General features: G+C 56.5%; 5 protein-coding genes and 1 long non-coding RNA gene across 19 annotated transcripts in view; 2 read left to right on the forward strand and 4 right to left on the reverse strand.

Annotated features, from left to right (window-relative positions):
• The window catches only part of CCDC27 (coiled-coil domain containing 27), a 16,139-nt gene extending 15,427 nt beyond the window's left edge, over positions 1-712 (reverse strand). Inside the window, exon 1 of the mRNA XM_046661788.1 lies at positions 96-712. Coding sequence (XP_046517744.1) covers positions 96-634 — 539 coding nt within the window. The 5' untranslated portion in view covers positions 635-712. The remainder of the gene's footprint in view (positions 1-95) is intronic.
• Positions 713-11,090: 10,378 nt separating this feature from the next.
• On the reverse strand, positions 11,091-11,708 carry LOC124239078 (uncharacterized). Its single transcript, XR_006888516.1, has 3 exons — positions 11,630-11,708; positions 11,358-11,474; positions 11,091-11,141 (listed from the first exon to the last, which is right to left on the reverse strand). It is a non-coding gene; the product is annotated as an uncharacterized LOC124239078 (long non-coding RNA).
• Positions 11,709-18,175: 6,467 nt separating this feature from the next.
• TP73 (tumor protein p73) lies at positions 18,176-85,606 on the reverse strand. The gene is made up of 14 exons (XM_046661359.1): positions 85,498-85,606; positions 64,397-64,487; positions 63,831-63,951; positions 41,046-41,288; positions 28,917-29,103; positions 28,444-28,559; positions 26,932-27,041; positions 26,466-26,608; positions 26,015-26,103; positions 24,981-25,105; positions 24,337-24,485; positions 23,918-24,056; positions 23,456-23,549; positions 18,176-22,217 (listed from the first exon to the last, which is right to left on the reverse strand). Exons 1-14 carry the CDS (start codon positions 85,520-85,522, stop codon positions 21,888-21,890), a joined length of 1,962 nt encoding a protein of 653 aa, XP_046517315.1. The 5' UTR covers positions 85,523-85,606; the 3' UTR covers positions 18,176-21,887.
• Positions 85,607-88,114: 2,508 nt separating this feature from the next.
• Positions 88,115-113,753, forward strand: WRAP73 (WD repeat containing, antisense to TP73). Its single transcript, XM_046662705.1, has 12 exons — positions 88,115-88,257; positions 91,200-91,352; positions 92,117-92,233; positions 105,354-105,426; positions 107,321-107,424; positions 108,231-108,317; positions 108,663-108,797; positions 108,880-108,957; positions 110,574-110,679; positions 112,183-112,308; positions 112,868-113,059; positions 113,395-113,753. Exons 1-12 carry the CDS (start codon positions 88,189-88,191, stop codon positions 113,547-113,549), a joined length of 1,395 nt encoding a protein of 464 aa, XP_046518661.1. The 5' UTR covers positions 88,115-88,188; the 3' UTR covers positions 113,550-113,753.
• A 537-nt stretch (positions 113,754-114,290) lies between these two features.
• TPRG1L (tumor protein p63 regulated 1 like) lies at positions 114,291-118,087 on the reverse strand. 2 transcript variants are annotated; one of them, XM_046662707.1, is made up of 5 exons: positions 117,931-118,087; positions 117,592-117,683; positions 117,317-117,493; positions 116,302-116,455; positions 114,291-115,665 (listed from the first exon to the last, which is right to left on the reverse strand). In XM_046662707.1, the coding sequence occupies exons 1-5, from the start codon at positions 118,000-118,002 to the stop codon at positions 115,471-115,473; spliced, it is 690 nt and encodes a 229-aa protein (XP_046518663.1). In that variant the 5' UTR covers positions 118,003-118,087; the 3' UTR covers positions 114,291-115,470. The 2 variants fall into 2 exon arrangements, with proteins under 2 accessions (XP_046518663.1, XP_046518662.1); XM_046662706.1 differs by having other exon boundaries at positions 117,796-118,086.
• A 13,072-nt stretch (positions 118,088-131,159) lies between these two features.
• MEGF6 (multiple EGF like domains 6) overlaps positions 131,160-138,324 on the forward strand; it is a 101,671-nt gene continuing 94,506 nt past the window's right edge. For 6 of the 13 annotated variants that reach the window (XM_046661908.1, XM_046661909.1, XM_046661913.1 and 3 more), the window contains exons 1-2: positions 131,163-131,499; positions 137,197-137,331. In XM_046661908.1, coding sequence (XP_046517864.1) covers positions 131,291-131,499; positions 137,197-137,331 — 344 coding nt within the window. In that variant the 5' untranslated portion in view covers positions 131,163-131,290. Of the gene's footprint in view, positions 131,500-137,196; positions 137,332-138,324 lie in introns of all 13 variants that reach the window. The other 7 variants (XM_046661920.1, XM_046661918.1, XM_046661917.1 and 4 more) reach the window with 3 other exon arrangements.

A 138,324-nucleotide genomic window follows, 5' to 3' on the forward strand; every position in this document is an offset into this window, starting at 1 on the left:
AAGGAAGGCTCAGGGCAACAGTGCGTCTCCTCTCCTGGGCTTCGGGTCTGCTCCATTCTTTGCACTCCTGGAATCTACCTATCTTAATCCATCACCAAAACATATTTGGAATGCTGTATGGGCTGACCAGCCCGTGAGGCCTTTCGTCAAGCAGGAGAAGCAGGTCATCTCCAAGTGAGCTGCACGTGGCCGGCCACCCTCCCTCGAGACCCCATACCATCTTCCTGTAGTAGCTGCTGATGGCCTGAGCCGACTTGCTGAGGGAGCGCTGTTTCTGGCGAAGTTTCCATTCTGGGGCCTGGTAGTCCCGGCTGGCCACACTCCGGAGGACCATCAGGCCCTTCTCCATCAAGTTGGGCGCCAGACTCCGCTTCTTGGGTGTGCTGGTTCCGATAGGCAACATCGGGAGGGTGGGACAAAAGGACCAAGGGTTGCCTCCTGAATGATAACTTAGACAGACTGCTCCTATGGGCATCTCGGTCTGGAGCAGGGTGTGAGGGGAGCACGGCCCCCAGCGTGGAGTTGCCCCTGACACAGGCCAGCAGGAGACCAGCTTCTGAAATTCCATGTCCTCTCGGATCCTGGGAGCAGTGTATGGCATCACAGATGTCTCCATAGAAACAGGGCACGTCATTCGTGTTAATTTTCTACTGGGAGGGGCCCTGGAAGCTGTTTCCGCTACATCTCAGGATGTTACAAGCCTGGGAGACGTGGCCGAGGCATTAGCAGCCTGTTCTCCTGGGGGTTTTTCCTCCAATCATCAGTGTTTCACCTTATTCAAAATCTGACATCAGTGCCTCCGATGCGAAAATTTAACATCCTCGGTTAAAATCCACAATTCAGAAGCATTTCTTAACACCTGAAAATTGTAATTCTTTTTTAAAAATAGAGTTGGTGGTGGAGAGGGGAGAGACGTCTTCTGGAGAAAAGCTTACTGTGATTTCAGTAAAACCTCACCGTCCCAGATTCTTGAACACACAGGCCTTGGGCTCGCAAAAAACATTAAGAAGTCGTGTTGGCATGGTCGCCACGTCCAGGCTACTGCCCGAAAAGGTTTTGTTACCAGTCCATGGTGGGTCCGCTTCCTGGTGAGTCGAAATAAAGTCTTTGCCAGATGTAGTTGTCACACAAAGTAAAAATTTTTATTTGCAAATAAAGGAGACCACAGGGAATGACTTCACAAAGCTGTGGCTGCTCCAGCAAAGGAAAATCGGGGACTTTATTTGGGACAGGGAATGAATATTCCAAAGAGAATACGTCACATGTGGAGGTGGGTATAAGCCTGTGCAGGTGTAGTCTGAAATCATGCTTTTGCATGCATCGCGCATTGTGCTAATAAGGCTTAAGATCGTCCTGGGGCGGTGATTTTAGTATTACCATGAGGCACAGGTTACATTTTTACGCTTCTCTGCACGTCTGCGCAGGTGTCACTCTTGCGGTTGGAGTCTGGACCGGTTCAGGGTGGCTGGTGTTGAGATCTTCTTCCTGCAACAGCTGAAACCAGCAACTTAAGGAAGTCAGAGAATGGAACACCTGCACGCTTCAGCAAGGCGAGAGCAATAAGTCAGAGCCCGCAGCTGGCAACTGATTCTTTTTGGCCGCTTCAGGTTTCTCAAAGTTCATTTTGACTTTGAGAACATTACGTTCAGTGAAAGAAGCCAGACACAAAAGGCCATATAGCGTGTGATTCCGTTTACATGAAATGTCCAGAATAGGCAAATCCGTAGAGACAGAGCACAAATTGGTGGTGCCGGGAGCAGGAGGGAGGGAGGAGTCGGGAGTGACTGCTTAATGGCTATGGGGTTTCCTTTCAGGGAGACGAAAAGGTTCTGGAACTAGATGGTGGTGATGGTTGCACAATTTTGTGAGGGTACTAAATGCCGTGGGACTAGACACTTTAAAATGATGGGGTTTATCTTAATTAAAAAAAAAAAAACAACTATAGTTTGAGCCCCCCTTCTTTCAGCTCATCCTTCAGGTGGATGGAAAATGCCAGACCCTGAAGGCAGCATGTATAGCTGGGTTTTTAAGTTGCCTCGATTTCTTCCAAGGGCATCAAGGTGCCCCCCCAGTGTTGGTCCCCTCTGGATCACCCCTGGGTCTCCCACAGCTCAGCAACGGCCTCCTCATCCTGCTTGCTGTTTTCTCCTCCAACCAGTAGCTGGTCTGGACCAGCTCCGAGGTTGGAAGGAATTTGGAGTATTGTTTTGAATTAAAGTCTTAAGCCTATTTCAGTGTCGCGTGCCGTTGCTTTTTCTCCAGTCCACTCGAGGGACATTTCAGTCACGAAGTTCTCAGTCCTTCTGCATTCATGGAAGGTCGAACCTGCCATCTTGGTTTCTACTCCCGACTGTGAGCTTGAGTCTAAAAGGAAAGTGTCCGTCTGGACTCAGAGGCTCTGAGAGCGGGCAGGGGCCTGTGTGCGGGGCTGGAGGGACCTGGGGGAACAAACGTGTGAACGAGAACGAGAGAGGGAACACGGCAAAGATTTTGGTGCCTACCCCATGTTAACAGAGATAAAGACAGTACAAGGGTAATCCTGAATCATAAAATAAATGTAAGGAAATCCAGTATTGATCATTCCCATGACGGCTATATTAACGCTTTCTCTGAATCTGCTAAATTCTTCCCTCTTTTATTTTTCATCTGCTTTGGTGTCTCTGTGGCACTAGTGCCCAACTCTGTCTGGGTTAGAGGCAGCCTGCAGATCCACCCAGCTCCGTTTGTCTATGTTGGGTATAGTTTTTACAAATAGCATCTAGTAAAGGTGACTGAAGGTGTTGTTCAGATCCTCTGTGTCTTTACTGATTTCCCCATCATTTGCTGAGAGAGGGGTATTGAAATCTTCCGGCTATGGTGTGAAATTGTCTTTAATTCTGTAAATTTTGCTTTATGTATTTTGGAGCTGTGTTATTAGGCAAATATACATTTAAGATTGCCGTGTCTCCCTCGTGAGTCAATTCCTTTCTCTTTGTGTAAAGTCTCTATTGTTTATGATATTTCTGGCCTTGAAGTCTATTTTATCTGACATCAATATAGTCGCTTCTACGTTCTTATGCTTACCGTCTCATGGCATACTTTTTCCATCCATTCGTCTTCGACCCCGTTTGTCTTTATGTTTAAAGCCCGTCTCTCACAGACGGTGTATGGTTGGATCCTGTCTGCTTCTTCACTCCGACCATCTCTGTTAATCGGAGTGCTCAGTCCATTAATATTGAATGTAATTATTGATGTGGTTAGATTAGGTCTACCGTTTTATTATTTGTTTTCTCTTTGCCCACATCTTTCTTGTTCTCTGCATCCCTCTCCTTATTTTGGGGGGGTTTGTTGTTTACTTTATAGACTTGCATCTGAATTCATCTATTGGACTTTTCGATATATCTCTTGGCATTATATCTTAGAGGTTGCTCTAGATGTCACAATATGCACCCTCAACTTTTCACAGTCTAGCAGAGTTAATGTTGCACCATTTTATGTAACATACAGAAATCTTGGGACCAACAGGGTCCTTAACCCCCCACCACATTTTATGCTGTAGTTGTCATAAATATTACATTACCTACATTGTAAGTCCTATGAGACAGTGTAATACATTTTGCTTTTGACAGTATTTCAAAGAAATTGAGAGGAGAGATAGTCTTTTGTATTTACACATATATTTCCCTTCAGCCTGAAAAACTCCACTGAGCATTTCTTGTGATGCAGGTCTGGTGGCAACACATTCTCTTAGTTTTTCTTCATCTAGACATTCTTGAAGGATACTTTTATGAATACAGAGTTCTGGGTTAGCAACTTTGTTTTTGTCTCAGCACTGTGAAGATGTCCCACCGGATTCTGGCCTCTCTGATTTCTGATGAGAAGTCTGTAGTCATTTTCATCCTCGTTCCTTGTACATAACGTTTAATTTTCCTCTTAGTGGATTTCAAGATTTTTGTCTTCATCTTTCAGCAGTTTGACTCTGATGTGCCTAGGGGTGATTTTCTTTGCATTTATCCTGTTTGGGCTTCATTAACTTCTTAAATCTACAATTGAATGACTTCCACCAAATTGAGAAGTTTTTAGCCATTATTTCTTCTAATAATTTTCCAGCACTGTTCTCTGTTCTCCTTTGGGAAGTCCAATTACCCATATATTAGGCCTTTTAATATTGCCCTACAAGTCCCTGAGGTTCTGTTCTTTTTTTTTTTTTTTTTTGAGGAATATTAGCCCTGAGCTAACTGCTGCCGATCCTCTTCTTTTTGCTGAGGAAGACCGGCCCTGAGCTAACAACCATGCCCATCTTCCTCTACTTTATATGTGGGAGGCCTGCCACAGCCTGGCGTGCCAAGCAGTGCCACATCTGCACCCGGATCCAAACTGGTGGACCCCGGGCCGCCGAAGTGGAATGTGCACACTTAACCACTGTGCCACTGGGCCGGCCCCCTGTTCATTTTTAAAAATCTTCTTTTCCTCTTCTTCAGATTGGATCATTTCTATAGATCTGTCTTCAAGTTCACTTCGTCTTTCCTCCATTACCTTGATCCTACCATTAAGCTCATTCCAGTGATTTTAAAATTTTTTCAGATATATTCTTCAGTTCTAAAATTTCCATTTGGTTCTTTTCTATATTTGCTATTTGTCAGCTGAGATTCCGTATCGCCTCACTCATCATGAGAGAATTTGCCTAACTAAGCGTAGTGACAATAGCTTCTTCAAGTCATTGTCTGACAATTCCAATGAGTCCGGGTCATCTCGAGGCTGGCTCTGTTGACTGTCGTTTCCCTTCAGAGCAGGTCATATTCTCCTGGTTGAGTCATTTTAGATTCTATCTGGGACATTGTGAATGTTATGCTGTGGAGACTCTGAATTCTGTTATATTCTCTGAAGAGTGTTGATGCTTTCATTTTAGTGGTCAACTCACGTGGTAAACTTAACTGCAGTTCTGTGTCTCAGTGTAGACTGCCTCTGTCTGCCCCAAGCATGTGGCCTGAGGGTCAGCAAGGCTTGGGCAGAGTTTACACACAGGATTTGGGGTTGCCCCTGTCTGGCTGTCCTTCCTGGCCTTCCTCCTTCACTGTCCAGCTGCCCTGGTTCCCCTGGACTCCTTCCCTGCTCACTCCAGCCAGACAGATGGCAGAGAGACCTTTCCCTCAGATGTTTAGCCACCTTCCCCACACTGCAACTATGCTTGTCCTCAGAGAAAAGCAGCAGAAAGGGGAACCTGCCCCTTGCTGGGTGCTCCCTGCAAGTTTTCACCCCCCTCCAAAGTAGTCCTGTTTTCATCCTCTTCAGAGAGCTCAGGAGTCGTTTTTCGCATTCTGTCCCAAGTTTATCACTGTCATCTGTTGGAGGGGTTGGGGGGTCCCTCTCGTGGGAGCTCCCTCCTCCACTCTGAAGCAGAACGGGAAATCTCTCCAGGGCGGTCTTGTAGACGGACCTCCAGAAACCTACTGAAGAATGGGTAGTGGTGCCCAGTAGCAGGGAGGAGCTAGTGGAGAGGCCCTCGCATGGAGTGCCCTCCTCAGGCCACCACGGGCTCTTCAGCAGGAGGCGTTAGAGACTGAATGTCTGTGCCTCCCTGAAATGCCTGTTGAAGCCCCAACCCCCAGTGTGATGGTATTGGGAGGGGCGTCTTTGGGAGGTGATAGTTCAGATGAGGTCATGAGGGTGGGGTCCTCGTGATGGGATTAGCACCCTTATAAGGAAAGGAAGAGAGAGAGCTCTCTCTCCAGCATATGCACAGGAAAGACCACAGGAGGACACAGCGAGAACGGAGCTGTCTACAAGGCAGGAAGCAGGTCCTCACCAGAACCCAACATGCCGGCACTCTGATCTCAGACTTCCAGTCTCCAGAACTGTGAGACATAAATGTCTGTTGTTTAAGCTGCCCCATCTATGGTGTTTTGTTACAGCAGCCGAACAGACTAAGACAAGAGGGATCCTGGAGCACAGGAAAGTCACCAGAATGGCTGGAGCTGCTGAAATGGGTGAAGCAGGGACTCCTGGCAGGTGGGAGAGCCTCTGGGAGTGATGGGGAACACCTCCATTTGAACCCAAGCGTAATGCAAATAAGAATATTAAATACAACTTCAGTGGCAGTGGAGACTCAGGTTTGAAGGAGGGAATTCTTGTTCATTCATCCAACATTTAGTGCGAATCACATGGGATCATACCCAGCAAACACTGCAGTGGGCCGTGAATAGGACCCGAGCCCCCAGCCCGCCTTTCTGAGCTCACAGCGCTGTGGGGACTCAGGCAGAAACGGCTCATCAGGGTGCAGTTGGGGAAGGACCAACAGAGCTCTCTCTGAATGGAAGAAGTGCTGTCCAAGGAAATGAGCTACACGGAAGCACCTGCTCTTTTCCTTGATTTTCTTCCTCCAGACTGAATACAAGATAACATTGTGGCCAGTTCTGAACGGAGACGGGTTTTAATGTAGCATCTGAGGAAACCAAGCACGTTGTCTTCATAGATTTGGAGCTGTCAGATCACCTGCGAGAGATTTCTTTTCTTGGGAAATAAAATCCCATGGGAAGAACTGTTTAAAATTTGAAAGCTACAAAACACTTTGCAGTGCAATTCTGAGAATAGCAAAATGAATGGGCAGCCACAGGGCGCCGTCTGCAGGAGGCGCTGTGTCCCTCCTTCACTGCAGGCAGGTGCTTGTCAGGCTTACAGACTCACTTTCATCGTCATGTGACACCATTAGCAGAACAGATCAAGGAATCCTCAGGCTCCCAATTACCTTGGAAGAAAAGCAGAGTCCATGCGGGATAGACGCTGTAAGCTGTCTGAGTCCTTAGCTAGGAACCCTCAGGGTCTTGGTGACTCAAAGACTGTTTGCTGTTAAAACTGATGAGGAAGCATTTCTGTTTCTTTCCTGCCTGGGATTCCTCACTTAAATTTTTTTCATGCTTTTGTTGATGCAAATAATCCATAATCAATCTATAAAAGAAAATTGGGGTAAGTTTATTCTGAGCCAAAATGGGAGGACCATATAGCCCAGGGCCTTCCTTCCCCAAGGAAGAAAGGGCACCAAAGAAGTGGGGTGTACGGAGTGGTTATATACCACCAAAGAGGATGTTTCACATATGATTGAAACGTCCCTTTTACAATAGTCGCAAGACTGCTGTTGGCACAGTGATTGATGGACACAGCAGGTAGGTCTGCTGTCTCAGTGGACACAGAAGGGTGGCAGGTCTGTTGTCTGGAGCTGGGTGGTCACAGGTGAGTGCAGCAATCAGTTCCTAGCCTAGGGAGAAATGCTTATGCTTAAAGAAATGCCAATGCAGGGAAGTTGCACCTTTATCTTAAGGCCATTTTTTCTTGCCTTTGGGACATAGCAAATGCTTAAAGCAGACATATGATGCATGCCCAATGGCCATGTCAGGCCCTCTTGGAAAAACAAAGTCAGGCTGAATTAGGTTTACACCAAATGACTTCCTTATATACTCCAATATTCTATTGCTTGCCATTTCTATTTGTCACTTTACATACAGTAACTCCTGTATTTCTCAATACAACCCAGTGAGGTAGGTATTAGGGTGACCCCACTTTACAGATGAGGACAATGAGGCAGAGAGGGGTTATATAACTTTCCCAATGTCACACAGCTAGGAAGGGGCACAGCAGGGACTCACACCCTGGCAACCTGATTTCGGGGTCCATGTTTTAAACATCCCTGTCTACATCGCCCTTCATTGAATTGGTTGACTTGCAAAAAGGGATGCACCACATTCTGTTGTGATTGGATCCAAGACAGAATGGCAAAGAAGTTAGAGCACAGCACTAGAGCCTGGCTGCTCAAGTTTAGATACCAGCTCCAACCTATTAGAAGCTGTGTGCCCTTGAGTAAGATAGTTCATCTCTCTGGGCCAATTTGCTCATCTCTCAAATGGGGATAAAAATAATACCTATCTCACAGAGTTGTTGTGAGGATTTAATTCATAAATGTAGAGAGTTTAGAGGGGCCGGCCCAGTGGTGCAGAGGTTAAGTTTGCACGTTCTGCTTCCCGCTGGGTGGCCGGGGATTCAAACCGGCAAACCCCGGGCCACACAGTTGCAGGAAGCGTAGTTTTTACCACTGGCAGCAGTCCATGTCTCTTGCACCTGTAAAGCATCTCACCAAAGGGCTGCCTGTGTCTCCCGGTGCCTCCAGGATGTAATCCATGCTGCACGGCCTATATTTTAAGTCAATTTATCCTAGACATGACCTTGAAATTTATTGAGAGTCCGTGGAGACACTTTCACATGATGAAGTAATAAGCCATTTCATTTTCACAGATTCATCCCAAAGATTGAGCAATACCATCTGGAAGACCAGAGAAGCATTAATACACTGTATTTTTCCTAACCTGTTCGAGCCTCAACAAGCTTCCTTTCGTCCTTCCTTTCCCCTGACGCGCATCTCCCTCGGGCCCGGCCCAGTGCTCCCAGCTCAGATACAATGGAAAATCAGACCTGCCGGGTCCTTTCTCTTGCAGAGCCTCCAATCCGGAGATCATCCAAAAAGACGAACAAAAGGATTCGACCTTTGATAACGTAGAGTTCCAAATGTAATCGTAACCGCTTTGCGGGGGATTAAAAAGGTGTAGAAGACATTTGCACACCCGTGTTCGTAACAGCATTATTCCTAATCGCCAAAAGATGGAGGTAACCCAAGTGTCCATCAACAGATGAAGGGGTAAGCAAAATGTGGTCCATCCATACAGTGGCATATTATTCAGCCTGAAAAAGGAAGGAAGTTCTGACATACGCTATAACATGGATGGAACCTTAAGGACGTTATGCTAAGTGAAATAAGCCAGCCACAAAAGGACAAATATTGGGTGATTCCACTTATACAAGGTCTGGAGAGCCATCAAACTCATAGAGTCAGAAAGTGGAATGTGGAGAAGAGCATTCCCGGCAGACAGAGCAAGTTCATCAGCTGGGGCAGAAGCGAGCTTGGTGTGTTCGAACAGCAGCAGAGGCCAGCTCCTTGGGGCCTTTGCTCCGCGTGATGGGGACTGACCATCAGGAAGATGTAAGAGCTCTTAGACGCAGCCAGAATCTCCAAGGGTGAATATTACTGTACTGGTTTCCTGTGGCTTCTATAACACACCACCACAGACAGAGAGTTATTCTCGCTCGGTTCTGGAGGCCAGAAGTCCAAGATCGAGGTGTCACTAGGGCTGGTTCCTTCTGGGGCTGTGAGGGACAATCCATTCCAGGCTTCTCCCTCAGCCTCTGCTGGTTTGCTGACCATCCTTGGTGTTCCTTGTCTTGTAGAAGCTTCATCCCCGTGTCTGCTTCATCTTCACATGGCATTCTCCCTGTGCACGTGCCTATGTCCAAATTTCCCTTTTTGTAAGGACATCAGTCATATGGGGTTAGGCACCCACCCTCCAGTATGACCTCATCTTAAGTCAACCAATTACATATGCAACGACTCTATCTTCTAATAAGGTCACATTCACAGGGACTGGGGGTGAGGACTTCAACATGTGAATCTTGGGGAGACACAATTCAACCCATAACAACTGCCCTCTGTCAGCAACGTTAAGTGCAGGGAGCACTCCAGACCTGATCCCCTGACCTCAGAGCACCTAAAATGCGCCTTCATCCAGCAGGTGCTTGAAGAGTGTCTGGTTGAATGAATGAAGCATCCTTTCTCGCTTACAAGACTTTCTGATGAAAAATGCAGCAAAAAGCTGAGAGTATTCCAGCTTAGTTTCAAACTTTAACTCAGTAAACATTTAAGGCCAGTAAAAATGCCAGGCTTGTTGTAGGCGCTGGGGACAGTGGGGTGCAAATGAGGCAAGTTCTCTGCTGCCATGGAGCTCACACTCTGGCCTCAAACACTGGTCTTCACCTGTATTTGCACTCAGCTGCACCCATGAATGCATCCTGCGTTCAAAATCTAGAAATGAGACCAGATCACCACGGGGCAGCTGCTTACCCAACATCTCTTTCTCTCTGTAAACAGAACCCTTGTCTATGCCTGGCAGGAATGAATCCAGCTAAGAAGACAGTTCCCAGCCATGCAAAAGGAGTTGCTTGGCTTTCACAGAGTTCTTTATGCAGAGAGAGGCTGCTTAGGTTCAAATTGTGGTCTTTTCACCTTCCACTTCCTCACCTTTAAAGCAATGTCCAAAGTGCGAGACCGGGAGGTGACCTTGCCAATGAAACCGTTTGGCCAAGAGAGACCCAGAAGAGAAAGAGAAGCCTGCCTCCCAGCTGATGATCCCCCAGCCCTCAGATGCCTACCTCAGAACACCTTTAATGACACAGAAACAAAACCCTAATTATCCATCCCTCTAGCGGGGTGGGAGTGGAGGTGGGAAAAAAGTCTTCTTTTCTTGTTGGCTGAAGGAAATGCATGACACAATCTCTTTCAAGAAAATTTTATAAAAAAATAAATTTGGGGCCAGCCCTGTGGCTGAGTGGTTAAGTTCACGTGCTCTGATTTGGTGGCCCGGGGTTCACCAGTTCAGATCCTGGGTGTGGACATGGCACTGCTCATCAAAGCCATGCTGTGGCAGCGTCCCATATAGAAGAACTAGAAGGACACACAACTAAGATATACAACTATGTACTGGGGCTTTGGGGAGGAAAAAAAAAAATGAGGAAGATTGGCAACAGATGTTTGCTCAGCGCCAAGAAAATATTCCTCACCAAGAAAATAAATAAATAAATAAATAAATAAATAATAAACCCACCATCCCAAAATGCTTTCATATTATTTTTGCAGCTAAATAGGAAATTACAAAACCAGCCTATTATGTATTTGAACTTTTGACACTTTAATAAGAAGCAGAGCTATTCTCCCATCCTCAAATTTTGGGAAATACTTCTCACCTTGTTGATTTCTCTTTTCGTAATGACTTTGTGATCTTCAATATGCAATTTCTAATTATTTTGGGACATAGACCTCATAAAATTTTATCAACTTGCTTGAGGTCCAACATGTTTGAAAATCACATATATTGTCCTTCCTTTGGTTTTTACACTGGTCTTTTAAATTCAATTTGAATAGGTCCTTATATATTAAAACACAAGTAGATTTCTGATTTGGTTAACAGAAACCCAAATCAATCAATAGAGAAGCCAGCATTAAATAGAAAACTTACCTTGGAGCAGTCATTCCATCACGTAAACAAATCAAGTTTTCTGGTCTTGTCCTAAGAAAAGGGTTAGATTTTCACCAAATTTGGAGAATATGTTGGGAGTTGGCTTAATTTCAGGCTGGGTGGCACCAGAAAATGTATTTGGAAATTTGGGGAGACCCTGGAAGTCAGGCCGTCGTGGGGGCGGGGCTAACAGCGGGAATCTCCTGCTGCAGCCACATTTCTCGGGAGCCAAGGTGCTCGGCTGGTGTGAAAGAAGGGCGCCCACACCTGGGTCTGTTTGCCGGCATCCAGGTCCAGGGGCCGTCTTGAGCTCGGTGCCCCACACTGTGTCCTTGCACTCATGGAAGAGCAACCTGGGAGTGTGGGGGCCCTCTTGAATAAAACCTGAGTGGAAATTCAAATGGGAAAAAAACCTATGACCTTTTTGGTTATTTTTTTAAAATTTTAATTGCAGTGTCAGTTTTCACAAAAATGAAAATTAGTAAGTAAAAAAAGCCCTCTCGCCCATCAGAGACATCCTGTTGGGGGAGAGGCTTCACCTGGAGATGAAAGCGCAGAGAAACCGCCATAAGGTGGGAGCGGCGGGCACCTGGGACAGATGCGTTTCCAGCGGGTCAGAGGTGGGTTTTACGCCCCGCCCCCACCGAGGCCCCGCCCCACCGAGGCCCCGCCCCACGCCCAGAGCCGCGCCCCACGCCTGGGTCCCGTCCCGGATTTCCGCCTCCGGGTTGCTGCGGGGTCGCTGGGGCGTTAATCCACAGCGCTGAGGCCGGCTGCAGCGTCCCAAGTGGCGTGCGCCCGGAGGCGCTGTGGGTGGGCCGGGGCCCGCGGGGGCCGGCGCTGCGGCTCCTCCCGGGCCGGGCGGGGCTGACGACGGCGGGGCGGGACCCCCTGGACGCCGTAACCCGCCCTCGGAGGCCCGGGCCCGTCAGCCCCGCGGAGGGCGCCCTCGTGGCGGGGAAGCGCCCGCGGTGGGGTCGCGCTGGTCCCCGGTCCTGAGGATCAGCGCTGCCCGCAGCTCCCGGGGTCCCCCAGCGGAGGGCCCCGCCGCCCCGCTCCCACCCTGGGGCCTGGTGACCCCAGGAAGGGCCGGAAGAGGAGGACGTCACACGACTGTGCGGCCGAGGTCGCGGGCCTGGTGGTGAAGCTGCGCCGGGCGAGCTCAGCGACTCTGGGAACGCCTCCGTGGAGGAGACCCTCTACTGCGAGGCCTGCGAGCTCCCCTGAGGGTCAGGAGGGCCCGCGTCCCGGAGCGCCTGTCCTCGGGCCGGCACTGCCAGGCTCCCCGGGCGGCTCGGCCTCCGGACCCCGGTTCTCATGTGAGTGTCACCCCGGCCTGGACGGGACCCGCCAACGCCAGCGCTTCGGGAGAGATCCGAGCGGGCCGAGGGCCTGTGGTCGCTTTAGGGCTCCCTGCCCTGCAGACGGTCGCTTATCGCGTGGACAGACCGCCCGATGGTGCCTTGGTTTTGCTAAGCTGCTAGTGGCTCGTTAACTGAGGGATGAATCCTGTGAGGTCTTGGAATCGTGTGCTCTGTCCCTGCGCGGTGTCTCTTGTGACCAGCCCTCTTAACGCTTCCTTGGGACGTCCAGAGGCATCCTAGAGTGAGCGCTTCCCCACTCTTAGCGTCGATGGGATGATTCGGGGACGGGGGACATCGAGTCTTGCCAGGCTTTGTCGAGTGAGGGATCTGTCATCCTCTGTCTAGTTGCGCAGCCTCGGAGCTTGCTGCAGCTGGCCTTCCCTCCCTCCGAAATGGCCCAGGTGTGCGTCCTCAGCCTTCGCTCTTCCTCTCAGGCAGCCCCGCCAGCGCCTGCACCAGGGTGCCCTCTCCTCCTGCTGGCCACACGTGTCTGCTGCCAGCCCCTCCCAGTGCTGTCAGCTCTACCACCAGTGACGTGTCTGCCCCAGAGGACCAAATGCCACTTGCCTCCACCAGCCACCCTTCAGGAGGCTGCCCCTGCAGCTGTTGGCTGTGAGAGCCGTGGTCCAGGGGTCAGGACACCTGGTCGGGAAGGCTCTCCCACCACGGTCACCTTGACGGCAGGCTGGTGACAGGCCCCTGGGATGCTGTGGAAGTGACTGTTTTCTCCATGGAGCTGCCTTTCTACTTTTGTCAAAACCCATCTCTCTTCCTCTCCTTTGAACACTCTGTCTGCTGTTTCGCCAGTACCACTCTGTCCTGATTACTACAGCTGTTAGTAAGTTGAAATGGGGTAGCCTGGGTCCTCCAGTTTGTTCACTTTCATTATTGTTTTGGTTATTCTAGATCCTTTGCCTTTCCATATAAATTTTGGACTCACCCTCTTGGTTTCTACAGCAAAAGTCCTGTTAGGATTTTGACTAAAATCACACTGCATCTGTAGATGGGTCCCGAGAGAAATGACATCTTCACAGTAGCGTCACACCCTACCTCTGCGTTTATTGAGGTCTTGGATTTCTTACATCACGTTTTGTACTTTGTACTTTTGTAAATTTCAGGTCTTGCCATGTTTTGTTAGTTTTTTTGTTTATTGTAAATGGTGCTTTTTAAAATTTCTATTTTCAGTTGTTCATTGCAAGCACATAGAAATACGATTGGTTTTCGTATACTGATCTTGTCTTTGTGACCTCGCTAAACTCACTTGTTAGTTCCATTGGCTTTGCCATCAGTTCTTGTGATTTTCTGTGTTGACAGCCACGTTGTTTGTGAATAGAGACAGTTTCTTCCGTTTTCCTCCTTGCCTAGGTGTTCTGGCGGGGACCTGTCAGGGTGTGGCGTAGGCGTGATGTGAGCCTTGCCTCGTGCCCAGTCTTTGGACAGAGGTGTTCTGTCTTTCCCTGTGAGTATGGTGCCAGCTCTGAGTTCTAACAGCTGGAGAAATTTCCCTCCTGTTCCTCCTCTGCTGAGTTTTTATCACGAATGGACGTGGAACTTTGTCAGATGCGTTTTCTGCGTCTGTTGAGATGATAAATGATCAGTCTTCTCCTGTCGAGCCAGCCTTGTGTTCCTGGGAAAAGCCCCCCGATCCTGCTGCCTTATCCCTTTGTAGACGTGGTTGGATCTGTTTGCTAAATGTTTAAGTACTTTTGTGTCTGCGTTCAGGAGAGATACTCATCTGAGGTTTCTTTTCTCCTAATGTCTTTATCTGGTTTTGGTTTCAGGGTAGCACTTGCCTCATAGACTGAGTTGGGAGTGCTCCCCCTTTCCAGTTTTCTGGACGTGCTTGTGTAGAATACGTTCTGATTCTTAAAAATGTAAAAAGCATTCTTAGCTCCTCAGGATGTGTACACACAGCCTCAGCTCTAGTTTGCCAACTCTTGTCTCTTAAGGTAGAAGCTAGGTCATTGTAACTTGCTTTTGTTGTAAGCCAAGAATTTCAGTGTTCACTTAGCTTAGGCTCCTGAGTTGCAGGCTTTTTGTTCGAGACTGTACGGGGCTGACAGTTGCTTGGGGGAAGAGGTTTTGGGAGTGCTTCAGGGGTTCTTCCGTGAGGCTGCGGCAGGTCTGTGTTGCGTGAGTGTGGAAACTGCTTGATAGTGCTTCTCCTGGAAGTGCCCGCTCACCTAGGGGCTGATGTCCTGGCCGTTGGGAGACAGGAAGTCTTACATACAAAGTGGGGCCTGTGTTTCTCAAGCTGGTGGCAGCAGCCTCCAGGACTTTGGGGTGTTCTTGAGACCTGGAAGTCCTCCACAAACATTTCGTGATTCGGCATTTACATTTTGGTGATTTAAGAAAATTGGACCATATTTGGTCATTGATAAGGGCCACATTGACTGGAGCCACTCTGCAGGTGTCCCCCTATGGCTCGACCACCTGTGAGCTGTGTGACCCTGGGCACCTTTCTCTCCCTCTGCCATGTTACAGAAAGGGAAGCTGGTACCTGTGTTTACAGTGCCCAGGTCATAGTAAGTGCTCAGTCTCGATGTTAGTTCTTGGCACTGCTCCTGTCAGCTGGGGGGCCACTTTGTAGTCAGTAATGCCATGTAATTTCAGTGACCGGACTGTCATGTCCATCGACACGTTGGCATCAAGCCATAGACTTTAATCGTCTTGGACTGTGTTGTAAGTGATGCCCTCAGAGCTGGGCAGCATCTGCAGCAGTTCGAATAGAGCAGAGTGGTGAGGATTGGGAGCCTGCGAGCAGGGAGCGCGTCACGTTGAAAACCTGGGTGGAGGCGGCAGTGGGGGTCCCTCTGCGGGCACTGGGTAGTTGCAGCAAAGCTTTTGCACGTCAAATAAATGTTTATTTGGATTTAGTTGGTTTTGTGACTTTATATGTAGCTTATAAATTAGTTTTGGTTTAATAGTTATATAAGAGGAATTAATACCTGGTTTTATGTCAAGTGTGTTATATTTAGAATAATTTGTCAACACTGGGGATCAGAGAGAATTTTTCCTTTAATAGGCATCTATATCGTATTCAAGTTTGAGAAACACTGGTAGAAATTACATTCTGTATTTATAAATTTGGAGGTGGATCTATTTTTTCCCTGCCTCGTGCCATCCTGTTAAAGCAGTGTGCCCAACTCCCTTTGTCACCAGGGATGGGCTCTGGGTGACAGCTGCCAGGCCTAGGAGTGGTCTGTGGTCATAGAGAAGAACAAGATTGGGATTTTCTGTCTGTGACCTGCTCTCCATGCCGTGACCTCTCAGTGTCCTCACAGTTTCCGGGGAAGGGCGTGCTCTGCGAGCGGCTGCCCAGTTGGAACACAGACTGCTGAGTCCTGCTCTGGTGAAGCCGACAGGTGCGGAAAGCCTTTGGTCTGGATTTTACGAGTAAAAGCAGCCTCTTGGCAATTTTCAAAGAATTTTTAAATAAAATCATGTGAACTACTCAGAGTACCTTTTTTAAGCAGCTAACCTGCAATCTCTAAATGAGATTCTCATTTCCAGAGGTGAGAGAGGGATATTATCAGCTTTTTTCATTTGATTATTTGTTCTAAAGAGATGGGTAGCAGTTGGGTGTCGTGCGGGAAGAATGCAGACTTTGGAATGAATCCAGCCGGGTTCTCGGTGATGGCTCTGCCGATTGCCAATGTGTGACTTTGGGAATGTGGATAGCCTCTTGGGGCCTGTTTTGGCTTCTGTAAAATGCAGATGGTCTGGATCACATTATTGCTATGACCGGAGTTTATTGAATGGCTCCTGGTTGCCAGGAACCGTGCTGGGTGTTGAATGTTACTGGGGAATAAAACAGAATGGCTTTTGCCCTCGTGGGCTCAGGGTCTGGAGCAAGGAACAGCTGCTAAACAAGTAAACAGCCATGTGTGTGATTACAAAACTGCACAATGTTTGAAGTGTCAGCATATAAAAAAGGTAGGACTGAGATTCAAGTAAAGCGTCCAGTATGCTGCCCGCTGCCCCGCTTATGCCCAGTGAACGGTCACCATTGTGGGCCTCGGAATTTACATGTGTTGAAAGGGTTGGGCCTTTTGGGGCAGTTATAGCAGTGTTTCAAAGTGAAACAGTTTTCTTGAAGAGTCTGAGTTTGTGCACAGTAATATTATGCAGCACCGTTCCTGAGAAACAGGATAAGTACTGCATATGATATTAAACACCGTTGTTCTTTTCTTGCCTCAATACAGACTTTCTCTCTGGATGTCGGTAGGGAAATGCTCCAATACTTTGTGTCCCGCAGGGGCATGGGAAACGTCTCAGCAACAGCCTGCTCTTCTCTTCTGAGCAGTTACATTCCAAGAAACATAGTGCCTTGCAAAGTGGCAGATCTGCTTTGAACCAGGCCCTGAGCTAACATCTATTGCCAATCTTCCTCTTTTTACTTGAGGAAGAATGGCTGTGAGCTAACATCTGTGCCCATCTTCCTCTGTTTTGTATGTGGGATGCCGCTACAGAATGGCTTGATGAGCAGTGTATAGGTCTGTGCCAGGGATCCAAACCCACAAACCCTGGGCTGCCAAAGTGGAACATGTGAACTTAACCACTATGCTACTGGGCTGGCCCTCATGTTATCTTTCTAAAATTACACGTCAAATTTATTGGACATGTTTTTAGGTATTTGAAAATAATTGTATTGTACTCTACTTTAAAAACAAAAACTTTTTTAACAAAGATATTAAAATTGCGCTCGTGCTGAGACCACTAGATTATTGTGTTCGTTCCTCCGAGGGCGTTCAAAGTCCCTGTTTCTGTGGTGTGTGCGGCAGTCTCTCTAGTTAAACATCCCGAGTCTTTGTGTCCCGTCCTGTTTCTGAGGGTCGGTGTGTTTGTGATTCAGATTCCTGTCCCTGTGATAGGGTGGGGGCACCTCTCGCTCAGCCCTCCCCAGTGGGCCCTGGGGAAAGGGATGAGCGGGTTTGGTGTGAAGGAGTGTGGGTGAGTAGCCCGGCCAGGGAGGCAGCCCCTCCCCCCCACCCGTGCTGGCTCGCCGCCCAGCCGAGCTCTCCCCGCTCAGCCGAGCTCTCCCCGCTCAGTGAGTGCTGGGGGGCGTGGGCTCCCTGCTCCGTTCTGCTTCGTTTCAGCCCAGTGGTTCAGGCCTTGCTCAAGGTTGCATGGATTTCGAGAGCCCAGTTGTGCTGTGGCAGGTCCCCAATGCCTTACTCACAGTTCTGAAATCCAGGAATCTGAGAAGTGGGGGAGCCGAAAGGAAGCGCAGGTGGCCTAGAGCCTGAGTGGAGCCAACTTGAGCTCCCAGCCATCTTTTGTTTTGCTAAGTTTTGCAGAGAAATGTGAACACACCGGACTCCAGACAGCAAGGAGGGTGTTCATGACCTACACAGACGCCCTGTATGACCTTTCTGAAGTTGAGACCCCCAGGCCTCAGGGGGTTGGATCCTCATCATGGTCATGGCCTGCACTTCAGGAGGCCTGAGGTGGCCAGGCTGAGGCCGAGGTCAGTCCTGGGAGGTTAGCAGGCTCTGCCTGGACAGAACCGCCCGTCTGTCTGCCCGCAGGTTGTTCCTGTGACTTGAGTCAGGGCTGAGCACGTGGCTCCGAGGCGCAGGGGAGAGGGCGCCCCGCGGGCTCCTCACGCCCGCCGAACACTCGAGAGGAGCGCAGGCCAGGCCGTGGGTTCCCTCGCCTATAAGGAGCCGCCTCTCCGTCTGTGCTGTTGTCGAATCTGACGTATTTATGAGACAGTCATTGGAACATGTGCTTTATTATGTTACAAAGACAAAAATTCCCACCAAAACACAGCTAAAAAAATAACACATTTTCCCAAGATTACATTACCAAAAACAGTTAGTATCATTGGAATATATCCATTAATACTGCTTGAAGAAGCATTATATTACATTAAAAACATGGGTGGTAGGTATTTTTTTCCAACCTTAAAGCATTAAAGTGCTTTAACTGACCATGACAGAAGTGGATGTTTGTGGGTAAAACGCTGATCTGTTCACAGGGACAAGTTACACTGTGTCCCAGATCCATGCATGTCGGGGGCCTGGGCCTCCGACTGTGCAATCAAACCTGCGAGGAACGACCACTTCGTGGCCGCCCAGCCCTGGTGGCGAACGTCTGGGTACAGCCACAGCCCGCTGTGGCCATGGGAGACAGAGGAGTGACTGGCTAGCTGTTGTTTTCCTGCTGAAACCACCTCTGCAGGTGTTGGTGTGCTGGCTCTCCTGCCTGGCTGTCACTCAGCACAGCGAGCAGCTGCCCTCCCGCCCCGTCCCCCTGGGAAAACCTTACGCCTTGAAAGCTTTTGTTGCTTTGTATTTTCTCCCCGCCGAGACTCCTTTATTCTCAGAGCTGTTCTCTCCTCCATCAGCAAAGGAAGAACAGGCTCGTGGTCCGTGAGCTCCTCACACAGGCGGGTTGGGGGTCTGAGGAGCCCCTGTGCACCTGGGGCCCCCGCTGGGAGGACGGTCACCGTTCACAGCCCCAAGGCCTTCCTTCCTTCCTGCTTCCTTCCTTCCTTCCTCGTCATTTGGCTGGGGGCTCTGCCCACCCTTGCCTGCAGTGTCACACTCCCACTAACCCTTTCCAGGAGCATACGGTGGGGGCCCTTGTGGCGTCCCCTGCCAGACTTGGGCCGATGGGAAACATGCCTAAGAAACAAAGCCATGCAAGACCTGGGAACTCAGCTGCATCTCAGCTGGGTTTGTGGACCCCAGGGAGTCGGGGATGGGCCCTTGCACTCCTGAGGTGGTACAAGGGGGACAACTGGGGGGACTCCAGCAGGTGGCCCGAGAGCAAGTGCGAGACTCCAGCCCGGCTCCGCTATGAGCTGGCTGTGACACTTGAGTCACAAGACTTAGCGCTCCTGTGCCTCAGCTCCCTTGTCTGTGAAATGGCAAGAACAGTGTCCTTACCCCGGGCTTGGGAGAGAGAGATGAGGAAATGCACAGATGGGGCGGTCTGCCCAGCCCGCAGTAGCCCTGAGTCTGTGGCCACTGTGACTGTGGCCGCCTGGGCGTGCTGTGTATTCTGGGGGAACTGCAGATCCCCCAGGAGCTGAGCTTCTCCGGGCTAATTGGCAAAGCCTGATGCCTGTCAGAGTGAGCTGGTTCTGTGACCACATGACTCTCAGCCCTGGCTGCAGGCGGAGCATCCTGGGTGCTCTCACAACCCTGAAAGGTGGGCCCCAGGGAGCGCACAGTGGAGGGGGCCAGCTGGGGGCATTATCCTAGACACAGGCACCTGCGTCAACACAAATTGCTGCTTTTAAATCAACAGAGACTGGCGATGTTTATGCTTTTTCCTGAGATGAAGTCCTAGTCGGCGCGACCCCAATGGTGGGTTTGGGGCAGAGCTGACTCTGTGGCTTTGTTCACTGGAGTTGGATGGGGTCTGAGCCACTCGAGGGCTCCCTTCCCCTGCTGGCTAGTCTCTGAACCATTTTAATACAATTAACACTCCTTCCTCCTCCCAATGTCCAGCTTTCTCCAGAGACTGGAAATCTAACAAAGAAACTGGCATTTTAACACCCATTCTTTGTTCAATGAGCAGAGGGATGGAGCTTGACTTCTGAATGGACCCTCCACAGGATCTGTTGCTTTTTCTCTGAACAGGCAACCTGAAGACAGCCCTTCCTCGCTTCCCCGAAGAGCAGGGCATCTTCTGGGTGGTTTATGGCAACAAGAAGAGACCCAGAGGGTGATTAACGGCTGTGTCTACACCTCCCCTGGCCTGGGGCTTACCTGCTTCTCTGGGGACATCAGTGACAGGAGAGCCCAGCCTAGAAATAACGTAACTCCACGCGTGCCCCAGGCAAACGGATGGGGACCCACTTGTGTTTGGCAGGCACCTGGCGGCCTGTGCCCAAGGCGGTGTCTCCGCTTGTGTTAGCCAGGATTCCCTTCATCCCAGCTGCCTGGAATGGGGTTGGCTTCATGCCCTACGCCCACATTTCTCTGTAGTCTTGTTCCCGCTCTGCAGCCGAGCTCTGGGACTCAATTCTCTGGCTGCAAAGGCTCTGAAGGTTCCATGCAGACCTAAATGGCCCCATCACTACAAAAGCTGGGCGTGCGAAAGCTGTCTCCCCAAAGCCCACTGCCTCACGAAGCACTGCACCCCCCCACCTGCCGCAGTGCTGTGCCCGTGAACACACGAGGGCCTCTGCCAGCACAGAGCCCAGCCCCTGAGCCCAAGGGGTGGGCCTTCCTGCCACCTGCTCCCTCCACCTGGGAGGGGCTCTCCCTGTGGCCCCGAGAAAGCAGTCCACTGCCCTACCCCCACTGCAAAAGTAGCCAGGGGACATGGGAGCTGCTCCAGCCGGAGAGCCTCCCAGCCAAGAGCGGTGGTGCGGACGCATGTGCCCTGCACTTCCTTGGCGGCCTCTTGCTCTGGGCTTCATTCCCATCCAGCCACCCAGGAACAAGCGATGGTCCCTCACTCGGTTTGGACCCCCACCTGGTTTACTCCTCAGCTTTCTTAGCCTGGCTTGTTGCCATCCACCTGGGAGGCCAAGAAGGCCACCAGGTTGGACTCTGGAAGACCACCAGGTTGAGGATGAGTTAAAAAAAAGCTGACCCACCATGTAGAAAAGGGTATGATTTTATCAAATATTGACAATTTCCAGTAGTTTGAGGAGCATGCTGTCCATGTTGACGCTGAGAGGGTCACTGAAGAGCAGCGACTGTGGCCAGCAGTGTTGGCATGGGTTTTGGCTGTATCGACTGTCCAGAAGCTTCCTCGCCTCCTGGGAAGGGCCGTGCCCCTGGTAACCTCCTCTCCAGTCTTCTCCAATTCTAGTGAAACTCTGCTGTTCACTTTGGGCAGGAAGTGGAAGGTAGCTGCAGTGGGGTTTGAACTAGTGGTCAAGTGTGTGAGGAATAGACTGACCCTCAAGTCCAGCAGAGGGACCCATCCTTGGGCAGAGACACAGTCTGGAGCAGTGACCCGAAAAGAACTGTGTTTTGGATACAATCACGAGCCACTCATTGCTACTCAGACCCAAAAGACAATGAAAAATACTTTTTGGCAGTCCATCAGCAAAGGCGACCCTTTATTTCGAGGGATCTCGCTTGGGAGCAGCAGAGTCCCTAAAGATTAGGCCAAGGAGTGAGGCCCATCCCAGAGGATGCTGGCCCTCAGAGCACGCCCTCAGTGCAGCTCCAGGCACCCTCATGGGCCATTCCCACTGGCTGGCTGGCTGCGCTGGCCAGAGGCATCTCCTGGGGCTGGTGAAGGCAGGCTGCAGGGCTGGACCTTGCCTTTTCCTGGGTACAACCCAGAGGTCCTGCCTCCCAGGGCAGTCTGACAAAAAGGATGAGATAAAGCAAGGCTTCTTGGGATTCCAGGCCACAGGTGCTCACGCTCTGCTCTGTGCACCAGGTCAGGTGGACTCCTCCAGAAGCCAGCAGGCAGGGCCCCCCGGCCTGCGCCGTCCCCACCCCCCTCAGTTGATCTAGCTCTCCGTGAACTCCTCTTTGATGGACTGTTTTCGGGACTTGCAGTCTGGGAGGTCGAAACCGAAGTCTGCCCACTCGTCAGGCCCAGAGCCCCCGCCCGGACCACCGCGGTTGGGGATGGTGATGGTGTGGCGCACGCGGAAGTGCACAGCCTCCATGACCCGCTGCCTCTGCAGCTCCCCGGAGCTGCCGATGGAGATGGTGGAGGCGTTGCTGCTGGAGCGGATCAGCTGCTGCGCCCCGTAGTCGTGGCCCTGCTTCAGGTCCTGCAGACCCCTCCAGATGGTCATCCGGTACTGGTCCGGGATCTTCAGGGCCCCGAGGTCCTGCAAGAGCAGTGGGCGCCCAGCCGCCCCATTAGAGTGCTGAGCTTCCGGCCCTGCTTCTCCCCCTCCCACCAGGGATGTCAGTCTGCGGGCTCACCCGGCTCCTGCAGAGCTGATTGTGAGGGTGGCCGAGGAGCCCCTGACCCGGAGGGCCATGCAGCTCTGAAGGGCCTAGAAGGATGGGCAGCACTGGACCCACCTTATGTGCAGTGATCTTGCCACATCCCATTCTTGGGGCCCCAGCCAGAGGTGGCCAGAGAGCTAAGAAGTGCCGTGTGTGTATGTGTAGGGGTGAAGCTGGGTCCCTGATCACAGTCAGACTGACAGATGGAGGGCCGCCTGCCTCCCAGCCTCGGTGGGCCACCCCCTGGTCTGCCCCTTGGGACCAGAGCAGACCATCGTGGCTCCTGTTGCTCTCCCCACTCCACACACACACCAAGCCCACACGTCGTGCTGGTGAGGCAGGGGTTAGCACTGAGCTAGCCAAGCAGGGGTCACCAGGGATGGGGACAGTAGCAGACACACAGACACGGCTACCTTCTGAGCCACTGGCCCCATGTCCTCTGACAAACCAGCATCTCTTGCCTGTGGCCCTGTTTAGGGGGGACACACTGCCCACGTTCCTGTTTAACCTGAAGATGAGCTGTGGCTCTCTGGTCATGATGCCCAGCATGCTGCTAGCCCCACACCCTCAACCCAGGAGGTTCAGTAGTGTGTGTACAGCGAGTGAGGTGTGTCTCATCTTCTTTGGGCCTCAGTTTTTCCCTGTGCAAATGGCGCTGAACTAGACCAGCTCTGAGACCCTCCTGGTCTTTGCCTCCCACAATTCTTTGCGCTTTGGAAGCACCGCCCCCCCCCCCCCCCCCCAAAATCAAAGGCAGCCTGGTCACTGGGTGCCAGAGATTCTGGGTGCCAGAGAGGGCATGAGAGAAGACTCAAGTCCAAAGGAGCGGTCCGGCTGTGGGGGGCCTGGGTGGGAGGCCCATCCAGCCCACTGCCTGTGCAACTGAACTTGCTGACAGCTTGTGAGCTGACTTCAGCGCAGGAGTTAGATGTGAGGATACAGTTGGTCTCGCTCGTGGGAAGGAGGGTTTTCCAAATTTCCCAGCTCCCCCTCACACAGGCAAGAACCAGAGACAGCAGCTGCCCCAGAAAGAAGGGAGAGCTCTTTGCCCTCCGGACCGGGCCCTGCGCACGCTGGGTCTGTGGGGCAGGCAGAGGGCTGGCCGGGCAGTTACCTCTATCGTTAGGTTCTGCAGGTGGTAAATGTTCTGTAACCCTTGGGAGGTGAAATACTCGATGCAGTTTGGACACCCCAATCCTGTTAAAAAACTGCAGAGAGAATTTGGGAAATAAAGCAGCATTAGCTTCTAAGTACCGGCTGTGCGGCTATCTGGGTGGGGACTGCCTCCTGAAGGACGCTTCCTGGCCACCCCACCGGCCACCTCTGCCTGCTGCTGGCTACAGCACTGGGGACATGCTGACCCCGGGTACAGCCTCCAGGGAGCCCCAGGCTTTCTGTGTTTTGCCTCGAGCATCTGTAGGATACTCACTCCTGACATTTCCCTGGCCTCTGTCTGTTCTTGCGATGGCAGAGAGGTTAAAACACCAGGACAGGCGGCAGCATGCAGAGACCACCCACCCGGCGGGGGTTACCAGGTTAGTGGGTTAGTGGCAGGGCCCAGCAGCAGCCCACGTACCTGACCAGGCTGGGGTCGGCATGGTAGGGGGGTGGTGGGGTGCAGTGGGACCCCGAGACCATGGACTGGGAGCTGTGGCTGCCGTTCATCTCACCGTTGGCCGGCAGGGCGTGGCCATGGTTGTTGAGGATCCCGGGGCCTGGGCGAGAGGCAGGTCGGAGTGTCAGAGAGCCGGGCCAGGCATCCTGGGCTCTGCCAGCCACCGGAAGCTCTCAAGGCGTGGCCCTCCCTGAGATCAGGAATGGACCGAGGGGACTGGCTGTGGCCTTGCCTAGTGCTGGTGGGCCGAAGCTGCTGGAGGGAGGCAGCTGTCGGGAGCCCCACGCGTGGGTCCTGAGCTGAGCAGAAGTGTCTCAAGCCAGGCCCACCCTTTGGGCCTCCTCAGCCCACCCCAGGCCGTCACTGCCCAAGCAACTCACCCATGGGCCCCAGGTTGGGCCCGGCCGCCGAGCTGTGCGGGGGAGGCTGGCCCACCAGCTGGTTGACCGAGGGCAGCTTGCTGATGCCACCATGTGCTTTGTTCATGGGTGAGAGGACGGGCCCATAGGACGGAGACTGCAGGGGGCTCCTGCTCAGAAAACGACAACTCATGTAGGTTAGCGCACAGGCAGCTTCTTTCCCTCCAGTCACCTCCACGTACTACCCGAGCTGCAGGGGGATGGGGAACTTGACCCTGCTGAGGTGTCAGAGAGCACCTCCATCCTCAGGACCCCGGCGGTGGGTGGGAGGGAGGTGGGGCGGCTCATGCCTCCAGAATCGGCATCAGTGGGCTTGCGTCACTCTGAGCACCCCGTTCTCACCCTCCACTCAGCAGAGATCTGGGAGGACCCCTTGGTGGGAGAGAAAAGTGTAGTGATGGCTGTGGCTGCTGTGGTTCAAGGAAGGCCTGGAGGAGGGGACACCAAACAGGGTCCTTGCTGCCTGTCCTGGGCGGCTGTACTTTTGGGAGGGATTTCTGGTGCTGCTGGCATTTTTCCTGCTGGGTGCAACTGGTCCCACCCTTCCCCCCTAGGCAGTTGGGGGGGAGGGGTGAAACCCCAGGGCGGGAGGGGGCGGCACTCACGGCCTCTGCAGGAGCTGCTGCTGCTGCTGCCGGTAGGAGTCGACCAGCTGCTGCGGCACCAGCTCCATCAGCTCCAGACTCTCCTTGACCTTCATCAGGATCTCAAAGTTCTCCCGGCCCCGCACCTGAGCACGAGAGGCGGACCCTCTGCCCAGGTGCCTGTGGGGCTCCTCTGGGCCCCAGACCCGGAGTGGGAGCCTCTGGGGGACCCTGGGCTTGTAGCGAAGCATCTCTCCTTTCACGGGGTCCCATGGCACCCCGCAGGCTGGGGTCTGTGCTCCTTCCTTCCTGTTCCCCAGGAGCAGGTGGCCAGGTCTCCTCTGTCCACTGCTGCCTGCCCCTGAGCCTTCCCCCCGCCTTCCCCCCTCTGCTCCCCAGTGCCCAGCACACTCGGGGTGCTGGGGGGCACTCAACAAATAGGAGGCTTTTAGAACGAGGGACTCATTCCTAAAAAAACCTCAAAAAACGACAAGCTCACACAACGCAAGACCAGTCCAAGCAAAGCACGTGGGTGATTGCATCACCAGCTGGAGTGGTCACTCTCGGGTCCATCGTGTAAACTCGGGTTACAGTGAGGTGGCCTGCCAGACTTTGGGCCGTGGGATTCCTCCTGCACTGCCCAGTGGGAGTCTTGTCATCCCACACATCGTGTTTACAGCAAGACTTCTGAAGTTGGGAGTAGTGTCACCCAGAGTCCGCGACTTGGCGGATCCAGGTTTCCCTGCAGCCTGGCCCTGTCTGGTCTGGCTCTTTGTAACCTAATTCTCCTTTTGCGGCCCTGCTGCCTGCCGAGCTCGGGGCCCCAGCTCTCAGGGTGGCTGTGGTCTCTCCTGCCTCCCCAGTGGCCCCGCGTCCCCTCCCCTGCTGCCTGCGAGCTCGGGGCCCAGCTCAGGGTGGCTGTGGTCTCTCCTGCCTCCCCAGTGGCCCCGCGTCTCCTCCCCAGCCGCCTGCGAGCTCGGGGCCCAGCTCAGGGCGGCTGTGGTCTCTCCTGCCTCCCCAGCCGCCCCAGCCTGTGCTCCACAGAGAACACTCACGTGCATGTAGTACGTGTCCTCGTCCCCGTGCCGCCTCTTCTTCACGTTGGTGCCCAGGGCAGGGATGGCAGGGGGGCTCTGCTTGAAGGCTGGAGGTGAGGCGGGGAGGGCTTTGTGAGCAGGCGGGGAGGGGGTGGGCCATGGCAGGCACAGCCACTGCGACACTGCCACACCAGGAGCTGGCCCTCACGTGCGTGCACCTCGTGGACAGCTCAGAGACCATAACCCACTTAGAGGGGCACCCAGGGAAGCCGCCCATGCTGGATGGAGCTGGACCCAGGGTGGACACATGGATGGGGCTGGCTCTGTCCCCCTGGACACAGGCTCGTGCTGTGCCCTGCCAGCTTCCACCTGGGCCCTGAGGCAGGTCCATCCAGCCCCATCCTGCGGGGTGTACTGGCTCTAACTTTCTGGGGTTGCCCTCTGCACCCTGGCCTGGAGCCCCGCTTACCACGCTTGCCGGCGGCCCCATTCTTGACGGCACTCTCGTTCAGGGCCTGCTGTTCGCGGTAGTGGTCCTCATCGGCTTTGCGGTCTCGGCCAGGACAGGCACAGATACGGCCCTCGAAGGACCGGCGGCCCAGCACCTGTCCACTGTTGCGGGGCACAGCCAGAACAGTGAGCTTTGGAGCCCAACCCAGCCTGCCCACCATTCCCACCCACCTTGGACCCCAGAGACTGGCCTTGATGGGCCAAGGGATCAGGGCTGAGCACCCAGCTGCTCTGGGACACCAGGTCCCCTGTCTCCCTTCCAAGGCCCAGCTCCTGCCCAGGCAGCCCCTACAGCCAGGGGAGGCCTCCCTCCCAGCAGCACGGCCTGCAGGGCCTCCCCAAACTCGCCTCCAGGGCCGGCACCACTCTGTGCCCTTTGCCCTCCTGTCTCCACACCAAGCCCCCCAGCCCACGTGCAGACTCACTCCCGGGTCTCCAGGGTGATGATGATGAGGATGGGCCGCCGGTTCATGCCCCCCACACAGCTGCTGTTGCACATGAAGTTGTACAGGATGGTGGTGAATTCCGTCCCCACCTACACACGGGAAGCAGGGAGAGGGCCGTGGGGTCAGCATGCGGGCTCCAACTCACTAATGTGGAGGCTCCTGGGCCTCAAAGCATCCCTCCCTCATATTTGGTGCTGGCTCTCAGTAGGCTTGTGGGAACTGGGCCCTGCTCTGTGGTCCTGTACCATCTCTCCACCCATCATTTATCCACCCATCCATCCACATCCACCTACCATCCACCCATCTATCCATTTATGCAACACACTGAACGCCATGCACCACACTTGCTCTCAGTACCGAGAGCTCAGACCTGGCCTCTGCTCTCAGAGGGCGCAGAGTGCTATGGTCTGGTTGCCCCAACCAATCCCCCTGACACAGGTTGGAGGTCAGGCCCTGGAGGCTGGGTGTGAGCAGGCATGTGCACAGGCCTCTGTGGGTACAGGTGTGTGTTTAACACGCTGTGGGCCCTGCTGGGCAGAAGGATGCACAGCACTGCTCTGGCAGAGGGCGGGGCCAGAGCTGTGCCAGTGGACGCCCAGCCCCAGCACACATGCCCATCTCCCAGGGGGGTTGCTGAGTCATGAACCCAGGACTCCTGACCAGCTGGGACCACAAAAGGGGCAGTTGTCATAGCCTCCCTGGGTCAGGATCTAAAAGCCAGTCACTGGCTTGGGGAAACCTGGCCTTTCACAAAACTGCCACCAGGGGGCGGGAGAGTCCTGCTTTCCTGGGCCGCTTTGGCAGGCGAGGGTCTGGCACAGGGGGAAGGAGGAGAGGCTGGTCACATTCCTCCCTGGGCCCTGGGCCCGCTGACATGAGGGCTGCTCTTAGAGGACCTTGCAAGGGTGCTTGGGAGCCCAGGGAGCCCAGAGCTGGGACCTGCTCTCCACCACTCCTGGCCCCCATCCCACCATCATCCCGCAGCCCCTCCACTTCTTTCCACCCCAGCTTTTCATTCCAGCTGGGCCCCCATGTCAGCCCAGAACCTTCTGCTGCCCTTAGGTCCAAGTCGGACCCTCAGGCTGTCTCTGCCTCTGTCCGTCTCTTGCGGCTCCCCCCACCACCAGGGCCTGCGCCCCCATGTCCCTGACCACAGTTCTCTCTGCTTCCCTTCCTCACTCTCCCACTCCACCTGGCTAACTCCAGTCCTCCAGGCCTCGGCCCCTCCATCCCCCCCGAGCCCCAGGGCGGACCAGCCAGTAGGGAATGGACAGGTGAAAAGAGGACAGAAGTGCAGGGCTGAGGCTCAGAGGTCATCAGGCCCACCCCCCATGGTAGCTGGGCATGCTGAAGCCCAGAGAGGACCGAGGGCGTGGTCAGAAACCAGCAGGGACCTCCCCTGCACGGACTGCACTTGGAGACACTTGGAACAAATGGGTGGCCGATGGAAGTGACATGAGGGGTCTCTGCTTGCGGGGGGTGCTGGCCTACCTGTGGGGGCTCGTAGGGTACCATGACGCTCTGCCTGCCGGTAACAGGGTCGTCCACGTACTGTGAGAGGTTGTTGCCCTCCACGCGGATGAGGTGGCTGGCTGGGGCAGACTGTCCTGTTGGGAGGGGATGCCACCTCAGAGAGGTGCCCAGCCTGGGTCCAGCCACCCCTGGGCCATGTGCATTGCAGCATTTGGGACCAGAAGGTCTGGTCCTGGGGACCTCCCAGGTGGGGCTTAGGCCACTGGCAGCCCTTGTGCCCTCGGGTCGCCTGCCCAGCAGCAGTTCTCCTGTGGGCACCAGCATCCCAGGCCCAGGCAGAGCTGGGAGGAAATGGGGCTGGGGGAAAGCTGAGCCCACCATCAGCCCCTCCCACCAGCCCCTGCTGTCTCCCAGTAGGAGGCCCTGGGCCAACCCTCCCCTTCCTGGCTGGGGCGCCCTGACAGCTGGGCAGGGGGGCTGGGGGCCCTCACCTTCATTGAGGTCCCGCCCCAGCTCGTGGTTGGGGCAGCGCTTCACGACCTCCGTCACGTGCTCCGCCTTCTTGTAGACGGGCATGGCGCGGATGGCGGTGCCCGGGGGCGGCGGGGTGGACACCTTGATCTGGATGGGGCACGTCTTGGCGATTTGGCAGTAGAGTTTCTTCAACAGCGGGGAGTACTGTTGGGGGAGCCAGCTTGAGGCTGGGAGTTTCAACTCCACACCCTCCCCGGCTGTGCACCCCTCCAGGAGTGCCTGGTTGTCTGCTGGCAGTCAGGAGTCCTTTCCCCAAGCTCTCTGATGACGGCCTCCACGTGCATGCCCCTCCCCTCCGCCAAGTGCCCTCAAAGCGCCTCCCCCAACTGCCAGGCACCACTCAGAGTGTTTGGCTTCTTCGGGCACAGTGAGGGTTGCCCTGAGCCCACTGCAGCCAGGCCCAGACTCTCTGTCGATCTCACTGGCTGGAGAGGTGGGTGCCATTGTGTCCACCTTATGGAGGAGGACAGTAAAGGCCAGGAAAGCTGCTGGAGCCTGGAGACTGAGATGGGGGTTGGGGGCTGGGAGCCAGGTCCGCCCAGTCAAGCCGGCTCTCCCTGCTGTGGATGCTGAGCCCCCAGCCCGCAGTGGTTTGAAGTGGGGTCGGGGCGGGGTGGGGGTCGAGTCTCTGTAAAAGCCCAGAGTTAGGCTTTTCTGGCATTTGTGCAGAGGAAACGTGTCATTTTCAGACACGCCGGGTACCCCATGCACTCGAGCTTCGGGAGAGAACTCCCTGGAACATGGAGTCTGAGGGGCTGAGCTCTCTGGCTTGGTTTTGACCACTGGGTGGGGAGCCCTCTGACCACGCAGTCCCAGTACCCCCGGCCCAGGACCCTGCCCAAGGCATGACTGGATGGTGCCCTTCCTGAGCCCAGCAGGGACCTCTGGAGCCAGTGCCCAGGGGCCCAGGTAGCCCACCTGAGACCCAGGCTGGCTCTCCCGAGTCCAAAGTTGACCCTGCTGGTGACCACAAGGGTGCCCACTCATTTCCAAGCTGCCTGATTTCCCAATGATTGGCTCCTGGGGACCCATCCGGGGCGCCTCATGCCCCTTTCCCATGGACAGTGGGGACTTGGAGTTTCCCCCAGCCACAAGGCCCCAGAGAGTGCCCATTGCACCCCATGGTACAGTTGGGGAAACTGAGACTAGAAACAGGGAGCTGCTGGCAGAACCAGGAAGGAGCAGGTCTCAGCCCACCTTCGCCAAGGAAGGGGGCCCTGACACCCTGACCCCACAAACATAAGGCCCCCACCAGCCACCAGTGCTGCTTCTCCAGCCATCAGGGGACACCGTGGACCCTCAGGCTCTCATAGTCTCAGCAAGTCCAAGTCCATGAATAGCGAACAGCGAGTCCCAGGCGGGCTGGAATGGGTGGGTGAGGAGTGCAGGGGCCTGTGGCCAGCGCATTCCTGGGCAGCCCCAACACAACATCCCAAGGCGGGGAGGCTCCCTTGGCTCACCAGTGAGCGCCTACAGTGATGGAGTGGGGTTCCAGGCACAGCGGAGCGAAGGTGCCCGCAGTTCCCCCTCCGTCTGGATAGCCCCTTCAGGTCTAAACAGTGGGGGCACCACTTCCAAGCCCCCCACCCCAGCCCCACTGACTGCCTCCTTGGCACTGTCCTGGGCAGCAGCGGGGACTCCGCACCCATTCTGCAGACCGGCAGTCACGGGTCCACTGTGTCCCCTGATGGCTGGAGAAGCAGCATTGATGGCTGGTGGGCGCCTTGCCTCTGTGGAGTCAGGGTGTCAGGGCCCCCTTCCTTGGCAAAGGTGGGCAGAGCCTGGGCGGGACAGTGCGCAAGTCCCCCTCTAGAAGCCCAGGTGGGGTGGGGGCCCTAGCGGGTGCTCCTGGGATCTGGATTCCCCAGGCCCGAGGTCCTGGGGAAAACGCAGGGACAAGCGTGCAAGTCTGGGTAGGGGATTGGGGGCGGGGTGTGGGGATGCCCCGCCCCAGGGAGGAGCCGCCAGGAGCTGTCCCTGGTACTGTGCAGGCGGCAGCAGCCACCCCTCCGAGCTGGGCTGGGGCTGGGAACACAGAACAGCCTGGAGTGGGCAGGTCCTCACCGAGGCCAGTGGAGCCCGGGCCTCAGGATGGAGATAGGAGGACACCCCTCCCTCCCTCTGCGTCCCAGGCAAGGCTGCTGCCGTCTTTGGACCTGGCCCTACTCCCCACAGGGGTGTCCCCAGCCCAGTGCTGCCCTAGCTGGCTGCTCATATGGCCTTCAGGCACACAAGCCTGCCAGCCCCTACACCGGCAAGGGGTTGGTCCCACGGATGCCCAGCCTGGCCCCTGTCGGGCAGCCTCAGGGAAGGATGCCTGAGGTTACCCCACACCCGGTACCATCTGGCAGTGACACAGTGGCTGCTGGGCTGCAGGGCAGGAGGGGAGCCTGGGGTGGCCAAACCAGGGGTAGGGGGTGGGGGTGGGACCTTCAGGAGATGAAGAAGCCCTGGAATACTGAAGAGCCAGGTCTGAATCCAGGAGGGTGTGGGCCCTCCCCCGCCCCAGCTCCTTCCCCTCCTCCCAGAGCTCCTGGGCCTTGGGGTTTGGTGCTGAGGAAAACCGGAGAGAGAGGAGGAGGACTCCTGGGTCCTTCTGTCCCATATAAAAGGCTGCATGGAGATGCTCCCTCCCTCCCTCCCGCGTCTCCTTCCCTAGAACCGCTAGATGGATGTGTTTCAACAGATTCTGAGCTGATAAAATCTTATTTATCTTCGGCTGTTGACACAGAGCTGTCTAGACTTGCCTGCTCGGGGATGCGTGTATTCCTTCGTGTCTGCGGGAAATGGTGTGCCTACACGCCAGTGTATGCCCATCCCTGCCCTCCCCTCCCCTTCTCTCCTCGGACTCCCCCACCCCCAGCCACGACGGACCCGGCCTGGCTCGGAGCCCCGGCCTGGCAGGGCTGGTGCGGGGGCGGTGGGTGAGAGGGCAGCGGGTGGCGGGCGCGGCGCGGTGGCTGTTAATTTCCTCGCCCTGCTCCCGGCAGCTGGGTGCCCAGCACAGACAGGTTTGGGCAGGAGGAGAGTGGAGAGCTGATAATAACTTGTCTGTCATTTTCCAGGGACGTGTAGCATCTTGCAAACCGCAAATACCGTTAACCAGCTTGGGTGAATCTGTTACAACAGATTCTGGAAGACGGGGCCAGCAGTGGGGGCTTTTATTTTTAAAATTTTTTTTTTTTAATATAGCCCACTTTTATCTGCTTTCCTTGTGAGCCTGTGTGTGTGCGTGTGTGGCACACGTGTTCAGAGCCACATTTCTCTCTTCTCTTGGGTTATAAGCCCCTTGAGGACCTCCTCAAGGCCACAGACCCTCTCTCACCCTTGAAAAGCTCCAGGGCTGATACACAGAGCACGTGGGTTCACAGAGCGATGCCCTGAAACTCACAGGGAGCCCAGGTCAACAGCCCCCATTTACAGTCCCCCTAGTAAGGGACCCCTATGCTTCTTCCAGGTAAAGAGTGGCCTCCAGGGTGACACAAGCCACAGGGGCACTCAGCTACAGCCCCCTCATGGGACCTCTCGACCTTTTTTCATGTCCTCACTCAGTGGAGAGCTGCTGGGAGAATGGAGTGGGCTCTAGGAGGTGTCAGGAGGTCTGGACAGGGTAACAGTGAAGCCACCAGCCTAGAGTGGGGGTGAGGGCACCTGTGACAATCACCCAGCCTGCTTCAGAGCCCCCATGGTCAGAAGGCAGTGAGGATCTACACACAAGGAAATTCACGCCCAACACTTCACCTTGGCCGGCGGCCTGGGTGGCTGGAGGCTCCAGGGAGCTCCTGGACACCTATAGGGCCGCAGCCAGTGCCTGGCCTAGCGGATGTGCTGGATCATGGAGGCTGCTGTGATTCCTTGAGAGCTCCTGGCTAGAGGAGGGGACAGATGCATCTGCTGACACCACCCTGCAGGCTGGACAGCGGGGGTTCCCTTTGCCAGGAGCCCAGAGGAGGAATGAGAGGTGGAAACACGCTCTGCAGGTGCCCAGTGACCCTGACCACTGTCTGGGGAGCCCGCAGAGGCTGCGGGGAGTAAGATGCCCAGTGGGGAGAGGAGAGCCTGGAGCTGGCAAGGACACTGCTCGTGAGCTAGGCAGCCTGCCCCTCAACACCCTCCAGCCAGGTGCCAACCGGTCAGCAGGAGGCACTGGGACCCTCAGGGCCTGGAAGCACAAGGCCTTGGGCCTGTGCAGCCCCCTGTCCCACACACATTTGCAGGCTGGCAGGGGATGCCTCCAGTAGCTTCCATCCTGGGCTAAAGTTGGGGTGAGGGTGGGCAGCATGTACACTGAGCTGACCCAGGAAAGAGCCCACCAGGCGCCCAGTCTGCTGTGCAGTGTGGAGGTCCTGCACACCAATGGCTCAGGAGCTGAGGCCCACACCAGAAGCCTGGACAGTGGGAGATGGGGCGGGCCCAGTGAAGAGGGGAGGGGCCCAAGGGGGTCCAGGGAAGCCAGGAGGCGACGTTGGGCACCTGGCGGGTCCTATTGTTATCACCCTCACTCTGGCCCACTCGCCCCAGCAGGGTGGGGATCCCTGGGCCTCCATCCTGTCCTTATTCTGTAACCCAGGCACATCTGGCCTCCTCTGGACACTGAGGAGAGGACCTTGGGGATGGAGGGGTGAGCAGGGCATGTTCTGAGTCATTGGGGGCAGGGCTGGACTTGCAGGGAGCCCCAGAACTCCCACCAGCAGCTGCCCCTCCCGCTCCACGGGCACAAACGGTGGCCACGTCTAAAGCAGCACACTCAGCCTCAGCCAGGCCCACACATGGGTTCCTCTGCCCAGGAACTTGGTGTCTGACTTTGCCAGCCAGAGAGCCGTGCCTACCTGTCCTGGAGAAGGCCGGCATCTCTGGTGTAGCAGGTCTTCCCCCGGCTGGCCTTTCTCTGGCAAGGACCCAGCAAGCGGGGCTGCAGGCCAGACCACAGAACGCCCAGCTCGGGATGGAGTGAGGGTGCAGGCGACCAGCCCAGCGCTGCCCACTGCAGGGGGAAGGAGCCTCCCACTACCCACATGCCCACCTCACTTGTCCCTGAGCTGGCCTGACCTTGTTGGCCTTGACCCACGGTGATTGCAAGGGTGAGCCCACCTGGGTGGGGCGCTGGGGTCAGCTGGCACCTCCGCCCACAGGACAGTCCCGGAAGCCTCTGACTGTGGGCACACCATTCTGGACACTGTGCTGGTCCGGTTTGGGCAGGCACAGGTGGGTCAGCTCCTTCCCCCAGCGCCCTGCGGCTTCCTGATGGCCTGGATGGAGGCGGGGTGGGAGCTGCACCAGCTGCAGGCGGGGGTGGGGGGGGGGGGGGCGGGGGGGGGCTGGGGGGGAGTGGGAGGGAGCAGGCTGTGGCCACAGCTGTGGCAGATGCTCAGGCTGGTATCTCTGGAGGGCCATCACCTTGGCTCCAGCGTGGAGCCCTCTCGCCTCTGACCTTCCTGCCATGGATGCTGCAGCTAAATCCCCAGGTCAGGACTGTGTTCAGGACACGCCTGCTGGCCCAGAAGCAGGAGTGCTGTCTCTTCAGTCTCTTCATGCCAAACAAACCCCCCTCCCGGCAAGCAGGAGAGGAGCCCTCGGCTTCCACATCATGCTTGGGGACCGCCCGCCCTGTGCACTTGGAGGTGGTCATTTTCAGCTTTTAATTCCAGTTGGATGGAATTGAAGTTTCAGTGACCCTCTAAATACCCAGCCAAGTGGCTGGGGCAGGGAGGGCACTGGCTTCTAAATGTCTGACCCTGCAGAGTTCCAGGTTCCTGAGGCCAGGTGGGCACCTGGCACTGCCAGGGCATCCTCCCCAAGGTCCTGGAGGCACTGCTGGGCGCCCCCCTGCACACTGAGACGCTGTGGAGGGGGAGATGGGGTGCCACGCCCCGGGGTGCACGGCTGCGGTGGAGGAGGCAGGTGTGCAATCCTAGGGGGACCCCAGGCTTTAGGCCGCTGCGTGCTTCCCCCCGAACCTCCTTCCACCTCACAGAAGCCCAGAGAGCACTCATGTTTCCACGGGCGCTTTCCTGCCCTCATGAGCTGCCCCCTCAGAGCCCCTGCGGCCATTGGAGCCCAGGAGCCCTCCCCCCACCACCACCAAGCCCCAGCTTGTGTGCACAGCCCGACCTGCCACCTCCTCAGGGCAGGCACTTTTCATTCCAGCTCTGACACCCTAGGATTTCTCCTCCTCCCCTCATCCTGAGACTGCTTGGGCAAATGGACAGAATGCCTGGATGTGGTGAGGGGCTTCTCCACCTAGGAGGAGGCTGGACCAGCAGGGCTCTGTGCCAGGGCCCCCAGAGTCGCGGCCAGTGGAATTCTGGGGGCTGAGGTCCATGGACTTGAGCTTGGCATCTCAGAAAAATCCCAAAGTGGATTTTCCCCACAACCAACCAGCTCAGTCCCCACTCACTGCTCAGCCGTGACCCTCCCCCAGAGTCCCAAAGCCCAGGGTCCAGGACAGCATCGAGCCTTCAGCACTGGCTCCAGGAGAAGCCAGGGAAGGATGTCCCCTCCAGTCCCCACTTTCCCACCTATAAAGGGGGCGAATGGAAGTGGGGGTGTGGGGGCAGCAGGCCTGGGAGAGTGTGGAACGGGGCAAGGAGGAGCGGTCCCAGGCCCAGCTGGCCTCCTCCCGGGCCCCTCTAGCACGTCGCCACCTTCACCTCTGAGGCTGGTCAGCCTGGGAGCATTCTGATTATAAATTCTTGAGGAATTTTGTTTGTCACAAAAAACAGGCAGCCAAGGTGGACGCAGCTGTCACTCACTCATTGACAAACAGTCATTGAAGCTCGCTGGGACCCAGGTGCTCCCTCCCCCAGGGGCAGGCCCTGGACCTCTGTGGGGTCAGTCCCCCTTACCACTGGCTCACTGGGGTCCTGGGGGTGCACAGGCTGCTCCCCCGACAAGCTGCGTGATGAAAGCTGGGGGTCAGGCTGCCGGGGTAGAGGTCCCCACTCTGCCCTTTGCTGACGAGTGACTCTGAGCAGGGACCTAACCTCTACGAGCCTCGGTTTCCTCATCTGTAAAGCAGGGAGAACATGAGCGCCTATGACACGGCTGCTGGGAGGGAGACGCTTGGTCAGGCACCCAGCGTGCTCTGGGGGGCCTGCCAGGAGGAGCTCTGGATGTTACGGTCAATACTGCTAACCAGACGCTCAGAGTCCACGCACATCTCCGTTCTGTAAACAAGTCCCAGAAAATAGACGATTCTTCCTAAAACACCAATTGTGTCATGCGCCATGCACAGCCCCAAACCTGTGGAACTGACTCCTGTCCCCAAGGGGCTCTCCTTTGTGTCCCCCACAAGAAGCCAGGGGGTGTGGGGCGGGGGCCGCCTTGGGGGCATCCCTAAGCCCCTGGGATCATCCAGGCTGGACGAGCCAGGACCTGGCGACTAAGGGTCCCTAAGGCCAAGTTTTGTGACCTCCAGGCCCTGGGGCTTCCCAGCTGCTGGAGAAGATGGGGGGAGAAGAGGTGACCCCACCTGAGGCCGTGAACCTGGGGCACCGACCCCAGCCAGGCCCAGACCGCGGGAAGCTCACCTCCGCCCCACAGAGCTTCCCACAATGCAAGCAATTGCCGCAATTTCTCCCTGAGTGCTCTCGTTTCCCCTTAATAATCCCTGTTTCATCCCCACAATAAACAGTGTTAGAACTCTTCCCTTGGCTTTAAATACGTGTAATTGCTCTGGGGCCAGTAACAGGTATTAATTCCACTTATGCATTCCATAAACTTTTAGGATAACGCAATTGATACCAAGATCGTGTTGGGGCACCTCCACTATTATTTTCCTGCTTGCAAACCTCCGAGGGGCTGGAAAGTTTTCTCCCGAACCCATTAGTGTTGACTCAGCCGCATTCTACCCAGGAATCCCGTGTAGCACCTTCCACATGTTCCTCCTGGGGGCAGGAGGGGCGGCGCTCACACCATGTGGGCCAGCTTGCCCCTAGGAGGGACGGAGGAACACATACACACCCGCCTGGGTCTGGGGGCAGCTGGAGGTCCAGGCTGGCAGGTGGTCCAGAGGCCCCCAGTGATGGGCTGTGCCACTGCACCGTGCACACCCTCACCGTCACGCCCCATGGCTGCCCGCGTGGGCAGTAAGACTCAGCCCCCCAGCCCCCAGGTGCCCACAGGTGCCAGGCTGGGCTAGGGCTCCAACCATACCAAGCCTTCCTTCCTGACCTCAGAGTCCCCTCTCAAAACCTCCTGAACATCAAGGACAGCCCCTTCCCTGGTGAGGCCAAGCCTGAGAGTAGGATGAGGCTGAGCTGGGCTGGACAGTGTCCAGAGGCCCCCCCCTCCACCACCAGGCTACTGCCCCTCTCTGCTCCTCAGGACTCCTGTCACCAGCTGTGTCCATCACTACCAACCCATGGGAGGCCCCGGGATGAGAGTGGCCATCAGGGCCCAAAGGCCAGGCCGTGCCAAGGGCCCTGCCATGCTCCGACACCCACGGTGTCCCGGGGAGGGTGTGGAACAGGAACAAAGGCACCAGGTGCTGCCGTCCTTGCCCCAGTTCCGCTCACCCACCAGTCCAGAGAGCATCAGTGCCCAAGGGTGCCAGCCCTCATTTGAAATCGTGATCTTTCACTGGATCTATCTCTCCCCAAAGCCCAGCTGGGCCCTGAAGTGGACAGCCTCAGCCAGGATGCTGGCAAGCAGCAAATGTTGGGGGGCACTCCAGCCCCTCTGGCCGCACAGTGACCCTGCCAGGCAAACTCCCATCTTGCCCTGGTCCCTGGTTTACAGGCTCTCTCAAGGAAGAGCACCAATCCCTCCTCTGGCTGCTCAGTGACCTGGGACCCACCTCCTCCTGGCCTTCTGTGGGAGGGGAGGGGTCCTTAGACCCTGGGTAGCGACCTGGAGGAGGCTGCATGTGTGTGCAACTATGTGTGTACGTGTGCATGCATGTGTGTATGCATGTGCACTGTGCACATGTGTGTATGTGTGCTGTGCATGCACATCTGTGCATGTCTGCTTTTGTGTCCACCTGAGTGTGTGGTTTTGCAGGTGTGTGAGTGTGCATGCATGCATGTGTGCGTGCACACACAGGTCTGTGAGCTGAGGGTTCCAGACCCTCAGTGCCCAAGGAGAACAGGCGGGTGATGTGAGGTCCAAGGGAAGCTGGTCACGGCAGCTGAACCACCCAGGGCTGGGGCGACCCGCAGGGGCCTGGGCCAGACAGAAGCCAAAGACCCCATTAACAGCTGTGGACACTTGGGGGCTGGTGAGGGTGTTTCCTGAGCACGGAAAGGAGTGAAGGCAGCAGTCAATTTGGAATTGTACTTGAGAAAAATATGAATTATCTATCAGTTACCAGCCGGCTGGCGTGGCGGGGCTGCGCACAGCATGGCGCAGGGGCCTGGACAGCAAGTCTGGGCAGCACCCACGCGGTCAGACCCCCCGAGCTGTGAGCAGGCGGGCTGCCCGGCAGTCCCCTTCCTGCACCGCGAGCCACTGCCTGCCCACCTCCTCCCTGGACAAGGAAAGGAACCTGCAGGGGGTCTGCTCCCAGAGAGCTGAGGTGCCAAAAATCTCATTATCAATGTTTGTCCCACCTCCACCCCCTGCACCGATAAGGGCTGGGGAGGGGGAACCATGGATGATGACAACAGCCCCTCCTCCTCGATGCAGCCCCACGAGAGCATCCAGAGCATCAGAGGGCCTGGGGGGGGGGGGGGGGGGGGGGGGGGGGGGGGCGGGGAGGGAGGCGCTGCTGCTCAGGCATGGGGGAGCGGGAGGGGAGCTCTGAGGCAGAGCTGCTGGGCACAGGTGAGCCTTCTCCTGCTCCCCGGAGAGGCTGGCCAGGGTAGACCACTCCAGCCCTGAAGTATGAGCCCAAGCCATGAGCCCTTTCATCCCTGAGGCCACACACCTGGCAGGTGGTGGTGGAGGGAACCGGGAAAGTGGCAGAGGGCCCCCAGGTGGAGGAGGCAGCCGGCAGCGGGGCAGCTCCCAGCCTTCCCTGAGGACCAGCTCAGAGTATCCAAGGAGCTCCAAGCTCCCCAGACACTGCAGAGACTGCACCAGCATCCTCAAACAGTGGAGAGGAAGGAAGCCAGGACCCCCACAGTGCCCGCCAGGATTCCTAGGGGACCAGACGCTCAGGCCCTGATGACAGAACGTCAGTGCAGGGGGACTGGGACCCACCCTCTTAGAGGGGAAAGAAAGTGCTTAGGAAACAAGTCTGAACATGGAATAGGATCAGTAGTGAGCCTCTTGTCACCAGAGGTGCGCAAGTGTGGGGATGCTACAGAGGCCTCCTGACCTGGCTTCTGGTCACCCAGCTGGATCTCAAAGCTAGGGTGGGGAGCCCAGGACCCCACAGGAAATAAAGAACCAAGAGAACCCTCTGGCAGGTGCAGCTGCTGCTGAACGACTCATCCAGAAGGACCAGGCTCCATGACACTCCATTGCCACCTCTGCCCACCAAGGCAATAATAAAGACAACACGCCAGCTCCTACTGTGCTAAGCCCCGTGCTCCATAGGCATCATCTCATTTAAACCTATCATCACCACCACCAAGAAGGAACATGGGAGTAAAAATTCACAAAAGAAGAAAACCAGGCACTGACAGGGCGGGGGCTCTGGCCCAGATGCCCCTCTCGGCCAGTGGAAGCCCTGGAGTCAGGCTGAGCCTTAATCAGCAACGGGCCAGCAGCTTGAGGGGCCTACAGCAAGCGAGAACCAGAGACAGCCGCAGGGGGCCGTGGACAGGAACCCTGACCCCAGTTGGCCCCTGCAGAGCCTGACCGGCTACCTGAGGCTCCACCCCACCTCCAGCACAGGGCAGTGGGGACCGTGGGACCGGGGTCTTAAAGCGACAGAGCCTTGGGGTCACCTGCTCAGTGCTCCTGTGGGGCGGGGATGTGGCCACCCTGCTTCTCTGCTCCAGGGTCTCATTTCTAGGGAGCAGGGGTGAGCACAGAGCTGCTGCTCCCTGGAGGAAGTGCTGCTGCCCCATGGCCAGGACCTGCCAGGTGTCCATGGGGCGAGCGCAGGGCAAGGCCCACTCCCCCCTCCTGCTGGGGGCAGGAGACCCAGAGGGTCCATGGGGCTGCCTTTCCTGCTCAGTGCCCTACCCTACACTCGGAGGTGAGCCTGCGGTCTCTCTGGGGGTCTCGGCCTCCCTGCAGCCTTTACCGTGCCCCAGCAGACACGTCTGGCAGCCCCTTGCTCTCCCAGCTGCAGTAAGGACAGAGCATCCCAGTGGTTAGGAACACAGCTGCAGGAACCCAGCCACCGGCTTCCCACACCAGAACCCCTGCTCACTATCCACAAACTCTGAGCAAGCTACTTTCCCTCTCCATGCCTCAGTTTCCTTGGCTGTAAAATGGGGCAATAACAGATTCCACCCTGTGGGTTGCAGGGCGGGCTCAAGAGGTAACACAAACCCAAAGCACTCATGAGGATGTCTAGCTTTCAGGAGCAGCCGTGGGTCCACGGGATGTTATCAAAGTTGGCAAAATGCCGATGGGGGCCAGAATGCTCCCAAGGGCACAGTGGCAGTGGCACGACCCGAGCCCACAGCACCAAGGTTCTACCCCAGCTTCCCTGTCTCACACCTGTGCTTAGAAATGACAGACCAGAGACCCTGCTGGCAAAGCCCAGACCCTCGGACCACCAGACGCTCCTTGTTGACTCCGCGATGCCTGGAGGAAGCATCCTCAGGGACCCCGGGCCAGCCTCAGATGGCTCCAGGCAGCCCGCGCCTCTTGCCCGCCCAGGACAGGGTTTCACCCGGAGCCCCCAGCTCCCAGCTGCACGCACCGACTGCCGTCAGCCAGACAAACTTGGGGAGGACGGTCTGCCTCTGCCCCACGGACCTCGCTGGGGGGCCACGCCCATCCCCTCTGGGGCCTGAGGGAGGCTGGCCGGCTCTGGCCATGGTCTGAGGAGTGGGTACGCCCAGACTGCCCAGCCCCAAGACCCGCCTCCTGCCCGACACACTCCTCCCGGCCGGCCTCCCAGGCCAGGCGGGAACACTGTGCGGACAGCTGGGCACGCTCCACCCACCTTCGGTGCCCGGGACCCGGCCACACTCGCCACACCCTGTGCCCCACAGATGCCCGCTGGGAGCAGGGGTGCAACTCACCGTCCAGGTGGCCGACTTGGCCGTGCTCGACTGCTGGAAGGTGACATCAAAGTGGTGGGGGCCCGGGTAGTCGGTGTTGGAGGGGATGACCGGCGCCGGCGACATGGTGTCGAAGGTGGAGCTGGGCTGCGCGTAGGGTGAGTGGGTGGGCACGCTGGCGGCGTGCTCCGGGGTGTAGGGGCTGGCCGAGGCCGCGCGGCTGCTCATCTGGTCCATGGTGCTGCTCAGCAAATTGAACTGGGACTGGCGCGGGAAGGGGGAGGAGGGAGGGGGAGACACACAGTCAGGCTGGAGAGTGGAAGCGCCGGGCGGGAGGTGTCCTGTTACAGGAGCCTTAAAGGGCCAGCGGCTCAGTCATCCCAAATATTCCCTCGGTGCCCCCCCACCCGACAGGTCACTACTTGTGTTGGGATAAACTGACATTCACCTCGCCCTCCCCTCTCCATCAAGCTCCCTGGTGCCAGGGTTTCTGGGGCTCCACCAAGCACACCTGGAGGGAGCTGCCTGTGGGGGCGGGCAGCTCCCAGCCCCTGGACGCTCTCCTGGGCTCCGACTGCATTCTGCAGGGGCAGCATCGGAGCCTGGACATCCTTGCCTCCAGTCTCCCCATTACCACTCAAAGTGGGGAGACCCCAGCCCCAGGGAGCCGGGCAGTGGGTTCACCCTGGGCTCTGGTGCAGAGGATGCCCAGGAGGCCGTGGGGGACCAGATCTGGCCCGTAGGTCTGGCCCTCTAGGTGGTGGGGTGGGGGTGGGTGCCGAAGGTCAGTGGCTTTCAAAGGGCCCCTTCAATAGGGCTGCCGCCATCTGCATCAGAATGCTGCCCGCCTCCTCCTCCACCCCACACATTTCCCTCCTGCTGGAAGAGTTCTGTGTGGTCCACACTCTCTGCCCCTACCCCAGGCACGGGCCCTGGCAACCCGGCCCCTCCCCCAGGGCCACACACCGAAGGAATAGAAACTCTGAGCTGTCCAGTGTGGGTGTGTCCCCTGGGTCACCCTCTGTGGGGCCCTGGGACCCCGAGATGGATCAGCCCCCTCCAGGAGTTAAGGGAGGCCCCAGCGAGGGAGGGAAGGGTGCTGGCCTCATACCTCTGACCCAGGGCAGATCAGATCCCACCTGCAGGGCCCGCCAGGGAGACCCCTCCCCAGTCTGGAGGCTTCAGGTGGGAGGCAGGTTCGGGTTCAGAGGGTAACAGAATAGCTGACATGGGCCAGAAAGGCCTCTAACCGCAAATGCTTAAACGGCTCTTTCTCGGTGCCAGGACGGCTCCGAGGTTTAATTTAATCTGCTCCACAGGGGGGCTGGCCCCTGTGGCGTAGTGGTTAAGTTCGTACTGTGCTTCAGCGGCCGGGGTTGACAGGCTCCGACCCCAGACATGGACCTAGCACCGCTCGTCAAGCCATGCTGCGGCAGCGACCCACATAAAATAGAGGAAGATGGCCACAGATGTTAGCTCTGGGCCAGTCTTCCACATACACACCCAAAAAAATCTGCTCCACAGGCCCGAGGTGCTATTATCCTCGGTCTACAGGTGAGGAAACTGAGGCACAGGGTGAGGAGTGATTTTGTCCAGGGTATTATGGTGGGTCTGGCAGACGACACAGGAGACCAACCATCCAAGGGGCAGAGGCCCTGGGAACCCCAGGTGGGATGGTGAACTGGGGGCTTCTATCTGGTGGGCAGAAGGCCCAGGTCCCCACACAGGGCAGAGGCGGGCGGCCGCGAGACCAGGGTCCCTTGCCCTGCACACTCTTCAGCGGGGCACCGCCCTCCCCGCCACCAGCCTGCCTCCTCCAGGTTGGAAAAGCAAAACAGCACATTCCCGGGTCTCTCCCAGGACCACGGGTGACCCCGGCTCAGCCTCTTTCGCACCCCAGTCTTGGTCTCTATCCGAGGGGTTGGGCCCCCTCCAGCTCAGCACACTGAGGGCACACATTCCTGGTGTGTCCGTGACAAGGGTCCTCAGAGCGCCCCAGCCCCCTCCCGGCCTGAGGAGGGGGATTCTCAGTAGGGACAATCCTCTGCTGAAGGCTGCCCAGCCTGGGAGAAGCTCAGCACAGGGGACGGGGCGAGAGGGAGGGAGGCGACAGGTGACAGGCGGCGGGTCCTCACCGACGCCACAGCCCTGCGCTCCTGGAGCTTTCTTCCCTGCTCCAGCCCCAGACGTTAACTGCCACTCGCACAGATGTCAGTGGTCAGAGCCGTCCCTCCCGTGTCAGACGGGAGGGCAGGAACACACTGCAGTCCTTACAGCGGGAGCTCATTACTCCGCCACAAGAAATGAAATCCTGATACGCGCTACAACCTGGAGGAAACGCGAGGACGTGCTGAGTGAGAGAAGCTGATGCGAGAGCTTCCTCATCATGCGGCTCCATTTCTACAAGAGTCCCGAGAATTAGAGACACAGGGACAGACGGACACGGGTGGCTCTGGGGCCAGGGGGCTGGAGTCCGAGAGCTGAGGGATGCAGGGTTTCCTTTAAGGCAACAGAACTGTTCTAAACTTGACGGTGATGACGGGTGCATCTATCTGCGAATTTAGTGTAAAAACCGCTGAACCATACACCTAAAATAGGTGAGTTGTGTGGTATGTAAATGAGAAGTCTGTAAAGCTACATGTTTAAAATAAAACAAGAAAGGGACACCCTCATCTCTCCTGGCCCCAGGCTGTTGTGAAGGGAGGTGGGAAGTGAAGGGAGGTGGGAAGGCACAGCCGCAGCCCCGAGAAGATAAGGAGACAGAACAAGCCATCCCTGGGCCGGGTGGGGGGCGGGGCTGGGGGGGGACCCCCAAGCGCTTTCTCACGCCCCCTGGACCATCAGCGCTGCTCCCGAGGGTGCATGCTGTGTGAGCCCGCAGTTTCAGTCTCCCAGGCTGGACTGCGGGCCCTACAAGGACAGGCGTCCTATGGGTTAGGGATGTGCCCCTACGCGTGGAACCGTTCGATACGGCAGCCAGTGGCCACAGATGTGGAACGTGGCGAGTGCAAGCTGAGCCATGCTGTGGGCGGCAAGGCTCCCCGATTCCAAAGACTCAGGGCCAAGAGAAGATCCTAAAATAGAATCTCATTCGCAATTTCATCGTGATTATGTACTGAAACGAGCACAGTTTGGGATAAATAAAATAAATTACTACATTACTCCCACGGGCTTCTTTTCATCTTTTTAAATGTGGCTACTAGAAAACGCAAAATTGCATATGTGGCTCAAATTCCATTCTCCTGGACACCGCCGGACTGGACCCTCAATCAGTGTCCACCGGGCCAAGAAGGACTCGCAGCTGCGATTACCGTCTTATTATAATTAGCGCTCCCTTTGCAGGGTGTCATGGGATTCTCATTACGGAGTGGTCACCCAAGAGGTTTGCTGCACAAGGAGACCAGCAGACGAACAAATGAATGAATGAATGAATGAATGAATGATGAAGGCAGGTGTGCCCGGCAGCAGGACAGCTCCCCCAGTATAACGGATGCCCAGGAATGTGGTCCAGACGTGAGCCTGCCCCTCCCGCCGGCAGAGGCTGAGAGCCTGGTGCGCCCTGGGGTGGGGAGGGGGACCCAGCCTGCCCACTGCCCAGAGTCCCTCTCCAGGTTGGGCCCTGAGCCGCCTGCCCGAGGGCTGCAGGGAGCTTGCCTCCATCCTGGCCTCAAAATCGAGGACAGCCCAGGCGGGGTTCCAGGTATGCCCTCCCCGCTCCATCCCCGACAGGAGGACGGCCCAGGCCAGTGGGGCAGACAGCTCCTGCCTCCCTGTTCAGGAGGCGCAGGAGGCAGCCCCGCGACAACACTGTTCAGATTTTAACTTGTCCACATTCTTTACCATCGGAGGCAGGTGCCAGGGAATTAGTCACTGAACCAAAAGGAGCAGGGCCGATAGGATCTCTGGGCCCAGCAGCCATAGCAGGAGGGAACCGGGGCCTCCAGCGGGCAGGGCCTGTGTGGGCCAGGGTCCTAACGACATGCGAAGAAGCCGCTCTACGACCTGCAGCCTCTCAACACAGAGTGTCCGCCCCTGCCCTCGGAGGGAGCCAGTGAGGGGGGAGGGTCCACGCTCTCCTCTGCGGACCCTCCTCCTGCTGGCCCTCTGAGATGTCAGGCTCGGTGGCGTTTTCCACTTCAGTGCCTCTGAAGCTCCCTCTTCCCCAGGGAGCCGGACCATAGCGGCTCATGCCCAGGGGACGCTGTCTGAGTGGACGCCGTTGGGGCTGCCCCTTCTCTGGTCTCGCTTCCCCAGGAGACGGCAGAGTTTCCCTCCCGTCTGCTTCCCACACTGTGGCTCTGAGTGCAGCAGGGGACCCCGCCGATGAGGAAGTGTGGGGTCACTGTGTGGCTCCCCAGGGGCCCTCCTTCCTGACCCTGGGAAAGTCCTTTGCATTTCTTTCCTCAAACGGCTGGGGAGCTTTGCCAGCTGCCTCACCTGCGACCAAGGCAGGCTGGAACCCGGGCAGAGGCCAGGCTCATGTCAGAGGCCCAACACGGCTGCACGGAAGCCTTAGGGGGGATTCCTCCAGAACCAGAGGCCCCGGAAGCCAAGGCGAGACCCACTTGGCAGCAGGGAGGAACCTGGGCAAAACCAGGACATTTTTGGTTTGTTTTGCTTTCAATAAGAACTCCCAAGAGAGTGGGCTAATTAGGACACGCCCGGCCTGAGGCAGCCCACATGTGTCTACATGCACGTGCAGGGCTCCTGGGCCCGACCCAAGGAGGGCCCAGCGAGCCAGCGAGAGTGAGGGAGCCAGCGGGTGGCCTCGCCTCCAGCGTCCAGGTATCCGATGGGCCTGTTTCTGAGGCCCCACCCAAGGCCTGCTGGGCGGGGGCTGGAGCTCTGGAAGGGGGTTGGGGCCAGCCTGGGAGAGCGCACCCCTCTCAGATCCTCAGTGTGTCCAGCAGAGCAGGACGGTGCCCTGGGAACCTCTCCCACGAGGACCAGGCAGGCCCCTCCACGACCATCCCTGTGCATTTGCTCCGCAAACATGCATTCTGAGGCTCTCTGCCCATGTGGATGCTGGGCAGGGGCGGAGGGTGTCAGACCTGCCCTCAGGGCGTGGGCAGTCTGTGCACCGTGCTCCCTGGTCCACATCTCAGTTGCCACAGGGTAGCCAGGCTTGCTTCTAGGTCAGCGCTTCTTGGACCAGAATCCCACGGTGGCCTATTTCTGCTCTGTCAGGCAAGGGCACACATGGGCTGTGTCCCTCAAGGCCACGTGCACATGCGTGCTCACACACAGGGCCCAGAACACAGACAAGGATGCTTAGACCTCAGGCTGTGGCCACCCATCTGTCTGCAGAGGGAGGAGGCTGCCGGATGGGGAGGGAGTAAGCAGAGGTCCTGTCCCTGGAAGGATGTCCTAAACTGTGTCTGGGCACCCACTCCTCTGGGAAGGTAGCCAGCCTCTGCCCAGGACTCCTGGAGTCCCAAGGCATTGAGGATTCTCCGAGGCAGGGAGAGGCCAGTGGGGGCCAGCCTGGGTGGGATCCAGTTCTAGCTCCCACCCCACCCCACCCCACCACATCCTCAGCCTTGGGGGGGGCCTCCTCTCCAGTCCCTGCAGATCTGCTGTGGGCCTTCCAGGCACACATGTGCTCATGGTTAGCACCTGGCTGGGGATAGCGAGCTGGGGACAGCAGGTGGTGTGCTGGCTCAAAAATGGGAGGTTCCAGCCCCATTCCCAGACCTTGTTGCCTTTGGTCCTCCCCAGGCCCCACCCTGGGGAGGCATGCCGGGATGTGACCTTAGCAAAGAATAGGGGCTAGGGGTGCAGAGGCTGCATGCGAACCAGGTTCCCAGATCCAGGGCCAGGCCCTGTGCCATACCCTCGAGGCAGCTGAGGGTCCTGCCTGCCCACTGGTCTGCCTGCCCGGGAGCCTGAACTCAGCCCTGCCCTGCGGCCCCTGCTCCACAGGCTGGGCATCCCAGCCCAAGCCTCCAGTGCCCTTTGTCAGCCAAGCTGGGTGGGGATCCCCAGAGGTGGCAGGAGGCGGAGGCCCTGGCTGGCTGTCCCAGGACAGGGGGCTCTCCTGGGCATCCTACTGCCCACCCCACCACTCTCAGAAGCAGGCCTCTCTGCCCATCCAGGTCCAGGGTGGGCAGCACCCACAAGGACGTGTCCTGGGGGCAGGAGGAGATTGGGAAGGAGGGCCCTCCCCGGTCCAGGAGGGCAGAGCAGGGCATTGAAGGCAGGAGACCCAGGGGCCGAGTCCCAGCCCCACTATTGACCCAGAGCATGATTCCACCTCCTGAGGCCTCAGTTTTCTCCTCTGCAAAGTGGGGATGAAGTCAAGGCACACTTGGAGAACAGCCATAGGGATCCTCATCCGCAGAAAAGCCCAACAAGACAAGGGCTGCAGATGAGGAAACTGAGGCCGGGCTGGCCACGCTGAGGAGCAGAGGGGGCACCCAGACCCTCATTCACTCACTCAGGGCATGGTCGCCCAGCACCAGGCACAGGGATGGGGTAACCAGGAGACCCTCGTGCCCCAGGGAGGTCAGTTCCCACCTGTCACGTCACACTTGGTGCCGGACTGGACCCTCAGAAACCGGGTTGAATGAAACAGACCCTGGAACTCACAAACAGACCCCGGCACTCCTGCAGGCCCACCACGCCCACTCCTGCTCTGTGCACACTTTGTGCTCAAAGGCAGCTCCAGCCCACGGCAACCCTTCCAGGAGCCCCTGGTGGGAGTGGCCACAAAGTGCACCGACCATCATCCAGGCCAGCCAGGCCCAAGCCCGGCCAGTGACCCAGGGCCAGGCCAGCTCTCCGTGAGGGCAGGCGGGCGTCTCCCCTGCACCTGTTTCTGACCTCCCCACACCAGATCACCCACTGGTGAATTCTCCGGGAATACAGCCCTTCCCGCTCCAGGGTGTCGGTCCTTTCATTGTAAGCTGGATTTCGCCATTTTATACAAATCCTACTTTATGTGTTTATCATTTAAAATTTGCAAACCATCTCAAATGATTTTGGGGTGTAGATGGAAAATAAATTGTTTTTTAAAGTCTGTGTCTTTTATAAACCACAGGCAGGCCAGCTCGCTCCTCCTGCATTCATTTGTGTTTATGGCAGAAATGGAGGTTTCAGGCTTGTAAGGTTTATACTGTTCTTTCAAGGTCTGGTCAGGATGACATAGTCTCACACAGCACCCCTCCCAAGACCCGGAGGGCCCAGAAGGGGAGGCCTGGCTGCTGAGTTGGTCAGATCAGAGTCCTCCAGCCCTTCCCCAGACGCGGGAGGGACGATGGGGAGTGAGGACATCTCCAAAACCTTTCCGAAGAAAACCAGGGGCGCGAAAGCATCTCCCAGGAAAATCTGCCAGTGACCTTCCTAGAGGGGGAAGGTGGTGACCCATGGGGGCCCGAGGCTTCACAGTGAAAATCCCTCCTTGCCTCCTTCTCTCCTCCCTCCCTCCCTCCCTCTCTGCCCCACAAACACCTCTCCCTTCACAGCCCCAAGTAATCAGTCTTCGAGGCTCCCCTCCAAAGCCAGCCTGTACGCACCCGCCACTGGCCCAGGACAAGGCCTCTCCTAGGGAACAGCCACGCCCTGCAGCCTTTGACATGATAGGTGCCCAGGCCTTCCCCTCACTCCCCCCAGCCCCTCCCCACCCCCCAGCTAGACTCCGCCCCCAGCCTCCAGGCCTGCTCAGAGCCCACCTCCCTGGATGCCCCCTCCAGCAGCCTGGCCTGGCTGGCCCCTCCTGGCCAGGGGCTGGAGCTGAGCCCAAAAGGCACGGTGCTCAGATCTGTCCCTCCCAGGTCAGGTCGGCAAGCTTGTATTGTGGGAAACACGTCACGAGGCCCTGGGCTTGGCAGGGGAATCAGGAGACTGGGTCCGAGCCTCAGCTTCACTACGGCCGGGCCATGTGGTCCCCTCTCTGGAAAACCGGGTAAAGAGTGTCGGCAGTGGCTTCCTCATGGGACCAGAGTGTGGGTCCGAATCGGAGAGGGGCTGACGGCAAGGGCCTCCGTGGTGACCAGCACAGGGACGCTGCTGGGCCCAGACACACACCTCCCTAGATCTCTGCTGAGCTGCCTCCTTCACCCCCTGGGGTGAGGCCCAGCCCAGCACTCCCCACTGCCGGTACCCAGCGCCCCAGCCCCTGGCTTCTACCTTTTTGCTACCTTGTTCTACCTTGCTCTTCACTGGACTCCCCCCACTGGAAGAAGAGCTCTGAGGGGGCAGACACCCATCTGTGTTATCACCACTGTCGCTACTGTGTGGTCCAGGGCGGGCACTAGCCCCGGCTTTGAGGCCCTGGGGACTGATCTCAGAGGAGTCTGCCTGGAGCGTCGTGGGGAGGGCTAGCCAGGCACCCTCTCCCTGGGGTCTCTCTCTCTCTACCCCCAGGCAGGTGTCTGCTCTGACCCCCTGTGCCCTCATGCTCCCAGGAGAATACCAAGACCAGGCATTTTTTTATAGTCTGAAACTTCAAACTCCCTGATCTTCTCTTGCAGGCATGTCTGGGCTTGGGTGCAACCTCACCCAGAGGTGAGCGACTGACATGCACGCCGGGCTGCAGTGTGGAGCGAACCCATCCCATTCGGAGCAAGACCTCCATCCCGCTGGTATTTCCCACACTATCTCCTGGAGTCTGTGATTAAACGGATGGAAATGCCAACAAGATTCGACTTGTGTTTGGGGGGGAAAGGCTCCCTCTCCTCCTGAAAATATGCACACACATTCTCTCCTCTCACAGGGCTGGGGCAAGGCCTTGCCCAATCCTACGCCAGGGCCATATGGAACTTTCCACACCTCACGCCGGAGAAACATGCCCCCAGAAGCCCCGCTCGGCTGCCGAGGCGTGTGTCTGCAGGACCGTGAGGCCCAGAGCCGCCTCCACCTGCAGACAGTGCTGCTGGGACATGCGCGGGTGGGCGGCCTGGACCATGGAGCATCCGCGGGGCCCGTGGGGTCTCTGGGCTGCAGCCTGCCAGGCTCTGCGGAACTGCCCGTGAGCAGCCAGGTGGCCCACAGGAGGCACAGACTTTATTTAACCCACAGGAAATGGACCCAGTCCAGGCCCGACCTCCTAGGATGCCAAGAGCCTGGAATGAAGGTGGGGCGTTCTTGTACTGCTCCCCCTCCTCCCTGAGCACCGCTGGAGGCAGTGGACCCGCCTGCAGCCCAAGAGCCTGGCCCAGGTGTCGGCCCTGACATCCTGTGTGCATCTATGCATCCTCTGTCTGTCTGTCCTACAGATGCTAATCAGGCCCACCCACACACACCAGGTATCGTGGCAGGGTCGCTGCCCTCCCTAGTTGGGGAGAACAAGAACGAACAGGAGAATTTGGATTGTGACCAGTGCAACGAAGGTCACAGGGAGGGCGAGGCAGGTGTCACGGGTGTGCCACTGTGGATGGCCCTCCGAGCGACAGCGGGGGCGGGGCGGGGGGGCCCAAAGACAGAGGAACAGCAGAGAGCTGGGGGGAGGGCAGTCCAGGCGGAGGGAGCCACGCACTCACTCGGGGAGTCGTTGAGCCCTGGTTCACTCATTCCCTCCCCAGTTCAGGGCTCTGGTGGGGACAGCCCCTCCCACCAGCTCAGTGACCAGGACCAGCTTCCTGGCAGGTGAGGGTGGCACATTCCTTCAACACCGTCCCAGGCACTGGGAGAGGCAGGATGCAGAGGCCCACGCCCTCCCCGAGCTCATCTCCCAGCAAACAAACCAGGAAGCGAGCGAGTAGGGGGCTCGGAGCTTCAAAACAGGCAGGTGGGCAGGGGCGCCCAGGCCAGGGGGCTCCACAGGCAAAGGCAGCACTTAGCAGAGCCCCGCAGGAAGGGAACGATGCCACAGGGTCCTGGACAGGCGGGGAAGAGCAGCGGGCAGACGGCCTGCAGCTGAAGCAAGGGCCAGGGGCAGGGCGAGTGCAGGACTCTGGTCAGAGGAGCATGGCCCTCCCCACGGGAGGGGAAAGAGGCAGGAGCCCATGGAGGGTGAGCCGAGGACGGATGTCACTCAGACAGGGGTCCCTCTGGCCCGAGTCAAAGGCCGTGATGGAGAGACCTGTGGTTGTGTCGGGGCAGCATGGGGGCCTGGTACATTCGGAGGTCACACTGACAGCTCCATAATAATTGGGGTGTTGGGTGCTGCAGGAAGGGGGCGTCAAGAATAGCTCCAGGGTTCGGCCTCATGGAGGAAGAGGGGATTTCCCACCAGCTGGGACGGGATGCATCCCCCACGGGGAAGGTGGGAGCTCTGCTCGGGCTGGTAAGCTGAGGTCCCACCAGACATCCACGTGGGGATGGGGAGAGGCGGCTGGCCCTCGGGGCAGGCTGGGCGGGCACTGGGACTACGGGGTAGACGCAGAACCTGGCTGAGCGGGCAGGAGCCTGAGCAGGTGCAGCGAGCCCGGTGAATGGGGTCCCCTCTATCCCTCCAACTCAGGCTCTGGTTTCTCCCTTCTGAACAGTCAGTCCCTCCCCAGGCCCTGGAGAGCCTCACGCCCTCGCAGCCCACGGTTGGGGTGCCTTGTGACACCCCCCTCATTCCTCAGCCCAGTCTCCCTCGGCCACTCTCAGTTCAGCTCTGTCCTCTCCTGCAGGGGTCCCAGTGGTCCCCGTCTCTTTTCTGTCCTCGCCGCCTCCCACCTCTCAGGCGGGATCCCCCACTGCCCCTCCCTGTCTCCTCCACACCCTCCCCTGGCTTTCCAAGCTGCCCCCTCCTCTCCTGTGCGGTGTCTCTCCCTCTGTTCATTTCCGCCTCAGGGAGGCGGGTGTCAGGCCCCAGGCCTGCTGTCTCCTCTCTGGTTACTGTCCCTCCATGCAGCCCCCACCCAACCCTGACCATAACCCCCATGCCGGGACTCTCCCCTGGTCATCTCCACCCACGCCCTCCTGCCTGCCTGACACCTGCCGCAGAGTGTCCAAGCGGCCGCTTGGGTCCAGCCAACATGGCCCAGACTCCCCCCCCCCCCCCCCCCCCCCCCAGGCCCCAAACAAAAACTCGCCATTTTCTTTGATTCTTCTCCTGCCCTTACTCCAAAGGTCATCTTCAAAGTCTAATCTGCCTGCGTCCCACCACCTCCCTGATGCCTCTGCTCCAGGATGCTCCTCAGGTCCATCCTGCTTCACCCGGACATCCCCTCCCGCCCCCTCCCTCCCTCACGTGAGTGACTTCAGGAACTCCACACTCACCTGCTCTCCCTCCCTCCCCTCCCCTCCTCTCTTCTCCTCTTCCTCTCACTCCTCCTCTCCTCCCTGCCCGCTGCTCCTTCTCACCTGCGCATGGCTGATGAGCATCTCACACACAGCACAGTTGAAGCAGAACACTTACTTTTCACTCCAAATCCCCCTTCCGCAGTTGCCCATCTGAATAAATGGCCCCTCCCTTCACCCAATCACCTAGGTGCAAACCTCAGGTCACCCCTAGCCTCACACCCAGCCCACCAGCAAATCCCATCCAGAACCGCCGTTTCCACCTCCCCTGTTCCCACCTGGCCCGAGGTGCCAGCGGCTCTCCCTGGATTATTCCGGGAGCCTCCAGTCGGCTCCCAGCCTCGGCCCTGCCCTCCTGTGGTCTGCTCTCAGCACTGCAGCAGAGGCCCGTGTGGAACCCTGTGAGATCAGGTCCCTTGCAGCTCTGTATACCCTTGTAGGTAATAGGTGCTTAGTAAATATATCTTGATGCTCTGATTGGCTTTTCCCACCTGGGGCGCTTCCTGCCCAGAGGCTGCACTGTCCGTAGGACCAGAGGGTGACCCTGAGCCACGCTGCTCTGGCACAGAGGTGACCGAGTTCGCACAGCACACACCACGCAGGCCCAGTCGCTCTGGATCCGGCTCGTGAGGACCCTGCAGCCCAGACAGGCCGGGCCCCCATCAACAGAGATGGACGCAGGAAGAGCCAGAGATGTCTGATGCTGCCCTTGTTGATCTTTTGACTGACGAACAGTGAAATAACGGCCCAGAGGAGGCTGGGTGGGGTCACAAGCCACTCACCCGAAAGAGTGGTACAGAGGAAATCGCGAGGTTTCTGACAGGGAAAAGTTGGGGAGACCCAGGGGCCAAGCCAGATCTGAGAGGGCTTGTCATCTGAGAAGGGCCCCTTGAGCGCATCCTTGGCTCCTTCCTGTGCAGTCAGCGCCTGGTCCCCATGCTCCCTGAGCCCTGCTTTGGCGGCAGCTGAAGGACCCCAGTAAGCGGGTGGGTGTTCAGCCCTCACGGGGAAGGACAGTCGGCAAAGCAAACCCAGAGTGCAGCTAAGCCAGCAGGATCAGAGCCGCCTGGCCCCCCGAGCCCCAGCTCAGCACCGGCGGAGCAGGCATCCAGCAGGCATCGTGGGTAGCACTATCCTGCTCTCAGCTAGGAACCGGGGCTCAGCAAGGTGGTCGTGCAGGAAGCCCGGCCAGGTGCTCCAACAGCACCTGCAGCCCCACGCTTCCTTCCTGGCCAGGCGGCCCAGCGGGCACTCAGCAACAATGAAGGCGACAGACCCATAACATTTGCATACGGTGGGAAGGGTCTGGAATACTCTCCTTCTGGGACAGAAACAGGACACAGACACTTTCACAAATCAGCACGACACAGCACAGCCCACCTGCTGGGGAAGAGGCTCTGCCTTCTCCCTGGGCCAGGCTGGGGGGCATTGGCGCTGCTTGACAGACACGCTGACTGAACCAACAGACAAACGAAGGGGCACGGTCATTCTTGGTCCACAGAGAAGCCTAGCAATGGCAGGGCTGGCCACTGCTGGTCCCCAGGGCCCAGGCGGCAGCAGCAGGTGGACGCCAGCGGCTCCCTGCTGCCCACAGCTCACGTGGGAGGCGATGCTCCAGGGCTCAGGGAAGCAGGTCTCTGCCCCACCCTCAACCCAGGAAAGGCGCCGCAAAGCTGCGGAGCTCAGCCGGGGCTGACTTAGACCGCAACACCCACTTCATTCAAGAAAAGGTGACACCATAGTCCCTCAAGTCCTCAGGGCTGCACGGCTGGCTGGGCAGGGACACCGGCCTCCAGGACCCGGGGCCTTCTGGCTGCGTCTTGGGTTCCACAAGTGACAACCAGACACCCCTGCAGCAGCGAGACAGCCCTCCTGGCTCACACTCCACCTGCACGGAGAGTCTGGGGGACGAGGCTGCTCCCCACGGGACCCCGGCCTGCCGTGTGAGCCCAGTGATGTGTGTGGTGGATAAATGAATCGGTGAAGGAGTCAGAGACAGAGGGATAAGGGGGAAGGACGCCTCCTCCTCGCCCCAGCACTGGCCCACTCGGGGACAGCCACTTCCTTTCCCAGGGCTGAGTTTCAGAAAAAAAGTTCGTGGGGGGGTGGGGGTGGAGATGCCATGGAGTTTCCAGACTCGAGTGCGAGGAGCCAACGCCTGGGTCAGGCCACGTAGACGGGTCTCCCACGTCCTTCACCCCTCCTGGCCCACATGCACACTGTCACTCTTCCCATGGCCTTGCCTGGTAACACACACCCACAGGCACCACCAGTCATGTACCTGTCCCAATACACAATGCACACACCCACACACACACATTCTCATTCACATGCATGTCCATGCTGAAGACACACTCATGCACATAAACACACGTGTGTGTACACACACCTAAACACACCTGTGCATGCATACTGCCGAGAACCCGCAGGTCTCCAGAGGCTACTGTACCCCCCCGGTCTCTGTGGCTTGGCATCCACAGATCCTGTCCTCTGCCTGCAGAGCTTGGGGACACCTGGACTCTGTCCAACTGTCCATGCTGTCCCTCCGTCCACTGCTGGGTTTCCCACAGGGCACACGGTACCAATGGCCCCCGCTCTATCTGCCTCCCTGGCAGCAGAAAGGGCCCTGCGTGGAGCACCTGCACCCCACCCTCGACCTGCTCAATTAGCAGCCTGGTGCCTGCCTGGCCTCGGGGACCTGGCAAGTCTGGAAATGAGCCCAGGTCCCCAGGGCTCGGGCCACAGGGGCCAAGCACAAGCTGCAGTCCCTTCCTTTGCCTCTGCCAGGCTGGCTGCCCCTCCGTGAGGGGCAACAGGACACCTCCACCTCGAGGCCAGCCTGCTGCAAGTCCCTGACCTGGAGCTCAGACCTGCACTGAGCCGGCCCTCGGCCAGGGAAACACTCCTGTCGCTGCTGCCAAGTGAGCAGATTCCCAGGTGAGGATGCTCGCGGCCTGGGAGCAGGTGGTGTCAACCTCACAGCCAGAGCCCTGGGAGCAAAGATAACCTCCGGGGTACACTGAGCTCCTGATAGCTGGGAGGAGGGCAGGGCAGCTCAAGAACCAAGCCTAGGACAGAGCCACCAGCCCAAAGCCAGGCAGCATCAGAAACCCCACATGGAGAGAGAGGCAGCCGCCCGGCCGTGACCAGACACCCCTGCCCCTCCCTGGCTGTTGGTCCTGCCCAGCCAGTGGGCGCTGGTCCTCAGAGCTTCTCCAGGACAGGCAGGTGTCTGCCTCTATGACTGGGACCTCCTCCCAGCCCCTCAGCCCCTCCTGCCTGCCTCTGTGCACCCCGAATGGCAGCACCCTAACCAGCAGCAGGGGCCCCACCAGGGGGACAGACAAGAGAACGCCCCTCTGACCCCTCCACCATGATGAAAGCCCCAACCAGGCCCCCAAGAAGGACAGAGACGGGGTCCCCGAATAGATCCAAAGGGCACATGGGGCACACCTACCGTGGTGAAGGGCTGCATGGGGTCACTGACGTACAGCATGGTGTGTGCGCGGGGGTCTGCACACGCCGGGGAGTTGGCGCGCCGCGGGGCAAGGCATGGGTCTGGGTGGCTGGGGGTCAGGGGTCAGGGAGGTGGCCACCTGGCAGGGTGGGCCCAGGCAGAGAGGCGCCGCGGCTAGGGAAGGAGGGCGCGAGGATGCTCGGGTACATGTGGGCTGTCTGCTGGCATTTGCAATCTCTCCATCTCCCTTAGTTCTGTCAACGAGCTGCATCCAACAACAAAACTGGCGGCCCGCCCCTTTATTCCTCATGACTATTCATCAAGTCCAGGGCAGGCCCCAGCTTGCCCACTGCTGTGTCGGTCCACACCAAGGAGGCTGCGAGGGGAGGGCGCAGCGCGCCGGGCCACTGGCCGGCTCCATAATTAAGCCGCACCAGGCTGCTCCTGAGCCACTGCCCGCCGGAGGCCCCGGGGGCCACAGGCTTCCACCTCTGAGCATGAGGGGGCCAGTCTGGGCCCTTGAGACCTCAGTAGGCAAGGCCGGGCCCCCCCCAAAGGGAAGAGATGGTGGCCGTAGCCCCTGCGCCCAGGGTGGAGTGAATCTCCCTCCTGCCTGGGGAAGGTAAGTGGTCCACCAGGGCCACCCCAAAGGGCTGATCGGGGAGGAGAGGCACCCCTAGATCCCACAGGGAGTCTGGTGACAGAACGAGCGGCCCGGGCGTGACCCAAAGCAGCAGATGGAGTCAGAGAACCCAGAGCCAGCCGCTCCAGGCCCTGCTGCCGCCAGCCTTGTCCCTGCCGGTGTGGAGCCCCCAGAAACAGGACGTGGCCCAGAAGGGAGACTCCTGGGGCCCCAGCCATGACAGTGCACCGACAGCCCTCGACACCGCCGGGTCCCTGTGATGGTGGCCCGTCTAGCCCGGGCCTTTTCGAGGGCCACTGCCACCACCTTTGCAGAGGCGTCTGAATTTCCATTCTAATTTAACCATCTTTGGCACAAAGTTGCCCTTGCCAGACTTGGCAGAGGCCAGAATCGCCCTTGGAGGCAGGCAGGGCATCAGTTACACACAAATAAATCCTGAGAAGGTGGACGTGCAGAAGATGCTTCCAAGCACCGCCCCCCTGCCCCCCAATCAGCTGCATCCGCCTCCCAACAAAGGCTTACAAGCGCCCAGGGTGCCGGGAAGGTGTCACCGAGGTCCTCGTCTTCAGCCTGCTCTTGCCACGTCTCCCACCACCTTCGGGCTCCCCAGGGAGCTGAGAGCAGCCGGGTCAGGCAGAGGGAGGCTGGGCCGCTGTCCACCACGGAGCCTGCCGCTGCTCCAGCCACCTGCTCCTCCGGCTAATGGGAAGGGGAGTCTGGGTGGGGCCAGGCAGCCAGATGCTGCCCACCGAGGCACTGGGTGGGGAGCCCCCAGCTCAGGCTCCAGGGACCTTGGCGGGAGCAGCCAGAGGCATGACCTGGCACACGCAGCCAACCAGGGCTGGACTCCCGTGACTCTGCATGGCGGTGGCTGTAGTTCCCAAAGCACAGGCCTCCCTCCCTCGCAATGAGATAATTGAGGAAAAGAGAGGTCTGCGGGGCACATAGCTGTTCAGGAAGGGGGCCTGCAGCGGGGCCCAGGTCGGGAGTTCTGGCCAGAGGCAGTGGCCGAGAGCCTTCCTTGTCCAAGACGCTCGCAGAAGGGAAGGCCTGGGGCAGGGAGCCCCCGCGCCCATCCCGGAGGGTCTGCTGTTCAGCGAGATTCCTGCAGGATGTGGCTGGGCCTTGCACAAAGAGGGCCTGGGGTGGGGCGCCTCTTGGGATGGGCGGGAGGGCTGGACGGAGGGACACGAGAGCCAGCTGGAGAGGAGGGGGGCCTGGGTTTGAACCCCCACCCCCATAGGGCATTGTGGGAAGGTGGGCAAAGTGCCCGACGTCCTGCAGCCGGGTGTCCTGGCCTGTCAAGGGAGGACCTGCTGGAAAAGAGCCCCAGCCGAAGCTCCGGGCATAGGGCCTGGCTCAGGGAGGCTGTGGAAGGCTGGGCGTCTTCTTAATTGAACCAGTTTTATAAGTAGCCGAAAGGGGAGGGCAAAGGGAAGAAGAATTTGAGGTGAAAGACACCAGGATGGGCAAAGGGTAACACAAAGGAGAGACCCAGGGATGGGGCCTCAATCCCAAGATGCTTCCCAGGTACATGCCCTGCACACCCCCTCCTGTAGGCGGGGCTGCGAATGTGAGGACATCACCTGTGTAGTCACAGGTTATGAACCAATTGACTTTGAGTTGATCTAAAGGGAGATTATCCAGGTGGGCCTGGCCTAATTAGGTGAGCCCTTCAAAGAGGTCAGGGAGACACCCTCCTGATGGCCTTGAGGAGCAAACTGTCAGGTTGTGGAGGGGCCACGTGGCAGGGGATGGCGGGTGGCCTCTAGGAGCTGAGAACAGTGGGCCCTCGGTGAACCGCCACCAAGAAAGAAGAAATCTCAGTTCTACATCTGCAAGGAACTGAATTCTGCCAAGGAACAGAGCCTGGAAGAGGCCCCTCAGCCTCAGATAAGACTGTGGTCCTGGCCGACACTTTGCCTGCAGCCTGGTGAGACCCTGAGCAGAGGACCCAGTGGAAACATCAGGACTCCTGAGCCACAGGAACCGTGAGATAATAACCGGGAGCTGTTTCAAGTTGGCGGTGACTGGTACATAGGAACGGCTAATTCACCAGGAGAATAGGGAATCAAGCAAAGGCCTTGGGAGGAAGGAGGCCAGGGCTCTGTGGGACCTGGGGCCAGAGATGGCCCAGGGGTGGCCTTGCCCTCCCTCTGGGCTCCAGGGCTCAGGCCTGCAGGACACAAGGCTGGGCCCCAGGAGGAGCTGGCCACACGTGTGCCCCGGTCTGGAAGCTGCCCAGCGGGAGGCAGAATCAGGTAGGCCTCCTCTCGGGAGCCTCGGGGGAAGCACTGAAGGCAGAGGGTCCAGGGCAGAGGGGTCACGCCCCGCCCACACTGTGGGGCCCCCCTGAAGAGGCTCGGGACACCTGGGCCTGAGAGCCTGCACTGTCCCCACCTCATGAGCCTGAGCCAGGCTGGGATGCCCAGCGTGACTGAGAGCCGGGTTCCAACTCTAAAAGTGCCAGAGCGTCCCCCACTTCCTGTGCACTTATCCAAAATCCCGGCCATCTGGGGGACAGGGACGGGGGCGCGGGGGCCTCTGTCCCCAGGAACTGGGCCTTCTCCTCGCTCGGCCCTGCTGCTTCCTCCAGGTGGCCTCCCAGGCAGCCCCACGGGGCCCTGGGCACCTGTTCTTCTAACTAACTTACGGGGATTGCACCTCACAGACCACCTTCCGCAGGACTTGTGGTGGGAGGGACCAGGTGGGACGTTTCTTTTCTCCCACCTGCACAGGAAGGGACGATGCCCCAGAAAGGCACCCGCGATGTGCCAGCTCAGGGCCACACTCCTCACACCCGTCCCGACCATCCATAGGCAGGTGGCTCTGTCCCACCCCACGGAGGCCGTCCTGGGACCTGGTGGCTGGCTGGGGCTCCGCTCTGTCCACCCCAGAGGCCCTGCCCCCTGACGCCTGTGGAGGGAAGGGCTGGTGGGGGCTCACTCCTGGAGGTGGGCGGGCTGGGGGTCCCAGAGCTGACCATGGGACTGAGCCCATTCCCTGCTCCTGAGCTCCACTCCCACCTTCCCAGGGGCTGCAGACCCTCCTTGGAAGGAGGGAGGGTCCTTTCCCTCCCTCTGCCCACCTGTCCCCTCCTGGGGGCTGGCCCCGTTCCCTGATAATTCCTATTCTGGGGAGTGTATATACCATGCCCTCCCTTCTCCTGGCCCTGTGGAGAAATGTCTCCTCCCCAGCCGGAAAGCCTGCCCTAGGTGACCACAGGGGTCTGGAGCCCCAGGTGTCGCCAGCTTCTAACCCCAGGCGTCTGTCCCTCTGTGCAGTTCACTGTGGGCACCTGAGGAGGGGGCGGTGGGGGCGGGAGTGGATCAGCCCCACCTGCCACCCCTGCCTGCTGCAGCCCTCCCACCACCCTCCCCCCCTCCCCCACCCCCGTGGCCCACCTGCCCACCACAGCTGTCGTCAGAGAAAGGCGCCAGCAGAGGCGGGAAAGGGCTCAAGGAGGGAGGGGAGAGGTGCCGGCTGCCAGGACCAGCAGGAAGGTTTCAGACCCTTGCAGGACCAATGGGAGGGAGCCCCACAGACTCCGCAGGGGACACTGGGGAGGCGTGGCGGAGGGAGGAGAGCCGGCCTGGCGACGCCTGCTGTCTCCCCTTTTCTCACATCGTCTCCCCTTTTCTTGCATCGTCAGAGCTGGGAGGGGCTCCCTCGAAAAGCCCTGCCCTCCTCTTGTCACAGGAGACACCCAGACTCAGAGAGGACACCGTGGCCCAAAGCCAGGTCCAGCGCGGGGATGGGAGATGGGCGGGAAGCATTCCTGCCTCTGAGGCATGGTCCCCCTGCCTGCCGTGACACCGCGACCGCTCGTGATGGAGGGCTGCATCCTGTCCACGCTCCTCCCGGACAGCGGACAGCGGGGGCCTCCAGGGCCAGGGGAGACGTCCTGAGGCCAGTGACCGGCAGGCTTCTCTCAGCTCTCCTCTTGCAGGAGGTAGGGGGCCTATTTTAGAGGTCCTGTGTGTGTGTGAGACCCCAGGGGTCTGCAGGGACCACCAGAACCCAGGCTACCACCCAGTGCGAGAGCTCCACCCGCAGGACCCCCAGGGTGGGCCTGGGGCGTCAGGTCCTTCCTTGACCCCCCTGTTCCAGTCCCTGAGGGAACAGCTTTCTTAAACTGGAGCCCCACAACAGTAACGGGAGCGGGGGGTGCCCAGAGCCTGGGGGTGGGGGACAGGCACCCATCAGCAGAGAAAGAGCCGGCCAGGGCGAGCACCGAGCACAGTGGGCACCTGCAGGAGAGTGCGCGATGGGGGGCACCTGTGTGCCAGCCTTGATACCCGGGCCTGCATCCTGAGTCAGGCCCACAGGGCTGGTGGATCCTGAGAACATTCGACTCCACAACTGCTTTCTTGACCGAGGCCGGACCTGGGAACCTGGAGCCCACTGCCCCCGAGCCTGAGGCTCTCCCTGAGTGACGTGGACGTGCCGGTGGCCATGGGGGTGGAGGACGAGGCACTCAGAAGCCCCCCGGCATCACCACCAAGCCGGGCCCAGGTCCCCACCCTCAGCAGTACAGCCTCCTCCAGGGGCTGCCTCCTGGCCGGAGGGGCGCCCAGCTCAGCTCTGGGAGCCTCCGTGCCTGCACCCCGAGCTCCAGGCCTCGACTCAGTGGGCAGAGGCCCTTGTGCAAGGCAGCTGGGCACTGGGGCTCTGCAGCCAGCTGCCCGAGATGTTCTCTGAGCCTCTGTCTCTGGCCCTGGGCTCTGTCCACCTGCGTGAGGGTTAGGGGTGGCCTACGGGCAAGCTCACCGCATGGTGCCCAGCCAGGGGGCCCGGTCCCCCTACCCCCCCGCCGAGACCAGCGTGGTTCCAGGGAATTCCCACCTCCGAGAACTGAGCTTTGCACTCAGGTATTTCATGCATGACTTTTACTAGGAGGCGGGTTGTTACCTGACAGATTCAGCTCTCTTGTTGTCTGCAGACGTGGGAGGATCCACCCTCATTACCCCACGGCTGGTGAGAGACGTGTACCCCCATCCCCAGCCCAGACACGCTCAGCACTGGGCATCCTCCCAGTGGGAGCCCATTGCACCCTGCAGGAACCTGGGACTGGACCCTCTGCCTCCCGGCGCCCAGGACCCACTCTGGACCCTGGGTCTGTGGGGTCTCCAAGGCCCTCAGCCCTGGGGGGTGGGGGGATGTAAGCTGGGCAGTGGCTTCCGGAACTCCAAAGACAGACCTCTTAGAGACGGTACTCAGGGGTCCTCTCCCTGGAGCCTGGAGGCAGCTCCGGACCCTCCACAGAGAGTTTGTGAGAGCCTGAGACAATTAAATTTTTGGTGGTAATGTAAACGCCTGACATGAAGCTTTTGGTCATCCGGGTGTCCATTTCACAGGTATCCATCTCAACAAACATGTTGCCAGCTGGATGACACAGCTACTAGCAAAACAACCAGATAGGGAGCCAGGCCGCCCGCCCCACGAGGTTCCCCTCTAGCAAGCGCTGGGCGACCCAGATAACTGACGGCTCCAGCGACTCTGCTTTTCCCTCCGAGATTTAGTTTCCCTCTTATGTTTTAAATCCACCAATAAAGATGAACCCGAGAAACCCTAGGCCCCCTACCCCGACCCCAACAGAGCCAGAACCCCAGGTCCGTGTGTGCACTCTCTCTCTCTACCCGCGACCTCGCTGTGTGGCCCCAGGTGTGCCACGTGCCCCCAGGACCTGTGAGTAAAAACCTCGTTCCTCAAAGTTCCCCGCTGGGTGTTGCTGGGCGTCCTGCAACCACAATAAGAACCACAAGGGCCGGTCGGGCTGCAGCGTGGCTCCTGCAGGTAGTCTGGGCCCCGGTGAGGCGTTCCCAGCCAACAGCATCACTGTCATAGGCTGAGACCAACTCAGGACAGTGGGGGACACTGAAGTCCAGGAGGGGGGCCTGAAAGGTGAGAGGTTGGGACTGATGGCCCCTGGGGAGCAGTTGGCAGAACAGAGAACATTCTAAAGGGAGAGGATGACACTGTCCAGCCCTGTCCCAGCACCTGCCTCAGTTTCCCCACCTGTAAAGTGGGGATATTACAGGTGCTAAATGCAGGCGGACTGTGTCCACTGTGACAGTCTCCTGAGCAGAGGCAGGAGGCCGGGGCCAGGCAGTCTGATGCCTCAGATCCAGTCTCAGGGGCTCCTCAGAGGAGCGGACATCACGGGGAGCTCACTGCCCACCAGACCCTCACCCCACTCCGGGCTGTGACTGCACAAGCAGATGCTCTCCCCTAGTCCCCCATGGGCTGGCGGGTCCTGCACCAGCCCAGCATCCGAGATGGAGACCGAACGGAGGAGACGGAGACCCTCCTGCCTCCCCTCAACCCCGCTTCACCTGGCTCATTCACAGACTCGAGCCCCACGGGCCCACAATTCTCTGGATGCTCAAGGTGCCTCAGACAGGTGGGTGCTGGGTGAGGGCTCCAACTTCTGGAGGGGGTGCTGTAGGGAGGGGGCCGGGCTCAGTGCCCTCTTGGCCTCCAGAGTTGCCAGCACCATCACCCCCGGCCCCCCAGCCCCCGGCCTGGAGACGAGATGCTCTCAGCCCGGTGCAGGGGGAGGCCAGCAGCCGGCACAGCCGCTGAGCCGAGAGCCAGCAAAGCCAGTGCCCCGACGGGACCGCCATTTCCGACATGTCCCCTCACGTGCCTAGCGAAGTTCCCTCCAGGAGCCCCACCTGAGGGAGCCCTGGGCAGCAAGTCTCATAGGAGGGACCGAGCAGCCCGGGGGTCCGGCAGGGGGTGTCCCAAGGAGGTGACCGCAGGGTGGGGGCGCTGAGGACAGCAGGCATTGCTGGGTCCTCACACCCCCTTCTTGTGTCCCACCTGCCACCCGCCTCCTGGCACACCAGGACCTGGCAATAGTTGTCCAGAGAGAAAGGCCAGGACACAGCTGCCACCCAGTTACCACAGCCCTGCCTTCTTGCCAAGAGGAATGTCCAGTGTGTCAGGACCTGAGACCCCACAGGGCTGGCAGGGTGTCGGGGGCCTCAATTGCCCCTGCATGCCCCCATCCAGTCCCCTCCTTCTGGGAACAGCATCTTGATCTTCCTTTGGGGCCGTCTTCCGCATGACTCAGTCCCTGTGGTGCACAGAGCCCACTCCACTCCATTCCATCCTGACCCTGTTCCAGGGGACCCAGGCTGATCAGAGGCTCAGAGATGGGCACATGACCACATTCAGACCAATGAGGGGTCCAGCCCCACAGGGAGGGAGGTGCTGGTGGAGCCTTTACCCTTCACCACAAAAGGAGAGGGTGCCTAAGACAAAGCCACCATGGGGAAAAGACAGAGAGGCAGCCACTGGAACACCTAGATCCAGCCATGCCTAAAGGCCTTCCTATACCTGGATCCAGAGATGCCTGAATCCACGAGCCGATGCATTTTCTACTTTGCAATTTGAAATGTCCAGACAAAACCCACAGAGGAAGCTGTACATCTGAGACCCTGTTTCTGCTTCTGTGGAGTCCCAAGACAGCACAGTCCACATTTACTGCCTCCATCCTGAGTCCTCCGCAAACGGCAGCCCCACTTACCATGACAGATGTGGTCATGCCCTGCAGGTGGAAGACATCCATGCTGGCCTCTGTGCCACCCACCACCTCACGGCTCCCCCGGCTCGACTGGGGAAGGTCAAAGTAGGTGCTGTCTGGCTCCCTGGGAAGAGGGGACAGAGCCGTCAGCCCCAGGCTGCCCTGGCCCAGAGCTCGGGGTGGGGCCATGGCTCCTGTGGGGGCCTACCTCTCCTGCCCCCAAGGAGTCCTTGGGTCCTTTGTCTCCTCTGCCCCTTCCTGCTGACCCTCAGCTCCCACATCCTCCCGCCTCCCCCTCCTCCTCTGCTGGACTCTCCAGGGCTGGGTGAGCACCAGGGAGTTGTGGCCACACGTGGGCTCTGGCCCCTGGACCTGTCCTGGGCCCTGGCCCTCTGGAAGGCTGGCCAGTGGAAACAGCTCAGACTTTGGGCCCCGGGTCCCCAGGGGAAGGCCCAAGGCAGCAGCTCCCCCTGCCTACCCCTCTCGCCTACCCCTGCCCCTGAGCTGGGCAGGTGAGGTGGCCGAGGCTAGCCCAAGGCCAGCCTGGGCTGCTCAGAGGAAATACTCACAGAGAGCTCCAGAGGTGCTCGAACGTGGCCCCCTCGTCGGTGGCGGTGGACTGGGACATCTTCCCCACACCCGGCCCGGCGGCAGCTGGCTCTGCCAGGAGGAAAGGGCAACATGAGCGCTTTGGGAAGGGGTGCTCCGTGCTCCTCCAGCATCCCGGGGGGCGGGCAGGGCCGACCCCCGATGACCATGTGGGGACATCCCGGAGCACCGGCAGGCGCTCGCCCTTCATGCGCCCCCTCATTTCATCCTGCCGGTTCCCAGGCAGGAAACTGAGGCCCTGGTGGGTGGGCAGGAGCAGGTCTTGCAGACGGCAAGCCTGGCTTCTGACCCAGGCTCGGGGGCAGTGACCAGGCCGTCCCACCGTGGAGGGAGGGCCAGGGAGACCACTGCCCCACGCAGGCGGAGGTGACGTCTCCCCTGGGCCCGCCTCCGCGTCCTTGGCGCAAGGCTGTGGGAATCAGCTTGGCCACCGCCTGGAAGTGCCCAAGCGGGCAGGCCTGGACCTGCCCACGGCTGTCGGGGAGGGAGGGCGCGCCCGCAATCTGTCGCTTTGTTTCTCCCCAGGCAGGCCGGCACTGACAGAGGCCTGTGACACTCTCCCGGGGCCGCCACGTGCCATGCCGCCCATCCCTGGAGCAGTGGCTCGAGCCGGGAGGGCCACCGCAGGAGCTGCGCAGGGTATGGGCGAAGGGAGGCCCAAGGGCAAAGGTGGGGCCAAGCGAGGACGGCCTGAGACAAGCAGCTTAGAAAGCACTCACCACAAACCAATTCTCTTGCAGGCTCATAGACCACTCCACTCACTTTTCAGAAGACTGAGGCTCAGAGAGGTTAAGTGACCTGCTGGGGTCACACAGCGCAGCTACAAGTGCAGGAATGACTAAATGGTTTTCTCAGAATTGGAAATTAACTTAGTTGCTGCCACCCCAACACAATCCACAAGGGTTCTAACAAGGCGCTGGCCAGTGTTCACTTGCATACCTCCTGTGCTAGGGAGGTCACTCCCATCATGGGCTGGGCTGTGCAAAACCCAGTGGAGCCGAGTGTTGGGCATGGAGCTGGCCACTTGGTAATTCAGAATGGGGTGAACTTGGTAAGAAGCAGAATAGCACGGGCTGCCTGGCTGGGCAGACACCTGTCCTCACGCGTTCCCCATGGCTGGTTCTTTTTGGGTGAGCAGGCGTCAGTCAGGGCCGCTTATTGGGGTGGTCAGGGTGTGCCAACACGAGACTCAATAGGCCGGGCCATTTAATCCACCCCCTTCATTTTGCTGATGGACTATCTAAGTCCAGAGATGGAAAACAACCTGGCTAACATCATACAGCAAGTGAATGACAAGATCCTGTCTCTTTCGTGGCAGCACCATTCACAATAGCCAAAAGGTGGGAACGGCCCAAAGGTGCACCAGGGAACAATGGACACACACATCGTAGTCAGCCCATGCAACAGAATACGAAGGAATGAAGCGCTGACCACCACCCAGCATTTGAGGAGACAGTCAGCACTGGGAATCTCCCGGGGGGCTGAGGGCCCGATGCCCCCTCTCCTCCCCGGTTCCCGCAGGGCCTCCCACAGGAACAGCTGGGAGGTGGGAGGCGAGGGCCTCAATCAGCGCCTCCCGCTTCCACATACTCCCCTGCTTCCCCCGGGCTGCTGGTCTCAGAGGCCCTGCACCCCGCCAGGCTGGCTGTGGCTCGGGGAGAGTCCTGCAGGGCCGGCCCTCTGGGGAAGCAGAGAGAGGGGGCAGGGGTCCCCCCGGCGCTCACCGCCAGAACGGGCAGACGGAGACGCCTCAGCCTCCCTGGCAGGCAGCAAGTGCAGCGCACAAAGCTAGGTGACACGGAGTCCCCGGGGCCCTGGCGAGGGCAGGGAGGATGGGCGGGCTGGGGCCACCAAACTCCAAGGCCATCAGCAGGTCCTGCTACTTCTGCCCCCAAATACACCGCCAAACCCGGGGCTCCTGGTCCACTGCTCACCCACCACCTGGCGCCCGGCCCAGGCTCTCCCTGCCTCTACCCTGGCCCCGCAGGACCTCAGACCTGTCACCTCCCAGGCTAAAGCCCCCACCAGGCCGTGCCCCAAGCTCGGGCGAAGCCCCAGCTGCCTGACTGTGGCCTCCAGGCCCTGGGCTGGAGACCACCCCCGCCCCCTCGGCCCCCAGGGGCTCCTCCAGCCCCAAACCTCTACACCATGCTCCTCGCTCCTCGCTCCTCGGCTGCAGACACGTCCCCTTGCCCCAGGCCCCGAAGGCCCCTTCCCAGAGGCCGTCCCGGCGTCCAGCCTACAACCTGCCCCACTTTCTCCTACCTCCTATGGCTCTCCAACAACACCTTGCTCATTATCTGCCCCTGAGAATCATCTCCCCCAGACTCTAAGGAGAGAGACGGAGAGACAGAGAGAGAAGGAGACAGAGACAGAGACAGAGACAGCAGGCGCTCGCCCGACCGCACCCCGCTGGCCCCAGCTGAGGCGGGCTCAGTGCAAGTGCTCAGCACGCGGGGTCGGTGCAGGAACGTGGACAGGCGCCCCTCCGTGCAGGGCCCGCAGGCAGCTCGTCAGTGAATTGCGGCTCTGACCAAGTGCTGAACCTGGGCATCAGCCGTACGTTTAAGGGGACATCACTTTTCACTCCCGTTTGTCTTCTTACGTCACACCCGTCCTTCCCACGGAACCTCAAACTAAGAAAGGCGTCCCTTCCTGTCTGAGCATCCCTGCCCGTCCCACGGTCACACTCAGCCACGCACACGGACGGCCACGCACACATACCTAGCTGCGACCACCAGGAGCAGCTCCGGGTGCCGCAGGGGGAGGCAGGCCTGCATGGGGCCGGGAAGGGGCTTCCTCTGGGCAAGGACATGCGCCTCCCAAGCTCACCCCCAGACTTCGGCAGCAGGTCTCCAGCTGCAGAAACACCAGTCAGATGGGTATTCCAGGGCCCCACCCTGAGGGGCTCCATTTTGGGGACCCAGGCATCTGCATCTTTAACCAGCATCCGGGGAAGACTCACCATGAGGTGCACCCCTGGGGGGCGCAGAGCATCACACAGACTGACCTCGCCCACCACGTGGGGCCCCTTCAGCTGCCCACCTGAGGATGGCCATCAGCCTCCACTAGTGGCTTCCACTCAGGTCCTTCATGAGCAAAACAAGGGTCCAGAAAGCCGCCTAGAGGGTACTGTGGGACTTGAACCAGGAAGCCACGCACTGCGGGATTCCAGCTTCCCTGGGAAACTCTCAAGAGCTGGTTGCACCGAACCCAGGTCCCCCAAAGCCACGAGTCATGAGTGACAGAGCAGCAGACCTGGTCCCTGCAGGCATCAGGGAGCACCTGCCAGCTCAGCAGGAGCTCGGGGCATGAGGAAGAGGAAATGCTGATGTTCGCCAAAGACGGTGCTGTGCAGAGACTCAGCCTCTCATCCGGACCCCTGGGGCCCCATGGGTCCTCTTCCCTCCAGGGCAGGGACATCACCCATCAGCTGCATTTTGGCCAATGATTACAGAGGCGACACAAAAAGGAACTCCAAAACCACCTTCTGTAAATTCTATCCAATTTCCCCAACGAGCTGCATTTTAAATTTGGACCCATGTTCGCAATGGAAAGGAGGCTCTCTGAAAAATGGAAATTGCTTTTGCAAATGCCACAAATCATTTAAAAAATCATGTGTGTGTAGGGGGAAGAGACCTCTGATGAAATGCTTCCAGGAGGTTATAACAAAGTCATGAGGTGCAAGTTCACGGTCGGCAGCGTAGGTTTTTCAAGGAAGATGGAGGTGCCTGGAAAGAACACGCCTTCTGGAACGTGCCGGGAGCACACGGCATGTGTCCAGCCGGCCTCGCGTGGGTGTGAGAACTACGAGACGGGTCTGTGGGCTGACTCTGGTGGAATTGCTGACTCCCAGTCAGCGTGCATTCGCCCTTCCTGGGCTGCAGCCTGAGAAGGGCATTGTGTGTGTCCCCATTCTGACAGAAGCTGGCCTGCCCCAAGGCTCCGTGGGCTGGGGCCCCTAAACCTGCTTCACCTCAAGGAATTTCCCCAAATATTTGTGACTCAGGAGGGACAGAGAGGGCCCCGGTGCTGGCAGCTGGGCCTGGGATGGGGTCTGCAGCCCAACAGGCCCTCCCCGCCCGCAGTGCCCCGGGGTCCAGGACCCGCAGAGCTCAGGCTGGGGGCGGGCGAGCGGTACAGCTCCGAGCCCTCGGCCCAAGCTCCCTTGAGGGAGACTCAACTCTACGCCTCACTGACTTCTCGGTGTGACTCACGGGTTCCACCCAACGGTTTCCAGGTGGGGCCATGGGCCACATCTGCCGACATTTTCAATTGTTACTGCTGATGGGGGATGGGACGCTGCTCAACATCCTATGATGCACTGCAGCCCCTACAGCAGAGAACGTTCTAGACCAGAGGTCGAATGCCGCAGGGGACCTCTGAGCTGTGCTGCTTCTTCAGGCTGGTGCTGGTGCTGGCCGAGCCCCGGGCAGGGCCTCCTGGCTCTCACACCACTGGTCACGTATCAACCACCAGCCCAGGTCGGGGATGAGCAGGTGGCTCAGAGGCCTGGGGAACTCACCCCAAGATACCAAGGGTCCTGGCTGGGACCTGACCCTGCGTGGTCCCCTCTGCTCTAGGCCAGCGGGAGTCAAAGGCCCTGAGGGACCTGAAGCTCATCCTTCATGCGCTCCGCCCAACCCTCCGCCGACCTTGTCTTCCAGGGCTTCCAGCCTCCCCTGGACCCCCTGCGCTGTCCCGTGTCCTCTCTGTCCCCCTGTACCCCAGCTGGGAGCTGCCTCTGTGCTCAGCCTGCCCCCCGCCCCCACCTTCTCCTTCCAGGCCCGCCCAGACTCGGCCTGCTCTAGGCGGTTATCGGCCCACCTGACCCCGAGTCAGGGCTCCCCCTCAACCTGCCACATCACCTGGCAGGCGGCAGAGCACAGACCCTCCAGCTGTGTGGCCTGCATGGACAGCCCTGTTGGTTGGGCAGGATTGCAGCGCCCTCCTGTCCCCTGGCCCCTCCGCCCGCCCCTGCCCAGAGCTCCAAAACCAGTTCCCGTAAATTGAGGTCCCTGTGTGCCCCCAGAAGTGGCACCTGGTCTGTGGGGACAGCCCCTCCCACCTGCCAGGGCCCTGGTCACAGGGGCTCCTACTGCCCCCCACAGAGCCCCTAGGCAGGGCGGCGACATTTGGCCTGAGCGCAGGGACGGACAACGTGGAGAGCACACCCAACTTTGGGACACTGGCTTTCCTTCAGTTCAGCAAAGAAAAGACCCAAGACCTCCACGTGCCACCCCACACCCCAATGATCCGTCTCCATTATTCTTAGTCACACGGCGGTTGTGCCAGTGGTTCCCTTCCCACCGTTTATTCTACTTTTTATTTCAGGAAAGCTGGATGGGCTGAAACCTGACATGACGGCTAAACCCAGACCATTGTAGGCCGGATGCCCAGGCCTCCCGGGCCCCTTCCAACCACCCCCGAGGTGCCGTCTCCAGGGGACTGCAGGACGGCCCAGTGCCCAGAAGTCCCCCTACCTGGGCAGAAGTGTCAGGCGGCCGTCACACGGCTGTCACACGGGGGGGAAGGGAAGCAGGCAGCCCAGCTAGAAAATGGCGTTCCTCCGAGGGCTGGCCACCGCCCATCCCGATTCCAGCAGGACACCCAGAGCCCAGCCTTCCAGGGCCCTCAGTAAGGAGAGGCCTCTGCTGGCCCAGCCACCCCCAGAACAGGGGCCGCTCTCGCCCGGCAGGGTGGGGCCGGCCAGGGGTCCCACCTGGAATGAAGGCCAGGACACAGGCTCCTCAGGGAGCGAGGGCCGTGGCCATCTTCGCCCACCCCTCCCGCTGGCGGCCTGGACCACGTGGCCACAGGAGCGCTGGGCCGCCCTCTGTCCCCGCTCGCCAAGCAGGGTGGGGTGGGGCGGGGTGAGGTCAGGACAAGACCCTCAGCCAGGGCCGGCCAGCACTGCGCCCTGGACCTCTTGCAGAAAGAGCAGGTCCTGCAGGGCCTGGCAAGGAGGGCCCGGCTAAGAGCCTTATGTCACCTGGGGATGGCTCCCTGCTCCCCCTCGGCCCTGCTCCAGCGAGACCAAGCACTGCACTCAGGGACGAATTTAGCCTCCCCACCCTGGGGCAGGGTGCACTTGTGAAATATGAAAACAGCTGGAGGTGCCCGATTAAGCTGCCCTCTCTCCCTCCTGGGCCAGGGCCTGTCGGCAGGCGGTGGGGCAGACTCTGGGTGCAGCCCCAGGAATCCCCCAGCCCCGCTGCTTCTAGCCCCAGCAGCCTCTTACCCTGTACTCCAGCCCCTTTCACAGCCACCGGCCTCCGCCTCGGCACACGGCGCCTTCCCACAGCCAGGCCAGGGACGGGGTGGCCTCCCTCAGCGCCCGGGCCCCATCTGGAGCACTGCGAGGCTGCCGGCAGTTTCTGTTTGAATCTAAAGGTTGGCTTAGCACCCACGTGAGGCAGGGAGACCGGTGGCAGCCCTGAGGCCACGTGGGCTTCACGCACTTCTAGAAGCAAAAAACGTTAACCGAGCTTCACAGCGCGGCAGGGCCTGGGGTTCCCACAGGTCTCTGCTGGGAGAGGGTTGCCGCAGACCGGCTCCTGGTAGAGCAGCACGCGGGCAGCCACTCGGAACAAAGAGACACCGAAGCCTTGCCACCCCCGTGACGGCCAGTGAGGAGCATGGCTCATTTCACTGACCGTCGTGGAAACGTGCACAGAGCAGTTATGTCACCCCACCAAGGGCACACAGCTGGTCGGGCGGTGAGTCAAACCCAGCAGTCAGGCTCCGGCGTCCTTGCTCCTAACCCCAGCTTGTCCTCCCACAGGCGAGCAAAGGAGGCGCCCCAGCCTGCATTCCCACCCGCATGGCCAACCACGCCCCTGGCTGGGAAGTCCCTTGCCCCTCTCTTTCTTCGAGGCCCTACCCACATCCGGGGCCCACTCTGCCGTCCACTGACCTGCCCACAGTCTTCCTCCCCCCGCCCCAGTATGCAGGTCATGCCAAGACACACGGTGCCTGTCCCTCGGTTTCCTGCTCTGCCCTGCTCAGCACACGCCTGGGCCCCTCTGCTGCTCTGCAGCTGTGTGACCCTGGACAGGGGGCTTGCCCGTTCTGAGCCTGTTTCCCACGATGCATGGAAAAAGCAAAAGCCCTGAGCAGGGCGTGGATACAGGCACATAGTAGGAGCTCCATCAGCAGGAGAGGGTCGCATGCTTGACGTTCTTAGCATCAGGTGGGAGCATGGAGGAAGAATCAACCCGGCCTGGTCCCAAGGCGGGCGGAGGGCAGGGCAGACGGCAGAGAGGTCGGGTCTGGTCGCTGCCCTGTCCCTGTTCATTTGCAGAGGCCTCCCCATCACTGGCCTCCTCAGGAACGAGGCACCTTCAAAATGAGTAGAACCAACACCCCATTGCAGTGGAAACCCAGTGCGCCATCCGGGAGCCGGCCAAGGTGGGCAGTAGATAACCCGCCGCCGGAGGCGAAATAACTTACACCTGCTCGGGCTCCAGAGGCTGACACTAGGAGGGGAGGTCGAGCGGAAGAGAGGTCCTGACCCAAGCCCCTGCCGCAGGGTGGGAGATGGGGCCTGGAGGAAATGGGGAGCAGGTGAGTTCAAGGGGGAGTCAGAGGCATGAGGGGCCTGAGGGGGTAAACTTCCTCTAAGAAGGGGGCAGTGGGGGGCCGGGGCGTAATGCTGGTGTGTGTGGGGGTCCTAGGCCCAGGAAGGGGACAGAGCAGGGACAGGTCAAGGGTGGCTGACACTACACCCCTGAGCTGGAGATGTGACGTGCCATGAGCCCCCTGTACCATGGCGGGGCATTTCCACAGCAGAACCAGCCACCTGTTGGAGGAGGGGGTGGAGCCCCCAGCTGGGGGGTGGGAGCAGAGGTGTGGGTGTTGGTGACGCAGGTTCAGACCAGCATGGGGGACAGGAAGGGGACCCACCCGGGAGGAGGGGCGGCTACAGGGCTGGGAGTCTCTTGAGGCTGGAGACAAAGAGAAGCTTGTGGTCAGAGTGGCTACTGAGTTTGAGCCTCCTGCTCGGGTGCATGTCGGGTGAGGGCTGAGGAGTGGATGGCAGCTTGGTCAACCTGGACTCCTCTGTCACACTGCCCACATCCAACCCCACCCTCCACATCTATCTAGAACCCTGTGCTCCCAACGCAGGGCCACGCGGGTCCCAGGCCCCTCAGGTCCCCCTACGTGACTGCAGCAGCCTCTTTGCTGGTCCCCCTGCTTCTGCTTCGCTTGATGTTCCCAACACAGCGAGGGACATAGGTGGGACCATGTCCCCCATCCCTCTGGACCCTTCGGCTCTTATCTCAGCCAGAACTGAGTCAGAGGAGTTTTTCTGGCCCGGGAAGCCCCCAGGGCCCGCTCGCTCTCCACATCTCCCGCCTCTCCGGCAGTTTGTGACTCTCCAGCCTTACTGGCACTCCGCTGAAGGAACGCCAAGCTGGCCTCGGGGCCGTGCGTGCCGGACTGCCCTCCCACCAGACCCTGCCGGGCTCACTCCTGCACTGCTCGACTAAAACCTGCCCCCATGCCGCGTTCCTCTGCAGAGCACTGCCCCTCCAGTGGGCTCTCTGGGAACAAGGCACATGCAGAACAAGTGGGACCAACACCATGTGTTTAGGGGACTGGCACGGGCCCAGGCAGGGCAGATAGCTGCCCTCACTGGAGGAGCCACGACCTCAGGGACCACCTGGAAGGGGACTGCCATGGAGCCTCACGTGACCAGATGCCACCCCTCGCCCGCCAGGCTGCCAGGCACCCCTGCTCTTTCTGTCCGTCTCCTCCAATCCTGCCTCCCAGGCCCCCTTCTGTCCCAAGGCCTCATGCTAGACATGTCACTCCTTCTACATGCCAGCGCGCCATGGTTGGAGGTGCCTGCTCGGTCCTCCGGAATCTTCTCTCCCCCTAGACAAGTTCTTGTGCTCCTTCAAGCATGCCCTGGACGGTTGTTCCCAAACACTCTGTGCCAGCCCCAGCCTGGAATCCTCTGCAGTGATTGCTCTCAATCCTCAAATCAACCCCAGGAGGAAGGCACTGCCGGGTCTCTACTCTCTAGATGTCCTTACAGAAGCACAGAGAGGGCGGGCCACTTGTCTGGGGCCACACAGCTCGAAAGTACCAAGGCTGGGTTTCAGTCTACTCTGGTTGGGTTCCACCTAACCCTTTCCCACGAGGCAGCCCCATCCTCTGGGAAGCCCCTTCCCCTGGGGGACAGACAAGCAAACCAGGCTTCACCCCCGAGTTTGAAGGGCACCCTAAAAGGGTATGGGCCAGGGTCAGTCCAAGAGTACTTGAAGGCCCATGGCGGTTTGTCATTAGTGGGTCTCACAAGCTGATGGAGAGCTTGGGGGACGAGGGGTGGGGGGGCACCAATGGAGTGGAGCTCAGCTGAGGAAGGCCCTGGACAGCTCTTCAGGTCAGGAGGGGACAGGAATAGCGCTGGAGAGTGGACAGGGCCCCCCGAGGTTTCGGCCACAGGAAGGCCCATGACCTGAGCCTGTGGGCTGAGGGCAGGGAGGAGCGGTTCGGCTCCTGGAAGGTCACAGTGGGATTTTTGTGGGGAAGGTCACCCTCTGGTGAACCCAGAGGCCGGAGGTCAGTGAGGCAGGCCTTGGGGGTCAGGTGAGGTCGGGTCCATGGGCCAAAGGGATGGAGCTGGGGATGCAGGAGAGCCAGGAAGGGATGAGGACGTGCATCCTGCCCTGGGACCCCCTTGCAAGCCAACTCACGCTAGTTAATGCACTTTCGACTTCAGGCGCCTTCAGCCACAGACCAGCCGTGTGCACATTTGGGGGCCTCCATCCTCCCGTCTGAAGATCAGGGGTGGTGACTCCTCCCACCAGGGTGGATCTGTATGAAAGCATCTAGCAGGCTCCCTGGGTGTCTCAGGGGCACACAGTGTGGCTTCCTGTGTAACTGCTGGGACCACACACACATCTGCGAGTTAGGCATCGCTCGGTGAGTCCTTGCCCCTCCGCTCTCCTCGAGCTCCCTGAGGGCTGCATCCTGACCAGCATCACAAGGGGAGGAGAGCCGGTCACTCAGGTTCCCCACTCACCCTCTCACCACCACCAACGGCATGCACACACGCACACTCCTGCACATGTGTGTGCACACACGTACACAGTGCATGCATAACGCACACTCCTGCACATGCGCGTGCATCATACATGCACACAGTGTGCTCATACATGCATACTCCTACACGTGTGTGCATGCATGCACACAGTACACTCATACATGCACGTGTGCAATGCACACTCCTGCACATGTGCACTCACACATGCACACATACACAAGCACACACACTCTGACCTCATCACAGTGAATCCCCCACTCCAAGCCCTTCCCTCAAGTTTGAGGCAACCCTGAGGATTCCCTGGCCTCAGGGGTCCAGCCACATAAGCCGAAGCAGTGGCAGGTGGCCCAGGCAGAGGAGCTGGACTCCAGCTGCCCAGGTCTCAGTGATGTCTTGGAGGCAGCCTGCTGAGTGCCAGGGCAGGTTCCGGGAAAGCTGGCGGGTTGTGGGCTGGCCCCCAGCCAGGCAAGCCCCTGGAAGTGCCGGCCGGGGCAGGGCCATGGCAGCTGCGCTGCTCCATGCCTCCTTGGCAGGAAGTGGAGAGTTCCCAGCGGTCCAAGGGATGGAGATGGCAGCACTAGAGTGGCTTCTGCCCCTGCCCAGTCTGACCCCCTGCCCCGGGGCCATGCTAGTCACCCCGCCGGCTGGCACTCCAGAGTGCCCCGCAGCAGCAGCTCCATCCTCCCACCAGGGGAACCCAGACCGGGACCCCAGCACAGCCTCCTCTCACTGGCCTGGCCACCAGCCCACCTGACTGTGCCCCTGCCCCCAGCACATCCCGTGCCCAGGCGCCCGAGAGGAGGCAGTGGGGAGGGAGCTCTGCACCTGGGGTGGCCCTGAGGAGCCGATGCACAGAGGGCAGTGACAGGACCGTGCGCTCGAGCCTGAAAGCTGAGGGCCAGGCTGAACCTGAGCCTACCTCAGGGTCGGTGCGGAGGGGAGGCAGCTGGGAGGCCCTCCGCTTGTGGCTCCGCAGGCTGGTGGTGGCCGCGGTGGCAGCAGCGTCCGGTCTCCTAGGCGATGACATTGGAGCCGCGGAAGCAGCCGCGTAGCGGCTTGAAGCCTGGGGCAGGCTGGGGCGGAGCGTGGCTGGGAGCCCTGGCGCTGGTGGGCCCAACCTGCGCTCAGTCTGAGCCGGGCCCTCCGCACACTGACTCGCACAGGTCCCCACTCACAGGGAGCCAGAGCAGGAGGCGGGGAGCCGGGATTGGTGCCCCTGTCTCCACCTGTGTTCGCACGCTTCTCTTGCACTCCTCATTGTAGAAATGTCCACACACACACAGAAGTAGAGAAAACGGGGCAATGAACCCACGAATCTGTTGCCCGGCCTCAACATCAGTCTGCCCTCTGGCTGTAGCAAATTCTACAGATTATATAATTTCACGTGCCGTATGTGAGCAGGTGTTCCTAACAGAAAAGAACCCATCTTCTGCAACATTAGGTCCAATCAAGAAATTGCTGATATTCAATTGTTTTTGGTCTACACACACACACACACACACACACACACACACACACACACACACGGAGCAAGTTCAGATAATCCTATGAAATCTGCAGCCATAATACCACCTGCGGAGTTTCCAGGCCCCTGTTTTAACTGCTGGTCAGAAGGACTTTGAGGAGGGCCCTCCAGATTTGGGAGACGAGTCTGTGTCAGCGTGCACTGTCCCTTCCTTCCCCCAGCATGGCAGCTGCACTGAGAGCTCCGCGTGGACACGGCGAAAGGGACATTGCAGATGGAATTAAGGATCTGGAGATGGGAGCATCCCGGCTTATCCACAGGCACCCTCAGAGAGGGAGGCAGGAGGTCAGGGAGGAGAGAGGTGCGGTGCTGCTGGCTTTGCAGAGGGAGGATGGGGCCACAAGCCAAGGAATGAGGCCCCTCCAGAAGCCGGAAAAGGCAAGAAATGGATTCTCCCCTGGAGCGTGCAGACGGAGCAGCCCCGCCAGCACCTGGACTTCACTCTGGTGAGTGTCACTTCAGCCATCCGGCCTCCAGAGCTATAAGAAAATAAATCTATGTTGTTTTAAGCCACTAAATCAGTGGTGATTTGTTACAGCAGCGATAGAAAACTAATGCAGTGCACACAACACAAGTTTGGGAAACACCATTTGCGGTGGTTCCAACCTCTCCTGGGAGCGATTGAGAAGAAACCCTTGGGAAGCGAGATGCTTTGCAGGATGACATCCCCCACCGGATGCTGCCATCACTGGAGCTGAACCCCTCGCCCCTCAGGGATGTCACACACACACACACACACGCTTCTGAGGGATGCTGGCAGGGACATCTGGCGCTTGCCCCTCGACTCCCTGGGGCAGGCAGGGCGAGGCCAGCGTCTGGGCCGGTCACCTGGGGAAAGTGGCTCTCGCTCTGTGGCTGTGAAAGTGTCAAGAAGCAGCTTTGGGGTCCCCGACTCCCAGGGAAAGCAGACCTGTCTCTGCAGGGCAGCCCGTGTCTGTGTGTGGTCTGTGTGTGCGTGCATGGAATGAGGCTGCACCAGTGTGGGGGGGTGTTGGTGGGGGATGGCAGGTGAACATGCACCTGTATGGTGTGCATGAAGGTGACAATGCACACGTGCAGGTGTGAGGCGTTATGACTGCACAGCGAGTGTGCGGTGCTGGGAGGTAGGTGTTTCCTCATCCTTGGAAAAGAGGCAAAGAAGGCAGTGGGATGCTGTGGGTGCCCCCGCCCCCACCCTGGCACTGCCAAGCCGTCCTCAGGCAGCTGTGGCTGCAGCAGGCAGGTCCGGGGACCCGAGCCTCTGGGAGGTGGTCCCCCATTGAAGCCAGGTGACTCTGGGAGGGGTCCCCACTGCCCATTCCCAAGCTTAGATGGACGCAGCTCACCATCCTGGGCTCCTGTGGGGGTGACCCCCTGGCAGCTCCCCCTCCCCCACAGAGAGAGGAAAGGCCTGAGCTCAGGGAGGCTGGTGTCTGGGTTTCGAAGCTGGGATGGTGGAGACACAGCCCCAAACTTCCCCAGCACAGCCTCTGACAACCTGTCAGAGACAAAAGGTGGGCGGGTGGCCCTTGACTGATGATGGCAGCCAGACCTCTGGCCAAAGAGCAGTTGACACAAAGAAGGGCCAGCAGCTCTGGGTGGGGCATTCACCGTAAGACACGGTTAGAAAGCTTCTGAAGACACGCTTGCCCGGGTTTGAACTGGGAGGCCCAGGTGTGAGCCACAGGGCGAGGCCTCTGCTTGTCTCCATCAGGATGAGAGCTGAATGGCCGACCACGCAGACACGAGCCTTGTCCTAGTTTCCTGTCACTGCTGTAACAGAGGACCGCGTGGCAGCTGAAAAACACAACTTCGTTCTCTTACAGTTCCGGAGGTCAGAAGTCCGAAATGAGTCTTGCAGGGCTGAATTCAAGGTGTTGGCAGGCTTGTTCCTTCTAGAGGCTCTGGGACGACATCGACTCCCTTGCCTTTTCTAGCATCTGGAGGCCACCACATTCCTCGGCTGGCAGCCCCTTGTCCCATCTACAAAGCGCACGGCTCCGCCCCTGCGTCCACCTCAGGTCTCTCTGACTCCGACCCTCCTGCCTCCCTCTTATAAGGACCTTTGTGATGACATTGGGCCCACCAGCCACTCCAGGATCATCGCTCCATCAAGGTCCTTGACTGAATCACAGTCCTTTTCACCATGTGAAATAAGACAGCCATAGGCTCTGGGGATGAGGATGTGGATGCCTTTGGGGAGCCATTATTTTGCCTTCTCTAAATGTCCTTCATTCAAAGACACGTCTGTGAGCTCTCTGTGCAGGGGTTCACCTAAAGCCGCTCTGGGCCTCTAAGCAGAAACCCCTGCTTCACACTGGTGCGCAGATTGTGCGATGAACGGTCAACACTTAGTCATCTCGGAGGCTGATGGGCTTCCTGGGGCAGCCCCAGTCCTGCTCAGTCAACCAGGGAACACGCCTCTCAGAGGTCAGAGGTCAGCCTGGCTTACAGCCAAGGGCAGGTGAAGTGGGCAGGTGGGGAAGGGCCACAGAGGGGACAGTTAAGACATCCTCGCATCCGATCTTTCATTGGTGGATTATCCTTCCTTGCCTTTGCTCCCTCCATCTTCAGTATTTACCAGTAGCCTCTCCTTGCACAACGACAAGTTCCCAAAAACACGTTTGGAAGTCAAACAGCAGACACATCTCAGGGAACACACAGCGGATGTTTTATACCTAAGGAATGGCTTACTATGCACCAGGCCACCATTTTAAGCATTTTACATAGATTAATCATCCAATGATCACATCAACTCCAGGAGAAAAACTATTATCTCCATTTTGCAGATGAGGAAACTGAGGCACAGAGAGAATAAGTCACTTATCCTAAAAGCCCAGAAAACCAGTCTTTCTGTACAATTGGGGCTGACTCCTCTCGGGGGCACGCAAGGCTCTTCATGGTCCTCATTCCAGTGAGGGTAAATATCCGTGTGTGTTGTTGCAGAAACAAGGATGAGCTTGATGGTGGGTGTTTCTGTCAGACCGCTTGGTGGTGTATAAAATATAGGATTCAGGTACTGTGTTACTTTTCTAAAATAAAATTTTTTAAAAATCCGAATTCTGAAACATCAGGAGCCCAGGGGTATGGGATAGGGGGTGGTGGACCATAAGGTAGGGCAAAGCACGTCCCCTTTGAGAGACACCATGGACTCTTTGTAAGTCCTGATGAGCCCCATGGTCCAGCTCCAGGAGAGCGGGATGCGGGCAGTGGGGCCGCTCCCTGGGACCCCCGTGTGCAGAGCTCTCTGCCTTCCAGCACCTTCTCCTCACAGCAAGGTGTTGTTTTCCCCTGATCTTACAAAAGCCAAGCTTGGAAAGACCACGCAGATAAGTGGCAGATCTGGGGTGGCCTGGAGCCCACTTCTGGCTGATTCTCAAGTCGACCACCCTACCACGGCGACTTCTGCGACCTTCTCCCTCCGAGGATTCTCGTCAACGAAACGCCATCGAACGGCACAAAAGTCAAAGTGTGCAAAAAGGTTCCGAGAGGGCAAAGCAGGTCTTGCTCCCACCCGGGCCATCCCCAGACCTCGGCTCCCGTCCCCAGGGTACAGCTGCCATCACGTCGATTGAGAAGGGGGTTTGTCGGGAGGTAAGGAAACGGAGGAGTTTGACTACAACAGAGAAAAGAAAGAAGAAGTCGGTGACCTCAGGTTCTGTTGCTCACTCAAAATGACACTGGGTCAGATTGTCTCGAAACTCTGAACAAACAGCCTGCCAGGATTACGAACGATTTACACACATTCAGCGCACACCAAGTCGGTCTCGTTTCAAAATGCGTTTTCCGAAAATAACTTAGCCTGCACGTTTTACTCTAGCGAACTGCCTCTTTCTATTATCCCAATACTTTTAAAAACCACGTCAACCAGATGAAGATTTGGTGGTGTTCTTGAAATTATCTTGACCTCAATCTTCCAATTGTCAATTTTGCTATTTTTATCAGAATTCATTATTTTCATATTAATCCAATTAGCATCCTGTTTACCAATACCTCATTTTTTAATTTGCAGCTTCACTCTAAAAGCTCAGGGAAACTTTCACAACTTGATTTCTCCTCCCTCATTACTGCCAAGTAATTAGTCAAGGAGCGTCTCTGATCAAAAATTAAGAACCCAGAAGCAAGTTGGAGCATGCCTTACTCCGAAAGAAAAAAATTGACAGGAGACTCTTAATTACGAGGGTTTTGTCGGTAGTCATCGACTGACTGCGGGAAGCAGAGAATGTGAAAGTAAAAAGGAGATGAGAAGGGTTTGATCAGCGCATCCCGATCGCAGCTCCTGAAATACCTGGGAGTTCCTGCTCGGATTTGCATACTAAAGACTAGCGGCCCTGGGTCTGTAATGCTGGGAACTGACTCCGAATTTGCATTGCGCATAGTGCAAACGACTGACCGAGGAGCTCAGAGAGACTGGCAGCCTGGTGACCCGGGGGCAATTTGATTTGTTTAGTCCACCTCTCCCTCTGGTAGCCCCGAGGGCACCCATGGGGGGCTGCTGCGTGAGACCCCTCCCCGGGGCCGCCAGAGACTCTTCAAGCCACCACACCCCCACATCACTTCGCAGGAAGGCAGGACCCTCACTGGAACTCGGGCTGCCCTTCTCATCCCCACACTAGCTTGTGCCCCCAACAGCCCCAAGGAGCCAAGAAGTGCCCAAGGGCACAGGAACAGCCTCTGTCTGGCAGGTGGGTACCGCCCAGGCGAGCCCCACGAGGCCAGGAGGCTGCAAAAGAGAAACCCCTGAGTCCTGCTCCCGTGTTTCAGCCCAATGGAGAAAACGTAGCTCAGAAGTCACCTCTAACATTCCAGGAAATCGGGCGGGAGGGCTGGGGGTATCTTCCCTGCCCACTTTGAAGGACCCACTGCAACCCAGGCATCGCTGCCCCCAGGAGAAGCCACCTACCCAATTAGCCAGAGCCTCCCCCAAGTGCCAGCCCCCAGGGCCTGGCACTCAGAGCAGCAGGTGAACAATTAGAGGCCCCTGCCCCCTCCCCACAGGCACCCAGGGCCTCAGGGAGTGATTCGCCAGCTGGCGCTGGGCAGGGACACATCGGGACGGGTCCTTCCCCCAAGCAGCCACCCTGAGCAGGATCACAAAGGAGAGACGCCTGGGCTGCCCAGGTCACCCTGCCTGGCCCTGCCTGCTCGGGGCCCCTGCACCCTGGCTGTCGGGAGGGCAGGATGGGTGACGCCCAGGCGCTCGTACCTGCCTGTTGAAGAGGAATGGGCTGCACCAGCCTTTCCTGGGCACCTTGCGTCTGCCCTCGAGGGTTCTCAGGTGCATCCCCACGGGCCACTCAGAGGGAGCTCACGGGCATGGGCTCTACAACATAGGAGGCAGACGGGTGGGCCCACAACTCCCTCCGTAAGGATGAAGAGCCTGGGACTTGCCAAGGCTGTGGAGGAGCCAGGATCTGGACCACCAGCCCAGGGCCCTGCCTGCTGTGCGCTCTGCCCCGGTGTGCCGGGCGCGGGCAGCCAGACTGATGCCTGCCTCTGATCTTAGTCACATTGTCTGAACTTTCTGGCTTAGGTGCCCACCTCTAAGTGGGGGTAAACACCCAGAAGCACTGATCTGTAAGCAGGTACATCAGAGGCGGCACGTACGGATGTCTACTGTCATCGTAATAACTCATGCTTGCACCCAAAACACAGAGGGGAGAACAGAAGGGGCGGGGAGCTGGGAGCACCAGGACCGCGCTGCTCTTGCTGCGAAGCCCCCACGCCTGCACCCTCCCAGGTCTGTCCTGGGGCAACTCCGCTGCTTCCATCCTAGGGCTTGCTCTTTGGGGAATCTGATTCCATCTCTAAGGCCCACAGAGGGTCCCAGCCACTGACCCTCGAGTGCCCGGCCCTGGTGTCCACTCCGGGGCCCTGACACCTGCCTTTAGTGGCCTCATCTCTCTCTGTCCCCAGCAGAGCCCTTCCTGCTGCTTGGTGTCTCCTGATTGCTGTTCCCTCTCTGCCCTGCTCCCTCGCTCCCTCAGGGGTGCCTCCCCTGACCCCTGCAGCCCTGCAGCCCGGGCTGAAGTCCCCGCCCATAACTAAGCACCTCTACAGCACCGACAGCCCCTCCACTTGTCTGCTCTCTCTCCTGAACTCTGGGAGCTGTGGTGGCTCAAAAGGTCCCCAAGGAAAGGGATGCTGGAGTTTGGGAGCAGCCTGTCTTGCAGGATGCAGAGGCTGTGAACGTGGGGGCCAGGCACGATGGGGCTGGGAAGAGGCAGTGAGCTGAGCGAGGAATCTCCCCCCACCCTCAGCCGTGCTTGGAACAGGGCAAGGGTGTCTCCCGCTCCTCTTCCAGAAAAGAGGGATGTGGCTTAGACCAAGCTTCTCCACCTTTTGTGCCATGACTCTCTGAAAGCCTGGGGAAGGTCGTGGACCCCTTCTCAGAGGAATATCCCAAATGCATAAAGCAAAATACAAAAGATTACAAAGGAAACCAATTATATTGAATTATGGTTATTCTAGTGGGTTGAATGGCACCCCCCCCCCAAAAATGATATGTCCACCCAGAACCTCAGAACATGACCTTATTTGGAATTAGGGCCTTTGCAGATGTATAAGACAAAGATCTAAGGGTGAGATTATCCTGGATTAGAGCGGGCCCTAAACCCAATGACAAGCATCCTTATAAGAGACAGAAAAGGAGACGACACAGAGACACAGAGAGAAGTCCATGTGAACACGGAGGCAGAGATGGGGTGACGTGTCTACAAGCCAAGGAACACCAAGGATCGCCTGCAGCCACCAGAAGCTGGGAGAGAGGCACCGGAGGGACCCTCCCTCAGCACCTCCAAAGGGAACCACGGCGCCCACACCTTTGTCTGGGACTTCCAGCCTCCAGCCTGTGAGAGAGTAAGTTTCTGCTCTTTTAAGCGATGTAGTTTGTGGTCATTCATTACGGCAGGCCCAGGAAACTGACACAGTTATCGTAACAGTTTCAAAGCTACCTTGTGACAGAGTAACGCATCTGCTTCTTTATTTATGCACTAACTAGCCTCTTGTAGCAGGTCTGACAACTCATCGTTTCAACCTGGTGACAAGCACAATGAAATTCTGAAAGTTCTGCAGCAACTGTCATGCACAACGAAAATACCAGTGATTCCTATTGGGAAGAGAGTCAGGTACTGCTAAAACTGCCGCAGTTTGGTGCCCACCTTCATAACTGAAGGGAAATGCTGAAATAAGTACCCCTGAATTCCACACTTCTGGCTTAGGTGGTCTTGAAGAGCCCTTCCAGCCTGGACGTTCCTTGGTACTGGGGTGGGGGGCGGTCTGGGGACTGTGTCTGTATTTACGCCAGGCGATGGCAAGAGGACTGTCCAGCAGCTCTGGTCTGGCTTTACCATCTGCATCGGAGCGTCCACTCCTGCACTTTGCACCTGGGCAACCCTGGGCAAGTTGCATAACCTATTGAAAGCTCAGTCTCTCCATCTGTAAATGGGCATAATTATACCACCTACTTCAGTGGGCTGTTGTGAAGGCTATGGGAAAAATAAACGTATGAATTATTCAGCTAAGGCCCTGGCCTCTCCTTTTCATCTCTGTTTTAGCTGTGTCGTTTGCATGTGTTCAACATTATAAATCCATTCTTGGATGTGGGTGTGGCATACTCTATAAATAAGTACTAAACTGAGGCCTCCTTGCTACAGTACCCCTGACAGACACCATCAGCTCCGCCTGAGCCTCGGCACATTCCTGCCTCGCCACCAGCCATTCCATTCCCCCTGGGGAGACCTGCTGGCTACCAGGGAACTGCACTTCCCCCCGCCCTCCCCGTCATGGCTCCTGGTTCTGGACTCTGGAGCAGCACCTGGGACCAGCAGCCATCACTTTCGGGCCACTTAGTGGGTGCCAGGCACTGTTCTGAGCACTTTAGATATGGCATTTTGTTTACTGTTCTTCCAACTCTCTGGGTCAGGGACTCTCATTGCCCTTCTTTACAGATGGGTAAACTGAGGCTCAGAGTGGGTAAGTAGCTTGCTCGAGGTCCATGCCTAGTCAGCGGAGAAGAGGAGATTTGAACTCCAGCATTCTGACTTCCAATCTACCCCATTAATCACTGCTCTAGACTGCCTTTTCCACGGGGCGCCCTTCAGAGTTTGAAGACAGCCGCCCCGGGCTCCAGAGCCTTCACCAGGAGGACCACAAGATGGGGCTGAGCATCCTGTGGTCATCCCACAAGCACCCATAGCCAGGTCTCCCTGGAGCTCACCTCGGGCAGCCCTGACAGACTGATGAGGAGGTTACTTTTTCAGCTTCTGGTGCCCAATTGTTTATCTTATTTCTTAAATTACATGCATAGTCCATAAATTCATATGTTGCAAAATTTCAGACACTCTGCCCTTCCGTTCTCGATGTAATGCTTTTTCATCTTTTCATGAGTAAATCAAAAGATAGGTGGCTGGGCTCTTGGTAAATATCAAAGGGGCAATGCATTTTATTTCAGTTTACTCATTTTCCCCGAAAGCTAATTATTAGGGCTAAACAAAGAAACAGCAACAATGACAGCAAACAAAACAAAACAAAACAAAACCATTGCGCTAATGGCTCCCAAATGTTCAGCTATTTACTAAACAGACCACAGTGCATTTGGACCAACTGACCTCTGGTCAGAAGTTAACCCTGTTGCTGGTTGACAGTAGTCTACCTGTCACCCATCTATTTATGTAGACATGTGCATACTTTGTGCATATCTGCTGAGGGACCAGACAAAAATACAAGCTGAGTAAGGAGGTAATAATAGCTGCCCCCAGTCCAAAGGCTGAAAGGATTGTGGCAGCAAGGCAAGGAGAGCCAGGCGGGAAGAGAGCAGGAAAGAGTCTGACTTTGCCTCCTCGTTCCTCTACCTGAAACAGACCAGGGAGACAGGCCCCTGGCCAAGCAACTCCCAGCCACCTCTGGAACCTAGCTCCTTAGTAACCGACCGCATGGGTCCAGCTTAGTGGTCCCGCCCAGTTCTCCTGGCCCAGGGGAGGACCTGGGTCTCACGCAGCCTTGCCAGGGTGGGGGGCTAATGCCTCCGGATTGGTACAGCCCTCACGGGTGCAGAGCAAGTTGGCCGTGGCGGGGAGGAGCTCCTCAGCGACAAACGCTTCTCTCAACTTCCACCCGCATCTGCACCCCAAGACCCTCTCCCGGGATCACATTCCGAACCGTTCCTCGGAAGCTGGGGTGGGGAGGGGTTCGTGGAAGGAAGGGCCTCTGGGAACCCCAGTAAGGCTGCTCCAGGCCCCAGAGGCCGCCGCACGGCTGGGCAGGACCCCGCATCTCCTCCTCGGCTCAACTTGGGCCGGCTCCCTGTCCCCCACGCCACGTTCCAGTAGCCTGTCTGGCTCCAGGGTAGACCTCATGTCACCCACTCTCCCAGCTCGTGCACCGCCTCCCCTCTCCGTTTCGGGGCCGCAAGCTCGTGCGCCTGCTGCCCTGGACTCCGGCCCCGGCAGGCGGAACCCAGCCCCGCCTAGGCCCTCGTCGCGCCGGGCCCCCGAGCTGCCTACCTGGTGCCGTCGGAGCCCCGGGCATCGATGCCCGAGCCGGCCGGGCGCTGGCCCCAGCTTCGCCGCGTAACCCCTTCGTGGGCGCGCGGCAGGCGCGGGCCGGGAGGCGGCTGCGCCTGGGCGGCCGCGGGCCGGAAGGTAGGGCGGGCGGCGGGGCCCGAGGCGGGTTATATGGCCGCGGGGCGGGGAGGCGCCGCGGGGAAGGGGGCGGCCGCGGGCGTTAGCGCCTTCCGCAGCCCGCTGGGCGGGAAGGCAGCGCGGGCCGCTCAGGCGTGGCGGGAGGAGCGCGGGGCGGCTGGGCCAGGCCGGGACCAAGGTTGCCGCCCGGCGCTCCGCCCCCGCAGCTGGCCGCGTCCGAGTCGGGGTCGCCGGCGCGCTCCGCCCCGCTTCCTTCCCGCCGTCTTTTGGCGCGCGTCGCCCCTGCCGAGCCCCGGCGAGGCCGTCCTACTGTCGAGACAAGACTGCGACCTTCAGCCGACTCGGGGGCGCGGGCAAGGGCGCGCGGGAGCGGGGGTGGGGGTGGGGGTCGGAGATGCAGACTCCGCGTCCCGACGCCTTCCTTTCCCCCAGACGCCCCATCTTCCCCGTCACCCAGTCCTATGCCCTCCACCCCCACCGGCGCTGGGCCACTCCGCGCGCCGGGCGCTTGGAATCCGAAGGGCAGCAGAAGCGCCGCGTATGGTAGTGGCGCTGCCATCCTGGTCTGCAGTGTCCGCACTGGCTGTGGCCTACGGGGGACCGGGATAAGGGTCGCAGCCCCAGGACCGAGAGTGAGATGGAGCCGTTCGCGTCCAGGTGGCTCCAGCGGGACTCCTCGGCCGGCCCAGAAGGAGGAGCTGAGGTCACGGTCGCGCCCCGACCCCGCCCAGCATTGCGGATCGGCGGGGACCCTCCGGGCGCGATTCTTTCGGCCCCAGCCCGCTCTCTTCCAGAGCGGAGGTTGTGCCCGAAGGCCTCGAGGGAGAACTCGGGACACAAACACTCCCGGGTCGCAGCCCGCACCCTACTCCCTCCCCCAGCACCGCCTCCTGGCCCCGGGTGCTGGATTCTGTTCCGCGTTTTCGCAGGTACGCGCGGGTGTCTGCGGCGACACGTGTGTCGAGCACTAAAAATTGCTCTCCACGCACAGAGACCAGCCTGAGGCCGAGGCTTCCTTCGGGCCCGCGACACTTGCAGCTCCATGGGCCATCCCCCTACCCCCGTAGGGCAGGCGGGGTCTTCCAGGGCACCCACCCCATACGCAGGGCCTCGGCTGAAGAATCTGACACAGGATGAGTTTCGAGCGGCTCTTGGCGACGGGGACCTGTGGTGCGCTGCCCTCTCCTGCTCAGGGGACCCGTTATCTGCCTCCGAACCGATGCCCCCAGACTAGGGGGACCTTCGAGTCAGTGTCCCCACGGAACCGCGCGCGAACCGGCTGGTGCAGACCGGGTTCTCTGGCCGCACGGAATCCACACCTCACCCAGCGCGCCTGGCAGCCTTCTACACACCTTTATTGCTCACCTACTGTTTGCGAGGCGCGGGAGGTGGAGACACAGAGACGAATCACACACAGGATTTGATCTGCCCAGGGACAGAAAAGGCCGGCACTGCTGAGCAGTACGGGTGCACCCATCCCCTACCCCTTGGTTCTGGGAAGTTGGCGGGCGTCCTCAGGGAGCAGGCCTGGGGCTGGGCGCGCGGAGAAGCGAGGAGGACCCAGGCCTGGTCTCTGCTCTCAGAACTCAGGGTCCGGCGCGGGTGTCCGGGTCCGCGCGATCTCGTGGGCTGCAGAGGCGCTGGGGGGCCCAGCGGGGGCGTGGGGAAGGCGGCTGGCTGAGGAAGAGGACTACGGGTCCTGAGTGGGCGAGAGGACCGGCACGCGCTGGGAAGACAGCACAATGGGCAAAGCCAGCGCGGACGCAGGTGCTCTCTCCCATCCGAGCCGAGGGCAGGCTGCGGCTGCGCGCCGGGTCCGGGCCCCAGCGAGGTCCCTCGACTCCGCGCGGGTCTGAGCGCAGACGAACGCGGCGAGGAACCGACGGGTGCGCGCGACCCAGGCGCTCTCCCCGCGGAGTGAGGGTCGGATTCGTTCTCCCCCAGATGCCAGCAGCTCCGAGAGTGAGGGAGGGTCTCGCTGCAGGCAGGCTGCCCGGTTTAGCCAAAAAACAAACGCAAACGAGTATTTATTTATACACCATGTATAAAATATAACATATGTATATAAACTATTACATATTTATGTATGAATATATTTACATATAAGTATAAATACATATATAAACATAAGTACACAGGACGCCCAGTTACATTTAAATTTCAGATAAGCATGTAGTTCTCTAGCATAAATATGCCCCATGCAGTATTTGGGAACACATTTATCCTAGAAAGGATTCGTTGTTTATCTGAAATTCAATTTCAGCGCCCCTCCTGCCTTTCCTTAGCAACCCATCTGGACCGGACCCGGAGGCCTCCCACCCTCCAGCATCGCGGAATCCCGCGTCGGAAGAACCGGGGCGGTTCCTTTAGCGCGAACTACAAGCCCCACAATGCCGCGCGGTCGTCCGGAGCCCTGATAGGCTCCGGTGCGCTTCCCGCCTTCCATCACTTCCGGCCGCGGAGGCGGCGGTTGCGGCGGTCCCGGCTCGGCGCACGGTGCAGGGGCGCGGGGCTGCGGGCTTGGGGTCCCGGGCGCGAGGTCCGGCGGCCGCCATGAACTTCTCCGAGGTGTTCAAGCTCTCCGGCCTGCTCTGCAAGTTCTCCCCGGACGGCAAGTACCTGGTGAGCGCCCGCGGAGCCTGGGCCGAGGGCGGGTCCTCCGCGGGGACCCCGGGTCGGGGAGCAGCGGGCGGCCGCGGGGCCCGGGGTGCAGGCAGCTCGGTCAGGAGACCTGGGCACGGGACCTGGGCCGGTTCCCCGGGCAGGTGCCGCAGACGGGTGACCTGGGCAGATGCTGCAGGCAGAGGACCCGGGCAGGGGACTCAGGCACGGGCCGCAGACAGGTGACCCGGACAGGTACCAGCCTCCCTGCACCTGGGTTTACATCTGTCAAAGGCAAGCAAAAGCATTGCCGTCTTCACACACTTGAGGACACAGGAGATATCAGCTCGTTGTTGTTTTGTCACAAAAAGGCAAATACATGATTCTATTGGCTGTAAACTGGTGCAATGGTGTAGCTAGTCTCTGTCGTCTTTTTCAGCCGTTTTCCCTGGTGTCTAGCAGGTGCCATATAAATGGTTTAAATAAGTAGCGTTCTATCTCTAGATAAAGAGAGTTGTCCGCACTCCGGGGATTTGGGCTGTTCCTTCCATGGGTGGCAGAATGCTGCTTAAATCGCTGAGCTAGCCTGCACACAAAACTGAAGTTTTGAAATATGCCAATATAACCAGTGTTTATCCTCAGAATCTGGGGGAGGGGATGCGGTGGGTGGGAGATGATTGGCATTGGAAAGCCATTCAGGAAAAAAAAATGATGCATTATAAAAAGTGTACTTAGTTTCTTTTGCTGTCTATTAACTGACTGATGCTTCATGGTTCTTTTTCAGTTTCAGCCTTTATTAATATTCTTTTTGTTCTTGGTCTTTGAAAATATAACTCAAGTTATGTGTCTGCTTATTTTTATGAAAGTGTGATTCTAAATCACATAAAATGTATTCAGCTGCAAAATGCAAAATATCTTTAGTTTAAATGGCATCCCGAAAAACCTTGGTGTATTTTTCAAAGTGCCCCCCCCAAATTAGTTTTTTAAAAGTCATTTGTGAAAATTCCAGCAAATTATAAAGAGAAAGGTTATATTTCCTTGCTTAATTTTGGTACTTTTTTGCTTTTTACACTGGTCGATATTGTGAACACTTGGTAATAATGTTGCTGGAATCGTGTTCTTCGAAGCTCTATCCTAAATACTGAAGAAAGTAGGTCCGTGTTGCCATTTTTAATATCTCGCAACAGATTTGAAGTGGTTTTTCCAGGTGTTGATACAAATGTTCCACTTCATAAGGAATTCGTTGTAACTGAGCAGTTTTCAAAGCTGTGGTGTGAAAAAATCAGCCTCGTGACACATGTTTGTTCTAATCTGCAGTCGCCCTCCCTCTCCGCCTTTTCTATGGAAAACTTATGTGGCTTTGATTTAATGGAAATCCATAAAACACAAACTAATAATCTAGTTTGACCTTGAAAAGTACCAAAAAGAAGCAATTAACATATAAAAATCAGTTTTTGATTTTAAAACTAATATAATTAACAATCAGTAGCTAAGTACATTCAAACATAGAAATTATTTGCTTAGATATGGATATTATTGACAAATATGGACATGAACCGTGTTTTTAAGAAAACAGCATCTCTCAAACACTTTCATAGTCAGTATGTTAATGTAGGTATGTAAGAAGATCCACCTGTTTTTCCCTCCCTTGAGTCTCCTTTGCTCACACTGCTACCATGCTCACAACACTTCTGACACCAAATGTGGGGGAGTTTTCCCCCACACCAAGTAATTATCCATGACACTAGCTGGGTGTCCTACAAATTAACTCAATTCTGACACCGTCCGCTTGGAGATTGTGTCAGATCCCGCAGGTTAAGGGCTCAGTCCCACAAGGCTACCCCCCTCACTTCAGGTGCTCAATATGGGATCCCCAGGCCACCTCCAACTTGGCTAAAAATCAGGGGTTCCCACACCCCCCTCCTCGCGCTCAGTTAATTTGTTAGAGCAGCTCACAGAACTCAGGGAAACGCTTACATTTACCACTTTATTAAAGGGTGTGATTAAGGATGCTGGTGAAGAGCCAGATGAAGAGATGCATAAGGCCAGGACTGGGAGGGTCCCAAGGGCAGGCGTTTCTGTCCCTGTGGAACTGGGGTGCATCACTCTCCCGGTGTGGATGTGTTGCCAGCCTGGAAGCTCTCTGAACCCCGTACTGTTGGGGTTTTAGGAGCCTTCCTCACATAGGTGTGATCAGTTATTAACTTCATTTTCAGCCCTTCTCAAGAGAATGGGGAGTGGGCCTGAAAATTCCAAGCTTCTAGTTATGGCTTGGTCTTTCTGGTGACCAGCCCCATCCAGGAGCCTACCCAGAGTCACCTCATTAGACCAAGAGATGCTCCTGTCACCCAGGAAATTGCACGGGTTCCAGGAGACCTGTGTCAGCACCCAGGAGCAGAGGCCAATATATATTTTCTATTATCTCATGGTAGGTAAATGAGCAATTATGAAGCGTCCTTACATTTGCACAAGTTAAAACACATATATTGACTTTCTGTTGGTTTGGCTCAGAGTTCGGCCTTGTACAAAGGGAACTCTGGCTTCTGTAGTCATTCTTGTCAGCATGTGAGGCCTCAATTCTTACTCCTCATAAATTGTCTGCAAGTGATAAAACTAGACGAGAGTTTGGTTAGTTCACATAAGAACTTTCTCCCAGTGCTATTTCCTACTTAAGTTTCGTTTTTAACATGATTAGAGTGGAAAATGACTCAAGCAGAGCTTTAAAATAACACTTAATACTGGAATATAGCAGTTTTAATACCCAGTTTGTATATTTCAACTTTATCTTTTAATTAACCCATTTTTGGAATGGGCTATATAATTGATGATAAACATGAGACCATCTAGATAGAAAGCATGTTGAAAGGAGAGAAGGAAACAGTTCCTGAATGGGGGGCATTGACTTCCTGAAAGCCACCTTCCTGGAGAGAGCAGAGCATCAGGGCTGTCTTTTCCATTTGTAGGCTTCCTGTGTCCAGTATCGGTTAGTGGTCCGGGACGTGAACACCCTTCAGATCCTTCAGCTGTACACCTGCCTGGACCAGATCCAGCACATCGAGTGGTCGGCCGACTCGCTCTTCATCCTGTGTGCCATGTATAAACGAGGGCTAGTGCAGGTACGGTGCCCGCAGGGGCAGAGCCAAGGAGCCTGCCCAAGGTCCCAGCCTGGACGGAATGGTCTTTTCCTGTGCCCTTCTAGTTTGGAAAACAAGGCCGTGCAGTGCAGCTCAAAGCTAGTTTTCTTCTAAAATTATAGTAGTTCTCTAGTAGTTTAAGTACTTTTAAAACCAGAAAACACTTAAATATTCTTAATCTGTAAGCAGCTATAACTCATCCCCGAAGTGTTACAGATGGCCGTCTAGCTGCTTGGAAGCACGCGTGTGGGGAAGCGCTAAGAAGTGGTGTTTGCTTGCAGACCTAAGCTGAGCTCAGTCAGGGCTGAGGGATGGCAAAGTGAGTAAACTGTTTAAAACTACAACAAAGTGAAATCACCAGGAGGTATGGCTTATATGTTGGTGCAAACTAGAACCAGCGCTTCGTAACAGTGAAAGGTTTTGAAAGATACCCTGTGCTTTGCCTCTGCAGTTTTCATCCAGTTGTGTTTTTTGGGGTTGTTTTTGTGTGTGTGTGAGGAAGACTGGCCCTGAGCTAACATCCGTGCCCATCTTCCTCTATTTTGTATGTGGGACACCTGCCACAGCGTGGCTTAATGAGTGGTGCTAGGTCAGCACCTGGGATCCAAACCTGTGAACCCCAGGCCACTGAAGCGGAGTGTGTGAACTTAACCACTGCACTACCTGGCCAGCCCTGACATCCAGTTGTTTTTAAGCTTAATTAGTGCATGACTAGTTTGTGATCTGCATTTCTCTCCTGAGTCTAGGTGTGGTCGCTGGAACAGCCAGAATGGCACTGCAGAATAGACGAGGGTTCAGCTGGGCTGGTGGCTTCTTGTTGGAGCCCAGATGGGCGCCACATTCTCAACACGACTGAATTCCACGTAAGTGTGAAGCCCCATTAATCAAACGAGGATGCCTCCTTACACTCCTCCTCCTGAAATGGCTTGAGAGCATGAAATCGGGCGATTTATGGAGAAGGAGGTGTATTTTAAGTCATCAAGCATTATGAGCGCATCAGTGGTGTTATATAACTTTTTTGCCCAGTTTTAAAGAAAAATAAAGCAGGTTTCTAAAAAGAATCTTAAATTACATTTTTAAGGAATTAAAGAGTTCCTTTAATTCAACAATGGAAAATGAACTTCAATATGAGCTAATTTAAATCTTTCCTGTAAGACATCTGATCTGTGGATGTCGATAGCCACTTCATTCATTGGTCCTTTGAACGCTGGGCTGGCCCGGCCCACCGGCACTGCACTGGGGCTCTGAGTGCGAAGATGAACGTTTGAAATCTGAGATAGCTTGCATAGTATGAGTATATCTCATAAATATATCAAATTAGGGAGTTTGGCGTATATAAGGTGTTTTGGTATAAGATCTTTGGTGTCAGCAGTGTTTTTTTTAAATATAGAAAAATGCGTGAATTGCTTTAATAATGTGCTTTTTTGAGGGGGTATTATAACCCAGCGTTTGGGCCTAAATCCGCTGAGCGTGTTCCGCGGTCTGGGCTGCCGGATGCCTTGCCGTAGCCTCACCCCAGGCTCAGGGGGCCGCAGACTCTGCATAGGTGACAGCGTGTGCGCATGACTGGGGCCACTGTTTGTTCTCCGCCAGGATCTCACTCGGCTTTTCCAAGTTGTCATCGCCAGGGATAAATTCTGTGTCCACCTGTGAGAGGATGGCTAAATTAACTGCTTCAGACAGCTGTGTGGCTTCACATGTTTGCTGCTGCCATATTCAAACATCTTTAATCTGACGTCTGCTAAGAGGCTGTTGGGGAGCGAGGCCGGCAGCAAAGGGCTGCCTGGTTTCTTAGCACTGTACGTGTCGGCGTTTGAAAGGTGCTTACAATCAGGGTTCAGAGGTAATTTGAGCTTTTCATATAGCCTCTACTAACAGTCTTGGTGTGTATAATTCTTCGGACCAAATTCCACCCTCTGGATGGACACATGGCATGGAGTTCCTGTCCCCCGTATGTCAACGTGGAAGAGAAACCGTGTGCCCTTTGGACACGGTTCGGTGAGTAATAGCATGCTCCCCGTCAGGCCGCAGCCAGAGGGCCCCTTATCCTGCCTGTGTTCATCATCTCCTTCCTTTTTTTTTTTTTTTTTTTGTTAAAGGCATTGCCTTTTTTTTTTAAAGACTTCTAAAAAAATTTTTCCTTTTTTTCCCCAAAGCCCCCCAGTACATAGTCGGATATTTTTAGTTGTGGGTCCTTCCACTTGTGGCATGTGGGACGCCGCCTCAGCGTGACTTGATGAGCGGTGCCATGTCTGCGCCCAGGATCCGAACCAGCGAAACCCTGGGCCGCTGCAGTGGTGTGCGAGCGCAACCACTTGGCCACAGGGCCGGGCCCTCCTTCCTTTTCTTGAGGGTCTAGTGTGTGTGTGTAGACGCTGTACCATTTGGTGTGGGTTTGTTGAAGGTTTACTTAGATGAACTGTGCTGTATGTGTTCTCTGGGGTTTCTTTCTCTCTCCGACATTATTTTTGAGATTCTTGCATGTTGAAGGTATGGCTGGTCCTTCATTCCTTGTAAGAAAAATCAGGCCTCGATTTACTTAGCCATTCTACTGCTGCTGGGCATTTGTGTTGTTATGACCCACGTTACCAAGAATGTATTTTGCGTGTCTCCTACCACCCACCTCGAGATGACCTCCCGGGATGTGACCTGGGGGGATTGCCTGGTTATAGGAGAGGGCGTATGTGTCAGGATTTTAAAGTGATTGCCACTCCAGTAGAAACAGTGTGTTGCATTTGGTCTTAATTTTCATTTCCCTAATTATTAGTAGCTTGAGTGCTTTCCTGTCTTGTTTTACACACACACACACGCACACACAGTTGAAATTTTTTAGTAGGTTCATGTGGAGTTTATAATGGTGTGTGGTGTGAAGTAGGAGTCAATTTTTATCTATTCTCAACAACATTTGTTGGTAAAATCCATCTTTACCACCTGTATCAAGAGCTAAACTTCTTTATACTGACAGTATCATTTCTGGTTTTTCGTTCTGTTCCATTGCAGGTCCACTGATACCACTCTGCTTACATTAGCGGGGTTTTCTTCTATGTTAGGATCTAACAGGGCTGGTCCCTCTTCATTGCCCTGGTGGTCTGCCAGTTTTTTAATTTTTTAAAAAATTTTATTGAGGTCATATTGGTTTATAACATTGTGTAATTTCAGGTGTACATTATTATATTATCAGTTTCTGTATAGACTGCATTATGCTCACCAGCAATAGTCTAGTTTTTATGTCACCATACGTATGTGCCCCTTTACCCCTTTCACCCACCCCTCAACACCCTTCCCCTCTGGTAACCACTAATCTGTTCTCTTTATCCACGTGTTTGTTTATCTTCCACATATGAGTGAAATCATACAGTGTTTGTCTTTCTCTGTCTGGCTTATTTCACTTAACATAATATCCTCAAGGTCCATCCATGTTGTTGCAAATGGAATGATTTTGTCTTTTTTATGGCTGAGTAGTAGTCCGTTGTATATATATATCACATCTTTATCCATTCATCAATTGATGGGCACTTGAGTTGTTTCCACATCTTGACTATTGTGAATAATGCTTCAGTGAACATAGGGGTGCATAGAAATCTTTGTATTGTTTATTTAATGTTCTTTGGATCAACACCCAGTAGTAGGATAGCTGGGTCATATGGTATTTCTATGTTTAATTTTTTGAGAAGTCTCCATGCTGGTTTCCATAGTGGCTGCACCAGTTTGCACTCCCACCAGCAGAGTATGAGAGCTCCCTTCTCTCCACATCCTCTCCAACACCTGTTATTTCTTGTCTTGTTAATTGTAGCCATTCTGATGGGTGTGAGGTGATATCTCATTGTAGTTTTGATTTGCATTTCCCTAATAATTAGTGATGTTGAACATCTTTTCATGTGTCTGTTGGCCATCTGTATATCATATTTTTTGATCAGATTTTTTGTCTTTTTGTTGTTGAGTTGTATGAGTTCTTTATATATTTTGGAAATTAACCCCTTGTCAGATATATGATTTGCAAATATTTTCTCCTAGTTGGTGGGTTGTCTTTTTGTTTTATTCGGGATTTCCTTTGCCTTGCGGAAGCTTTTTACTTTAACGTAGTCCCATTTGTCTATTTTTTCTTTTGTTTCCCTTACCTGAGAAGACATGGTATTCGAAAAGATGCTGCTAAGATCGATGTCAAAGAGCATACTGCCTATATTTTCTTGTAGGAGTTTTATGGTTTCATGTCTTACCTTCAAGTCTTTGATCCATTTTGAGTTAATTTTTGTGTACAGTGTAAGACAGAGGTCTACATCATTCTTTTGCATGTGGCTGTCCAGTTTTCCCAGCGCCATTTATTGAAGAGACTTTCCTTTCTCCATTGTATGTTGTTGGCTCCTTTGTCGAAGATTAGCTGTCCATAGATGTGTGTTTTTATTTCTGGACTTTTGATTCTGTTCCAGTGATCTGTGTGTCTGTTTTTGTGCTATTACTGTGCTGATTTGATTACTATAGCTTTGTAGTATATTTTGAAGTCAGGGATTGTGATATCTCCAGCTTTGTTCTTGTTTCTCAGGATTGCTTTGGCTATTCAGAGTCTTTTGTTGTTCCCTGTAAATTTTAGGATTCTTTGTTCTATTTCCGTGAAGAATGTCATTGGGATTCTAATTGGGATTGCATTGAATCTGTAGATTGCTTTAGGTAATGTGGACATTTTAACTATGTTTATTCCTCTAATCAGAGCATGGAATATCTTTCTGTTTCTTTATGTATTCTTTGATTTCTTTCAATAATGTTTTATAGTTTTCAGTGTATAGGTCTTTCACCTCCTTGGTTAAATTTATTCCTAGATATTTTATTCTTTTTCTTGTGATTGTAAGTGGTATTATGTTCTTGACTTCTCTGTCTGCTAGTTTCTTATTAGCGTATAGAAATGCAACTCATTTTTGAAAGTTGATTTTGTACCCTGAAACTTTGCTGTAGTTGTTGATTATTTCTAGTAGCTTTCTGCTGGATTCTTTAGAGTTTTCTATATATAGAGTCATATTGTCCGCAAATAGAGTTTTACTTTTTTCTTTCCAATTTGGATTCCTTGTATTTCTTTTTCTTGCCTAATTGCTCTGGCCAAAACCTCCAGTACTGTGTTGAACAGGAATGGTGAGAGTGGGCACCCTTGTCTTGTTCCTGTTCTCAGAGGGATGGCTTTCAGTTTTTCCCCACTGAGTGTGATGTTGGCTGTGGGTTTGTCATATGTGGGTTTTATTATGTTGAGATACTTTCTTTCTATACCTATTTTATGAGAGTTTTTATTGTAAATGGATGTTGGATCTCATCAAATGCTTTCTCAGCATCTATTGAGATGATCATGTGATTTTTATTCCTCATTTTGTTGATGTAGTGTATCACATTGATTGATATGCAGATGTTGAACCATCCCTGTGTCCCTGGTATAAACCCCACTTGATCGTGGTGTATGATCCTTTTAATGTATTGTTGTATCAGATTTGTCTGTATTTTGTTAAGGATTTTTGCATCTATGTTCATCAGCAATACTGGCCTGTAATTTTCCTTCTTTGTGTTGTCCTTGTCTGGTTTTGGTGTCAGGGTGATGTTGGCCTCATAGAATGAGTTAGGAAGTGTTCTGTCTTCTTCAATCTGTCTTCTTGAACTTTTTGGAATAGTTTGAGAAGGATAGGTATTAAATCTTCTTTGAATGTTTGGTAGGATTCTCCTGAGAAGCCATCTGGTCCTGGACTTTTGTTTTTTTGGGAGGTTTTGATTACTGTTTCAATCTCTTTACTTGTGACTGGTCTATTCACATTCTCTATTTCTTCTTGAGTCAATTTTGGGAGGTTGTGTGACTCTAAGAATATTCATTTCTTCTAGGTTGTCCAATTTGTTGGCATATAGTTTTTATAGTATTTTCTTATAATCCTTTGTATTTGTTGTAGTTTCTCCTCTTTCATTTTTAATTTTATTTATTTGAGCTTCTCTCTTTTTTTCTTAGTGAGTCTGGCTAAGGGTTTATCAATTTTGTTTATCTTCTTAAAGAAGCAGCTCTTAGTTTCATTGATTGTTTCTGGGTTTTTTAGTCTCTATTTCATTTATTTCTGCTCTGATTTTTATTATTTCCCTCCTTCTGCTGACTTTGGGATTTTCTTTTCCTTCTTTTTCTAATTCTGTTAGGTGTAGTTTAAGGTTACTTAGTTGAGATTTTTCTTATTTGTTGGGGTAGGCCTGTGTTGCTATAAATTTCCCTCTTAGTACTGCTTTTGCTGCATCCCCTAAGAGTTGGTGTGTTGTGTTTTCATTTTCATTTGTCTCCAAGTGGTTTTTTATTTCTCCTTTGATTTCTTCATTGATCCAGTTGTTGTTCAGTAGCATGTTGTTTAGTCACCACATGTTTGTGACTTTCCCAGCCTTTTTCTTGTAGTTGATTTCTAGTTTCTTAGCATTGTGGGTGGAAAAGATGCCTCATATGATTTCAGTCTTCTTAAATGTATTGAGGCTTGCTTTGTTTCCCAGCATGTGGTCTGTCTTTGAGAATGTTCCATGTGCACTTGAGAAAATGTGTATTCTGCTGGTTTTGGATGGATTGTTCCATATATGTCTATTAAGTCCGTCTGGTATAGTGTTTCATTTAGGGCTACTGTTTCCTTGTTGACTCTCTGTCTGGATGACCTATCCATTGATGTAGGTGGCGTGTTGAGGTCCCCTACTATTATTTGTTGCTGTCACTTTCTTCCTTTAGATTTGTTAGTAGTGATTTTATATACTTTGGTGCTCCACTGTTAGGTGCATACATATTCATAAGTGTTTGTCCCTTTTATCATTATATACTGACCCTCTTTGTCTCTCATTGACATTTTTATCTTGAAATCTCCTCTGTCTGATATAAGTATGGCAACACCTGCTTTCTTTTGCTTGCCATTTGCTTGGAGTATCACCTTCCATCCCTTCACTCTGAGCCTCTGTTTGTCTTTAGATCTGAGATGTGTTTCCTGGGGGCAGTATATTGTTGGGTCTTGTTTTTTAATCCATTCAGCCACTCTGTGTCTTTTGATTGAAGAATTCAATCCATTGACATTTAGAGTGCTTATTGATACATGAGGGCTTAATACTGCCCTTTTATCTCTTGTTTCATGGTGGTTCTACATTTCCACTATTTCTTTTCCCTTGTGTTTCTGACTGCCATTTCAGTTTGGTGGTTTTCTGTGATGGTTTTCTCAGTTTTCTCTTTATTTATGATTTTTTCTTTAGTGGTTACCATGAGGTTTATATAAAAGATCTCATAGATGAAATAGTCCATTTTCTCATAGCCTCTTTTCTCCATTAGCCTAAGCAGGTTCTATCCTTTTCCTCTTCCCCTTCTGAGTTATTGTTGTTACAAATTGTTCTTTTCTGTGTTGTGAGTTTGTGACTAAATTCAAGTGTTTATAGTTACTTTTGATACTTTCCTTGCCTCTGTCTTTTATGTTATAATTAAGTGTTTACTAACCTATTCTGATGTAGAGCTGAAATCTTCTGATCCTGTCTATTTATCTCCTTGCTCAAGGTTTTGTAAACCTTTGCTTTTTAGTTTCAGATGGGAGGGCTCCTTTCAATGTTTCTTGTAATGTTGTGGCCCAGTGGTGATGAACTCCCTCAGCTTGGAAACCTTTTATTACTCCATCATATCGGAAGCGTAGCTTCGCTGGACAGAGTATTCTTGGCTGAAAGTTTTTGTCTTTCACTATTTCGAATACATCATTCCGTTCTCTCCTAGCATGTAGGATTTCTGCTGAGAAGTCCTCTGAAAGCCTGATAGGGGTTCTTTTGTAGGTTATTTTCATCTGCCTTGCTACCCTTAATATTCTTCCTTTGTCCTTGATTTTTGGCAGTTTTAATATTATATGCCTTGGAGAAGGTCTTTTTGGATTGATGTAATTAGGAGTTCTATTGGCTTCGCATACTTGTAAGTCCAATTCTTTCCCCAGGTTTGGGAAGTTCTCAGCTGTAATTTCTTCGGACAAGCTCTCTGCTCCTTTTTCCCCTCTCCTCCCCTTCTGGAATACCTATAATCCTTATGTTGCTTTTCCTAATTGAGTTGGATAGTTCTCAAAGAATTTCTTCATTTTTTTAAAACCTTAATTCTCCCTTCTTCTCTACCTGAAGCATTTCTAGATTTCTATCCTCTAAATCACTAATTCTGTCCTCCATAGAATCAGCTCTATTTTTTTTTTGGATTCTAGATTATTTTTTATCTCATTAATTGTGTTCTTCTTATCCAGAATTTCTGTTTTTATTTTTTTAGAGCTTCAATCTCTTTGGTGAAATAGTCCTTCCGCTCATAAGTTTTATTCCTGAGCTCATTGAACTGTCTTTCTGAGTTTTCTTGTAACTCATTGAGTTTCTTTGTGACAAGTGTTTTGAATTCTCTGTCGTTTAGATTGTAAATTTCTGTGAGTTCAGGATTGGTTTCTGGAGACTTGTCATTTTCCTCCTGCTCTGAATTGTTACTGTCATTCTTCATGGTGTTCGATGAACTGACCCTTTGCCAGCATGTTTGTAGTAGGATCAGGTTTCGGTTCCACCTGCTACTGCTGGGGTGGGGGCAGGAGCTGTGTTTCTGATCCTGCCCTGTCTGCTGGAAGTTGTGCAGGTCGGCTGCTCTGCGTTTGCACGCTGGCCGCAGCTGCTTGGTGGGTCACGCGTGCACACGCAGGTGTGGCCTCTGTGCTCTGCCGGCCAGTCGCTGTCCTGCAAGTGGGACTGCTGCGCTCAGCAAGGGACTGGCTCAGCTCCTGCGCTAGGTGGGAGGGGAGGGGCGCCTTCTTTCACGCAGAGGCCAGCTCTTCCTTGGCAGGCGGTTTGGCTGAGCTGTTGTGCTTGGTGGGCAGGGCTCCTTTGGTGGGGCTGAGCTGCCACCACTCAGCAGGGAGCACTCCTATGGGCGGGGCCACTGTGCCACAGCAGATCCCTCCTGCAGGCCGGGCCACCACTCCAGAAGTGTTTGTGTGCAGGCTGCCCCTGCCTCCTCTTACAGTTGCTCCAGCCGCTGCGTGAGGACCCGCGGCCTGCATCGCTGCTGCCGGGGAGGGGTCGGGGTGCGCTCATCGAGTTCCACTGCTTCCCAGGGGCCCAGTCCACCCTCCTTCAGATGCATGGCTGCGTGGATCTCTGAGGCACCCTATTGTGCTGTGTAGGGGACCCTCTGCTGGTTAATGCATGTCCATTTAGTTCTAACTTAGAAGGGAGACAAAGGGAACAACTCACTCCACCATGATGCTGATGTCACTCTCTTTGATGTATTTTTGGGGCTGTGTTATTAGCTGTGTACCAATTTAGAACTGTTAGATTTTTGTGCTGAATTGGCCCTTTTATTATAAACTGTTCTTCTCCATGTCTTGTTCTTTTTATTGGGAAATCTGTTTCATTGGATGTTAGCATAGCAATCCCATCCTTCCTTGATTAGGCTTTTTATGGCATATCTTTTCCTCTCCCTTTACTTTCAACCTCTTCATATCTGTAACTTTTAATATATATGTTGTAAATCACCTGTGGTTGGCTTAAAAAAATACACCCAAATTTAAAACCTTTTTCCTATATCTCAATAAATCCAATTAAAACATCTTATAAGATTCACCCCCTTTCAGGGTGCAGTTCTGTGGTTTGTGATGAATATAACCACCACCACGGTAAAGACTGAGACCATTTACGTCACCGGAGTGGGCACCTCGTACGCTGTAGTCAGTTCCTCTCCTCACCTCTGGCCCCAGACAACACTGACCAGCTTCCTGTCGCTATAGTGTTACCTTTAAGAATTCCATATAAATGGAACCACATGGCATGCAGAGTTCTGCATTTGGCTTCTGTCCTTGGCATCATGCTGTTTTTGAGATTCATCTGTGTTGTCATGAGAATCGGCAGCTGGTTCCCTATAGCTGAGTATCTCCCTTGCATGGATAGACCACGTTTTTTAATCTGCACACAAGCTGTTTCCAGTGTGGGGGTATTATGAACAAGCTGTTTCCAGTGTGGGGTATTATGAACAGAGCTGTTTCCAGTGTGGGGTATTATGAACAGAGCTGTTAAGAATATTTACATGTGAGTCTATCTGTGGACATGTGCTTTCATTTCTCTTGGGTAAATACCTGGGGTAGGATTGCTGGAGGGGGGTTAACATTTTAAGAAACTGCCCACTGGCTCCTAAAGTGGCTCTGCCATTCTGCATTCCCCGCAGCGCGTGAGAGCTCCAGTTGCTCCACCTTCTCGAGAACACTTGTGATGACAGCCTTTCTTCTGTTAGTCAATCCACTATGTAATGGTGTTACATTGTGGTTTTAATTTACATTTTCCTTATGACTAATGATGTCAAGCATCTTTCGTGCGCTTGCCATCATATAACTTTTGACTTTATATTGTTAAAAAACAAAATGCGACTGAGTAAATTCGAACGTGTCATTGGCTTTATTAAATGATTCATGAATTGGGCACCATCCCATCCAGCAAATAGAAGGGCTCTCCAGGAGTTGTACAAAATAGAAGGTTTTTATAGGCAGAAGGGGCAAGGAAGTTATTCATTAGCAGAAGAAAAGAAAGGATTGTTTCAGGCCAGATGTCTTTTAGGGGGAAAGGACCACAGAGTTTCATCATGCAGATGACCTCACTGGTGCTGATCAGGAAGTTTCAGATTGACTGTTAGAAAGGTCACATTCCTGGGGGAGGTTGAAACTGCAATCAAGGCTTGGTTTGCTGTCGTGGGGCAAATGACTCCATTTTTGGCCTATTATTTCTCTTGTAATGATATCTTCTGTCCATTTCTTTATTAGGTTGTTTGTTGCATGATTGAGCTGTCAGGTGTTTAGAGGGATATTCTGGTTACAAGTCTTCTGTCAGGTGCAGGTTTGGCAGATATTTTCTCCTGGTCTACGGCTTGCTTTTCATTTTGTTAACAGTTTGTCTTAAAGAGCAGAAGGTTTTCATTTTGATGGAGTCTAATGATCCATTTTTTTCTTCCATGATTTGTGCGTTTTGTATTTAAAGAATTCCCCACCCACCCAAGAGCACACAGAGTCTCTTCTGTTTCTTCCAGAATTTCTGGCTTTAACTCCTCAGTTCAGAGGTGTGACCTATTTTGCATTTCTGTCCTTTTTCCACTTTGCCCTGTGCGTGTGTGGGTCTATTTCTGGACGTCGTCCTGTTCCCTTGATCTGTCTTTGTATCAGTGCTACACTCTCCTCATTACTCTAGGAAGTCTGCAAACCAAAATCAGTGTGAGTTTTCCAATTTTGTCCTTTTTCAAAGTCATTTTGGCCATTTTTGGGTCCATTTCATTTCCATATCAATTTTAGAATAAATTTGTCAATTTCTTTAAAAAAAATATCCTGCTAAGATTTTTAAATTGAGATTGCATTGACTCTATAGACCAATTTGGGGACGACTGCCATCTTAACAAGACTGAGTCTGTGGATCCATGAACATGGGATATTTTTCTGTTTATTTAAGTCTTTTTGAATTTTTCTAAGCAATGTTTTTGTTGTATAGGTCTTGCACATATTTTATAAAATTTATTCCTAAATTGTAAGTTTTGTTTTATCAGCTCTTGACTAGTTGCACTGGTGCAAGAGAAGAGCCGTGTTTGGCTCTGGAATGTCCCTCAGGGTTACACATCTGAACACGGAGGTATTTGCTCTCTCAGCATATCCCACTTGTAACAAAATAGGGAAACACAGCATTTCTCTTACTCACGAAGAACTCAGATGAGCTGCCATCAATTTGCTGTGTTTATGTTAATTTTCCAAACAATTTCTCAGTTGGAAAAGGTTATTTTGAGTATTTTTGCTTTGGTACTAGGGTTTTCCAGTTTGCCAGCAGCAAATGATATAGTAATAAAAATGTGCTTATTTCTTATGTCAAGAAAACTTGAAAGTATTATGGAAAAGGAGATGAGAAAATTAACTCATTTCAGAAGTGAATGTTCTCTTGCAATGAGCATTTCGGTGTACACCTAAATGTGGAAATGCTTGGAAATGCAATATGACCAGGAAAGATACAGTGAAGTCCTCCTGAAAGACCGACCCTTGTGAAGAGAGTTGGACAGGACTGAAATCCTACGCGGCAGGCCTGTGGGTTCATCCCTGTGAGCAGAACGCCTTGGCTGTGCAGGGTTGTGCCTGCCTTTGACCAAGGATGTGGGGTGGGGGGCGTGTGGGAGTGCGGATGGAGGTGGGGTGCGGTCAGCCCCGGGAGCCCTCGGCCCCCCTGGGTTCGTGTTGTGCGGTGAGCTGGAGGCCGGCGGCCCGGAGCTGCTTCCCCGGCTGTGCTGCGGCCCTTAGCAGAGTTGGCGGGGGTGTCTATTAACTAACTCTTTTGTTCCTATTGGATTTTTAAAGCTATAAACAGTTGTTGGTTTTTTGGTTTTTTAGACCTTTTTTTTTTTTAATTTTTGTTTTTTACGGGGGATGGAGGGTAAAGATGAGGCTTGAAGGGCTGTCTGTGCGTTTTTCTGCCGTCAGAATCCTCCCAGCGCTGGTCCTGTCTGCACAAGGCGCGGACGCTGTTTCTTGAAAACCCCAATGTGTTTTGGGGAATGTACGAGGCATTCTGCCTGCTGTCGGCTCCTCATCCGATCAGCAGGGCCGCCCTGAGGGCAGGTGTGACCGACAGGGACACCTGGAAGGTCAGCAGGAGGCCGCCAGACCCGGTGGTCGCAGGGTCACAGGTAGGGTTTAAGGCCCGGAGCGGCGGGGTGGGAGTTGCGCGCTTCTCCTCCGTCACCCGAGACGCCGGGGTCCCAGGGAAGCAGGCGCCGTCCCCAGAGTGGCCGCGCTCCTGGGCGGGGCCTCGGGCGCCCTGGGCCGCCGTCCCCGCGGAAGGACAGACGTGGGAATCGAGCCGGTGCAGCGGCAGCCGCGCTGCGCCCTCTGCGCCCGGGAGCGCGGCCCGGAGCGGCGGCCTCGGTGCGGTGCGCGCCGGCGGTCGGAGAGGAGTGGGACTGCCGAGGTTCTTTCCTCTTCCGAGAAAGGCGATGTGGGGGAAATGCAGTTAACTCACTGCTTATCCTCCCAAACTGAACACAGATGGCCCCGTTTGCAGGAATCCCCCCGGGGTACACGTGCGGACCCGCGCTCCGCTCCCCCCACCCCGCGGCCCGGGAAGCCCGCCCGGCGCGGGGTCCGGCTCCGCTCCCGGGCCGGAGGGGCGGTCTCTGCGGGCGCCGGGGGCGCGCGGTGTCCGTGCACCTGGCGGACCCTTGGAGCGGGAAGCGCCGCCGCAGCCGGCGGGAGGGGCGTGCAGACGGCTCTCAGAAGCAAATTTTGGGAAATTGCGGTCGGGGCTGGTTATTCGCTCAGGGGCCCCGCAGGGGGTCGGGGCCGGTCGTGCACCTCCGGATCGCGTGCAGATGGCGGCGGGTGCGCGGCGGGCCTCGGGGCGCGGGGGCGGCGGGAGGCCCGGGCCCGGGTGCTTGCGCTTGAGCACAGTCCGTGTCCGTGTCCGCGTCCGCCGGGCGGGCTCGCCCTGGTCCCTCGTCAGGACGCCGTCTTTTCCGGCCTCGTGTGCGCGCCGGTCAGCCCTCAGCCCCCTGCGTGAGGCACGGGGAGGGAGGAGGGCGGCGCGCCCACCTGGGCTGCAGGGGCAGCGGCACAGCGAGGCTGCCGTCCTGCGCCTGCGTTTCCGGACGCGCCCGCAGGGGAGGGACCACCGCGACTCGGAGCGGACTCGGCTGCGCGGGAGCCCTGCAGGCAGCCTGCGTGGCTTTCCTGCAGGAGGATGTTTCTCTCACTGCATAACTTGCTAGGTTTACTGTAATATGAAAACTGTTCGTGCACTAAAATGCCCTTATATTTAACTTTGTGTCACTCAAGTAGTGTTACAGAATGCAAACAAGACCCCGAGAGCGCGGAGTTGAGCCCCAGTAGCTGTGGGTGTGGCCGCCGCGGAGACGCCCTGCAGCTGGACGGCTCCTCCTGCAGCAGCTCTCTCTGAAAATGCTAATGTGTGCCGTTTCCCTTCTCTTCTCCCTTTTTTCCCTGACAGCTGCGGATAACTGTCTGGTCCTTGTGCACAAAATCCGTCTCTTACATCAAATATCCTAAAGCTTGTCAGCAGGGTGAGTCAATCAAAGCTACTCGAAAGCCATTTCTTTATAGTTGTTTTGGGGTTTTCTTGATCTTTTATCCTGGGAAATTTCAAACACAGGCAGAAGTAGCCTCAACAGTGTGTCAGCTGACAGCCACTCTTTGCTCTACCCTCCCCCGATGATCTTAAAGCCCGTCGCAGCCCCCTCATCCTTCGTCTGTCGGTGTTTCCACGTGTGACTCCCCTTGACACAATCACGGGTACTAGAGAGGGTCTAAAGGACGTGGAGGAGGCGGGGCTTTCCTGGAGCTCCTGCACCCGGTGAGGAGCTGGATTCAGATCCCTGCAGGTGACGTCTGTCCCGGGACCCCACCTCCTGCACTGAATTCTGAACTCGAAATCCCGAAGGCTTCTGTTAACTCACTCTGCCATCTCTGTGGAGGGGAAACAGTCACCTGTCCCACCTGGACGTCCCAGAGGGGGGAGAAGTGACAAGTATCCTCTGAGCCGTCTGGGAGAGGGGACGCAGCGCCACTGCCCAATTTAATTGGACCCCCGAGAGCTAGCCGACGTCCACTCTTGAATCATGAGGTTGCAGTGATGGACCTTTCATTTAACAAACGAACAAAGCATGACTTGATTTGAATGTTTTTCCCATTATTTTGTTGCCATCAGCAAACTTGCGTTTGAATGAAGTACAATTGTACATTTATTTTTATAGTTTGAATGTTAGTGTCCCTCCAGATGACAGACACATTTCTTTCATTTTTTTTTTTTGAGGAAGATCAGCCCTGAGCTAACTACCACCAATCTTCCTCTTTTTGCCGAGGAAGACTGCCCTGACCTAACATCCATGCTCATCTTCCTCTGCTTTATACATGGGACGCCCTGACCTAACATCCATGCTCATCTTCCTCTGCTTTATACATGGGACGCCTACCACAGCAGGGCTTTTACCGAGTGGTGCTATGTCTGCACCCGGGATCCGAACCAGTGCACCCCAGGCCTCCGAGAAGCAGAATGTGCGCACTTAAGCGCTGCGCCACTGGGCCGCCCCCGACAGACACATTTCTTGAGTGGAAACAACAGTTACATCATGCAGGTGTTCTTTTGACTCAGGAAGTATAAAATGTGGCCGAGGGCATTTTAAGCTAATATGAAACTGGAAAATATACATTTCAACCAAAGGGTATTTCCAAACCTTATGTTAAATTTACTTCTTCCAAGTAATTAAATTCAAAAGTAAAAGAAAGAAGTGAAAGGGTATTTCCGAGTCTTACGTTAGATTTACTTCTTCCAAGTAATTAAATTCAAAAGTAAAAGTAAGAAGGGCAGTGAGGAGCTGTCTCCCCTGCCGCTGCCCTTCGAGGAGCCTGACGCTCTGCTCCTTGAGGTGCTGCGTTTTTCACTTCTCTTTTGTGACTCATCAGGGATCAGGTTACTGTATCTTTCACACATCCCTGGCAAATCGTGGACGTGTGGGTGTGGGAGCCCAGCCAGCCCACGGTGCGGGTCGCACTCGCTGTGTGTCCTCCCGTGGGAGCACGTGCGCCCCTTGTCTAGGGAAACACGTGCTCTTGTGTCCTGGGTCCCGTGTCCCCTTCTTTTGTTTTCTTGTTTCTCTCCCCAAAGCCCCAGTACATGATATATCCTAGTTGTAAATCCTTACGGTTGTGCCATGTGGGAGGCCGCCACAGCCTGGCTTGATGAGCAGTGAGTGGGTCCACACCCAGGATCTGAACCGGTGAATCCTGGGCTGCCGAAGCAGAGCACACAAACTTAACTACTACACCACCGGGCTGGTCCCTGTGTGTCCCCTTCTTTGGACCGCTGCTTTCTTGTTCTTGTTTTTCCTGCAAAATGAGCAGTGTGCTTCCTCCCATTTGGCTGCTTCTCGACGTCTGGGCCTGTCCTCTTCCCGGCAGGAATAACCTTTACCAGGGATGGCCGCTACATGGCGCTGGCTGAGAGACGGGACTGTAAAGACTACGTGAGCGTCTTTGTGTGCAGCGACTGGCAGCTCCTGCGGGTGAGACATCCTCTAACCTGGCAGTGAAGGCGCCCTGTTCAGTGGGGAGGGACTGCAGGAGCAGTGTGCTCTAGGAGTCCAAGGGGTCTTCAGTATAGCGTAGAGCAACGTGATTTCGTATTTCCAGAGGGCAAGGGGGTTGCGTGTAACTTCAAGTCAATTCAAAGTTACTGTGCCCTCAGATGCGAGCCACTTTCCTTTTCTTCTCAGTTTCCTGGTATTTGCGTTTGTCTCGTATGTTGGGAGGAGAGAACTTGTATGTAGCGCTGACCCAGTGCCTGCGCTGGGCAAGACTTCAAGGTGCCGAGGGCCTGGGCACCGCGCCCTGCCCTGGCCGGGTTCACGTCTGAAGGCGGGGCAACACTGAGACACAGGGCTGAGGCAGAGAAATCTCCGAATGCTGTCAGAGCGCAGAAGAAGCCTCGTCAACCCAGGGCAGGAGAGCGTCCTGGAAGGGTCTTATCTGAGCTGGGTCTTAAAGGGGTGAGACTTAGGCAAGAAAAGGAAAGAGGAGAGTGGTGTGTCGGGCAGGGCCTCAGCGTGAGCTGCGTTTCAACCAGACCCCAGGCGCGGGCCCAGGCCCAGGACTGCCGGGCACCGGCTCCACCGGGGGGCGGGCGGGCCCTGAGCCTCCTCAGCACTCAGCAGCATTTTAACGGCAGAGAAGGATAGAGTTGTGGACGTTTTTGTCCATTTCTATATGGGGAAGTTAGATGCTAAACGTTTAGGAACATCAATTATAAGATAAATGTATGTTTGTTAAAGACAGTATCTTGGTTTGATCTGTTCTCCACCTCCCTTTGCAGCACTTTGATACAGACACCCAGGACCTGGCCGGCATTGAATGGGCCCCGAACGGCTGTGTGCTGGCGGTGTGGGACACCTGCCTGGAGGTATGAGGAAGGAGCCAGCCGCCCCTTTCTCTCCGAAGCCCGTTGCCTGTGTGTGTCTGAGGCTCTGTGCTTCGGGATGGAACGCTCGCTCTCAGGTGTTGACTTGAAGAGCTTTCATCTGCAAGTCATTAGCGTCACACCCTGGTTCCCCCTCTCCCACAACGTTGTCACTCTTCAGTCACGTCTCCCATCCAGCTCCCGTCCCCGTCCCCGACCGGGGGAGGGCGCTGTGCCTCCTCGACTCTGCGTTGTCTCTCCGAGGCCCACTCGCTCTGGCGGGGCTGTGCCACTTACCCACCCCAGGTTAACTGACCTGTCACACCAATTGGAATGTCTCACCTACAGTATAAGGTTCTGCTGTACTCCTTGGACGGCCGGCTCTTGTCAGCGTACTGTGCTTACGAGTGGTCCCTGGGCATCAAGTCCGTGGCCTGGAGCCCCAGCAGTCAGTTCCTGGCAGTCGGGAGCTATGATGGGAAGGTGAGCAACAGCAGTGCACGCAGAGAGACCCCACAGCCCAGCGCTGGCCAGGGCGGCTCTCACCTGCACGGTCTCTCCTCAGGTGCGCATCCTTAATCATGTGACTTGGAAAATGATCACAGACTTCGAGCATCCTGCAACCATTACTAATCCCAAAATAGTAAGTCTGGACTGTGTTTCTGTTGGATGTTTGGGGAAGGAGGTAGAAAGCTGCTTGCTGTGACCCAGGCGCCTCTAGCACCATGAGCCTGTCACTGTGACACTTCCTGTGTCGGACTCTGCCCGTGGCCTTTGCTTTCCTGAAGGATCAGATGCCGTGTCCTTGCCCTGCCCCTTCACACCCCTCCCCAGAGGGCTCATTCTCCGATCTGCTCCTGCCTCTGCACAGTAACTAGGGTCTCCTGCCTGGAGGCACTGAGTATCTGTGGCCAGGCTGGGCACTGTGCTCTGGGCCATGGTGGGAAAGAGCAGACAGACCCCTGACCCTGGGGAGTGGGGGTGGGGCTGGGTGTCTCCCTGGGACGGGCAGGGACAGCTGCCCTTGGAGGGGTCACTGGGGCAGATGCCGGGAGGCAGTGATGCAGGATCTGGCGAAGAGTATTTCAGGCAGTGGGAACAGGAAGTGCAAAGGCCCTGAGCTGGGTGTGTGCATCCCTTCACTCAGCAGGAGCTGGTCCCAGTGCTGGGGGACAGCAGGGATGCAGACAGAAACCCCAGCCTCCGGGGGACAACAGGGACATGGACGGAAACCCCAGCCTCGGGGAGACAGCATGGACACAGAAACCCTGGCCTCGGGGGGACAGCAGGGACGCAGAAACCCCGGCCTCAGAGGGACAGCAGGCACACAGAAACTCCGGCCTCGGGGGGACAGCAGGGACACAGAAACCCCGGCCTCGGGGGGACAGCAGGGACACAAACTCCAGCTTCGGGGGGACAGCAGGGACACAGAAACCCCAGCCTCAGGGGGACAGCAGGGACATGGACAGAAACCCCAGCCTCGGGGGGACAGTAGGGATGCAGACAGATACCCCAGCGTTGGTGAGTTTGCCCACAGATGAGACCTGAGTCAAGGACATGGCAGGTTGGGTGAGGAGAGCAAGCACATGCAGTGGGGCTGCGAGAAGGGTCTGAGGGCAGGTGGCCTGGGAGCTGTGATGTTTGAGTAAGGGCAGAGGAGGGGAGGGGCCCAGTGGGCATCTGGGGTCTGTGAGTCAGATAGGGTCCACTTATGGTGACTGGAGGGCCAGTGGAGGCACAGGCGAGCAAGGGATAGAATCGCAGGAGTAGCGGGGGCTGACCCCACTGGCCTTGAAGGGTTTGCTCCAGCCCCTTCCACCCACAGCCCGAGAGTGTTCTAAAGATGTAGGGCAGATGATGGCCCTTTCTCAATGCCTTGGTGTGGCCTGCCAGCCTTTGACCCAGCCTGGGCAGCTCACCTTTTGCCTGTCAGGCTTCAGGTCACAGATGCCCCCTCATTCCCTGGGCCTGTCTCTGTCACTTGTCACCACTGACGTGCTCACTGGCCTAGGGACCGGCCGCGTGATGGGAGGGTGGGCGGTGTGTAAACGTACAGCTACCAGACGTCGTCCTCCTTTCTTAGGGAGCAGGCCTGGGGGTGGGGCCACACTGAGAATGCCCATGAGGAGCCGTACGTGGGGGCCACGGTTCCTCGTCCCCTACCAGCAACGGCAGCTCCTTGTGTTCAGGCTAGGCCTTGCTGTCACCGAGCGCTCGCGGCCGGTCCTGAGTGGTGGCGGGGCCTGTCGTGTCTTCCAGGTGGTGTATAAGGAAGCCGAGAAGAGCCCACGCCTGGCACTGGGCAGCCTTGCCTTCCCTCCGCCCAGAGCAGCGGCCAGCCCCCTCGCCAGCACGGAGAGCAAATGTGAGCAACCGAGGGCGGGCATTTGCTGGTTTTCCTTTTCTTTTTTTTATGAAATAGAGTCCTCTTTGTCCAGGTAGATTTCACATGGTCTTTTTTTTTTTTTCAATTCGTTTCTCCTTCCTGGTGATGCTCATAGTCAGAGTCTTTCTTACCCCATCAGTTAGGGACCCCCCGGGCACTGTTTTTGTGGATTGAACGCAAGCTCTGGAAATCCAGCTGACAGCTGGTGCTCTGAGGGCCAGATTTTTTAATGAATGATAAAATTTCCGTGGATGAGCCAGAAGGGGTCAGGAGGCAGGCAGTGGTAAAGGGAGCTCGGAGCTGGTTCTGGATCCTGGCCGTGTGGCAGCTTACTCATGCTTCAGTTTCCTCGCCTGTAAAAGGGGCATAATTAGGGCATCAAATGAGCTTTAAGAGAGAAGAAATGTAGGAACAGCCACGAGGTCTTAGAAGGTTGCCTGCCTGTCACAGGGCTCAGTAAACACACAGGGACAGGGAGTGCCCTGGACACAGGAAGTGCGTCTACTTATGTGAGCTTTATCATTGTCATTTTACAACCTGCTGCTTTGGGTTTTATAATGTTTTTATTCTCTTTTAAGACTTTATATTTTTTATATTTTTTTTGCTGAGGAAGATTCGCCCTGAGCTAACATCTGCACCCAGCTTCCTCTACTTTATATGTGGGACGGTGCCACAGCATGGCTGACAAGTGGTGTAGGTCCTTGCCCAGGATGTGAACCTGTGAACCCAGGCCACTGAAGCAGAGCGTGCAGAACTTAACCACCGTGCCACGGGGCTGGCCCCAAGACTTTATTTTTTTTAGAGCAGTTTTAGGTTTACAACAAAATTGAGTGGAAGGTACAGAGAGTTCCCACATGCCCCCTGCCCTGACACACTCACACCCACCCCAACTGTCATCATCCCCACAGATGGGACATTTGTTACAGCCAATGACCCTGTGTTGACACTTTTGTATCACTAACACCACACGGAGCATCCTCACTGCCCTGGAAATCCTCTGTGCTCTATGAGGCTTTTTCTACATCTGAAAAGTCTAAAAACAGAATATTGAAGGTGAGATTGAAGCAGATTGTAAATAGATGCCAGAAGTGGAGAGAAGACGAGAAATGCCAGGGTGTTTGCGCTGCTGAGACCGTAGCTGGGGCAGGTGGTTCTGGAGCGTCCCTACCCCTTCCCTGCTGGCCCGGCGCCACTGTGCTCCTGAGGCTGCCGGGCGTGCCCCACGGGCAGGGCGTGGCGGTGAGGGGGCCTACAGTGGGCCTCTGACCACTACAGCCAGGTTCCCATTAAGCCCTTTTTTCGATAAAATTTTGCCCCAATGCTTTTAGTGTCAAGTCGTCTTTTCCTGCCATCTGAACTGAGCAGACGAGGGTAGCGGCTCTCTTCCCGGCCGTGGGGCCGGATCCCAGACCATGATGGGTCTTAGACATGCGGGCCCTGTGCTGAGACTGTGACGGAGTCTCCTCCCTTTTGATATTCTAGACGAGATCGCCTCGGTGCCAGTTGCCTTACAGACTTTGAAACCTGTTGCTGACAGAGCGAACCCTAAAATTGGCATAGGAGCACTGGCCTTCAGTCCCGACAGCTACTTCCTGGCGACGAGGAACGGTCAGTGGCCGAGGGCCCATGCTGTGTTGTGTCCACTCAGTTTCCTTGGGTGCCCAGGCATGCAGACGGGCTGAGAGGAGGATCAGGTGACGGCCCTCCGCATGGCCTCCCGTCCTCCTGCTGCCGGCGGACGTTCTGTCACGGTGGCTCCGCAGAGCAGTCGGGCTGCATCTTTGTCAGAGCAGCAGCGGGTCCCCGTTCCACCTCTGTGCCCCGCCTCTCTGCTCTTCTTCCTCTGTGTGCAGTAAACAGGGCTCCAGGCCCAGCTGCAGCTGTGGGCCTGGTTTATATAAGAAGGATTTTTACATTTTTAAAGGGTATAAAAAAAACCCCAAAACGTGTGTGTGGCCAAAAATCTAAGGTAGGGACGGTCCACCCCTGGCAGACACTGGAGCACCAAGGTCCACCACAGAGCCTGGTGCAGAGGCCAGTGCTGCGCCACATGCCCCGTGGTCTGCCTCCTCAGTCTGTCTTCAGCGGTAGACCCCAAGGGGGTGGGGGCTGAAACAGGCAGCGAGGAGTGACGAGCCCTGGGCCTGTCTGCGTCCTCCATCCTCAGACAATGTCCCGAACGCCATCTGGATCTGGGACATACAAAAGCTGAGGCTCTTCGTGGTGCTGGAGCAGCTGTCCCCAGTGCGCTCCTTCCAGTGGGACCCGCAGCAGCCGCGGCTGGCCATCTGCACGGGAGGCAGCAAGGTGTACCTGTGGTCGCCGGCAGGCTGCGTGTCGGTGCAGGTGCCCGGGGAAGGTGAGCACTGCCCCCTCGGTGGAACCCTAGCAAACGAGCGTCTTTCAGCAGACACACACCATGGCTCGTTCGAAGCACTGTCTGGAACATAGAGTGAAAGTCACCTCAGCCTCTGGGTGAACCTCAAGGCCAGGCCCCAATGTGCACAGCTGACACAGGGCCTGCTGCTCTACGCTTTATAGGCTGGGCAGAGGCCCACCCGAGCTGAGGTGGCTTTGGGGCTCTAGCTAGGTCACTCTGGGCCCACCCACACGCCCATGGGATTTGGGGCTTCGCTGGCCAGGGGACCCTCACATCTCCCACTCTTGACCCTCTGGCCGCCTGTCTTTCTCCAGGTGACTTTCAGGTGCTTTCTCTGTGCTGGCATTTAAATGGGGACTCCCTGGCCCTCCTCAGCAAGGACCACTTCTGCCTGTGTTTCCTGGAGACTGAGGCGGGGTCCGTGCAGCCGTCAGACAGCTGGGCGGCCACAGGTCGGACCTGTGCGTAAGCGGCCTGTGTGAGATGGACGCAGGACCCCTCGGCCGTGTCAGCAGGGGAGGAATGGAGCTTCTCTGGGGCAAGTTCTCCAGCCGTGGTGGTCCACGTGAAATGATTTACTTTTATTTTTTTACAGCAAGGCTTTTTTGTAAATAGGTATGGTACAAAACTGTAATTTTTGTTACTTAAAATAAATATTCAGTAATTCATAAAATAGCTAGTCTTGTTTTCTTGAAAGGTTTGGGTCACCGGAAGCCCTTCTAGGTTAGTTTAAGTTTATTCGCTGTCTTGGGGAACATGACTGGCCCAAGCAGCCGGTGCCCTCCGACCCCCCACGCTCGCTCCAGAGCGGCCAGTCACTGAGGGTTTCCGGAGCGCAGCTTGGGCTTCACGTGGGCCTGCTCTGGGGTGTGGCGGGGAGCCCAGGCGCCATGAAGGTGGTGCCACAGAGGGGGCAGCAGGGTCGGGGTCGGGTCCCCGACCTGCTGAGTTGGTTGTAGTGTCTCCACCCTGGCTGGCTGCCCAGAACGATTCCAGCCGTCTCTAAACCTTGTCTGGTGTGTTTTGTAAAGAGAGCTGTACAGGGTAAGTCACTTAGAATCCTCATGACTGTACGTGCACAGCAAGTTGACAGGTTTACAAAGCTATTACAGAAACAGTTAAAGCTTTAAAATACACTCATTTAAGAGGGAACTTTCTTGGTGATTGCACCTACTTTAATAATTACAATTTCAAGAAAGAAACACCACCATTCGATTCTAATGTCTTTACTACAAGACAAAAAGCAGAGGCTCAAGGCCCAGGCGGGGCTGAGGCAGCCCTTCGACTGGGACAGGCTGCTGCACTCAGACCACGTCCATGCCAGTTAGAGCTGCACCCACCAGAGTTGTAAAGGAGGAAGAAACCCACGAGCCAGCATCTCGGGTTGATCAACAGATGCTTCCAGTCAAACCAGGTAGCTGTGGCTGGGTGCAGGGGCGCGGCCGTGGGCCCCCACGTGGAAATGCGCCGGGCGTGTGGCGGCCCAGGCACGTCCAGGGCAAGGCTCTGATACAGCTGTTTCTACGGAGAGCTGTGGTAACCAAGGCGGGTGTCAGCTGCTTCATGAGAATCTAAGATGCTTCCTTTAAAGTGCATTCTTTAAAAGCAAACCACGCAGTTCCCTTTTTAAATACGAATATGACAATACAAACTTAGAATACATATAGTTGTCAAAACTGTGTGCAAAGAACTATCAAGGTGACTGTCTCAAATTAATGAACTGTCCTAAAGTGATTTTCTGCAAACCTTTTTCAGCCTGGGAAAGATGCCATAAGTATTAACATAATATAGATTAATTTTAGAAAAAGTGTGACTTTAGGTCAAACATATTTAACACAAAAGCAACTGTTCATTCCGGAGCTGACGAGGCAGACTGGCTCTTGCTTACTTCACCAGTCTGCTGGCTTCTTTTCTATTTAGCTTTAAAAAAAAAGGATTAAATTTCAAAATACAAAATTTGACACCAAGTGTAAACATATTTGCAACTACAGGCACTGGGGTATGAGGTCCTCCCCGGATGTAAGAAACTACACAGCTGAAGTGCTAACAGGTGTGTTCTGGTGGAATCACGACGTTTATTAACATGCTGCAAGGCTGGGGTGGGAAGGACCACGAGAAGCCACATGGAGACACTCCAGGAAGAACACGAGAACTGAAGTCCTGGACAATGGGACACCAGCCAGCACGGTGACAGCTACACGCATTTTGCTTTTGTCTGTAGCTCACATCAGCTGGATGTTGAGGAATATAATTCACCTGACTATTCTAATCGCACTCAGATCCCTAAAGGTAAGCGGCCGAGCCTGCAGCGGCCGCAGAGCTGCCCCAGTCGGACCCTGGAGCCCCGCGGCTGCCTGGCCTTCTCCAGGAGGAGCTCCCCGGGTGCGTGTCTAAAAGCCAATTCTGCCTCTGCTCATGGAGTAGCCCAGCTTGGCCTCGTTGTTGATGAAGGACATCAGGCCCACGTAGGTCTCGATGAGGAGGGGGCGCTCCAGGACCAGCACGCCGTTGGCCTGTCCCGGCAAGGGACTCTCTTTCTGGGCTTTTTTGACAGCTTGAATTAACAGAGCTTTGAAGCTTTCCAACTTTAAAGAGAGAAGACATGGAGCTTAATCAGCGATGCATACAAAGAAAGACCCCACTCATCCGTGTCAGCCCTCCCAGCCTTCCAGCCACAGCCTGGTGGCCCTCAGCTCCCCTCCTCGCTGTGGCTCTCTAGAAACGTCACCTCTCCCCTCTGCACACAGTGACGGGCAGCAGGCAGTGCACGCAGATCCTTGCTCCCTGCAGGCCTTGGGTTTGCCATAGTGACCTACCTAGTCCTCACCACCACCACCAGACTAGTGAGCAAGTGGGGAAGCCACCACCAGGCCCCAGCGCCGTGCTCATGACTGGCCCGGAGGCCTCCTCTCCTGGTGAGCATGTGGACTGCCTGGCTCTAGCACAAGCTGGGGTCACCCTGAAGCCCTTCTGGGCCCTTCTGCAAGACAATCATGGCTGCAAGGGGCCACGTTATAGAGCTATGCTGACCAGTAACCACTAACCACACAGGGCTATTTAAATCTAAGGTAACTAAAAGTTTTAAAAATTAAAAGTTTATTTTCTCAGTTTCACTAGCCACAGTTCAAGTGCTCAGCAGACACATGTGCCCACCCTACTGGGCAGTGCAGGCCTATGTTTCTGTCACCACTGCGCAGCGCTGCTGTCACGGCCTGCCTTACTTGGCACAGAGAGGTCGTCTTCTCATCCACACCGGCCATCGGGTGCTCTATGAAGGTGGTGTAGGGCACATTGCTAGACCAGGGGTTCCATCTGTTTATGAAGGAAGGGCGGCTCTGCTTGTCCCACTGAATGCGAATCCCAAAACCTTCTCGCCTGTGGAGTTAGAAGACATGAGCCAGACCCCAGAGCAGGCCACAGCGCTCCCACGCCAGCCTGGGCACCCACGGAGTATGATGTTAACAAGCTGTCCCGTGGCTAAAGACCTACGACCTTTCACAACAGAAGAGGGCTTGTGGGCTTCAGCAGTATCAGCAGTCTCCAGCAACAACTGCTCTAAGTACTGTTAAACATGACAAACGGAATATACTGATTTGGTTAAACTAAACTTCATTTTCACACAATTAGTAAAAGAGGTAATAGGAACATATTATACACAGGATAACTAAATGAGTGACAGTTTTATAACTTTAAGTCCTTTTTCCTGAATGTTTTATTGTTGGTTAAAATTTTTAGCTCATCTTAGCCTCCTGAATTCCCTATTCAAATCTCTAGACCAAAACTCTAAAATTTACTGTTTAATTGACTATACTGATATCTAGGTTTCTCCTATTTCAGAAAATTCCCCTAAAGCATGAAGATCAGCTCTTGAAAGTTAGGCTTTAAACATCTTCAAAGTTAACCCTCAGGGATATCTGCCAATTAAAGCGACTGTTACTTCTTTCTTTTAACAACTAACCAGAGCAGGGCTCCATGTGACCGAGGTGAACTGCCAGCGTCAGGTCTACTTCAGTATATCTGGAATTCATCTGACTACAAGCCTAACAGCTACGCTTTGTGCCAGGATTCCTTACAAGGCACCCGCTGCCCACAAGTCACTTCCACTCTAAGAAACTATTGATTATGAAGCTAAGGCATCATGTTTCTCTCTAAGGGCAGACACAAGAGCCCCTGGGGGCTGGCTTTAGACAGGCCGGCTACCAGGCTCTGCTGCTGGGCTCTCTGCTGAACACTCACTTGTTGAGCGATTTCGGGGGGAACTGGAACTCTCCGTAGGAGATGGTGTCCACGGCATTTAGGGCTATCCGGACCACCCGCTGGCACTGCAGGCTGATGAAGTCATATTTGCAGATGAGCAGCGCCTGGTCGGTGATGAGCACCAGCCGCTCCTTCTCGTTGTTCCAGTGATCAACCCTGCCCGCGAACGAGATGGGTCACCCCCGCGCCAGCGAGCGATCAGGGCCTCAGGGCCAGGGTCGCCCTCCCCCCCGCAGGACGCGCGCCCCGCTTACTCGGTCAGCAGCCACACCCCCTGGATGTCGCCGTCCTCCACGGGCCGGACAACCATGCGGATCTCCTCCACCGCCTGCTCGATGGTGCCCGGCTGCGGGGTCGAGGGCAGAGGTCACTCTGCGTCCCTCCCCGTCTGTCCCCCTCCCCGTCCCCGTCTGTCCCACTCCCCTTCCCCTCCGCTCACCCCCCGCCCCCAGCCTCACCCGGAACACGAAGTACTCCTTGACGCGGGCGCGGCGCGTGGGGTCGTGGACGCTGAGCGGCCACAGCGTCTGTCGCAGCGGCGTGCCCGCCCCCGGCCGCCCCGCGCCCGCACCGCCGTCGCCGCCCGCCCCGACCTCCTCGCCGGCCGCCAGCAGCGCCGTGGGGCTCGTGCCCGCCGAGTCCACCGAGTCCCGTAGCTGCAGCATCGCTGCGCCAGCCGCAGACCCCGACCCCGGACTTGGACCCGACACGGCCGCTGTCGCCTTCGCCGCCGCCCGGCCCCGCCCCGCCTCGCAGCCGCCGCGATTGGCTCCGCCTCGCCAGCCCCGCCTTGGGCCCCGCCCCCGCCCGCCGGCCCTCGCGATTGGCTGTTCCCCAGCCGTCTTCCGCGATTGGCCCCGCTCGCCGCCGTTCACAATAGCTCCCGCCCTTCGCCGCGCAGGAAGCGCACGCCGCGCGCACGCCCACTTCCTGTTTACGGGACGGAAGGTGCGGGGACGAGGCTGGGTGCCAGGGAGACGCGGAGGGTCCGCGGGAAGGGGTGTCAGGAGCCGAGCGACCCTTCGCCCGCTAAACAGGATGCTCGCACCTCCCGCGCGCGGCGGCCTGGACCCCCGACCTCCGACACGGCGTCCACGTCCCTCTGTTCTTCAGTCCCTGCTGAGGTGCGGCGGACATCCGAGAAGGGGCCTCGACCCCCTGGATGCGGACCCTAGCCCCGAGGTGACCGCCCCATGGACGCGGATACCCGCCCCGGGGTGACGGTCCCTGGACGCGGACCACGACCCCGGGGTGACCTCTCCCTGGGCGCGGCCCTCAGCCTGGAGGGGTCGGGGCTTCGCGCGGAAGTGTCCCCTCGAAGGCAGAGGCCGCGCGGGCTTCCAGGATCGGAGGAGCCGCCGCGAGGCAGGGCACTCTCCTGGGGCCGGTGCCTTCAGGGGTGGAGCAGCCAGGGCGGGCCCAGGGCTGTGCTAAATGCCCGCGTCCCGGGAGCCCTCACTGCGCCCTGGAAGCGTCGCTCCCAGGACCCCTGTTTCAAGGAAGGGGACGCGCAGACACCGGGCGGGGTCTCCTGCCCAATCACTCCATCAAGGGCTGAGCCAGGATTCATTCTGGTCAGGTCTCTGGGCCCTGCTCTTGTCTTGGGGGCACTAGAATTGCTTCTGTTCTCCCTGTGAGTGATCTCCAGGAGCTAGCGCCACGCTGGGCGTCTGCCATCCCTGCCACGGGGCCTCAGCTTGCTGGTCTTGGCCCCCACAGGCCCCTCTCATTGCCATCCCCTTTGCACTGTCATCCTGGGAACCCAAGGGCTGTGCATCCATGACAGTTTACAGTCCCTCTCATCGCCATCCCCTTTGCACTGTCATCCTGGAACTCAAGGGCTGTGCATCCATGACAGTTTACAGTTCCTCCCAAATGTAAGCACCTGTGATCCTCACCCAGTTGGTCACTTCGGACTTCTGCTGCCTCTACTCACACCACCCGCTTACGCTCCCCACCCAGAACTCCTTCTTGCCTCACCCCTAGTGTGTCCATGCTCCAACACCAGGTTTAAGACCACCCTCCCCAGGAGACATTGAATTTACCACGACTCCCTCACTGTTTTGTTCTTTGCTCTCATATAATAATCCGATCTGTGTGTATCGGGCCATTCTGTCGTGTGTGTGCCCTGTATATAATCCGCTCCATGTGTGCTGGGTCATTCCACTGTGTGTGTATCCATGTCCTGTATATTGATGTGGATCAAGGCTGCCCCAGGGAGAGAAGCCCAAGGCGTCCTGGCCTACATGCCGATCTATATGACCTGATTCATGTCTAAAGTTATACGGCCACACAATAACCAGACCCCACCTGCACTGATACCATTTAATGATTTTTTACATCATCTTTCCTTTGTCTAGTAGAAAATAAGTCACGTACCCACGCCTTATAAAATTAGCCCTACCCTCAACACATTGCAGCCCTTCACTGCTCTGGGGTGCTGTCCCCATGCCTGCAGCCCTTCACTGCCCAGGGGTCCTGTCCCCATGCCTGCAGCCCTTCACTGCCCACGGGTCCTGTCCCCATGCTATTCTCTGAATAAAGGAGCACTACCACCAGACCTTGAGAGTCCAAAAATCTTTCTTTCGACTCCTTGGCTCACCAAGCCCGCATCATATATAATCTGCTCCGTGTATGCTGGGTAATTCTGCTGTGTGTGTGTGTCCTGTATCTAGTTCACTCTGTGTGCTGGGTCCTTTTGGGGTGTGCGTGTCTGTGTGCACCACTTGTTGGGAAAGTTTGATGGAACTAGTCCCTTGCATGTGATTGGCGCTTTGGGTTTATAAACACTTCCATAGTTCTTTGAATTTCGCAACAGCCCAGGGATGTAAGCACACTATCGTGTACTTGCTACTGTTGAAGAAACAGGTTTGGAGAGTTCTGGTCACGTGCCTGCAGCCTCACGGCTGGCACAGCTGTGCCAATTAGCAAAATCTCTCCTGAGTTGTGCAGACTTAGGTGCTCTCACAGTTTGTGAAGGATTCAAGGTGGCCTGGCCTTTTGTTCCCTGGGACCCGCCTCGAGGGAGAATGCTGTGGCTCTGTAGGTCCTCAACAGCCACTTGCTACTCAGATGTCAACATCAGCAGAAATGGGAGGCGCCGAAATACCACAGATGCTGAAATAGCTCTGCACTTGCTTCCTGGAAAAACAAAGATCTTGAAGAGTGCTAAGTGACTGTGCAAATACAGGTAGCAGAGTGCTTCTAGACCCCCGGCCTGCTCGGGGGATGGGGACTGCTGCCTCTGTGGGCCGGGGAGCCCCTCTTTGCAGGCAGCCAAGCCCAGGCTGAGTGTGCTCTGCCCAGTCGCTGCCAGGTGGGCCTGAATCAGGCCCCCGAGGGGCGGCCTGAGCGCTTGAGCTTGAGGTGCCCACTGAGCCCTCTCCTGAGTCTCCCTTCGGCCTGGAGAGGAGTCGGCGCAGAGCCAGCAGCCCATCCATGGTGGCAGCTGGGTGCGCACTCAGGAGCCCGACTGCCTGCGCTTGAATCCGGCTGCTCTACTCCTGCCCAGGTAGACTTGGATGCTTAAGCTCTCTGTGCCTCAGTTTCCTTTTATGGCAAGTGTAGATAGTGATAGTTCCTACTTCCAGTGGCTGCTGGGAGGATTAAATGCGTTAATACCTGTGATGTGCACGGCACCCTGCCTGGCCCCTGTTAGAACCATCTCGGTGTCCACGGTTGAGCCTCTGCCAAGTGCCACATGTGTTGAAAATATTACCTTTGCTCCAAACACACATGCATGGTGGGAGGCAATACTGACCCCCTTTACCGAGGAGGAAACAGTCCCAGAGAGGTGGTCACTTTGTGAACGTGGCACATCAACAAAGAGCTGGGACCTTCTTCAGCCCAGAGCCAGTGCTCAGCAGCCGCCCCTGCTCCCTGTGCTGGCACACTCCCCGCTTGCTTCATGTCACCAACAAACAGTACACTTACACATGCTCGAACGTGAGAACCAGGGAGAAGGCAGCGTTTCCTTTGACAGCAGGACTTCCTGGTGACCTTGATCAGGGTCATCTCAGCTAGCTGGGGAGGGCGTGAGAAGGGGAACCGAGGTTCAGGGGTCAAGGCTGAGGGTGGAAGGGTAGAAAGCCAACAGCAGAGACATTGGTGCTCCGGAGGAGTTTCCGGGAGGTGGTAGCAGTAGTGAGGTGGAAGAGGACCCGAGTCATTTTCACAGGACTACCAGTCCCTGAGGGTCCAGCCTGCTCTGGGTCTCAGCTCCGGCTCATCCTTGTGTAGCTGTGGCTGACCTTGAAGGGGTTACTTAACCTTCTGGCTTCCCTTTCCGTGTCTAGAAATTGGGACGATAAAACCCAGCTCACAGGTTGTCACAAGGCTTAAATGCGCTAATACGTAGAGAGAGAGGACCCGCCTGAACTAGCCCTCAGTCAGTGTTTATACCCCTGCCCAGCCAGGCTCCTTGAGATGCTCAGTGGGTGTCTGTGGAGTGAATGACAAAAATGAAGTTGCAGGAGGACAAGGGCCCAATTAATGGAACCAGATCCTGGCGGGGCTGGCAAACCAGAGCCTAGAAGCCACCCACAGTCCCCTGCCCCGTGGGCCTCTCACAGGGGTCAGTGTTAGCTCACGGCAGGAGGACACCCTCTGCCAGGGGACAAGATGGAGAGAGAGGAGACTGGTGTGGACAGGTGAGGCTGATAATGGACAGGTGAGGGTGGCGTGGATAGGTGAGGCTGGTATGGACAGGTGAGGCTGGTATGGACAGGTGAAGGTGGTGTAGACAGGTGAGGCTGGTATGGACAGGTGAGGCTGGTATGGACAGGTGAGGGTGGCGTGGACAGGTGAGGCTGGTATGGACAGGTGAGGGTGGCGTGGACAGGTGAGGCTGGTGTGGACAGGTGAGGCTGGTATGGACAGGTGAGGGTGGGGATGCAGCGGGAGGGGGCATTGAGGAGGTCTCAGGACATCTATTTTCTTCATGGAGGCGGGGATGGAGCTGGCAATTTTGGTAAAGCTAGGTGGCTTGGAAGAGTGGTGATGAGCAAGGGAACTGAGTAGGGGCGGGGGGGGGGTGGTGGATCACTGAGCAGCCTGGAGACCTTGGAGAGGTTTGCAGTGGCGCCTTCCACCCAGCAGCTGGTGGGAGTGGGAGAAACCAGTAACTGGACTGGTCTAGACTGGGGGTTTGCTGGGTGGCTGTGGTTAGAGATAAAGGACAAAGGAGAGGCCAAGATCCTGTGAGGGAATATTTGCCAAGAACTGTGAGGGGTCAGGAATTTTGCCCCACTTTCGAGGTAACAGGCTGGCCTCCCACAGTTCCACGGATGCTGGCAGAAGACACAAGACCTCTGGGTCAGAAATGAAAGACCTTCTTATGCACAGGAAAACCAATGGACAGCCGTCAGCATGGTGTGCTGGTTCCCGGAGCTGCAACTCCCACAGGGGTGATGCCACTGTGCCTACATGGGTGCTGCACACAGGGCAGGAACCCAGGCCTGTGGGCAAGCTTGGTCCTTGTCCCAGAGACAGATGTTACCTACGCTCTCAAGATTTCTCTCTGCAAACGTAAGCCTGAGAAATGGTCCAGGAAAAAGTGTCAGGGCATGGTGTTCCTGGCACGTCCAACAGGACGTGTAGGAGTGTCTCCCAACATTGTCAACATGGTGGACCTTGACTACAGACTTCCCATCTGGCTAGAGATAGCAGCAGATCTAACAGGAACTAGTGACTAGGAGAGTATGGAGGGATGAAGAGCAGAGACCTGGGTGGAGTGAATGGCTGTAGGGTGGAAAGACCTGGATATCTAGAAGCTGTGGTCTGTGAGTGGGGTGCTGGAATTGGAAATATCACAGAGAGAGAGAGAGCATTCTGGATGCCTCAGTGAATGGGATAAAGAACTCTGGGCAAGCGGAGGCCCAGGACTAGTAGATGAATGGGTCCTGAGGTCCCCAAGATGTTGGCAGGAGTAGGCATGACAGTGAGATGCTGACCCAGGTTTCAGGGCCTGCAGTGGATGTGGGGTATAATCTGTAGGTCCATAAATTTGAGAAGTGATAAGGGAGATGACTGTGTGTGTATTAGACAATACACAGCATTTGATGCTATATTCATGTCCTGGGGCTGCCATACCAAAGTACCACAAACTGGGGGCTTCAAACAACAGAAATTTGGTGTTTCACAGTTCTGGAGGCCAGAAGTCCAAGATCAAGGTGTCGCCAGGGCCATGCTCTCTCAAGGCTCTGGGGAAGAGTCCTTCCTTGCCTCCTCCAGGTTCTGGTGGCTGCAGGCCATCCTTGGCGTTCCTTGGCTTGTGGCTGCATCAGCCCAATCCCTGCCTTTGTCATCACATGGCTGTCTTCTCCCTGTCTCTGTCTCCTCTTCTTATAAGGTCACCAGTTGTGTTGGGCCAGGGTCTACCCTCATGCCCTCATCTTAGCCTGATTACCTCTACAAAGACTCCATCTCCAAATAAGGCCACATTCATCCATATTGGGGGTTAGAACTTGAGCATGTCTTTTTGGGGACACAATCCTCCCCTTAACAGATGGGTAATATATGTGCAAACAATGAGAAGTTTCAAATGGAAATCGTTGCTCTCCATACACACGCCTTGGTCATAGGGTAGGGAAGATGGCTCGCGACGGGTCTGGCTGTGAAGTTTCCCTGAGCTGGGTCCCCCTGTGTTTGAGACACTTCTTTCCTGGGGCTTTTGAAAGGTTGTTCCCACTTCCATCAGCAGGTGGCAGAGTCACCCACACGGGACCTCCAAATTGGAGCACAGTGCACAGTGCTGTGTGTACTTAAGCCAGAGATGAAGTCATTATTTATCTTCTCTTCCTGCAGAAGATGCCAAGTCTCAGCTGGGAAGTGTGGATTCCTTATCCTAACTTCCAGATGCTGTGGTTCAGCAATTTACAGAATCAATGGGTCCCACCTTTGACATCTGTCTCTGGTGGAAGTAGGGGTCTGGGGTGTGGTGGGTCCAGGCATGTGCCAGAGGGAGCCCCAAGGGTGGGACTTCAGAGCTGCAGGGTGCTCCGGGGGCCAGGGCCCCCAGGTTGGAGGGTAATGTGCAGCCCAGAGAACATCCCCATTTGCGGGGTCTGTGGGCCGAGCTTACCTTCCAGAGATAGCTGCCTTCTGGGCGAAGCCTCTTCCTCCTTGAAGGAATCAAGCTGTGCAGTCAGCTGGCCCCAGGGCTGCGTCCAAAGCTGAACAGTGCTTGGCAGCTGTTGTGGCCCCTAGAGACCCAACTAAGAGTGGCTGTGTAGTGTATGGTAGACACTGCCCTCGACCTTTGACTTTGGCAGGTCACAACAGAGGTAGGGGCAACTTCGACAAAGAAACACCCTTCCCGGCAGATGGGGATGTTGGCCTTCGGGATCAAGAGGACAGGCTTCCGAAGGTCTTGGCTTTAAGGTTCAAGAGCAGGATATGGAGAGTTAGGATGGGACAGAGTTCTCTGCAGTTTCGAAAGGCCAAGTGGTTTCCTTGGCAACTTTCATCACATCCTACTCTGTTGAGAGCTATAGCCACCACATGAAGGTCTGACACCACGGCAAGCGAGAGCCAGGAGGACACTGGGGAACAGCAGGTTAGGTTTAGGGGCCAGGAGATCTTGGAAAGAACGTTGCCTGAGACTGGGGTGTTGGTTCTGTTCCGGACGGCATGGCAGGTGAGGGATAAGGAGACGCCTATTGCCTCGTTCCTGAGAAGTGCAAGGGCTGCACCGCCAAAAGCGTGTCCAGCAACAAAGTTCTGTCCACAGACTCAGCTTCAGGAGGAGCCTCTGTCTGTCCCGCGGACACGTGCTGCTGAGACGCCCCGGCAGGAGGGGTCTGTTGGGCTCCCCGTGCATGTCCGTCTCCTCTCTGGGTGGGGCTCCCCCAGGGCAGGCACTGGTCTGCGTCGTCACAGCTTGTATGAATTTCCTGTGGCTGCCGTAAGAAATGATCACAGCCTCAGTGGCTAAAACAACACAAATCTGTTCTTTCACAGTCTGGAGGCTGAAGCCTGAGATCCAGGTGGGGCAGGGCTGGCTCCCCCCAGAGGCTCTGAGGGAGGGCCGTGGCTGCCTCTCTCAGCTTCCGGTGGTCACCGCAGTCTCCCGTGTTTCTTGGCTTGTAGAAGCATTGCCCGGTCTCTGCCTCTGTGTGGCCGTGTGCCTTCTCCGTGTGTCTCTGTATGTCTCAAATCTCCATCTCTTTCCTCGTTTTCTTTTTTTTTTGAGGAAGATTAGCCCTGAGCTAACACCTGCCACCAATCCTCTTTTTGCTGAGGAAGACTGGCCCTGAGCTAACATCCGTGCCCATCTTCCTCTACTTTATACATGGGACACCTACCACTACATGGCTTGCCAAGTGGTGCCATGTCCGCACCCAGGATCCAAACCAGCAAACCCTGGGCTGCCAAAGCAGTACGTGCAAACTTAACCGCTGTGCCACCGGGCTGGCCCCTCTCTTTCCTCCTATAAGGACACCTGTCATTGGCTTTAGGGCCCACCCTAAATTCTGGATGACCTCATCCCAACATCCTTAAGCACATCTACAAAGACCCTGTTTCCAAATCCAGTCACATTCTCAGGGACTGGTGGTTAGGACTTGGACCTCTCTTTTTCGGGGACACAGTTCACCCCACTGCACTGCTGGACCCCATCACCTGGCACTGTCATGTGAATGGGTGAAGGTTTCTGCTCTTGGTGTTGGCAGGTGATCTAAAACCCCCTTCTCGATGCTGCCCCGGCCCCGGGTAAGGGCAGGGATGAGTGAGGAGGAGAGCCTGCGAGGGCGTGCGGGCCAGGCCTGTCTGCTTTCCAAACAGCAGCTGTGCATGTTGACCCAGCCCAACAGGCCTGGCGGGTCAGAAGCTGAGTGGGAACCAGCTTCTGAGATGCTGCCCTGCTGTTTCTGTTTCATCCATGCGGACCAAGGCACAGAAAGGCACCCCGCCTGGTCCAGGGCGGCACAGCTGGTCAGCAGAGGAACCCTGACCCAGGCATCTGCTCCGAATCTCCATCTTACCCACTGAGCTTGGGGGCCCGTCACACGGCCTGCCTTAAGTTTGTGTAGACCGCTTCCTTGACTTTGGTTTCTTTTCTGGGGCTACCCAAGGACTTCCTACTGAATTGGCAGAACGTCAGGTGTAGCGTTTCAGATGCCAGACTTTGCTGGTCTGGAGGTTCCTCCACCTCTGGCTCCAATCAGAAGTGATGCTGATTCACAGGCAGCCCCCGGGGGGCCTGTCTGTGGACACCGGCAGAGGCTGCCTCTCTGGTACAGAGCACAGACCCCTGGGACCCCCTGCACGCGGGCCTCTCATCCGAGGGCCTGAAAATGCCTTTGGCGCTACTTCATTTGCCTGCTTGCTGTCAGGAGAGTGTCTGTAAAACCTCAGCCCAGACGGAGATTCTCCTCTTGGACAGCGGACAAGGGGGTGCGGGAGCTTGAGAGGCTGTGTGGAGCCCTCTCCGTGGGGCCCTGTCTTCCCTCCCTCCAGGGATGCGAGTGGACCACAGGAGAGGAGCAGCGGGTGGCTCTGGGCCGGCGGGAGGAAGCCGTTTGTATGGAAACGACCAGCCCGGCTGTGGGGGGCTCTCCCTCCTCCCCATGTTATTTTTCTTTGGACCAGAGGCCATCTTTATTGTTTCCCGCAGAGAATGAGACAAAAATATTGAAAAGCAGCGTCTTTTAAAAATGCTTTTCCACACACCTTGCTGTGTTTGCCTGATGTGAAAGGGAACGGTGCTCTCTCCCACCTCTGCTTGGGGAGGCTCCACACCAGGCCCAGTTCCACGTGAGAGCCCGGAGAGGCCACTGGGGTGTCACCAGCGGGCTAGTGAGTGTCTGCCAGGCCTGAGGTGGGGCTGCTGTCAACGCCTGGCTTCCTCGCTGGTGCCTGCTGAGCAGGGCTCTCTTTCTGGCCCGAGAGGGTTGCCTTCCATCGGGTGTCACACACCCACCAACACAAGGGATGGTGATGAGCAGACGGTGTCTGTACCTGCGAAGTCGAGTCAGCGAATCCCAAGGTGGAAGGGGGACGTCATGCTACAGGTTGGCAAAGGCTTCCGGGATGGGAATTTGGGCTGGGACCTGAGACCCGAGGTGGGCAACACTCCCTCCTGAGCTCCAGTTCGACTCAACGGGAGTCTGATGCCTTGGATATACAGAGGCTTGTGAGCACAGCGCGGGGCCCAAGGGCTTCACTTCTCCAGCCCTACAGCAGGGGCAGCGCCCCACAGTGTGGGCTGCCAGCCTCTTCTCCCCCGCCAGAGGGTGAATCTTCCCACGATAACTCTTGCCCTTCTCAAGGTTGGATTACTGTGAAGACGTCAGTTCTGCTGGCATTAACGTATACGTTTAGTGCAATTCCAACAAAATGTCCAGTGCAGCTTTGAAGGAACTGCATAAAGGGACTCCAAAGTCCATTTGAAAGAATGACGGGCGGGAATTACTAGTGTCGTGTGCGGGGGAACGTAAAGCAGGGACAGGGAGGTGCTCCATGCAGTCACCTACGCCTGTCAGCAGCAGCTTCTGGAAGGACGACCATGGTGCACCTGTCTCATTGCGGGCTGCAGGGCAGATGGTGAAGCCACTTGGAGGTGGCGCCAGAGTCAGTGGAAGTGCCCACAGGCAGATCCTATTTGCAATTTGTCCAGTTGAGATGCCGTGTCACGTGGGTGGAAGCAGGCTGGCCAGGTGGCACCGGCACAAGTGGACAACTAGTGAGAGTCCTGCCTTCCGGCACAGAGCAGGGTAAATCCCACGTGGAATAAACGCATACAAAAAGTCAGTGAAGAAAGAACATATTCATGATCTGTCTACACTAACTGCTTATTTCTAAGCAATGGAAGAAACAGCAGAGCGAAAAACCATACTTTTAAAAAAAAACTGTTTAAACTAAAAAACAAAACTATACGTTTGAGTACACAAAATTAGAAACATATCATCTGGAAGCATCGTCAACTGTATTAAAACTGAAAGTACAGACCAGGAAAATGTCTGCAGCGTCTCACACACTGTCCCTTTATTTCGAAAATGGACAGAGATAGATAATTCTTAGGGGATATTTACTGTGTGTCATCTGTTTGGTTTGGTGACCCTAAAGGAAAACTTCCTTGAGTGAAATCCGCTTATGAGAGAGCACTAAACACATACGTGCAGCTCGGATACTTGTTTCACGTATAAAGTCTAAGCATCCCTCTTGTGGCACATTGGTCATCTGTGCAGAAAACACAGTAGGATTCGAACCATCAGATGCTTACCCATTGCCCCCCTCTCAAGTTTCAGACTGGGCAGAGGAGACGGGCGGGCGTGCTGGGGGCAGCATCAGGGAGGCCGGACGGCCTGCGTGAGGGTGGCTTTGCTTTGAGAGGGGAGCTCTGTGCTGCGGATTCATTCCTCCACACCTACACCCAGGAATGTCGGCTCTGTCTGGGGGTGGCCACAGACCTACCGAGTGGATTCCTGGGGAAGGGCAGGTGGCCGAGCAAAGGGACTTCCAGCAAGAAGAGCACACCCTTTTCCTACCTGCCTGCCCACCTGGCACTTGCCTTAGGGCTGTTCCCTTGGTGCCTGTACTAGATGCCCTGGACAGTGGGGTGGGTGGGTACTTCAGGGGCCCTTCCAAGTTGGGGGCAGGAGGGGGACTGGAATGTGTGCACCGGGTCATGTATTTTTGTACAATTAGCAAAATAACTTTTATTTACATTGCTTTTCTTAAAGAGGGCCCCCCAATTTTATATATTTCAGGCCCCACCAAACATGGATCCACCCAAATTCTTTCCTTCTTCCTCTGAGAAACTGGGGAATTTTATGAAACCATGAGTCACCCTCACTCCACTGTCTGGGGGCAGGATGGAATTCAGAGGAGAGGCTGGTGACATCTTAAAGGTGTTCACTCAGTCATTCAACACGCACTTATCGGGCAGGTCCAGAAGAGAAGGGTAAGCTGTAAAGACGGAGAAATGGGTGGACCTGCTGGGAAGCTCTTGGGGTTCACAAATGCCTACTTGTACCCCAGGACTGTGGATACAGCACCCCAGGAGTGTGGGGCACTCAGAGCCTGTCTTTGGAGGACGAGGTGTCAGGGAGCCTGGGAGAGTGTGGCCGGGAACCCAGGCGTGGGTCAGCCCTGCTGCTGTGATCCCAGCGAGGGGCTGAGGAGTAAGACTGGGAGCCCAGCAGGCACACAAGGGTCACGTTTGGGGTATCAGCAAGCAGGTGCCAGCCTGTATTTGGGGTTTCAGAAGACAGTGAAATCACCCTGCTGTGGACTGAACTGTGTCTCCCCAAATCCACATCTTGCAGCCCTAACCCCAAATGTGACTGTATTTGGAGGGGCCTTGAAGGAGGTGATGAAGGTTAAATGAGGTCAGGGGGTGAGGCCCTGATCCTCTAGGGCTGGAGCTTTATAAGAAGAGGAAGGGACCCCAGAGCTTGCTCGTGCTCTCTCTCTGTCTCCCTGACCTTGCAAGGACACAGGGAGGGGCTGGACCCTCTGCAAACCAGGAAGTGGGCTCACCAGCCACCCCACCACCAGCACCTTGATCTTGGACTTCCCGCCTCCAGAACAGCAAGAAAACAAACGTCTGTTGTTTAAACCTCCTGGTCTGCAGTGTTTGTTACACAGCCCGTGCTGACTGAGATGCCCTCCCTGCCATGGGGCAATCAGACTTGCCGGACATTTGTCTACTGTCTGCACTTGAGTGGTCTTCTCTGATTTACAGGCAACAGAGTAGGGGGTTTAGCAAAGGTCCCCACAGCCAGAACCCTGCGTTCGATTCCCAGATCTGCAGTTTACAAGCTGGGTGACTTGGGGGTGCTGCCCCCTGACCTCAGGTTCCCCATCTGTACAGTACAGTGGCAGCCGGCAGACCGGACAGGACACCCCCCCCCCCAATTAGGATGACTGTAACCCTCCAGGTGGTGTGCAGGACTCAGGTAGATGGGGGGCACTATTGTATCTCCATTGCTTCTGGACAGCTGGGGGTCTCCGCCTCCCAAGCCCCTCCAGCCAATGCTCTGTGTGAGGGTGGGGGTTCTTCAGCCTTCCAGGTCACTCAGACCCCACGAAGCGCTGGAGGAGGAAAGTCCCAAGGAAGAGGCCCTGGAAGGCGTTGCAAGTGAGGCTGATCATCTGTGGGCCTCTGTAGCTGGGCCTGGCGGGGGCTTGCCCTCCACACAGCTTCAGGTGACTAGGTGGGTGCCCCCAACCCCAGGCCATCGGCCAAGAACGCTCTGAGCAGAATAGGGATAAAAATGCCCTGAGGGCGGTCGGTGACCACGAACGTAGGTGCCAAGTGGGAGTGCTCAGAGGCACAGGGAGGGCTCGCCGGGTGCAGGAGGGGACAGGGTGCCAGAGGGGATGGTGGAAGGAGCATCCGCAAGGAGGACAAGGCGAGGCCGGTTCCCCAGGGTACTTAAGAGGGACGAAGGGCTGAGGGCTGCTCTCAAGCGCGGGCCTCTGGGGTCCGGGGTCCGCGGAAAACTGCCTTTGCAGGGGGTAAGGGGCGTGCCCCTTGGCGCTCCGTCCCTCCGGGGTTGGTCTCTCAGATCGCATGGGACCTGGGACTTGCAGCCTGAGGGGAGCGGGCAGAGAGAAGGGGATGCGCCGGCCCGGGGAGGGGGGGCTGGGGGCGCTGGTGACCGGTTGAGGACTGGAGCGGGCCTGGGGGGGACTGGAAGACTGGAGGCGCCGGGCTAGGGCTAGGGGTCTGGGCGGGCCGGGCGGGCCGGGGGCGTGGCGCGGCCGTGGTGGGCGGGGACGGGCCGTGGGCGGGGTCAGGGCTGGGGTCTCGGCCGGGGGCGTGGCGAAGGCGGGCCGGCCTCTCGGGCGCGCGGCTCGGCGCGCACAGGGCTCGCCCGCGCGGGGCAGGTCTCCGCGCTGCCCCAGGGGCGCGGGCGGGAAGCCGGACCCTCCGCACCTGCAGCGTCCTCGGGCTCTGCAGACCCTGCGCGGACACCTGCGGCTGCGCCCCGTGCGTACCCCGGGGTCATGGTGCATGTGGAGGCGGCGGCTCTGCGAACCCCCGGGGCTGCCTGTGAGCTAGGGACCGGAGGAGGGACCCGGCGCGGGGCCGCGGGCACGATGCCTTTCCTTCCGGAGGCGAGGGCGGCGGGGCGCGCGGTGGCCCTGACCCTGGTGCTGCTCCTCCCTGCCGTGCCAGCGGGCGCCAGCGCCCTGCTCCGCCTGCAGCCCAGCATGTGAGTAGCGGGAGCGGGAGGGCTCGGAGAGACCCCGGTCCCTGGTCGGCTTTGTCCCTGGAGCTCTGAGAACAGTGGTTCTGCCGTAACTGGGGAGGGGGAGGTTAAGAGACAAGTTTCCGGGGTTGGGTCTGGGGGCGCTTCCGTGGCAGGGCCATCCCGCCTCTCCCCTTCCCCTTCCTCTTCTCTCTCAAGTCTGCAATGTGGGTTTGTACACTCAGGCAGATGCTGCGCTCTGCACCCGACGTGAGGGAATCTGAGTCCTTCCTTGCCGGGCAGGGTCTGGCCAGGGAGCCCAGCTTGGAGAAGGAAGAAAGGAAGCAGTCAGTTCCCACTTCCTCCCAAAGCCTGTCTCCTGGGGCCTGGGGGGCCTGTGCAGGGGCGGGTTGTGCCCAGACAGAGGGCCGCCCGGGAGTTGGTTTGTGTGTTAAACACGTGTGCTTTGGGGCTGAGAGACAGAAGGAGTTCAGTACCAGAATGGGCAGGAAGAGAGGGTCAGGGAGCCAGCCGAGATGCATTTAATTTTGAAAGATGATTCCCCAACGGGCCGTTTAGCGGTCTCTTTTAAACAGCAAATCGATCCTTTGTTGGCCTCAAAGGAACACTGGTGCCGTGGTGAGCCAGTCTGGAAGAAGAGCAGGAGGGCCGTGCTTCTGCAGGGGGCTGGGCCTGGGGCCTGCAGAGCTTGGAAAGGTTGTCGAGGGGCTGCAGGGGGGCGGGGGGCAGCCCTGACCTGGCCCGGGTTAGGGCCTCCTGGAGGGCCTGGTGCACCTGGCCATGGAGGATGGAGAGGACAGGCTTCCAGGCAGAGCTGGGGAGGGGTCAGTCCATGCCCCCAGGACCCTCACCCTGGGAGCAGGCTCTGGGAGCCTGTGCATCCAGGAATGTGAGTGGCTAGGTCGCTACTCTCCACGTGACTTCTGCCGGACATTCCTCTTTCCTGTGATCCGTCCCAGGGAGCTTAGTTTGTCCAGGGAAATCTCCAGCCTCCGACGGGATTATCCTGGTGGCGGTCGGCCGCTCAGTGTGCCAGCTTTTTACCTGGTTGGCCAGGGACATCCAGACACCCAAGCTTCTGGGAACTCCAGGTTGCTGGCTGGGTGGGCAGCTGCTCTGCCAATGAGGACAGAGTGCTCCGCTCTCAAGAGGGGGCCTCCTGCCCTGTGCACGGTGCAGACTGCTGGTCGCTCTTCCTGGACTCCCGTCCCTGAGCCCCGGGAGGGGAGCCAGAGCCCGTTTCTGTGATGTCTGCCTGCTCACCTGGGGCTCCGGGAGGCCCCTGGCCAGGCTGGGGAAAGCCTTTCCAGCCAGCAGCTAGTGGCCACATGAGAGGTCTCTCCCTGCTTCATGCTTTTCCCAAAGCCGCCTCTCCCTCCCTCCTCCCTGCTCTTCAAATCCTGGGCTCTTTCAAGGCTCCGCCCACTGCTCCTCCTCCTCCTCCTTGGGGAACCTCCCACTCGCAGAGGTGGCTGCCTCTCTAGGGGCCTCTGTCCCTCTTTCTTGGCCCTGGGCTGTAGCCACTTGGAGCTTCTATCCTCAGACCGCCCCACTCCCACTGAGCTCCCTGCTGCCCACGCGGGTCTTGTAAGCACCTGGCACATGCCCCGACATACAGTTTGCCCCATGGGTGCCGCTGGTTCAGCGAGGTAAGGGGAAGGCTCTTCTGCTGGACCCTGGAGCCGTTTCTCCGCTGGGTTGTGGAGAACGAAGTGGCTGGTTCTTTGGCTCCCATAGGCCAAATGTGTCCAGATTCAAAACATCCAACTCTTATTTATGCCTCTAAACTGAATTTCTGCTGCCGTGGAAGAATGGCTTGCCTTTCTTCCTGGGTCTGGAATGACTGCTGACTGCATGCAGGGCTGGCCCAAGGCTGCTGGCTGGGCTGTGGGAGCAGAGTCTGGGGACGGGGAGGTGATGTGCACACAGTGGGGCTCTGGCCAGCCATGGTCTGGGGCTGCACAGCTCGGAGGAGACATCCGCTCCAGGACTCTGCTTCCCCGGGACTGGAGTCTGCTCTGGGCAGCTGCGCCAGGAAAATGGCCAGTGCTTCAGAGTCAGCTAGTTATATCGACCCCTCCCATCCAGGGAGAGATGGTCCCCCAAGCTCAAGTCCCCACCTGGAAGTAGCTCTTGGACCCACTGGCCCTGAGGGCTGGAACGGCCCCATTTGCCAGGCTGAGCCTTCCTTGGGCCGTTTGGAAGCCCCCTGCCCACCAGGCAGGAGTCAGAAGGCTGAATTATACTTTCAGGGAACCGTGGGCAGCTATTGGGAGCCTCCCCTTTGGGGCCCTGCCTCCCCGCCTCTCCTGGTGGAAGGGGACATAGTGCGCATGCGTCGCCAGCTGCTGCACGCCAGGCCCTGTGTTTGGCGCTGCACACGTGGTGATGTTGCACTTACTGTCCAGTTGTCTAGTGGGAGGGACCCCAGGGGTCATGACACTCTCAGGCCCTGGGGCTGGAACTGGGCTCACCCAAGCCCAGAGCGAGAAGCTTCCCCACATACCCGCTGCACCCAGGCCAGGGGATGCACGTTCAGAGGCCAGCTGTGGGGGTACAGACGGGAGCCCGGGAGCACAGGCGTGATGGAGACGCTCCTTGGCAGCGCGGCCTCCTGGACACGGGGGTGTGTGCAGCCGACCATCCCTGCTTGGGCCAGGTTGGCCGTCCCTAGTTTTCTCAGCCTAACTGCCTCACCCTGAAGCCCAGGGGCCTGGAACACCCACCTGGAAAGATGCATGTCGTGCCCACCCTCACCCCCAGCTCTAGGCAAAGCCCGCCAGCCTCCAGGAGCCGTGCTCTGTCTGGGAGTGGATGGCCCCGTGGCTGCGATGAACCCTCTCCGACGGAGCTGTGTTCACTTTGTAGTCTCCTGCCTCGTCCTGACTTTCCAAGCTCTGCATGGCCTGCCCCTCCTCCTGCTGACCCGTGGCCAGACCACTGCCCCAGCTCCCCCTGCAGCCCCTGGCGCCCCTAAGGACCCCTGCGCTCTGTGACGTCACCTCCCTGAGGCCCCAGTGCTGCATCCTGTGTGCTGAGCTGGGGTTGGCAGGAGGGCATGGTGGTGACATCCCAGGGCATGTGGGACCCTGGGACCCAGAAACACAGGGCCTTCCTCTGAGCCAGGGTCCGTGCCAGGTTCCAGACATGCAGTCTCATCTCAAGAGCACAGGAGCTGTAGAGGCACTTGCTGCCATTGCACCCTCTTTACAGATGCTGAAAGAGGCTCAGAGAGGGCCAGTGACTTTCCTCAGACTGCGCAGCAGGCCCCAAGCCTGGGTTGTTGGTTCTAAAGCTTGTAACTGCTCTCCTCAGTGTCACCTCCATCCTCAGAGGATGACGGAGCCACTCATGATGGCCACCCACAGCACGGGGGCTGTTTCAGGGTCAGACTGGGGCCTGCTGCCAGGAAGCTCAGAGGCCCGCTCCCTTCCACTCTTGACTGGGAGTGCTGAGAGTAGGTATTTGCCTTGCGAGGCACAGGTGTGGGCAAAAGAATTTGGAACAAAAGTGATGCAACACCTGTAGCAGTTCATTTGGGCTGATTTCAGTTTGCAAATGGCACTGTTTTCCCTGAATAGAGAAGCAGTCGTTTGCTGCCCGCGTGCGCCAGCATCGGTAGCGATACCAGCTCACACCCACATGGCTGTCAGGAACCTTCTGAACTGGCTCATTTAACCCCCACGACAGCCTGCGAGGTCAGGGCTGAGTCCTCATCGTCCAGCGAGGAACCGAGGTGCGGAGACATGCTGCAGCTCGCGCGTCTCCTCGATGTGCATGGGAGCTGAGGTCCAAGCCCAGGCCGCCTGGCAGCAGGGTCCGTGCTGCGAGCTGCTGGGCTAGTGGATCTCACACATGAGTGTGCCTCAGTATCCCCCAGAGGGCTCGTTACAGTGGGATGCCCACTTCCCCAGCTTCTGAGTCAGTGGGTCCAGGCGCCCAGAGAATTTGCATTTCTGATGAGCTCCCAGGAGAGGCAGCTGGGGACTCCCCACTGCATGGCACTCTGCTCCCTGGGCGAAGGGCGAGGTCAGAGAGGGTGTCTCGGGTGGCAGCCATGGGAAGGCAATTCCATCGCTGAGGTGAAGGACATGGAGGGCCCATTCCCTGGAATCCAGGGAGCTGCAGCTGCAGGCGGGGCACCCAAGGGTGCTGTGGCCTGGGGTGAGGTGTGCAGCCCCTGCCCAACCACCCGTGGCAGGAGGGGAGCGAGAAAGGACAAGTACCCAGCTTCTCTCTCCTCTCGCCCCCCCATCTCCTGCTGGTCCTCCCGTGGGCAGAGCCACCTGGAGCCAGAGGGCAAGGATGTGTGTGTGCGTGCACACACGTGTGTATACACACGTGTACACATGTGTGCGCGCACATGCGTGTGAGTGTGTGTATGTACGCATGTGCATTTGTGTGCATGTACTTGCATGTATGTGCACCCATGCTTGTGAGTGCATGTGTGTATGCATGTATGTGGGTGTGCATGCCTGTGGCCGGCCTTGGGCCAGGGCAGGCCAGAGTCTCCGAGTGCTGAGCCTGGGAGGACCAGCCAGCCCAGCAGACCAGCCATGGACATTGGGGCCTTGTCAGGATGATGAAGTCCCTGCCTGGCGTGGGGTGGGAGGGTGGAAATGAGGCCAGATGATTTTAGGTACAGGGGCTGTGGGCTGTGCTGATGTGGCCTGGCAGAGCGGGGACCTCAGGTGGGAGTTGGGGAGGGGCCTGTGCCCCATTTTCCAGGCCTGCTGTGCCCCCAGCTTGGAAGGCAGACTCATCTGAGGCGCGAGCCTAGAGCTTGGCTCATGCAGGAGGAGGCGCCTTGCTCTGGGCCGGACCCTCTTTCTCGGAGGCCCTGTGGAATCTGGCCAGCTCAAAAACCCCATGGAGCAGTGAAGCCTTGCCATCTCTCCTGAAGTTTGCCTCTGTGGAGACCACCCGGTCCCTGAATCAGGGCAGGCGAGGGGCGGGCCGAGCTCTGGACATCTTGCTTGGCCTGTCTCCAGGACACCTCTCCCCTCACCTTCCGGAGCAGGGTGGGCCCCTTCTTCATTGTCCCACTCACCACCACTTCCTTCCCGAGCGGGCATGTTCGTTGTCCACACGTTCACCTGTCGGGGCTCAGGAGGGCTGGGGAACCCCTGAAGTTGCAGGGATGGTGGTCACTGGGAGCCGGCAGTGCCCCTGCCCCGCATGCCCCCACTCCACGCTGCCTGGATACTCCCGTCTCTTCCACACCTTGCTGCTCTGCTTGTCCTGCCAGGAGCAAGCTCCCACTTAGCTGCATGCCCCAGCATGCCCAGCTCGGGGGACATCTCTGAGGCCGGGATGGTGGGGCAGAGAGAACCTAGGAGTGCCGTCAGACAGACTCAGGGTCAACGTTGTTGCTGTTCCCGCTGACCCCCAGTTCCCTTTTCAAGGGGGCAGTGGTATCAACCAGTCAGGGTCTTGGGAGGATTGGAGCGATGCTATGGGCAGCATGTGGCCCATGCGTGGGGGAATGCTCAGATGTGGCCCTGTGGTCATTGTTCCTTTTCCTTTTGAGCCCCCGTGCAGGCCTGGGGTGGGCATCTGGCTGGGCATCCTGCCGTGGGGACTGGCCTGGGGTCTGGACCCCGCTCAGGATGACTGGACACTTGAGAGCAGGCATGCAGGGGGACTGCTGCCTGCCAGCTGTTGGTAGTCGGGGTGCTGACTGTCTGTCCTCTGTCCCAGGCCCCACGTGTGTGCTGAGCAGGAGCTGACCCTGGTGGGCCGCCGCCAGCCCTGTGTGCGGGCCTTCAGCCAAACAGTGCCCGTGTGGAAGCCGGGCTGTGGGCGGCAGGTGTGGTGTGTTGGCCACGAGCGGAGGTATGTGCTGGGGTCCCGAGGTCCCTCATGGGAGTGGGGTCACTGCTCACACCAAGAGCAGCATTGACTACCCAGGAGCGAGGTGGCCAGGGCGGGGGCTGTCCTGGTCTCAGGGCCACCTGCAGCCCCCTGAACCCCTCATCTGAGGTCAAGGCCTCTCACAGGCCCCTTGGGGTGAGGCTGCCACAGTGCCAATTCCCAGACTGTAGCATTCCTGCTGCGCGGGCACCCGGGCCTTGGTGGGCTGGGGGGCACTCTGCAGGGAGGAGGGGCTCTGAGGGGGATTGGGGGCCCTGTGGGGGAGGTGGAGACCCTTTGGGGAGAAGGAATACCCTTCGGAAAGGGAGTCTCTGCGGGGGAGGACCCCATGGGGTCGACTGGGGCCCTGCAGGGAGGGTGCTGGTCACTCAAGCAGGTGAGACATGGGCGCCCAGCCTGCTGAGTCCCTGGCTGGAGATGGCTGCTGCCTCACCCTGGGCCTCGTTCCCAAGCCCGTGCAAAACCTTTTATTGCTCAAGATTTTATTTCAAAATCAAACGCAGGGTGTGCCTTTGCATACCTCTCCTCTTCTTATAGATGCGGGTCCTGGACTCTGCCTGGGTGCGAAGCTGGATGGTGGAGGGGGCTCAGCTGGGGCAGCTCTGGTTTGGATGAGGGAATATGGGGCTGTGTCCTCGGATAGGTGTAGTATCCAGCACCTCGGCGAGGTCTTTGGGAAGTTGCCTGCGTGGTGTTGTCTGTGTGGGGCGTGAACCTGCTGTGTCTGACCCGGGAGCCCCAGGGCGGCTGGTTTGCCCCATGGGGGGTGTAGCTTTCATTTTGAACGTGGGTTTGCTGTACGATACATACGTGTTCATGGGAGAGAAGGTGCAGCGGAGCTCTAATGGTGGTCCTTGACCCCGAGGACCCTAGAGTGTCTGGAGAGTTTGGGTTGTGTAGGGTAGCTGGGAGGACAGGCTGCTGGAGCCAGAGAAGGAGTGCTCGAGTTCCTGG

This window comes from Equus quagga, chromosome 5, assembly GCF_021613505.1.
Source record: "Equus quagga isolate Etosha38 chromosome 5, UCLA_HA_Equagga_1.0, whole genome shotgun sequence".
In the NCBI taxonomy this organism is placed as follows: domain Eukaryota; kingdom Metazoa; phylum Chordata; class Mammalia; order Perissodactyla; family Equidae; genus Equus; species Equus quagga.

Excerpts from the sequence above, each read along its gene's own strand:
- TP73 (XM_046661359.1), bottom strand. The coding sequence starts at position 85,522 with ATGCCCGGGGCTCCGACGGCACCAG. Across the intron at positions 41,289-63,830 it reads GCATGACCACATCTGTCATG|TCCCAGTTCAATTTGCTGAG; the intron begins GTAAGTGGGGCT and ends TTCCCGCGCCAG. Across the intron at positions 26,609-26,931 it reads ATCACCCTGGAGACCCGGGA|TGGACAGGTGCTGGGCCGCC; the intron begins GTGAGTCTGCAC and ends GCCCCGCAACAG.
- TPRG1L (XM_046662706.1), bottom strand. The coding sequence starts at position 118,002 with ATGCTGCAGCTACGGGACTCGGTGGACTCGGCGGGCACGAGCCCCACG. Across the intron at positions 117,684-117,795 it reads AGGAGTACTTCGTGTTCCGG|CCGGGCACCATCGAGCAGGC; the intron begins GTGAGGCTGGGG and ends TCGACCCCGCAG. Across the intron at positions 117,494-117,591 it reads GGGGTGTGGCTGCTGACCGA|GGTTGATCACTGGAACAACG; the intron begins GTAAGCGGGGCG and ends GTTCGCGGGCAG.
- WRAP73 (XM_046662705.1), top strand. The coding sequence starts at position 88,189 with ATGAACTTCTCCGAGGTGTTCAAGCTCTCCGGCCTGCTCTGCAAGTTC. Across the intron at positions 108,318-108,662 it reads TGTGGGACACCTGCCTGGAG|TATAAGGTTCTGCTGTACTC; the intron begins GTATGAGGAAGG and ends TCTCACCTACAG. Across the intron at positions 108,798-108,879 it reads TCGGGAGCTATGATGGGAAG|GTGCGCATCCTTAATCATGT; the intron begins GTGAGCAACAGC and ends GTCTCTCCTCAG.